Below are 144,179 nucleotides of genomic sequence, written 5' to 3'. Positions count from 1 at the left end.
TGGGCCGGCAGTGTTAGCTTTTGAGGTGGAACACGAGGGAGTGCGAGCCAGGGATTACACATGTCTTCTGAAAAAATGTCTTGAACAGCCAAAATAAAATTATCAAAAGCACCACCTGTTTTTAACTTCCAGAAGGCCAAAACCACAAGCAATGAGCAGAATACAACTATAAAAAGAGATGAAGCTAAGGGTATTTTATAGTTTAAAAATAGAATTTCAAAATTATGAGATGATGAAACATGAGGTGATGGAACAGCTCATCCTGGAGGCCACCTCTAAACATGTGGAGGACAAGGAGGTGATCAGGAGTAGTCAGCATGGATTCACCAAAGGGAAATCATGCTTGACCAATCTGATAGCATTCTATGATGGAATGACTGGCTGGATAGATGAAGGGAGAGCGGTGGATGTTGTCTCCCTGGCCTTCAGCAAGGCTTTGGACACTGTCTCCCATCACATCCTCCTAGGTAAGCTCAGGAAGTGTGGGCTAGACGAGTGGACGGTGAGGTGGCTTGAGAACTGACTGGATGGCCGAGCTCCGAGGGTTGTGGTGAATGGCGCAGAGTCAAGTTGGAGGCCTGTGGCTAGTGGTGTCCCCCAGGGCTCAGTCCTGGGCCCAGTCTTGTTCAATATATTCATCAATGACCTGGAGGAAGGGACAGAGTGCACCCTCAGCAAGTTTGCTGATGATCCTAAACTGGGGGGAGAGGCTGACACACCAGAAGACTGTGCTGCCCTTCAGAGGGACCTGGAGAGGCTGGAGAGCTGGGCGGAGAGGAACCTCGTGAAGTTCAACCAAGGCAAGTGCAAGGTCCTGCACCTGGGCAGGAATAACCCCATGCACCAGTCCAGGCTGGGGGTTGACCTGCTGGAAAGCAGCTGTGCAGGAAAGGACCTGGGAGTGCTGGAGGACAACAAGTTAAGCATGAGGCAGCAGTGTGCCCTTGTGGCCAAGAAGGCCAATGGTCTCCTGGGGTGCATGAGGCAGAGTGTGGCCAGCAGGTGGAGGGAGGTGATCCTGCCCCTCTCCTCAGCCCTGGGGAGGCCTCCCCTGGAGTACTGTGTCCAGTTCTGGGCTCCCCAGTACAAGAGAGACATGGCACTCCTGGAGAGAGTCCAGCAGAGGGCTACCAAGATGATGAGGGCATTGAAGCATCTCTCCTCTGAAGAAAGGCTGAGAGAGCTGGGCCTGTTCAGCCTGGGGAAGAGAAGACTGAGAGGCGATCTCATCAACGTGCATCAAGTATCTGAGAGGGGGGGTGTCAAGAGGATGAGGCCAGCCTCTTCTCCGTGGTGCCCAGCAACAGGACAAGAGGCAATGGGCAGAAACTGAACCACAGGAAGTTCCATGTGAACATGAGGAAAAACTTCTTGACTGTGAGGGTGACAGAGCATTGGACCAGGTTGCCCAGAGAGGTAGTGGAGTCTCCTTTGCTGGAGATATTCAAAAGCTGCCTGGACACAATCCTGAGTACTGTGCTCTAGAGGTCCCTGCTTGATCAGGGAGGTTGGACTAGATGATCTCCAGAGGTCTTTTCCAACCTCCTCCATTCTGTAATTTTGTGATTCTGTGAGAATAAGCTCAGTATCAGTCTGAACTTGAGGTTAAATGTTTGTAGTAACATTTCTATATCTTATTACATTTCATTTTCAATATTAATTCAAACTGACTTAGATTTGATTGAAAACAGGCTGAGGAACAATATTTCGGGCAGTTGTAAAAGCAGCAAAAACTATTGAGTTGGAATGAGGTATTTAATGAGTTTTCACAGACACTCTCCTTTACTTAACTGTATATTATTTTTCTGTGTGTGCACATAGGGTGGGGAATAAGTTAAAATTAAAATACGTAGAAGTCAGCTGTCCTGCTTATTGTTTTCTGCATATATTTTTAACTTCTGTATATACCTTAGCATTAGTCTTTTGTCATTCTGACATAAGCAGCATCTTCACCTTAATATCCCTTCATTTGCTGTCTATTTATACTATAGAGAGATAGACTTAGCTTTGCACTCAAGATACTCACATTTAGTTTCAGTATAATACTTAGTCTCCTAATTCTAGCTTTCTTGGGAGAACAGAGGAAATATCTTCTTCTTTAGGAAGATATAGGCATCATCTTCAGAAATCACACCCCATTTTAGATACAGTGTTAATTCTCCAAGCCTTACTGGACTTACTTTTTAAAGAATCTTTTTCTTAAAATGTACTCAGGGAAGTTGAAAGCAAAAAATTCTTACTTTATTCATTCTATTAGCATCCATTGTTCTATGGGATTTGCACTTTCCTATAAGATTAGTGTATCACCAGTAACTATTATGCATTTTTGTCACTCATGTAATGAATAGTCGGAGCAAATCCCCACCTTGTGCTGTCATAGCTCCATGAACTTCAGTGAAGCTGTGACAATTTCCACCAGTTCAGACCTGCTCCTCTCATGCAGGGACTTTTCCTAGACGACAGTCACTCTGCTTTTTCATCTTACCTAAGTTTTTGCCCTTTTATTAACCCTTCATGTTAGAGGATTTAAAAAACAACCAATATCCAATAAAAAGGAGGAATTACTCAATCAATGAATTGTTCAGTGTTAAAATCTATCATATCTGAGTTGGGGGAGGGTCATACCAGTATTCTCTGAAGAATGTAGCCCTGCATTAGTAAGACTTCTTTTATTTTTTATCTTATTCTTTAGCCATTGTATTTAGGGAGAAAAATGTGGAAGGATACACAGCCTTTGCCAATACTGCAGTGCAGATCTGCTCCGCAGTGAGGCCCTGCAGTCCTCACCTCTTACCATACAGGCTGCCAGACATAGCAGCTCTTTACAGCCCTCTTGCTATGTGCCTGTATTTCTTTCTAGCAGAAACTGGCATGTAGGGGGTGGATGCTGTACACCCACACTGCATCTTGACATGCAGCCAGGGCTTGCCAAAATGCGCACCCACACTGGCAGCCAAGGACCCTTCTCATTTGCTGAGTTTAGTCTTCCCCGGGTAATTATTCTCTTTAGAGAAAAAGGACAATGGTCCTTTGATACGCAGAGAGAAGAGAAAGGTCACATTGAAGGCAAGGTTAGTGTCATTTTTGAGCATGGAGACTATTTGCAAGGACGTTCATTTTTGCTTTCTCATTACAGCTTATATCTATCTCCACATGTCTGTTAACCCATCTCTTTCACTCTGTTGCAGTACCAGCCTATCAGGAGTTCATTTTCTTTTGCTCACTTGTGTTCTACAAAGCAATGTATCCTGGCCTCTACTGCTTATGTCTTTCTCATGAGTTTTCTGGTAAATGCATGTCATATAGAATGTTTTTGATGTAATGAATGCCATATGACATCCAGCAGTACCCAACAGCATGAACTCATTCAGCTAGCATGAAAATGAATGAAGTGGAATGAAACCCTTCCCAAGGAAAAACTGAATGGAGGGAAAGTTTTTTTTTTGCTGAAGTCAGTTGGCCTTTTCTTAAAGCTCGGTTTCAAAGCCATTGAATTCCTTCTGAGGTGCTCATTAGCTACAGTTTAGCGGATAGCAGTGCATTTATTTTGGCACAGAGATGTTGGGCAGAGAGAGTCTAAAGGCTGTTTGAAGGATTTACATAGTTTTAATGCCAGCGGAGGGAGTGCATGGTCTGAGCAAGCACAGAACAAACACTGAAGAAATTAGCACAATTCTTTTCCCTTCTGAATTGCAGGTGAAAGGGGTGAAGCAGGGCCTGCAGGAAAACCCATTTTCTTCTCATATTTGTATTTTTTGCAGTGCTAGGTCTCATTGTTTATGAGGTTGCTAAAAATAGTCAAACTTCTAGCTCTTATAGTTGGAGGCATAAGTCATATGTTAATAAAGGAGGATAGAGCTGCAGTCAGTGGGAGTTCTCAGGTACCTCTTGTATGCATAACAGTGTCACTTGCAGATACTTGATAGTCTTAGGTAACAAGCCTCACAGATGTTCTTAAAACAATTAACGTGGCCCCACATCATATAGACTCTGCTATAGAAAAGTACATTTCTAAATAGTAGAAGCATTTTGAAGTAGTGGTTGCATGCCTGCAACATTACAAAGACTTGTTAAGAGTGAGTAGAAGAAATACGAGACATGAGAAACAAACCAGTCAGACAACCTTTACAGCCCTTACCATATCTGTGCAAAAGGAACATACTCTTTTATGCTTAATAGGCCTGATCAAAAGTTTGCAGAAGCTAATGGGAGTTTTTCCATTGGCATAGCTGGAGTCTGGATCCAGCCCAACATCTTTTAAACTTGAGCTGCAGTTATAGCCAGCAAAGTGATAGCACTGCATAGACAACTTCACTCAACGAGTGGACTGCCATGCTAGTCTTCTGCTCCATTGCAAACTGTTTCCTAAAGGAATTTGGTGAGAGCTTCGGAGGCTAATGGAGACCTGAGAGTAAACATGACTGTCAGTGACACCTGGTGAAATAGGCTGAAGAAATTAAAGGCACCCTGTGTGTGTGAGTGCGAGCTAGCAAGAAGGAAGGCAGCCATAGTGTAATTGAATGTTTAATGTAAACTTTCACCAAATCAAAAGAATGTATCTATCTGGCTTGACCTCTGAAGTCCAAGGTGAGGCCAAGAATTTTAACTGAGTGCTGAGCTGTGGAGAGATAGTCAGTCATGCAATGATTCTATTAAAATATCATTGAACGGTCATGGCGGTTCTGGCTGATGAAGTCTTTTCCTCTTTTCTATCTACGAAAGGCAAAAGACTCTACACATCATGCATGTATCAGCTTGAAAGGTAGGTTAAAAAGTTTACGGTGAGTGTACTGACTCAGCAGAGCAAGGTGTTGTCTGAGCACCCGTCATAAACTAAGAGCCATTTACAGTATGAAAATCAGTGGTCAGATATTCACCTCTATCAAGTGTATACTGAATGGTGTGAATCCAGTAACAGGAAGCACAAAATTTGTTCATTTGAGGTGCAATGTTGAAATTAATTTGAGAGGTGAAGAGCTGCGAGTTGAATAGGTCAGGTCAGCAGTATCATTTTGGGAAAGGCTGTAAATTTCACTTGGTTTTATTGGCAGCTTTCCTAGATTTCACTGAAGTCTTTTACAAGATCTGACATATAAGACACACCATTGGCTAAAACAGCGCCGAACCAGAGCCCTTAAATCCAGGCACAAGTAAGGGTTTGTTTTGCTTGGTAGAGAGTTCACACACTGCTCCCCACCCAGAGCGTTTAGACTTCTCCATGGAAGAACAATAGGACCACATCCTTTGCAATGCATGCATACCCTGAGGATCTCTTGTGTCTGAACATGGGCTGAGCACCATTTACTACCCTCAGTATGCCCCTCCCTCAACTACCGATCTATGTGACAGTGATTTGGATTGAGTGACGTATTTTTTTTTCTTCTGAAGAGAAAGTCACTTCATCACAATTGGAACTTTTTTCTATGGAATAATATTAATTTCAAACAGTTAAAGTTTCTCAGATCGGGGAGAATTTCTTGCCAGCAAAAGAAGTCAAACTGTGAAAAGTCAAGGGATAAGATAGCTGTTTGGGATCTGGGATGGCTATGGGCCCTGCTCTCAGTCAGATCTCTCAAATTGTTCTACTGGAAGAGAAGAATGCTAATATGGAAATGTGGATAAGAGGGCTGTGATCACAGCCTGGACTGTCCTTGCATGTCTGTCATCCTTTGCTCTAACTTTAGAGACACTTCTAAGGTGATGGAAGTATCTCTGGGAAGCAACTTTATTTTTCAAAATCTTATGAACATAATAATTTCCAGTAAATATACTTCTCTGTAATTTTAACCTTACAATCTAGGCAAACATGTTTTCTGCTTTCTAAGTGGCATCAACAGAGCAAGAAATCTATGAAATGATTGCTCTTTATGAAAAGTAATTATAAAAAGCTCTAGGGCAAAACATTTGCAGGTTGGCTGCAGCATGTACTGTAAAGAGAAAATGTTCAAATGCCCCTGAAGTGCCAGGGTATCAAATTTCCATTGAAATTAATGGAAACTTGGCATCCAGGTTCCTCTAGGTATCTTTTGAAAATCCCATGCCTCCCTTCCTCTCTGTTTGCGGAATACGTGGAATTTTGTAAAGTAAAACATTGTTTTAAAAGTCACATCCATTACATAAAATCAAAGTTTGCATTTATGACTCAGTCGTCATTTCATCTAAAAATAGCTGCTACCAAGGGAGTAAGTGTCACTGGAGGGTAATGTTCTGACTGGGCTATGGTTTTAAAAACAAGGTTACTTAAACATAAGATAAACATGGAACAATCTGTTCAAGCTTTAAAACAGCTTCTGAAATTGTCATAAACTAGATTGCTGAAGAAAGCACCCTTTCTCCCCAAAATTTTCACCGAAGATGAGGGTATACATCGTAAGAGAATGCTTTGCAGGAAGTGTAAGTCTTAGGTGAGCTTTCAGTAGCTGCTGGAATTCACTATACAATGAGGTGTTATGGTCCTTTCTGTAAATGTGGCAAAAAATTTGAAGGATCTTTGCACAATCTTCTGCATGTGGAAAAAAGGCAGATACATCACATTCAAAATACAAAATTAGAATTGGCATCCACTTTCTCTCTGGCCAAGCAAAATATTTGGTTCCTTAAGAATTCCAGAGCAGTCTGGAAAAGAAATTAAAGTATAAGAATAACTGGCTCCCAAACCTGCCCTGGGATCCACTGACACCTGTCAGTGGGCTGGTCACAGGCACAAAATATTTATATTCTTTTGTAGCCTTAGCTTCCCAGTAAGTAAAGCTGTATGGCCCTCAAGATCATCTCAGTGTGATCTCTTTGAAAATTGGAATAATATCAGTCCAGCTTAAACAAGGTTTCCACGTAGTAATACAATACTAACTCCTTGTGATTGTTTGCCTTTGAAAGTAGCCTTTGAAGCCTCATGAACTACCAAGTCGGAGTTGTTTTGTCTGGAATGGCATTTCAAGAAGAGCGAGTTGCTTTATTTATTAGATCTGAAACACCATTATATGTTGTAAGCATTTGTAACAGACAATTATTGAGCAATTGCATGCTAACAAAGAGAAAAAGCGCTGACCTGAGCACAGCCTCTGTATGAAGCATTGTGGCAAATAGCTGTTCTTTACCTTTTACAAAGCCTTCCTAAAACAAAGGAAAACACAGCCAGAGATGTGTTTTAATATTTTCTTGCGAGTCTACACCTCTTTTTACCACGCTAGTTTGCCTTATTCAGCTGATTTCTTATGGATTCTCCCTTTTTTCTTTCTCCTTTAAAGCTATTTCCTTTTTATCTTTTGTCTGTTTCTGACCTTGCCTGTTGTTCCTGCTGTGTTATAAGGACTCCATAAAACCTTATTGACTGTGACAGCACTACCCTGTTGCGAGGCTCTGTCCCCACTTATGATTTTATATTCCTTTTTCCAAAAGATAATTGCCTGCCATACCTCCCAGCAAACGCCTCTTTAAAGCTAACTTCCCTCATGAAACCTCCTTGTGGCGATTGCTTTAGCAATGTCATAATCTCACCTCAGGGCATCAGACTGCTGAGCTGTGTTAGTACAGAAACTCCTTATGAATTGCTTTTTCTCAGGGCTAAGAATATCAGGTCAAAATAAAGATCCACTGCACTCTTACATCCTGCGTCTGACAGTGAATTGTACTAGTTGTATCAGAGGAAAACTCAGGAAACCTGATTTAGACAGTTATGGAACAGTCTACCCCAGAGAATATTTTGGCTTAACTTATCTCAAAGAGTGATATATGCTAGAAGCACTTGTATTTCTACCCTAATTATTTTCTTTACCCTGCCTGACGCAGAATAAAAAAAAAAAAAAGATGACTGCTATCCAAATAGATATCAAATTTATTTTGATTCTTACTAAGCCTGGCCTTTATAAGAGCTCTTCAGGTAGGACTTTTCTTTGCCTTATAATTTTCCAATGACCTCTGTCATTGGTTCCTGACTCTCTTTCAGGTAAATTCTATTAGAAACGTAGGTAAGCAGAGATGAACGCAAATTCAAGGAGAGAAAGTGCCACTGATTTATAAAATGGAAATGAAATATTATCACTTGCTGTGTGTTTCCTAAAGTTTGCTTTTGTAATACTTCTGTCAAGGGCTGAGTGTTGTCAGTGTGGGATGAGAATCAGATTATAGACATAAAACCCCCCAAATCAGCAGTTCAAGTCAGCAAAGAGCCCCTCTGGGGAATTAAACTGCATTGTCTTGGACCTTAAGGAAGAACAGATACCCGGGATGATGAACCAGTAGCGCTCACACTCCTCTTTACACACTGCTCTTATTTGAAAAAATGAGGGACTGGTCAATCCGTTATTTCTAAAAGATGTTCTACTTTTGCACCTTTACATTCCCTGCCTGTTCAAATAGTCAGTGTTTTGTGCTGGGCAGAGGAGCCGCACCAGAGTCCATACTTTAAACTGCTGAACTTGGCAGACCAGTTCTGTATGTCCATCTGGATGCACCACCAGGAAGCCCTGCTCAGTCAGTTCAGCACTGGATGACCAGATGGCAGCTGTGCCTGCTGCTCTGCCGTGAGTCAGTGTGCTGTTCCCAGCTGTGGTCTGCTCTTGCAGCACTCATTGAATGTTTTGGTTCTCTAGAAGATAATTGGTGATGCTCAGACAAACCATTAGGTGAGAATCATCATTGCGCTGTACGTGTTCTGCAATATAATAAGGCTGTTCAGGCATTCAGAGAGGTTTTTATGGTCCGGTTGCTGAACCAAGGTATTCTCTCATGCCTACGTAGCCTTTCCAGGTGTAGCAACGGGCAACATATCAAACCTGAAATAGGGCTCCTCATAAGCATTTCAAAGGGTCAAACTCTCATTCTCTGAAAATCAAAGGAAAGGAATGGTGCCTTTTCTACTACCCACTCTATGTAATGAGCATTATCTGTGAGGTTGTGCTTCTCCCAGCTAGATTACTGGCATGCAGAACCAACTTCATAAAGTAGAACTATAAACTTAAGTTGCATAACTTGTCTCAGATGCTGAGAGACAGACATCAAGAAGTAAACGGAAATGACAGAAGCCTTTTATATTTCTCTTACAATCACCAATTAATATTTTACAGTGTAGCAGCTGTATAATTACTAATGGGAAAATTAACACTGTATTATCTACCTAGGAAATTAAAAAAAAAAAAAAGTGACATCTAACGAACTCACTAGCTGAGAATATGCAGCTCTTCCTGAGTGTAGAACATCAGCCAGTTGACCAGTCTAGTAAAAGTTCTGTCTTTTTGCAGATTTATTTATTGGATTTCATAAATTTATCTCTTTGTAAAACCCTAAATACGGAAAGAATATTTCCTATATTTTCATTCTAACAGGGAAATTCAATTTCTTTCTAAACACACCAGCTTAATTAGTGTCACTTCTCTACAAAACACAATCTACCTCATATAGCAATAAGCAGATATACTATTGTAAACTGAAAAAGTATTTGGGGGTTTCTTTTGCTCCATGAATCATGGGGAACATCTATATACCTTTAGCTAATACAGATCAGTCTGATTGACTGCTTTAGAGCTGACAGTCTTTACAGTGGTCAGTCAGGGCTCATTTCTTTACAAAGGAACCACAGACAAAATTGATTTTTGTTTTTTGAGAAATTACCATATTATGCACATGTTTTTTACCTGCTTTCAAACTTATAGCAAGTACCTAGTTGAATACGCCTCTTTTGGGCCCTTTTTCTTACAAAGGTATACCCATACCAATATGTAATCCCCATATTTTAGGGTTTTTTTTTTTTTAGTACTAACATCTCAGAACTAGTAGAGGTGGATAAAAGGGGCTTATTCCCAAAGGCTAATATCCTGAACTTTTTTCTTCAAAGGAGACTCCCTGTCTCTTTCTCTGTGCTGCCATTCAGAGGGACCTCAGCAGGCTGGAGAAACGGTCAGAGAGGAACCTCGTGAAGTTCAACAAAGGGAAGTGCAAAGTCCCGCACCTGGGAAGGAATAACTCAAGGCACCAGAACAGGCCAAGGGCCAATCAGCTGGAGAATAGCTTTGCAGAGAAGGACCATCTTGGACAACAAGATGAACACAAGCCAGCAACGCACCTTCATGGCCAAGAAGGCCTATGATATGCTGAGCTGCATTAGGCAGAGTATTGCCAGCAGATCAAAGTGGTCCTTCCCATTCACTCAGCACTGGTGAGGCCACATCTGGAGTGCAGGGTACAGTTCTGGGCTCCTCAGCACAAGAGAGTTATGGATTTACTGGAGCAAGTCCAGTGAAAGGCCAAAAAGATGATTAAGGGCTGGAGCATCGCACATAGGAGGAGGGGCTGAGAGAGTTAGAACTATTTAGCCTGGAGAAGAGAAGGCTCAGGTGGGATCTTAACAGTGTATATAAATACCTGATGGGAAGGCTTCAAGACAATGGGGCCAGACTCTTTTAAAGTGGTGGTCAGTGACAGGATGAGAAGCAACTGGCACAAACCGAGACACAGGAAATTCCGCTGGAACATGTCTTCACCGGTAGGGTACTTGAACACTGGGACAGGCTGCCCAGAGAAGTTGTGGAGTCTCCATCCTCAGGGTTATTCAAAACCCAATTGGACACTGTCCTGGGCAACCTGCTTTAGGTGACCCTACTTGAGGAGTGGAATTGGACCAGATGATCTCCAGAGGTTCCTTCCAATCCCAGCTAGTCTGTGATTTTGTGAAAAGGATTTAATGTATTTGAGAAAGAGGAGGGTCACGTGAAAATGCTGTTTTCTGGCAGCCTGAAGAATCTGAAGACAAAGTAGTCTTGCAAGAATTCCTGCAAATAGTGCCACAACTGGGTAAAGGGTTGTGTCTCTTCTGGGATTTTTCTCCCTTTTTCCCCCAAAGCTCTAATAAAACTATGTGCATAATGCAAATACAAAGAGTTGAGGGAGCAGTTTCCTAAGTGTGTCCACTCTGTTTCCAAACTAGGAGATAACCCATCCGAATATGTTCTGAAATTGAGGTAATATTGTACTGATCATCTAGAGACAAATGAGATTAAAAACTTTATTACAGAGCAACCCTTAACTATATGAAAAAAAGTAAAGCAGTACTATTTTGTATTGAGAATTTCTAAAGATTTACTGGAAGACATGTAGAGCCAAAAGCAGTTTTCTTTGAAGAAATATCTGCATTTTAAAACTTCAAAGAGTGGGGCATAAATCCTGAACATGTTGGATACTATTGTTTATATGGTGAGCAGCAAAACCATACCTAAAGTCTACAGAGTAAATGTGTTCAGCTGGATTTGTGAAAAATGTTATATAACTATGGATTTTAATGCAACTCTTCTGCACATCTATGGAGAAAACATGCAAATGTTAAATGGCAGATTATAAACAAAGAATGATAATAAATGTCAGACTTTTGCTTCTGAGATATTTGTTCTGTGTTTTGATAAGCAAAATATCACAACATAGCTTGTCTATTAACAACTTGTAATGACTATTCTGGTAAATGTCATGTACACATTTAATATTCTATTCTACATATATACCATTGGAGTGGCATACTGATAAATAATAACAATGACTCAAGCTGACAGCTCACCCAAAGCTAATAAAAGACTCAGAATAAACTGGGATCAAAATATTCAAGCTGTGATTCAGTGAGACCCTTTGAATAAACACATGGGAAAACTATTAGAAACAGGGAGAACTCGATTTGATAATACATGACATTCCACTTATGGAAAAAAATGCTTTGCTTTATTGCCTAACACAGGAAGCTTTCTGCTACTAGTTAATACAGGACAGCACATTCAAAAAACAAAATGTCAAAACATTACTCTTTTTTCCCTACTTAAATACACAGATCCAAGAGACCTCATGGGTGACAGCAGTGACTAGGGGAAGAAATATGCTGTTCTCAGTTACCATACTTGGAATCAGACATGAATAAATGATTGCAGCAATAAGATTTGACTACAAAAAATAATAATACAACAGAGTAGAATGCAGTGAATTTTATTCAAACAATTCAGACCACCTTTACATATATTCATTATTTAAGGATGGCAATTTCTGGAGGTAAAAAAGATGAGCAAAATACTCATTTTAAAAATTAATACGTCGTAATTAAGTGTCGGGGTCACAGCAATTTAAATACAGGTATTCTCATTCCCAGCCTCTTTTCTGTATCTGTAGATAGTACTCCCTCGGTTAGACTCGGTAGGTGGGTAGTGTGTGGGCAGGAACAATGTTACCTACCTTTAATCATGTAAAAGATAGTTGTCTGCTCTATTCCAGTCCCCCCAGATTGAAATTTGATAGAGTTTTGCAGATTTCTAGAATGAACGTTTATTAATACTATTTGAGTTGTACTATATGGAATAATCACAGTAACGCAAATGGCTTATAGTCAAAAAAGTTACCTATAAATTACACATGTGTTTATATTTACTTTACAGATCGGCAAACGAAAGAGCTGCGTGTGAGCATCTGGAAAAATCTTTTTTTCTTTTCCTTCTGCAGAGTGGAATAATACCACTCAAAACCTGTTTGTTGCCCTGTGAAGAATGGCAGAAAGCTGGTGTCATCTGAGCATCAGCTATTTCTGAAGGTAAGCAGTGGTCATGGGGGCCAGGGCTATGGTGGGAAGCCGGCAGGGATGAATCTGCTCTTCCCTTCCCTCAAGTCTGTGAACTTCTTGGGCTAAACAGGGCAGAGAAGGCAGCAGTGCTGTCGCAGCTGAGAATACCTGGCTTGGCTTACAAAAGAGGAAACAGCAGCAGGAAGCAGAGCAGAACAGAACCAAGGTTTTAACAGGTGACTTGGGAATTGGCTGTGATTTTCACAGCTCACTCAACTGACCAAGCCTGATCTTTTCCTAGTACTGCCCTGAAGAGAATAATAAAACTCGGAGTAAACAAGATCGAAAGCAAGGAGCGTAATTCTGTAAGAAGTAAAACAAACCATCACGTGACATTGAGCTGGCAACCGCCTAGAAATTAAGACGGGATCATAAACTTTCCGGGCATGTTTCCATATAGCCAGAAATTTGTGACATTGTCAGTGGTTATCACTGATTAGAAAATCTTGGATTTAGCTGGGAAAGAAAATAAGCTTTAAATTTTATAGCTGTGCCATCAACATTTCTGTATTTTTAAAGGATGCTAACAAAGCACTATTTTATTGGGCAAGGTATAAAGAGAGGAAAGTTAAGTTAGAAAGCTGCTCGGAGAAGGAAAGAGGCTACTTCTGACAAAGAATTTCAACATAGTCAGAAAAATTACATAAATGTGACCCTTTATTGGTTTTTCAATATAAAGTACTTTTAATTTTGCAATAAAAATGAGTGTTCAGTAGTCAGCAGCTGCTGAGCCAATAGAGAGCAGCAGTAGCTGGAGTAGATTAATGCGTGCGTGTTTCTGCCTCTTAACGTTAGGAGGCTTACTGACTAAGAATCATTATGACTAATGATTTATAAACAGAAAGAATGTGGGCGTAATTCTTCGGGTCATGGGCTTAGCTAGAAACAATTTTGTTTTCTCCTGCAAATAAAGAAAGAAGTATAATTTAAAGGCATTTTTAAAGAGTGTCTTTTAAAATTGTTAAAGTGAATGCAGTAATGAAAATAATGTGCTAAAATAATAGCACATTATTTTCAGCTATTACAATAAGGCAATGTACATACATTTGTATAGGAATGAGAATAAATTTTTAATGAAGAATTTACTTATTCTTTTCTGTCCTTTAAAATGCTATTAGAGAGGGAATAGAAGGAAACTGATACTCTCTCCATCTTGATGAATAAGATGACACAGAAAGGCAGAAGCCAATGATCATATAAATATGACAAAATTTGAGTTTAATTCAAAGGAATTTAAAGAAGAAATTGAAAAAGTCTCGTACGCTTCTAAAACAGGAATGGATTTCCCTACAAACATATATGCTTAGTTGGAATAGAGTAACATAAAATTGAATTTAAATTCTTCTAGAAGGGCTACACATATGCCTCATGGTTGTCATGTTTCTTCAGTCAAGAGTCCAGCTGTTTTCCAGTATAAGATATGCATTCAGGTTACCAAAGGTAATTCCTTTCTCATGGAAAAGAGAATATACAAAAAATTTAAATACGTAATTTGCCTCTTACAAAAAGAAAGACTTTCACAGAATGTAACACTTTCTCTCACTTCTTCTTTTTCATGGGAAAATTTGAATCCTGTGTGGTTCTTTACGTTACCCACACTTCAGTGGCCTCCAATGGGGCAGAAGTTATGCCATGGCTCAGCTTAGGGTAACAGTAAATGACTACCCGGAGATATTCAAATCTATAATATTTCTGTAACTGTAAGAACTTAGAAGCCTGCCTAATATTCCATTTCAGTGTAAGGTGAAGCCCTTAATGCAGGCTTCTCAGCAGAACTGACTGGGTTGCCTTTGATCATGATATTTCCAAATTCATGTCGATACCAACACACAGACTTGTAGAGAGATATCTGTCGCTCAGTACATCCTCTCCTCTTGTACCTTTTCCTGTCTTTGGTGTAATTGCCTCTCTCTGTAACCCTTGTTGTTAACCCTCCACCTTTCACATGCAGCCTATGTTCACAGGAGCCAAGGCACCCATCAGGCCTGGCAGCGTAACGTGGTCTCAGGCTGCTGAATAAATTGCTCCATTGTGAGAGAGAGTTGTGAAAGGGTCTATAGAAAGATAAGAAAGGTCAAATCACAAATAGAGGTGGGATTACTGAGATGGAGATCACCAGTAGCTCAAGGGTTCACAGAGAAATAACGTGGAAAGGTATAAAATCCTAGTGGAAACAATGAGGGAGTCTAGTTGAAGCTGGCTGGGAAGCTTTGGGTCAAGTTGTTGGAGTCACCAATGTTACCAGCAGGTGGATGGTGGCAACTCAGCAGCACCAAGGATTCACCTCGGGAGCTATAAGGGTCATTCCTGTCCCTCCTGCCAACCAGAAAACACTGTTTAATTTGTGTTGATCAGGGTGGTGAACACATGAATGCTTAGTGTAAAAGCTCAGTAAATCCTAGATAGCTTTTGTGTGTGGTAACCAATAAATAATGTATTTATACTTTTAAGTTTCAAATAGCCTGCTTGTAGAGTCTCTGCACGCAGCAAAAGATGACTCAAAAGCAGAGGTGACATTAACTCCTTCCATCTGCTGCTGCTGCTTCTTTACTCTCCCACCATGAAATTGCTACCTCTTCTCTCCCAGATAACAGCAGCAGCAGCAGCAGCAGATGATGAAACTTGGAGCTATTTGTCCCCTTTTAGTGTCCCCTTTTGTGGTCTATGGCAGTGACACTACAGAAATATAAATTGGGAACTATTTGTCAGGACTGTCTTCTGTGAGTTTCTGTTGGAGAACTGTTGGTTCCAGACATTAAATCCCATTTTAGCTGATGTATAGAAGCATCATCCTTAATTAGGCAGCTGTTTTCCTGAAGTTGAAACCAAATTTCTTCTGTAGTTGTATAAACATATGATCTAATCCCAGTGTTCCAACACCTATAGTTTTTGTATAAAATCTGTATAGATTTCAGATCAAGAATAGTGATGCAGCCTAAGTGGCACTGAAATCAGACCTTCATTTCCCTTTTAATGGCTCCGGTTGGGAACGAGGCATAGAACAGTGAGAAAGATTTTTTCATTCCTTCAGGAGCTGAACTTTAGAATGTGTTGAATATTGAACAGATTGAACAATATTGAACATTGAATAGATTTGTGAAGGTATGAGGATACAAAGCATTTTTGTTTTAAGGTTACTTGCAGTTTCTGGATAGCTTTATGTCACCAAAGTAAAATATGGATCTGATGCAGAAGTGGAACTTTTAGAACTTCTTGCCTGAACGATACGAGGAATGGAGAGAGTCACAGATAAAGAATATAAATGTCACTTGACGTGAGTGTGATAATTGGTTGTGGATCAAAGTAAACCTTTTTGAAGAGTGGAGGTAAAATTCTTCAGCAAGCAGTGTTAGGCCAATGATTTGTGGTCATCACAGCAGTCGGTAAAGTGGTGCTCTTGACCTGTGCTACCTACCTTATGGCATATGATTAGAATTTATTATAACCGTATTTGTTCTCTGCTGCTTAAGTTCTCCACTGGCATTCAAGCCTGCTTTCATGTGGCTTCAAGTGCCACAGATTTTTGAGCGGCATTGTCATTTGTGGCAGAAACTGTGAGAGAAAAGGCATTGTGTACCGTTATATCAAATATACTGGAGATATTCAAGTCTTCAGTACCCTTTTCCAAGCTTTCTGGTTTCATGAGCCATTTTCCTGACGTTTCAGAATGGCTGAATTCTGATTTTGCAAAGGGAAAGGACTAGATTTTTTTTTCCCCCCATTCTGTAATCTGTTCTGAAATAACAGGGCTTTCACACATGTAATTTTGTTCCTTAGTGGGAATATAATCTAGGCAGATGTTCCTCTACAATGTGGAGGCAGGGAAGAAGCATTTATTTCATCTTCATCGATGGCTGCCTTTTATTAGGCTGTGCTATCAGCACAGTATTATTTTTAGCTTGCAATTACAGGTAATTACTCAGTAAAAAAGATTATTTAAGAACAATAATTTTTTGCAATTAGAGGACAAAATTCAGTGTACTTAATCTGAGCGCTGACTGTGGGATTCAGCTGATCAAAAGGAGATGTTTACACTGTAAATATCAACATCTGAAATAGTTGTCTGCATCCCCTTTATAGCTAATGGAAGGAAAAATAGCACTAGGGTGAGATGCAACTCATTCCATCTTAATGCAAATGTCTAAATTAAGATTTGCTCTCTAAAGGTGTCTGTTTCTCTCCATCAGCTGTGAAAGGAGCCAAGGTAGTTAACCCATATGCAGACATCTGCCTTCTGGTTAGATTGGTATCTCCCTAAACGCTTCTTGTCATTTGACCCTGCACACAACTTCACCTCTTACAATCGCTGGACGGTTGAGATTGGGAGTCACCTCTAGAGATCATCTGGTCCAACCTCCTGCTCAAGCAGGGACAGCTAGAGCAGGTCGCCCAGGAAAGTATCTTGTCAGGTTTTGAATAGCTCCAAAGATGAAGACTCCACAACTCTCTCTCTTCCCTTGTTACTTAGCTCACGGCATCTTGGACTGTTAGTAGGTACCGTGTAGGAGCTTTCATTTGGAAGAAATCACTCATGCAATGGATGTCTGTTGAATATATAAAATCCTCATTTTTGACACTTTATATAGATTTGAGTGTCTTGTTATTCTATTTGTTTTAGTCCAGTAAATATGATATTTGATATTACTAGTAAAAGGTTATGCACTTTTTACTGGCTGGACAATGGCAAATCTCAGGATTTGTACGGGCTTGTCTTGGCTGAGCTGGTGTTAGCTTGGTTTATCTGTGACAGCAATCGACTAGCACTCAGGTAACCTTTGCCTAAACTTGTTCCAGTTTAGCTTCAGTTTAGAGTAATAACAGGTAGTTATTCTGTGTGAACAAAACTCTCTATGACTAAAATAAAACGTGATATGGAAGAGCACAGGCACAAGGTGATACCGGATGTCCCAGACTGCAAACGCAAGTCACAACAGTCAATAAATGGCCACTGCAGGAGTGCAACCTTGTGCATCAGAAAAAAAAAAACAGCATTATATATAACAAGGAGAACAGAAGAACTGTATAACTGGGAACGACTGAAAAGAAGGAGCTTATGAGCAGGCTGTTTTAAAAAAGTTACAACAAAGAAACAAGATAAACCACAAATGGACCACAAGGAAGAGGTAGAAGACAGCATCACTACTGAAATCATGCATCTCCTGACAAAGAGAAGGAAGAAACCCTCAGCACAAGCATCACATTCCTCCTAGTAAAGCTGTCAGGATGCTTTGTAACCTCCACTTTTTTCTTTTTTTTTTTTTTTGAGGAAGATGGAAACTGTCGACCTGAGGAACTGGAGGGATAATGGAAGGATAAAGCTAAAGGGAAAGGATATGTGCTAGGACGGTTGTTGTGTAACAATTTTAACTGCATTCTTGTAAGGCTTTTTGGTATTAAAAATAATTTGAATTATCAGATTGTTAAAAATTAATTGGACTTACAATATAGCTCCTTATATAAATATATATATATACAAACACACACAAACATACATATATATTTCATTTTGCCCATAACAAGATTTTGGGTGTAAGAGTATTACCATTGTTTGAGCGAAGCAGCAGATAATGAACTTAATATGGCTACTTATATACGTGGGAATGACAGAAAAGGAATGATAAAGAGAATTTAGCAAACACTCTTTCTGGTGAAGAGAGAGAGGAAAAATATTGTATTTTAACATGGAGATAAGTCATTTTGAGTAAAGGACAATATTACAATTATAGAAAACACATGAAGGAATTGGGAGTTAAAATGAGGAAAAGCATGGAAATTGATTATGATTGTTTTTGAGGAAAATGGAAAATAAGTTAAGCACTGCCAACTAAATGCAAGTAGAGAAAGAAGCTCAGTGGTGGAAACGGACACAAGTATGATAAATGAAAGCTGGGACATAATAACTATTACAGAGGCCTAGTTTATCCCAAAGGAAGAGACTGGGTTATAGAGTTACAGGATGTTTCAAAAGAAAATGTTCAGCCGAGAAAAGCAGAGGAGGAAAAGGAGTGTATCTTTTAACAGTGGGAAAGTTAAAAGCAATCTTGAATGAAAAATAAAATCAGTTTGGTAAAATTAGTTTGGAGTGAATGCCAAAACACCAAAAAAGATAAAATGATAACTTAAAAACTTCTCATTGACAAACAGGTACAGAGAAAAGGACAGAAAAATACCTCAGCTGCTCTAAATTAGTGCAATTCTGTTGCTTTCAGTGAAGTAAAATGATTTACATCATCTAAAGATAAATGAAGGAACAGTCTTGATAAAAAGAGAAGATGAAAGATGTCAAGCATATTCCTAAGTAGGAAATCATGGAGGAACTGAAATGAGAACTATCATAAATGATTTGTTAGAGCTGGGGTTTATTAACTTTATCTGTTCTCAAATTCACTTAGGCTTTGGCACTTCTAAAGCCTGATTCAAATTAAAAGCTATTTGATTTGTTTTTCCCATAAGAAGTATTGTAAAAAGAGGAATGGGAAAGAAAAGGAAGAAAAAAAAGTCCAATAAAAATGGGATGACAACTGGAGAAAAAAGAACGGGGCATTAAGAACTTTGCTTAATGCCCGAGGAAACGTATTCTTCACTATCCTGAGACAGACTGACGTTACAGCCCTGGTCTCTTCATGACTTTGATCTATTCTGTGGCCATGTTTAACTAGATGATGCAGAATTCTTCATGAAACATAGCTGTGTGAAAAGGTACAGTATGAAATTTGTCAATCTCCTCCTACACCTAGCAACAAAAATATACATCTTATATTTCATTCTCTTCTTTTAATATCGTTTGCAGGTTTAGGGTAAGATGTAACACAGTGTTTCTTAACATTTTGATTAGAGGGTACGTTGTAAGTACCAATGTTTAGTGTATTTTAGGTCTATTGAGTATAAATAGGCATCATTGCAACGGAAAAGGTCAAAATAAAAGAAAGTCGCAAAAGCATTCAAAAAATAACAGATGACTGTTTGTGGGGGAGAGGGGTTGGCTAGGTGTGAGTGCATAGTATCAGACAGACTCAGGGCTCAAATTCCCCGTATGTGTTGGAATTTACATTTGGAAATATAATGCATTTCAGATGCTGGTTAAAGTTGCACCTTTGTCCTACTCTTCGACTCAATCCCTGCTGACAAGATGGGTTTCACTGACCTCTGGTGTCTGTACACATTTTTTCTCTACTATGTAACTCATTCTGGTTCCAAATAAAGATTGTCTTGCAGTGTTTCAGATTTTTTTTTCCTTTCCTCAGCAGGGATAATCAAATATAACAGAAACACTATATTCATACAATAAATCCTCTTAATTCAGCAGACTATATTCAGAAACTTTGGATTCATATGTTGTCCTCCTAGCTTAATTGCTCCGAGAAATAATTAAATCATCTGACATGAGACAATTTCGTGAAAAATAAGAATTGTGGCAATTGCTTTTATACCTTTATATTATACTAGGAAAAAAACAGTTGTTTCCACAATAGAATATTTTTACAAACTCCAGACGTCATAGGCCATATTTTGTCACCTTTATTGTTTTTACATGCTACCTTTGTCTAGGAGGTCCTCTACTGAAATCAGTGGGAAATTTGTAAAAATGGGTAAAAAACAAAGGCTTAGCCATGTCAGAATCGGGATCAGAAAGATTGAACAGGGACAGAAGGAGATCCGTCGGACCAATCCGAAATGCAGCTTGTTTAATTTGTTGAAATTATAGATATATGCTTTAGAGATTGCAACCTCCATTTTCACCTTAGTAATTTAAATTTCCGTAAGCAATTGAGGCATTAGAACCCATCAGTATAATGTGCCAAGGTGCTTCATGATTCACTTAATAAAAATGTAGCACACAAAGGTGGTATCTGTGTTCTTTTCCTCAAGTCTGATACAACTCTCATCTTATTCTTTTTAAAGATTAGGTAATCTGTATTTAAGGCCTGTTTCTAGACAAAGTCGTGGGTAACTTATGAGTCGTGGGTAAGCACTCTGTAACAAACATTATAACTACATTTCAAAACACTAAGCTGAAAAAGAACCCTGACTCAAACAGCTTAGGACCTAGGAAGTAAAGCTCCCCGCACACCTGCTGTCGCAATGGATCTTGCTGGTACTTCTTAATGAAGTTTCTGCATGACTGAAGATTTCTTTACTTCCTTCTGCCAGCACAATCACCATCCCTCAGATTACTTAATGCGGAGTGGTATTTTTCTAACGTTTGTTTTCTGTAATTTCTACAGGAAATATTATCAAATTACAAAATGGAGTAGTATTAATATGAATCAGCAAATGCCTGGAAACCTGTTCAAATATGAATTGTTTTCCAAATACTGAAATTCTCAGAGAAGAAATAAAACATGGCGTATCTGTTTGATTCTTCCTTGCCTTCTCTGCAGAGCCTTTAACAATATGTATGACAGAGGACACGATCTTGGAGGACAAGAACCAAAAGGACAAACATATAAGGTAGTCTACTTATGTGTCGTGGAAGCCGTTACCTTCAATGTATATCACTGCCATCACATAACCGATGTCCTACTCCTGACAGCATTGCTCTTTGTTACAGTCCAGCATAGGTGGGGAAGAAGCTCTTATTATTTACTCAAAATACCTAATTTATGTGCCTCCTTAGGACCATCAGCTACCTCTGCTGTTAGTGGTGAAAGATCAGCGCCTGAAGAGGATAAAATTAAGTTATGAATAACTGATTCTAGCAGTCATCTTTCAGTGGTGTACCTCTGTATGTAGACCATAGAGGGAGCTCCTTCTCTTAACTTAGGCGTCTAACAGATGCCTAAAAAAAAGATAAGATAGTGTGAATAACCCCCTGAAATAACTGCTCTTTCATTAATGATTCATGTATACTTACAAGAGGTAATTTTTCTCTCTCTCTTTTCCTTTTTTTTCCTACCTAACAATTAAAAACTGTGGCTATTCCCAGGCCACAAAATACCTTCCAAATTAATTTCCAGTACTTTCCCCAAAAGTCTTTTTCTGGCAAATAATAAAAATTTCCAGCCTTTTTATATGTACAAGCATAGTAAATTGACCATACAGAAAGACGAATTCTCAAAAGGCCTTGCAGTGAGTGGAAAGACCTGCACTAATATCCTCTCTTCATAGGCCTTGAAACATAAAGGAAGTGCACACACCGTTTACAGGGATTTCATTTCACTCTCGTTTATTAAGAGTTCAAGAGACTAGCTGGTCCAACTTCTACAAGTGCCTAGCCTGAAAATCAGAATTTTGTACTTTATTCTCAATATTTTACACATTTCCCCCTTAGCATACCTAAGAACAATTTCCCAGTACACCTAAGAACAATTCACATTCAGTCAATATCTAGTAGAACGTTTTATGCGCAAAAATGAACAAAAAACTACACTAAAAAGAGAGATGATACACGAGCTTCCTGCTGAGAAACCACATGCACATGGAATGTCCACTATCTTGTTCCTGCCATGGTGGAAAATCTCTGCTGAAATGTCAGGGGCTTGTAACCCTGTTAAGGAGACAAACAAACAATCTGAAACATCATCTTGGCTCTGCACTGGGCTCAAACAGCATCAGCAGTAATTCTAGTTTTCCCTTTTACACAGTTCCACTTTTACAAGCTAGTGCATGTGGAGGAGTTAACAGCAAGAGCATGTGCTGAAAACCTCTTTAGGACGCTCCCAGGTTTTTTTCCCAACCTGTACATGTGCTTTAGCTGTTCAGCGCTTAGCAGTTGATATTTCGCCACACACCAGCGCAAGAGAGGTAAAAATGAGAAACCTACCCCTCCTCTACCCCCCAAAAAAGAAAGGAAATTTTGTTTTTGCTGGTTCTTTTTCAGAAACTCAGTTAATTTTAGATCTTACAAGCAGAATCCATTTATCTCGTAGATTAGTCTTCTTTCATACAAAAACAGTTATATTAAGTATTTCTGGAAAATGTAAAAAATGTTCCTTTTGGAAAGATAGTCTCCTCTGCCTCTGCTCTTACTCATTTTTTAAGGGACAGTCTTACCAAGTGTGAATAAAACACACCTCTATTGATTTCTTTCATTCTGGAGAGCATGAGACACAAGATTCTGTGAGGAAAACTGGAACTGAGCATTTGTGTGGTTCACTCTAGCTAGGACAGAGCATAGACAGAGCTGCTGCTGCCTCTTTGCCCGTTTCCTGACGAATTTCACATAAACACACTGCGCACAGACTGACTACTGTTGGAATCTCCTTATGGCCATATGTTTTTGCAGTTCCCTTTGCTGGTCATAGCTAGAATCTGGAAACAAGATTCTCTTATTAAAACCGATTTATTTTTTCTTTGTCAAATTATGTATGACCATCTTAAACAAGCACTTAATAAAGGGAATATCAAGTATGTTAGACTAGATTCTTAGTTGTCTTGGAAGTCTACGTGAGCATTTTTTGTTTTGTGGTATGAACAAATAATAAGACCAGAACAAATATATCCAGGCTTGGTCAAGATAAGTCGCAATGAAGAACCTTTAAGCTTTAGATTTTGAACTCCACTCCATTTCCGGTTAGTAGGTGCTAGCAGTTATTGCTGCTTATTAGTAGTTTGGGTGGGACTGATTCATTTCACCAAAAGCTAGCCTTTTACTAGAGAAGGTGCATATTTTAAAATACTAATCTAAGCTTCTTGCATGGTTAATGGAGAGAGACAGTAAAAGGGAATCATATTCTAAGACAGGGGTATAACAAGTGGGACAAATTGACCCCTCAGTATTCCCATCTCTCCCTTCAATGACTCTCTCTAGCAGTAGTTTAAACTAGTTTAGGCTAGATAACCAACCTTTAGAGGGATGAACTTAGTTACGATGTGTTCCATGCTGGATGATTTTAGGTAAGATGAATTCAAAGCGTCACTTTCATTCTTCATAGATGGACGTTCAACTGATGAGTTAAGCTCCCCTCAGATTTACTAGAGATGGTTGATAATCTATTGCAGTAATCAAGACTGATTGGATGTGAACTCATTTCTGTCTAAACTACTAGGATGCCCACAGGTTTACCAGAGTAAGGTTGACAAGAATGGCTCCTTATTAGTTTTTATAATTAATTTTTATAATTAATTTGTTATGCCGTAAATATGGTTGGTGTTTTCTGTAACTCCAGATCCATGCCTCATAGCAATTCAAATTTCTGTTCAAGTACAGGCCAGCTTGGCACAATTTTAGCAGCATTTATATCAATCATCTGGGCTGTGTTGAAACTTCTGAGGATAAACTGATAGCTGCAGACCAAGCCCGTGTGATTTTCTTGAGCACTAATTTCACTAGAAACGAGTCACAGCCAAACTCTATCTTTCATCTTCATTGATCCAAGGCTTACTGCATGCCAAGGAAGTGACGGGACATTCTTATACTCACCTCCAAGGAGCAGGGAATTTCCACCTGTTATGTATATTCACAACATTCAAACTGAGCATGGTTTTATCGAGAGAATTTCCCTGGAACAAATTTGACAAAATTTCAGAACGTCTCTAAATCCAGAACTTGTTCAGACGCATCAGTGAACACCCTGAGTTTCCAGGATTTTTTCATTGCTGAATAATACCATTCGGCTGATAAAAATGGAACATATAAGAATCTGAGGATGACAGAATTAAATCAGTCAAGGATAATTTAAAGAAAATGTGATATTATGTCTAACACTACTCGTTAACTGAAAGAAGTTCATAAGTTGGCAGTAAATTAACATAATTTTTCTATACGTTCTGACATATTTCTTTAAATAAAATAAGACAAAAAAGAAACTCGGTAACCTGCCATTCTAGTTCATTAACAGATGTACCTTCCAGTTGTAAACTGGGAGGAAGGAGTAAGGATACCTTTACAAAGTGTAGCTCTAATTCTAGGCAGCAGGAAAATGTGTATTTGCAGAAGAAATTTCTCTATTTAATCTTCCTAGACTGGTAAAAATGGTCAAACTTTTATTCAAAGTCAATGCAGCATTTGAGCTTAAAAAGGATTAGGAAAAATAAACATTATTCCAATAGCAGTTCATTGAAAAGGTTGTATTTTCTTCTGCAGCCAAAACATATGGCACAGATACATATTGTAATAGTTCATGCACTTAACATACAGCTAAGGATGCTGAGTTAAAATAGGGCACAATTAAATATTTTTGTTAGGGTTCGTGAACTGGGAACATACTATATTTTGTGTTTGTGAATGTGTCCTTTAGAATATGCTTTAAAAAACTGGGGAAAATGATGATTTTCTTATGGAATTTTTGGTAATCTATCACCAAGTTCCATGAGAGACAGCACCAGTGCATACCCTGAACACACATTCTCATGGAAGAGAACCACTTGAGAATCCAGCTTTTTGAAATAGCACCTGGTTGCTTTGGAATTTAGCCTTATTTAAGCTCTCCTGTTCCTAATATTTCCCTTGCATCACTTTTGCCAGATGTAACGGAATGAGAGCAATTCCATAGCTGAAGGTTTAAGAGCTTCTGCACGAGGCTAAAGTCTTCCTTGAACAGTTTAGTCTTTCTTCTGTGTGGTGTGTCTGAGCTGAGATTCAGCCAGCTCACAATCTTCTGTCCAGAGTTTTCAAAGCAAGCTGCTCAAACTAAATAGCTCAAACGTGCTGGAGATACAAACGGCATCTCTTTGTCATAATGGTGCTATCAAAAAACCTTCACTAGCAAGATATATGGTATTGACATCCACAAAGTGGACCTGACTGCAGACTTTTATGCTTCCTGGAACTGAGTAGGTTGTAGTGCACTCATAGAACAAGCTTTAGAAATTTGTCTATCGTAACCAATTTTTGGAACAAGAGATCAGCTCTGATATATTAGCTGTCCTCCCTGTTTCACTGTTAGCTTAGCATCTAGATCATATACCCAAGGCAAACAAGGGGGAACTACTGCTTCAACAGCTGAGATATGAGGTCTCATCAGGCCTCCAACAGGCAGATTATTGACCAGAAAGCAGGCTGACCTCCTCTGGTGACTTCAGGAACTGATGGAGTTCCTTCTCCTGCCAAGGTAGCTCCTGAACAAGAACCCTATCTCCCACAGAAGAGGTACCATCCCAAACTGGTGTAAATGATTGGTCCAGATGGTCCAAAAAAAGGAGAAAGGGGAAGTGAATTTAAGTCAGTGAACTTAAAGTGAAGTCTTTAGGAGAAAACCATCTAATGACAGGTTTCTCTTTTATGAGAGGGTGTTTTATTTGGCTATTTCCCCTGACAGAACAATTTGGGAGTTTCAGAGAAATTGATCAATGATTCAATAAAGTATCAAACCATTAGTTCATTAAAGCACTGCAAAGAAAGACGTTTCCCCATATGTTTAGCTGCATAAACATTAAAATGTATTTAAATAGAGTATTGTGGGGGGGGGAAACATGGCAAATCTGTTCTTCTCCTTAATTTTAAACAATTGTCCACACCTAACATCATAATTATTTGACTGATTTTTATCTTAAATTCCACTTAGAAGCCAAAAAGTAGTTTGTGGAAATCAGGGGTCCTGATGCCAGCTCAAGATGAGAGATCCTGCTTAACAAAATTCTCTGCTAGCTTCAGATTATAAACCAAATGTAAATATAACCCTTTATGGAGCTCACAGTAGTATTTTGTTATTGAGTAACCAAAGGCAGGGGTTAGATAGGCAACATCCATCTTTAAACTAGTAGACCACTCCTTCTTGACTATAGGCAGCAAATCTAACTCCTCAAACTGCAAGACCTGGTAACAAATATTTCAGTCTTTTAGGTCTTTTCAGCCAGTCATAGAACTCACAGAGAAAAGTAAGAAAAATGAAACATCTAGCCTAACATATAGAGGGTTAAAGATCAAAGAGAAGAGGAAGCGCTTGATAACAATCTTTAAGTACATAAAATTTTAGAAGAGAAATGAAATAATGCGTTCATGCCCATAGGCAGTGAGACAAACTGCTGCAAGAAAAATCAGCTTAGATACTAGGAAAAATTTCTTACCATAAGGAGATGTATGCATTGGAGAGCTTGGGTAAACAGGTGAACATCCAAAGTTGTGGGAGTCCTAAAGAGCAAGTGAAATAAACATCTATCAGGACTCATGAAGATACAAATGCTTCCATTTGCAATTGAGGCATGGATTGGAAGACCCCATACAACCCGTTTTCTGCATTCTCCATGGCTACCTATTTATTTTTTATTTATTCTGGCTGGTGTGGGACTCCTCCTAACAATCTTCCCATGGCAATTTCCAAAGGAAGTAAATGTTGAAAATTCAAAAGAGCACATATAATTACTAAGATATTTTCAATTCACTGAATGTGTAGCAGACTTCAGGATGACAGTTTAAATGTTTTGGCCATGTGCATAACAGATCAGGGAAGGTGAAAAAAAAAAGAAAAAGAAAACTGCCAGGAAAAGTGAATAATTAGTAACAGAATGATGGCAGGGAGTATTAAATACATTATTATTTGAGAATGCTCAAAAGAAATAGTAAAGAATTGTGTAATAAATATAAGAAGTGAAATTTAAGCCCAAAACAAACATTCAGTTGAAATACTTTTAACTTTGATAGGTTTTGCACATTCAGATTCTTTGGATAAAGTGAAAAAGCAGAAAACTTATTTGGGTCAAAGTCCATCTTAAGTTTGTTACATTTGTGTTAACACTGATCTTTCGGCTCTTAATGATGACAAACACTAGTGTCTTTAATGGATGATGAGCAAAATGGTCACTGGGAATACCAAAAATCTGCATCATGCTGACCTTTGCTAAGTTGGCGCTTCTGAGCTTCCAGAGACATGACATCCCTTCATGGAGAAAAAGGAATGCTGGCAGCGCTGTATTTATTTGGAGCCAGCATATACTGTTTCTTTCGTATGTACTTAAAAATGCATATGTTCTTAGTGGAAAATAGTTAGGCATCCAACACTGCTGTTTGCATTCAATGATAGAAAAGTCAAGCAGCAAAGGAAAAGCTGACCTTCAGTCTGGTTGAGGAACTGCTGCTTTATTTTTCAGTCTTTTTATAGCATCATTTTTTATCAAGAGGCATTTTTATTTCTAATTTGTTTTTGTTTCTTAGCCAAAGACTATTTTTTAAATTAGTTTCTCTCAGTAAGCTCAAGATGACTGCAAATGTTCTGGAAAGAAAAAGCTCAAGGTGTAGCTTTTGTAGGAGGGAGAACGTGGCTCCTTCCAAGCCCTCATGACAGTAAGACAAGCAGACATGAAGAAATTGACCTGTATTAAAGGAAGGCGTTAAACAATAAGTTTACGGGAGGAAGAACTGCAGCAGGGAAAAGACTGGTCTTGGTCATCATGGCTGACCTAAGCCGAGGATCACATTTTCAGTGATGCCAATGGAACAAGCCATGTTCCAGATCTCATTTGGACGCTGATTATCAAGAACTCAAGTTTACTACAACCGTTTGGAAGCACCTTCCAGGTATTCTGACCTTGCCAGAGGTGGAGTTTCATACTTGACCAAATTTTCTGCAGTGAAATCAGTTAAAGAAACTTGCAAACAGCACTGAGAGGCTCATCAAATGCAGAGCACACAAAACTTAGGATATCAAGGATATCAGTGTCGCTTAAAGGGGATGTAGTTCATCACAAACCGAGCCTATATCGTTTCTGAATATCCATAGGAGTCTTTTCAGAGATGTCTTTATACAGAGCAAATTGAGAATCCTTACATCAGAGAGTAAAAACGGAAAAACTCACACATATTGTCACAAAACTCTCCCTAATTCGTGTGTTATAGAATTCTCATGCTGTTAATCTCTCTTCAACAGATGTACTGTTGCAAATATAGTAATTCTGTCAGAACCACTTGCATTCCTTAGATTCTTAAACCTGGAAATCCTTCTTGCAGGCAAGCATATTCTTTGTGCCAAAATATAAGACAATTTGAAAAACAATGCTGACATTTTCTGAAGCAGATTATCTTCATGCCAGGAATGGAATATTTGATAGCCCCAAGAATTTCTAGGGGCAGAAATGCAAGATAGTTCTCAGATAACAATGAATATCTGATATTGTGCTTTCAGAAATAAATACTTCATTGTGACCTGTTTATTGCAGTTCACTTTTTTAATTCATAAATCTTAGGGCATATTAAAATTTGATTTCTACATCATAAATAATATGACAAATACATTATTGAAGAGTAATCCTTATACATAGTAACACTGCATTTGGCTGCTTCCAGATGTTGAGAGCATGACCTTCCCAGGACAGAAGTATACTGCCAAGAGACACCTGGGGATGATCAGATATTTATTAACAGGCATGAGGGGGTAGGGTTTGGCACCGTCATTACTCTGGCAGTCCTATTCCCGCAGTGGTGAAGGACGGCTCAGGCAGTAGCCAGTGAATGGCATTAAATAGAGAGGAAGATTCTATTTCCTCTCTGAAAATGGATCACACTCTGGGCAGGTTCAAAGAATAAAACATGCTGCACAATTTTGAAGTAAAACCTGGCAATGTCACTGACTTCCAGCTCTCTCTACACAGAAAGCCAAGGGCTTGTAAAATATACTGAACAAGTCAATGAGAACAAAATATCCAGTTTCTTAAAGTTTCTATGCAGTACAAGTTGTGAGGAACCATAAAAAGAAAAGGAAGACTTTGGGTATTGGTATGTAAATGTTTATTTGAACATTTAAATTCCCCTTTTAAGATTTCAGCGTTCAGACCAAGATTTAGGGAATAAATAATTTCCAAGAGCTTGCAACATAACCAAGAGCAATCTGGAAAAATTACAGCTGAATTTGTCTTAAAAAATCTATCTAAACTTAAAACTATTTACAACAGGGAAAAATAAAATGGGTGATTGCATTTGATTTGCAGAAAAAAATGTAGCACGAGTATACAGACAGAATATTTTGCTATTCACCTACTATTTCTATGGCAGGATTTTGGTGTGGCTTCTGAAAATAGTAGTAGCTGCTTGCGATTCTTCACAGATACTTGTCAGAAAAGGCAAGATATTATTTAGAAAAGATAAAGTTTTTGTTGACTGAGATAAAAGTTTAAGTGCATTCCTGAATTGGGATATGATATTACATTTTGGAATAATGCAAACACTTTTGAAAAAAAACCATAAAGTTGTTTTGGGTTGAACATATTTTATCAGTAACTAATCTCTTCTACCATATGTTTTGCCTTTTCTATATTTTCCAGGAGTTGGAATTTTGTATTTCCTCATCTGCGTGCTGAGTCCGGGACCAGTGGAAATTAAACTAAAAGCAGGATTCCCACTGATGTCAGTGGGAAGATGACTTATCACTACACACATTCATGATGTGAGTCGAATTAGCATAACTGTCAAACGATCACATTTCCTTTATGCGTCCCTTCTTCAATGACTGAATTACTAGGATCAAAGGATCATAGGATAATTCAGGTGGGAAAGATCCTCAGGATGTCTATAGTCCATCCCACCCAAAGTAGTGTCAGCAATGAGATTGGACCAGATGCTCAGGGCTTTGTCCAGTTGGGTCTTGAAAACTTCCAAGGATGGAGACAGCGCAGCCTGTACATCCAACCTGCTCCACTACTGGGCTGTCCTCTTGGTGAGAAAGTTTCTCCTTATATCATGTCTAAATCTCTCATTTCACCTTATGCCTGTTGTCTCTCACCTTTCCAGCACATACCCTTGTGAAGAGCCTGGCACCATCTCTCAACAGCCTCCCCACAGGCACTTCCAGGCTGCTGCCAGGTCCCCCTGAAGCTGCCTCTTTTCCAGGCTGAACAAGCCCAGCTCCCGCAGCCTCTCCTCACAGGACAAGTGTTCCAGCCCCAACTAGCCTGGCATCATCTGTTGAACTCACACAACTTTATCAATGCCTTTCCTGTATTGAGAGCCCCCAAAATGGCTGCAGTATCCTAGATGCACTCTAATGAGTGCTGAGTAGAGGGGGGTAATCCCTTCCCCCAACCTACAGACTGTGTGCTCTTTTTAATACAGCCCAACACGCTGTTGGCCCTCTGCTGCCAGGACATGCTGGTTGGTCATGCTTAGCTCGCTGTCCACCAGGACCCTCAGGGCCTTTCCCACAGAGCAGCTGACCAGCCAGTCAGTCCCAGCCTGTATTGCTACAAAGGGCACTTCTTGCTATATTTCATAACGTTCCTGCTGGATCATCCCTCCAGCGTGTCTAGGCCCTTCCAGGTGGCAGCCCTGCCCTTGAGCATATCAACTGGGCATCACAATTTTATGAATTGTAGTTTTATAAGTGAAGCACATTTATAACTGCCAAAAGCTGTATTTGCACTTCAGCTGCAAGGTTCTTAGTCCAGAGCAGAATATTCTGTAGTTTTTGAGAGAGCTCAGATCTAATCTCTCAAACAACTGCTTTGTATTCATAAACCTAATTCAAAGTCAATGGCCCAGAAACCAGTTTTTCACACCTAGAAAACATGCTATAGGAACTAATTAGACCAGGAAGGGGACAACATAGGTGTGCATTTGTTGTGGTAAGCTAAAGTCTGCCTTCTCATTCCTGTTGCCATCTTTTTTTTTACCTTCTTTGAATGTGTCACATACTCAAAATTTCATCTCTTTTCTGGGCCTTCAGCTCTTCCTCAGGGTTGCCTTCAGACCAAAATGCTGGGCTGGCCTCAGCTGGGCCTGCAGCTGTCTTCATGGTACTTCGTCTTGTTCTTATGCTGACTCCCTCCTAGCGCGCCCAAAAACCCCTTCCTCCCCAACTCTTGACTCAGACTGGTGGTTATAGTCATGGTCAAACATTTTAACATAATGATGTTTTAATACCAAGAAGAGATACAGTAAAGACTTGTGGATGGATCAATGTCGTATACGAACATTCAGCTATCAAAGTGACACTCATTTGATGAGTGTCATGCTTTTGTTGTAATTACCTTGAGGACCTTCCTTCCAAGGTGTCCTCTTATATCTCAGGCTGCCAGCTGCTATCCTCTGCCTGTATGTCTCTTCCTCTAGACTTCCAGGATTTTAGGGTTGTACCCTATTTGATTGACCTTCAGATGTCTTACCTTATTTCAACATATTCACCCTGTAACCTGCAACCTTTTCTTTCTTATGGTTAGTGAAAGAATGATCTTGACTGGTTTGCGCTTATAAACGGGAATAATATTTTAATTTAGGACAAAGGTATTACTGAGAGAAAAATACAATAGTAGAAGGAATAATAAATGAGACTATACACTTCTGAGTATACTACCTTCTCTACAAGGTTTTATCCATCAGTCACTTGGAATCCTGACAGATAAAAATACAAGGATGTCATGCTCTTTGTTGCTGTCTATTTATTTCTAAAAGTTCGTTCCCTGATCCTGCAACAGGACTTTTTCTTCTACCCTTCACTGTTTGTCCCAGTTTTTAAACTGGAATGGAAGAATATATGAATTTCTCTTAAAGGTGCGCACCTTTCAAATTTGTTAACCTAACTAGGGATCTCCAATGAGCTGAGGACACAATATGTAATACCTAAACTGCTGATACAGAACAGCTTTTGGATGCTTCTAGGTGCCCGTAGGCTCTATTGGTATAAGTTTATTTTCTTTCAAGGTCCCATATCTCACAGAATATGGTAACATATGCAAGTATCCTACGACATTCAATTCGCTCTAAAAGCTTAGCAAAACTGTTAATCACCCAGGCAAGGGACAATCTTTTGTGGAATCTTCTGACCTGTCTTATGCATAGGCAGGGGAAGATAAACTAAAATTAAAAGCAAGGCCCATTGATAATAATTCTGATGCTACTATTATTAACTGTATCATTCCTCAACAAGCAAAAGAGAATTTTAAACAATTACAGCATTTTCTGTGAGTTACATCTTGTTGGCCCAGCTAGGTAAGTAGTGCCATTTATTCCATCTCCTTGTGTTGCTGAAGGAGCAGGTAAGACCTGGGAAGTTTAAAACCCACCTCAAAGAAATCGGAGGAACTCGCACAAGCATTATGAACACAAAGATTATTTTGTAGAAAGTATCATATTTGATAACTAGGGTAGATGAAATAACCAAAGTGTCTCCATCCTTTCTGCCCATCTCTTTGTCAGGCACCTAAAACATGTCTCTGATGTAAGTCTGCAATTCATATGAAGATATACCATACGTGATATTTCCTTGCAATGAGGAAGATTCTGAAATCTGAAATGTTTCAGAATTTTTTGTTTCTAATGGTGTGTCCAAACATATTCCAGAAATTTTCACTAAGTCCATCAAGCTAATTTATTCATTTAAAATTCTGTCGAACTGACTTCATCACAACAGGTTCTCTGCTTATGAAACTTCATTGAGAAGTTTTAAATTAGAACAGAGAATTATCATTCATAAAAGATTTTCTAGTTCTGAAAATATTTCTGAATGGTGGAATCAAATTTTTCTTAATCATTTTCTCTTCTTTTATGATCTTGCATAAAAATAAATATATATTTGGACTACAAGTATTTATTATTTCATATCTCCTTACTCGCTGGATGTTGCTGAGTTTTATTTGTCCTCGGGAACAAGAACCTCTTAAAAACAGCAGTCTTCAGTTACAAATTTTATGCATTTTTTGAAATTTGAATTTTAATTTCTACAAACTTTGTTTCTACAAACCAAGTAATATAAGTAAATCAATATATATTTTGGGGTGAAAACAAAATAGCTGGAAAAAAAAATAGATAAAGACAAAGACTGCACAAAAATGCTACCATGTGTTCAGAGTAGGTCCAGGAAAGACTAATTTTATAGAACCAGGTAGATGAACAATAGCAGTGTGCGCTCCCATGCACACATAACTCCTCAGTGAAAATAAAGGTTTGTGAGAGACATGCAAGCACAAAGGAGAGTTATGAACTTTTTTCCATCAACAGCAGCTAGGATAAACAGTCTACAAACACAGCTCACTTTAATTTAAACCCTCTTAAGTTCATTGCCTAAATTTAAGTTGCCGCTGTAGACTTCTGTAACTCAAAGAAAAGAGATAGGCACCTTAGGAAGATGATACCTCTCTGAGGAGAAGATAAATCACTTTTTGGCAGTGTCTCTCTCTCTCTCTCTACTAGTTCTGTACTGCTTATTGTTTAATGAAGTCATTTTGGAAAAGAAAAAAAATGCAGATTTAAGAATATCCTACTCTACAGGGAAAAATGTATAATAGATTTTTTTTTAATACTTTAAAATTGCCAAGTTTGACTACACATTTAAAATGCAATAAATTTTGCCTTCTTCAAGCTCTGTGCTTAGACATTTATTAATATATTGGCTGTAGGGCTTATATATTGTTTGTGAGTTCTGTCAGTTTTCACTTGGAGAAGCAACCTAGGCTTGGGCAAATAAAGTTGCATTTGCAGCAGTGATTTTGAGGGAAAATTGTTCTTTGGACCTGATTACTGAAACACTTGTCCTCTCTCCAGTTGTCACAGCAGTGACAGCCTGGAAATATCTCCAGAGAGTTTTTGAACCCAAGATCATAATTTGCCTTTCTGGATGAGCTATATGCCACCAAAAGACCTGGAGAAAGCCATCCACAGATATAAATATTTTAGAGCAGCTCTAAATTTCCTCAGGGTTAATGTCCAGGCTGGGACCACTGTCAGAGAGGTGCAAAGCTGGCAAAAATGCACCTTTTCTCCACGCTTTCCTGTGACTTGAATTCCATCTAACTACGTAGTTAGCAAGTAAACCTTGTGATTGCAATTTTGTTTTTCTTGCAGCTAATTATGGATTTGAATACAGCATCCCTGGACTTTCTTAACAATTGTCAGTTCAGGAAATTCCAGAGCTGCAAGGCAAGGTCTGCAAAATGAAGATGCCTTTTGGCTTACCTTTCAGCTCCCTACTCATTTATCTTACTTCATGAACAAGTGCACTTGCCAATAAAAGGCCTCACAATCTGTCTTCTGATTTATATGAAGTTCTGACAGAATTTTTCTTGGAATAATGCCTGTTATTTGACGTCAAAGCTTGTAATGCATTTGCTTTTCATCTAGCTTTTGGGTTAAGCAAGCTGCCATCCTCTGACGCCTCTGCTTCCCTCATTACATTTCTTGAATGTTTGACTCTAGTGATGCAAGTTTGAGGGCTCCTTTCTCAAAGCAATGGCATTCACAGCAGGGCATGGGAAATTTAATTCAAGGGTACAAATAAGGTCTTTCCAAATCAGCTCTTTTAAAGGAATGGTGAATATTTCTGGGAGCTTTTATAAACCCTTTTGAACATTGATATGGTTCTATTGACTCCTCCTAGTTTCTGAAATTCTTCCTGCACGAGCTTTTTCAGGGCTATACAGCTGTATTCTTCTCCACTGTAATTACTGTAGGCATTTAATGGAAGATCCTTAAAATAAGGTGGAACTACCTGCTGCTTTCTACTGATTCTGCACAGAGCCTGACGTTACCTGTTGCCCTTAGAGTATTAAACAAATTAGATCATGTCAATCCCTCCCCTGATTCTTAGGTTATGTGTGTCTCAAGTGAGGCAGCAAAGCATTTAACAGAATTTCATGCTCTGTACTTGGCCGTTGTAGATAGAGTGGTTAGACTTATTTCTCTTATATCTAAAATGTCAAAATCAAAATGACTCATGTGACATATTTTGATTTAAGTTGTGCACAGAGAGATACAATATCCTGAAATACACCCTGACGCATATCTGAAGAAACAGGGGGATTCTAAGTTGCAGGCAGTTACAGCTACAAAACTAAATGAAGCCTAAATTACATTTGTAGTATTTCATGTAAATTGAAAGATTGTTAGGAAGAATTCAGATAATAATTTTGATGTCACACTGCCTTTCACCATTGTGATACACAGCCTTGTAGAAGTTGTAGTTCAGAGACCTGGGTCCCTGCTTTCCTCTGTAGGCTGATTTTTTTGCCTAAACTTCATCTCCCTTAATGTGACATGGGGCTCAAATGGCCCCAGGTGTATTATAAAAGGCACAATTTGGATTATATGAAAAGAGTGGGTGCTCCAAATGTAAATTACAGATCCTTTGTGGCCAAATCACCACAACAGAGAAATAAAGAAGTGAAGAGATTTTGGAGTTTGTCATTTCCAGTCCCCTTCTCTGAGGTAGCGTCAGACATGGCCAGATTATTCCTGATATGTTCATTCTGAAAAATGTCTGTTGAAGGAAATTTCACTTAATCCCCTATCCACTTACTGACCTGTCAACTGCAGCTGCAGTGAAAGATGTCCAGACTAGCTAGGGTATCTACATTCTACAAAGCACAGCAATTTCTGTACTATGTAAGGATTCTGCCATCAGTGCCACGGTAACAAGAATACTCGCCCTGCATGTCCAACATGAGGCTTATTCATGCAATTTGCCATCCACTAAAACCTTTACATTCTCCATACATATGCTGCCACATTGTTTATTTTCTCCACGTCATATGTATAAGTGTGTGTTTCATTTTAACACTTCAATAATTTGATCCTACGCCAAAAAAGGCAAATAAATAGGAGTATCATATGCAAAATAAGAAGATTAATATTTTGCTCTCCTCAGTGCTGGTAAAACCTCATTTGGGATATCATTTTCAGTTTTAGACATCTAAACTTTAGAAGAGATGTATACACGTGGAAAGAATGCAGAGAAAATTCAGAAGAAACAGTGAAAGGTTTGAAAAACGTAACATGATAAGAAAAATGAAGGAAGTCAGTTTGTTTAGTCTAGCTGAGAGAGGACATGATAACAACTTCCCAGAGTATAAAAGGTAATTATGAAAAGACAGTACTCAATTATTCTACTGGCCAAAAGGAAGCAGGAGGAAGGAAAGCCACTTAGCTCTCAACAAAGCTTTATGTTAGATAGTAATAAAACCTGTTAAGATGTTGAAACACTGGAACAAGCTGCCTAAAGACATTGTGGAATGCCCTTTAGTGGGGCCTTTAAAGAATATTTTAGCCAAGCATTTGCCAAGGCTTGTCAAGGGGCATTTCATCCTATCTCAGAGCAGATGGTTGGCCTTGTGCAGCACCCGTAGCTCCATGGCAAGTCCAGCCTTGCAGAGGTCCAAATGTAATGGCACAAAAGCACACACATAGTTATCAGAGTGGGGAGGGATGGGAACAGACATCATGTTTACCTACACTGAAAATCCTCAAATAAGCGTACACATGAGAATGTGGAACATCTACCTGGTGAAACCAGCACCTTGAATGACTTTAAGACATTTAAGATTTCTAGACAGTCTAGAAAAGCTTTGTCAAATACCTTTGTTTTCTTTGCTATGGCCACAATTTATGTAGTGGCAAATTCTATGTTTGAATTTGTGCATAGGCAAAAATGTTTCCTTTCATGCTTCTTGGAGCCCATCATGATGAGCTCTTTTATGAACTCTTTTATGTTCTAAGGTTGAGGAGCTGTTGTCAGAGGTCTATTGCTTGTAAAAAGGCAAATAATGATTAAAACGGAAAAAAAGCTTTTAAAAGGGAAAATAAGTTTTAAATAGATCTGCTTTCTCACTTTAGTACTCACTTTTTCTTTAATATGTTACTAAGGGGTATTATTCATGTTGGAAGATCTCAGTAATTTAGTTCTAATAACCTGAACTAATAGCAATGGATATAACTGGGGATGTTTTTCTTTGTATTTGTCACTGGAAAATTAGAGAAGAAGAAGAGAAGAAACTCCTGCAGAGTTAACAAGTTAGCGGGAAGCTGCAGTTGAGCACAACCCATTAGGAAAAAAAGTGTCTTTCTGATATTTTGACACTCTTTCATACACGTAGGAAAAAATTACATACAACACAATGAATTGTCAGCTATAATTTGTGGTGCTGCTAACGTGAAGAATTATGCAAAAAATATTTTAGCCCATTAACTAAGTTATCTGTCAGACTCTTTACAGGTTAAAAATGTCTTTGCAGGTATATGAAAGGAGCAAAACAGGTTTGAATGGTCTAGCTGTTCTTAACATTCATAAAAACCAGTTAGGTCTATTGTCGCTCTTTCTTTGACTAGACAGTTTGTGTCTCAGCTTACTATTCCTGGAAATACTTAGTCTCAGCTTCTAGAATATCATGACTTAGTGTTCATTAAAATGGTTGCAGGGTTTTATGTTGATTTCCTTTGTGTTGATGTATCAGCACAACAACACGACATTCAATTATGCTGAATTCAGCGTTTAGATTTGCACTACTTTACAAGAATATAGTTGCTGAAAGAATAAAGCACCAGCCATCACTATGGCATTATTTTTTGTGAGGCTGCGTGGTTAAAGAAGACAGTAGTCAGTTAAACCGATGTCAGCTCTTCAGTAGGCACAATGCAATGCAATCTCAGACCTATCTTTGTGCCACAGATAGACAGCTAAAGTCTCCCTTGAACTCGGTATAAATATAGGAGCTTAAGACTTTGCAATTTGCTTTGGTTATCATTTAATGACCAATGGATATCCACCATTAAATTCCAGGAATAGGCTATTTATTATACCAAAAGATATATTAAAGGAGTTATTTAAGAAAGGAGAACTGCTTTTAACTGTCTCTACGGGAAATTCCGAAAGCGGTAAAGAAAATGGGCAGCTCCTTTGCTGCTCTCTCTCACATATTCTCACAAACCCTCTGAACTTTTAAGTTCAAGTTTGTGGCTGCATCTCTGCATAAAGGCCATTGGCATGTGGTCAGCCCGATTTCTTAATGTACATAGTTTCAGAGTCCAAATCTGGCACATGAAAATACGTTCTAAGGGTCATTTGATTGTACTGCCCAAGTCACCATCAAATGACTGCATCAGTGCTAAAATTGCAATTTGCTTCTGTCAGACCATTTGCTTGTGTCTGAGATGAGAAAGGGCAGTCCTCGATCTGGAGAGGTCATTGTCTTCCTTCACAGATCAAGGAGGAACAGACTCATCTGCTTCCTAAAACAATATTTATAATTAAATGTCATACTTCATAATTTTAATCAGTCACCTGAAGGAATTTTTGCTTCTCTTACGTGTAATTTGGTTTCTGTTTTAGCCTTCATTTGAAGCAGATTTTGGTCACTTCCAAATGCAGTATAGTGAGTGGGCTGAGCCAGTTCTTCAAGGCCTCTGAGGCATGCCATAAATTCTGCCAAGCATTGAACACATTTTGGCTTTCGGTTAAAAGACTAGTCTTTACTCAGGAAAGAAATTGTATATTCTGGTTATCTGTTTTGGGGGTTAAGCACTTGCAGCAGGGTTTTATGGCTCTACGACAAGGTTTTTTAATTTTCAGACCTCTGTAGATGACATGAAGAGCATATCATAGAAAGAAATGAGTGAAATCAGTGCATGGGATAGCTCGCTAAGCCTGAGCCCGCTGTCATGTAAATCAGAAGACTCCCCAGACTGAACTCAGACTGACTGAAAGAGAAACATGAACAATATAGCCGGTCTGATCATGGCTCTACAGGTCTGAACTTCCAACAGGCCTAGAAACACATGGGAGCTGCAGAGTTATTTACCTCATGCTGAAAAGAAAATCAGAGCACTAGAACTTACCTCTAATACAATAGTCTGAAGAAATTATCTGGCACTTTCAATTATATGGAGAGAGATTCTGGAATCAATTGTTAATTTTTGCCTAGAGAGAGCTAACTGTGTGTGAAACTGCACACATTCTGGCTATATGGAAAAGTGGAGTCTGGCAAAGTGTGGACAGTTTGAGACTACACCACATAGATATTTGCAATGCTGAACCTTATCTGATGTCCATCATTTGCTGAGGGACTGAATATCCAAAAACTTAAGTGTCTGATAGCATTAGGCAGTTCTCAAGTGCTGGCCCACAGAAATGTCAAACTGATTAATGTTATTTATTCTGCTTTAGACTTACGGAGGTCACAAGAGTATATTTCATGGTTTAACAGAGAGCATACTTGACAAGGAAAGCTTCCTTACGTGCGGACAGCTACAAATTATTTGTCAAGGTCTACATAGATTTCTTTCACTGACCCTCACTGGGACTTGTGTGCCTGTACTCAGACCCAGAATTTAACCTGTACTGTGCAAAAATGGTGCATTAAAAAGCTGAAATGACGTCTTGTGATGTGTTGTGATTATTGTAAAGTTTCAGAAATGATACTTTGCTCTTGTACTGTTTATATATTAGTTAATTTTGGTTTGTTATTAAAGAACATTCTGTAACTAAGCAGAATAGTATCGTGGACAAGAGTAGTCATTTGCTTTATGTATTTATTTCCTCTAGGTTTTGATAAATGTCTTCTCAGCTGGTCTTCTGCATACATTAGGGAGAAAAGAAGAAAGCAAGAAAAAAACACTCTTCACCTTCACAAGGGCCATTTGAGAAGAGTTTTAAAAATACACTTAATGAGATTTCTGGTATTTTAAGAATGCTGCTCTGGTGTTATTTATGATGGTTCATTACTATGATGGTCTATGTACATAGCCAGGGTCTAGAATTTAAATCATGGTTTAATCCAGAATCCATAGTTTAAAGTCAGGATATAAATTTTATGATGAGAGGAAGTCTTCTGTTATCACTGGACCTTGTCAAATCAATCTGAATCTCAGCATTTCGTTATTTGTAAACTTGACAAAGAGTTTATGGGAAATAAAACTGAAATGTCTCGCTACGTTTGACTGAGTGCTATACATACGTAAGAGATCTGAACAAAGACTCAAGCTCATTCGTATTTTTTTTTTAACCATTTTTCTTCTCTTTAGCTCAGATATATTAAAATAGGATAGCTTGGGTAAAAATGTTCTACTGTTGCGTTTCAACTAACCAGCAGAGCACTCTATTTCTGATTGTAAAGTAGGAAAAAAAATGGCAAAAGGAGGAACCCAGTCCTGCAGTAAGTCATTAGATAATGGCCAAGTAGCTCCTGTGTTCTATTCTGTTACAAGCTTAAGACTTAACTTAGTTCCTAATATACTATGCATTATTTATTTATTCAGTTAATGATGATTAAAGCATCCTTATCTGTGTCTCCTCAAAACAAAAACATTAGAGTGCAAATGAAGACCGAGTGCTAGTTATACTCACAGATAGCCTCTATAACAATTGTACTTGGTTGTAAAAATCTGTGTGCCCTCCTACACACAGTGGTTGTTCTTGATCCCGATAACCCCTTCTCTGATATGCTTTATGGACACTTTAAGGGTGTATGAGGAACAGCTAACACAGAGGAGGAGGTAGATCTGGAAATCCCATTAGCTCTGTCAGCAAGCTGGCTGCGAGTAAGACGAGGGCTACTTTACATGTCGATCAAGAATAAGAGATTAACCACAGGCAGCCGCTCCTTCATGTGGAAAATATCACAGTTTATTTTCTGAAGGAAAAAAAAAAAAAAGACGGTAGCCTGAATGCTTTTAAACAACCAGCAGTAGCAGCTGATTAAATGGTGCAATTATCTAATGGTGATTCTCTCTTGTCTCATGCTGGTATAATCCCATGAGCAGATTTTCCATACAAAAAAATATTTTGCCATTAAAGTGAAACGACAGCATCAGGCTAGCCACATTTGCTTTCTTATTTCATGATTTCTGGGGTTCTCTAACACGCTTTTGCTGTGCAGACAATAAACATGCTCTTACCCCTAAAAGGCTAGTTCTCGGGATATTTCTTCCTGTTCTGAGAGGAAAAGGAGAAGCTTCGCACTTGTTTTGTAATGAGGAAGAAAGAGCTGGCACTAAAACCAGCCAAGAGATTAAAGGAAAGACATGATCCCTCTTCAGCCCACGTAGGCCATCCCAATGCACTTCAGGAATAGCATCAGCATAAGGGCTAAAAAAAAAGCAAGCCAAAATGCCTCTTCCATGAGGCATTGCTTGCTTCTGCTTTCAGAAGAATCATAAGCGATAGAGCCATGGTTAAAGCAACTCCTAGCTGCTCAGCCAGTTCGCTGACATACAGCAGCCAGTCTGAGGCGTTTGTGGACTGGTGAGCACATCTGGATAGACAAACCATGAGGAACAGCAGAGGCAGCAGAAGCTGAAGAGGAGCTTAGACCATCCCCACAGTATCCACTGTCATGGGATTAGGAATATCATTACTATATTCTTCTCTTTGATATCGATCAGCCTGTTGGCCAAAAATCTACTTCATTATTTACCTGTGCACAGGCAGGGCTGGGCCACGGCGGGGATGGAGCCGACACCGCTGCAGCATTGCAGGGAGGCGACCGACCGCCCGGGGCTGGGCTGCAGTGGGGCCAGGCTAGGGGAGCAGACCCGGGGTGGGGCAGGGGCAGGCAGTGCCGGGGGGGGCCCTCGGGGCCAGACAGGCTGCTCCATCTGTGCAGCAATTTTGCTTTCTCTTCACTGTTATCTTTTGAAATTCCCCCAGGTCCTTGAGATGCAAACACCAGAGCGGCGCAGCGTGCTGAAGGTGCGTATGCACAGTGGGTTTATCTGACTGGAGAGTTAGGTTTTCCTTTTTTTCTCAATATTCTTCCCGATATGACCAGCGTTTTATTGTCTTTTCTAGCTGCTTTTGTACTTTGAGATAATGTTTACAGAAAATTGTCAGTGATACCTCCAGGATCTCTTTCCTGCATTGCAACTGCCAGTCCTGAGCTCAATAACACCTAAGTATGGTTTAGATTATTTTTCCCTAGGTGCGTTTATAAGGAAATAATACATTCTTTGGACCTCAATACAGCTGAAGCCATTTCGCGTATGCAGACTCCATGTGCCTTAAATGAGAAGGTTGTGTACTCGCTTCTACCCCTGTCAGTCTAACCCCTTCCACATCTGCACAGCCAGGTGCAATACATTCACACATCTGACTGCTTTGGAAGCGATAATGTAAAGAAATGTGAGACAATGTCAAAGAAAGGTGGGATACTGTGACAAACAAGGAGATGTAAAATTACCCAAGAAAGAACTTTAAAAATAAAGAGTGACTAGCTTTTCTTGGATTCCTCTGTGACAATGACTTTTACGTATAATCAGCTGGATGTTAATAGTATCATAATTGGGGTAAAAACCCAGTAAGAAGAGAGGCTACGCAAAAGCAAGGTAGGAAATGAAGGACTACCAAGCAAGTTAACAGCAATCCCCCTGCCTTGCAACTGAAATCCGAATCACGAGGTCATGAAGAAGTTTCTCTTTCCTTGTGCAACATAAATCATTTAGTTTCTCTATTTTCGTTACTGTGACAAAAAATCAGTGTACTACATATGACTGGAAAGTTCAGAGATCTTATTATTACCTGCCAGACTACCTAAAATGGATGGTAGTACACTTTGCCATGCAAGTAATCACCGCTATGTGGTGTGTATCAATCAGGCAAAGGCTATAAATAAGATAAAGCCTATTTATGTGATGCATTAATGTACCCCGAAGTCTTCTTTCTGCTATTTTAGTGGTGCCAATAGAAGTCCAAAGGAGCTGAAAGTCTGACTTGTAGGGAAATCCTTGAACTGAATAGTTAAACATTCATTCTCCAGCACCTACACAGACACAAATTCTACTGCAGTTACTCTCCTACGGTCTCTATTCTCTTCCCAGCCAGATGTATTTCAGGAAAGAAATGAATAAGGCACCAGGCAGTGACTGTCATCAGGGTTCTTCAAGCACTAGAGACATCATGTTACCCCTTCAAGTTTTATTCAGAGCATACCAGACTGTGTGCCTTCTTCCTTGATCTCCAGCACCTTCCACCTCCCTCCAGCTAACAGTCCAATGAAAGTAATTCAGAGCTTTGTCTTACAAAAGCAACAGCAAATTAATTAATATACTGAAACTGAGTGTTTTAACCTGCTCTGCTCATACTTTCTATCCATCAGTCATATCTTTATCTTACGCTTTTTTATGTTGTCTTTTTAGAGCATTAGCTTTTCAGGGTAAAAGCTCTTATCTCTATTTGTCTAGTACCTGACTGAGTCCCAGCCTGGGCTTGGCCCTAGAGACTCAAGTACGGAGCCTGAAAAATAAATGAAGTAGGAGAGGAAAATGCTGTGGGCAAAATCAGGTAGAGCCCTTCTCACAGGCAAAATCTACACTGTTATTCCAAGTAGATATAGCACTGTCATCTGTTTTCTCAGAGGTGTGCAAACACGTGTCTGTAATGCAAAGATGTATGACTAACACATGTGCATGTTTCTCTCTAGGCCTCTTCTAGGTCTAAAATGGCTATGTTTGGACTTGATTTATGCAACGCATATCTTCATCTCTTCATTATGGTAATCCTTGTTGTCAGACTGCAATGATTTGGATATTAATCATATTTAGTATCATCTGTGCTCTATATTATACTGTCTCATAATTTCCAAAAACTGCTTCATGTGAAGAAGAGTAATAAACATTTTAAAGCATGGGTGCAGACACTGATATGTGGAGTCAGGTGCACTCACTTCCCCCCCCAACCCCCCCACTCCCATGAGCAGAAAACATCAAAAACACATGTTTTCTCCAGGGAATGCAGCACAACTGCAATATTAATTTACTTTCATCATTTTTCTCAGGTCGTCTGTCTTTCCATGAGTCTACGTGGTAGGAATGTACTATGGAATCATCAGTTTCTTTAAAAAACAGGAGAAAGACATTTTCTGACACCTGTACCATCTTTGGGACGCCCGCTGCTCGGTGCTTTGGAAAATCCAAAGACAGTTCTGCTTCACATGAGCCTTCCTAGGCTACATAGTGACTGCAGTACATCCTGTTACAAGACTACAAAGCTTAGTCAAGCCTGGATGGGTCTTCAGCACAGACATGTACCTGGCTGGGAAACTTCATTTCTGCAAAAAGATTTGATGTTTTGGAAAGGCCTTTTGGGCAATGAAAAGCCAAATCCACTGTTTCCACTACAGGAACATGTACATGTTTCTAAAATGCAATATGCTCTCCAGCCTTCCTGGCTCTGTGACAGCTTCCCCCGTGAGCTGCTGAGGAGTTCTGGAGCTTGGGATTTGGGAGCTTGCGCCCTGCAGATACCCTGCTACATGGTGGCCCACCCTCAGAGCTGCTGAAGTGCCATTGACCTGGCAGCCCCCTGTCTGGCTATCTGCCTGGAAGGGCTGTCACAGGACCAGGGAACCACAGGGACCCCAGCTATCCAACTTTTTGTCACGTGAGCTGCCAGGAAGCTAAGGAACCAGATGCTGTCTGATATTTCAGTGAATCTCCATTTTCCTGTGGGAGTTAAAAAAAGCATTCTATCACAAAATTTCCTACCATCTCTACTAATATAAAAAATTCTCCAGTTTTCATGCTGAGACAAGAAAGAGATACAGTTTGTTTTCTACCTAGGGTGCAACTTCAGTAACAGAGTAAAGGATAATGTAGCTACAGCTCCCTATTACTGGGTCACAATCTCAGGAATACATGCAAGAAACTTTCTATTACCATTAGTAAAAAGAAAATACAACCGATTTGTGAATATTTTAAACATTAAAGTGGTGGGTTCTTCTCATCAGGATTACTGGGGCCACCATTTTCATGACTTGAATAGTTGCCAGGTATTTGTAAGTCCCAGAATGCTTAATGAATTTTTCAAAGAATTTTAAATTGAAAGAATCTTCTTTTTCATAGACAAGGTTGTTTGTCTGCTTTCAAACCTTGCTTTGTTACTTGGAACATAAAGAACAGCTTCGGACACAGAGGACAAACAAAATTATTGATTAATACTGACTTATTCATTACTTCGTTGGTATTAATAATATTCCCTTGTAAACTGGAAATTGTCACTAGAAGTTGTTAAAAAGATCCAGGTAGAGTTATAGGATCATTTAGGTCAGAAGGGATCTCTGAATGCCATCTGGTCCAACTCGCTGCTTCAAGCAGGGCCAACTTTAAAGGTAGATCCAGCTTCAAAGTTGGATCAGGTTGCTCAGGGTCATCTCCAGTTACATCTCCTTCATGCAGGTCACCCCCCACAATATTATATTCCCCACCAGCTTGCAGAGGGTGTATTTCATCCCCTTGTCCAAGTTGCTAATGAATACATTGAGAAGTATCAAACCCAGTGTCAGCCCCTAAGAAACACCATTTCCAATCAGCTGCCAGTTAGGTTTCACATTGCAAAACCTGCTATGCCCATTGGTCAAGCGTTCATTTACCAGACTGTAGGAAGTCTGAAGTGTTCAGGGTTATCTGTCCACTGCTGCTATTTAACAGAAACCAATTAAACATTTTCTTCCCGTTTGCTTCCTGTTCCTGAAGGTAGTTTCCTCTACTCATATCAAGCAACTCTCCATTTTAACAGATATCAGGGGAGCATATGCACACAGTAGGACAGAAGGGAAGCAAAGTCTGACTAGTTGCAAACTCATCCTCTCTTTTAGAGGCTTGCATTTTCTCTGCTGATTTAACCATGAATGACACACAGTAACTGAGAGCATTGTATTGTACTGCACTCTCAAATGCTAAAGACATCTATGGAGTTCGTTAGGATTTCATTAGTTCAGTGGAAAACCCATCTGTGAACTCCAATGAATAAGATGCAAGATGTGGAATCCAAATAGAACATCTGGTAAACTCTAGAGAAAGTTCAAACAGAAACAAGTCGGTGATTGACTCTGGAAAAAAGAAAATCTAATGTGAAGAAAAAGTATTCTTTCAATTCATGACTCAATAAAAAACACCTCATTCGTTAACATGCACTCAGCATAATAAAATTGTATACTATGAAGTGAGTTTGTTTACATTCATTAGGAATAAGCTCTTAATATTTCATTCTCATAATTCAATCATGCAAAATTTCACTGAGAAACCCTGCATCCATTTATATAAGAATTCAATTAATTCCCACTTGTAAAGCACTACCAAGTAGTCTTAGTGTGTTACAGACATATTCCAAAGTCCCTTTAAGTTTTTAAAAAGCACTTTCAGACAGCTTCGGCCAAACAGCTTAGAGCCTGCTATTTCTCTGTGATAAAGGATTAATTGGATAAAGAAATTGTGGTAAATGATGACAGGAATTGCTGAGCACTAAAGCGACAAATGAAGCCCTTAAATAGGTTTTTCTTATTCTCTTGTCTGTTTCATGAAGCAACCCAAAATCATATCACTGCCACATGCCACTTGCCCCTAACAAACACCATTGTTCACAGCATGAGACAATTGTTACTTAGTAACCTGTTGACAGCCTGCAACAGGAATTGACAGTATTCATTAAGACAGCATGGAACTTTATCAATTCTAGCAGCTTAGCAGTATTTTCAATAACTTAGTCTACGTAAAAGTTGAAGATAGATTACAATGTTAAAACATTTGGATTGTGGATTTTTTTCTTTCCTTTTTTTTTTCCTTTATGAGGCCAGACTGCTGAGAATTGTTACTGAAAAACAGGCTTTAAAAATGCTAGATTCATGCAAGCTATGGAAAACCAAAATATATATTTAACTTCTTTCCCATTTCTTATTCTGTACCTTAAAATTTTCAGGCTCAGCAAATATGGGAGAACGCCAAAGCGTAGCTTCCTCTCAGTGGGGTTGACAGATTATAAAATCAGTTTCAGAACAATGTAACAATAACAGTCCTAGCAGCAATGACATCCATAAATCTTCATACCAGGGAGAGAATGAGGTGTTCAATCAGATATATTTATACTGTAATTTGTTCATGAAATCTCAAGTTGGCAGCTGAAGGGGGCGATTCATATGCACTTATTTTTCTTTAAATTACAAGAGCAGATATTATCATAAAACCTAAATGTGTGATTTTGCCTCTATTTTTAGACATACTGAAGGCCTAGGAAATGTCAAGAAAATGTATTTTTCTGGAAAAATCTACCCTGTGGACAAGAACAAGTTGAATTAGATTTCCAGAGCACTGGGCCAGGTTGTCAGCTGGTGTAAATTAGTACAATTCTAGCAAAACTAAAGAATATACGTTAACATCATCTAATAGCTCTGTGAAATAAAAAATGACTCTGTAAGAACATTTTTAACTGCTTATTTTTAGGTTAAAACTTTGGCATGGATCATGTGTATAAGAAGTTTCCTTGGATTTCCTTTTTGTGCTTCATTATTAAAAATTCTTAATTGAAGTTATATGCCTTTAAAAGATTCTGGTTTTCCTTTTTCATAGAACAAAGGAAACCTGTGCTAGTGTCACAGCTACTTTAAGAGTTTACTACATTTTAATCTTTTAGGGAAAACAGAAATTACTAGAATGAGTAGGAGAGTGGATCATTTAATCCAGTGACTATTCTTCACTGACTGAAAAACTTTGGTAGAAGTTGAGTATTCAGACACTGAACACAGGTCTTGTGTAAGAAGACACTTTGGTTTCTTCCAAATGTTACGAAGAAAGAAAAAATTAGCACATCCATCGCATAGACCATTCTAGATGGTCTCAGTAACAGCTGAATCTTTTTTTCTTACCCTGCTACATTTTTGCTCACTAGGTATCTTGTGACAGAGGCCCTCAATGCTGGTTTTCTTTTGTTAGTTTTAAATGTATCGCTTTCCATTATTTCTGCTTCTTGTAAAAGAAGAAAATAGGATTCCTTCTGCCATTTCCTTCACTGCTGATTGTATTTTTAATCATGATTTATTATTTTGTCCTCTCCATTAAACAAATATAACCTTCTGATATCTTTGCAGGGTTCTTCTCAATTACTCCTCTATCCCCTTAACGCAGTCTAAGAATAGGGGAGACAGAAAGAGCGAAATGCAGCAGCATTGCTCCCTCACCTGCAGGAGCAGAATATAGGGCGTTGAAAATACTCTGCCCCGTTATCACTCCAATACAGGGAGGAGGAAAGCCCCTTCAATCCCTTGCCACTTTTGGTGACTTATTTGTACCATGTCTGTACTCGTATTAGAACCCACAGATTACAACCCGTACTAATGCTCATTTGGTAATCTACAGAATTTGATTTGTATGAAGAATATAGGTTCAGTTAGTGAAGTGACTTTACTAGGTTTTTAATGAGTTTTGAACATTGCCTAGCTTGTCAAGAAAGGGAATTAGGCCTTCTCAGGGAGTAAACAACTTATCAAGGCTAGATACGAGGCTTGAAAATGAGTTACTGACAACTTCTGTTCATTTTATGGCAGGTGAGAATCACACTTTGTTCTTCCCAAGGGACATTAACATTTACAAAGTGGGAGACAGCAGGCAATGGGCTGATGGGAGGAAAGCCGAGATCCCCTCACTACTGAGTCAGTGACTAATAAATCACATGAGTGAAAGATTGAATTTGGATCTACCTCAAATATGTGACTAGGAAAAGGAAATAGGATTCCCCAAGTCTATTTGGGTCCCCAAGGCTATTTCACAAACTTATGAAGAGATAGGATTACATGAGGACAAGCAACCCCAGGGCGGAGCTCTGAGAAGCATCATTCACTCTGGCAGCCCAGCCATACAGGGTGAGGCTAACTTATCCATGTGCTAATTAGAGAGATGCATTACTTACTTTCTTATGTTCCTTTTCACTTCTTCCTGTAAACTTTGCAGCTATGTAGTCTGGTTTGGATAGTGTAAATAAATACTTTCATATGCTTTAACTTTGTCTGCCTTATGTTAATGTTGATTTTAGGGTAGCTGGCAAAACTATTCAGGCATGCCATTCCTTTAGGATAATGTTCACTAAAAATAGGGTTATAAAATGTTCTGGGGGTGACCAGTATCCCAGTACACATTCCCAGACTATGAAGGGTAGCAAGGAATATTCCTCAAACTGCTTGTTTCAGAGATGGTAACAGGAGAGTCTGAGAGAAAGAAGTGTCTTCTAGTGGTCATTATTAGCCAGGAAAGGTATCTAATGTGCCACGAGACAATGTGGAAGACAAAGGGCTGAAATCACAGTGTAAGACACTCAAGATTTAAGGAACAAAAACGAAACTCAGGGAATTTCCATTTTCTAAACAGCTGATTTTTCCTTGAGTGGCTAATGTCCCATAACAACCACACAATTTTTTTTTTTTCACAAAAAGTCAAGTGTGAAAATATGTTAAGCCTAAAGAAGGGACTGTTAGCTTTGTAGGTACAGGGATTCCTGCTAGTGAGCAGGATTATGTAGTACATTCCAGATAGTGTGTGGTTACAAGCTCATTCATGATATGAAAGAGGTCTACATAATTATGAGTGGCGTGGAGAGACTAAATTGTCTTATCATTATCTCTTGCAAAACAAGAACTAAGGGCCTACAAATGAAACCAGTAGAAGTCAAGATCAAAACAAACAATGGGAGGTGACTGTGGATAGCAAAGACCCGTCTACCTCCATCTCCATGTTCTCTCTCCATGGAGAGAACAACCATTCCAAAAGTTTACATGGCTGCAAGTGGAAATTGAACAAGAACTTGGAATACAAATCTGTTGGGCTTATTAAACAGACAGAACACATCAGGCTTAGGCTTATTCTGAAAAGATGTTTTCACAAAGGAACTTGCTGAAACAGTTAAATTCTATTGGAATGCCTTCTTGGTAATAGCTTTGCTGTTCATTTCCTCCTGTCTAGATGAGGTTTCAACATGTTTCTTCTACATGGGGACTGTTATCAACTTGATTCTGATTTCACTTACACAACACCATTTTTATACTAATATCCCTAAATAACTTCATTGGAATCATTCCTGATTTAGTCTGGTATGAGATCAATATCAGGACTTCATGGCTGTTTGAATAGATGCTTTCTCTGTTTAACAGCCAAGCTGGAAAAAAAAGAAGTTTGGATTAAACTAGAAATATTTTTTGTTTATCATCCTTACTGAAAAGAAAATGAAGTTAAAATAGTTTAAGTCAATACAACACATTGCATTTGGCCTGAGATGAAATATTTCATATATTCTAAGAAAAACAAAGAAGGGAGGATTCACAAAATAAAAAACTCCTCAAACTGCTGCTGCTCTCTTCCTTTCCCTTTTACTTGCTAGTTCAAGGTTAGACTTTTCACTCATACTTAGGAAAGTAGGTCCAGCTACTAAGGTTTAAAAGGATTTGAACCCATTTCAAGAAAAATGCCATAATAACCAGGCTATACACCATCCTTAGAGGAAAATCAATCTCCTTTCCTGTGATGTTTTTACACTCATTTTAAATAGCATTCATCATTATGCAAAAATCAGATTCCTCTTGTTAAAGTCATATGTCTACATCTAGATATCTTCCACTTCCCTTAAATAACAGAAATAGGCATCTTGTGGATGTGATTCACCTTATCCTAAGAGCTAAAGTAAGCCCGACACCTTTCTTTGACCCTCAAGCCCTAAATGCATACCTCCTGCTTGTGCTGGCAAGCTGTTCTACCATGTGTAAGGCAATCTTTAATGTCACAATGTCGCTGGAGGACACTTCTGCCTACCCTGGACTCTACAATGCCAGGTCTCATATGAGGACTCCATTACTCTGTAAAAACAGTGGAAGATGAGCTGGGGAGGCAATGACACCTGTTAATGTTTCCTAGGGCTCCACTTTATTTAATTGCCATGGTCTTGGGTAAGGAATGCCTTGCTATTACCCAGCTAGACTCAAACCAGGGCAAATAAAATGAAAATGCAAGCATTTGTTTATAACATCTCATATAGAGAATAACTTCTGAGAGATAGAGGTAAAGAAATGAAATACAAATAACACTTTACTTACCTATATGGTCCAAAGATCTAAACAAGAAACTGTACAGAGTTCGTTAATGACTCTCATCTTTGACTAGATAATCGCCATGATGCTCTTTTTCACTTTAGCCTAACCACAGAGTTGAGGTCACTGCATCTAGCATCTTCCTCTCAGGCATATTGTAACAACACTTCCGCTGAACTGAGCTTTAAGATCTTTATTTCTCCTCCCCGAATGTGGAGCAAGTCCTCGCAGCAAGCACAGGTGTAACATGGAGACATGAAAACACAATGGGTATTTAAAATTATGTGAGATGAATCCCTTGGAATCCCACCTGCCAGATGAACATTCTCATCACTAGAGAAGAAGGCAATTCCTGCTCTTATATATTCAGTATCAGTGATCCTTTAAATAGTTTATACAAAGTAGAGCTGTTCAAACAGGAGTATACAAAAACTTCATCTCGCAAGACCTTGCCACTTGATGGCTCTCAAGAGAGAAGTGGAAGATATTGATTCAAGTGTTTAGAGTGGACTGAAAACTGGAAGTCCAGCCTTTCAGATATTTACAGAGCCACTACACAGAGTTATGTATCCAAAAAGCTTATGTGGATATGCAAGCACTAAAGGAGATGTCTCTAAAGCACTCATGTAAGACCTACTCTACTCCATATTTACATAGCTGATGGCAGAAAGAAAGTAGACGAGAAGGCCTCTTGGCTGGTTTTAACAGCTGGCCTACAGTCCTTTTCTCAGCTAACAATGTCAAGGGGTAAATTCAGGAGTATGAATTTGGCTCAAATGTGCCTTTGAAACCTATTGGTAAAAAGAGGGAAGAAAATCTGCATGAACTATCTCTACCTAGTAGAGAAAGCTGGGACGGTGAATCCTTTTTTTCTTTCCTGCAGATGTGTAAAGATAGACATGTGGAAACAAATTAATTCAAAATCAGTCGCTAAATTCAGACTGAATTTGTAATTATTTTTAGGAATGATTGCTACTGTATTTAGGTTTTAAGGCATTCGGAGTTTGAAAAATAGCTTTAACAACACAGTGTGACTGAGATGTTCTTGAAAATGATTTGCAAGTCTTCTGTTGCAAAAAGGAGAGTTGAATATATGCATGCACACATATGCCTGCATATCATGAAAAATTTACCCTCAGTAGGTGTTAGAAACAATATTGCTATTTGCAAATATGCCTAGGAAAAGGTACCTCACCCAAACAGTGGACAGATGTGCTGCTCACTACTTACTTTGTGTTACTCTTGTGTCATATCAGCAACCTATGGGATTCTCAGCAAGCTAAGAAATAATGTCATGATTAGTGTGGTATCTACTATGTAATCATAGAAACAGCTGTAGGGCAGTAGAGAGAAGGCCAAGCTCTTCTGAAAAGTAGGGGCCAGCTCTTACTGTGACAAGAAGTTCATACTATGATATATTATTTAGGCCAAACAAATTAACTTAAACCTTGTCTACATAGCTGTGCCATAGACTATGGTCACATCTGTGGTTGCAGTGTGAATATACAAATCCCCTCCTCAAATAGCCTGGCAGTAGGGGTAGCTCTTCTTTGTCACATACTTCTGATTTTACATGATCTGCACGTATTCTTAAGACATTCTCTAACTGCATAAAGTATAACACCTCATCCCACCGTTGCAGCTTTTTATAACCGATATGAGGATAAGCATTTGGGATGACCCAAATGAAAAGTCGGAGAGCCATTAATGAAAGTTCCCCCTCTGTTTCTCTAAGCAGATCTCAATCTCCATAAAGAAAGTAGTCCACCACTGATGCCAGGAAAGAGGAGGAGGGTGAGAATTGTGCTGGAGAGGATTTGTGAGGTGTGGAGCTATTTTAATATTACTGGATAAAAAATCTGTTACTAAAATAAGACTAGGGAATGAATCCACCCCCACCAAAGTGGAGGAATGTTGACTTCAATAAATTTAAATGCTTCAATAAAAAACGCTATGTTTTTGTAATTCTGTCAATGTTCCTATTCAACTCGGTCTCCAGAAATTACTGATGCTTGATGACAGGTTCGTTCTAGGTATTTCATTTTCAAGATCAGTGCTTTGTATTTGATAAGGAGAAACAGACAGGATTTGAAGAAAAAAATTGTTGACCAGAAAAATGAGTACTGTATGTCATAAAATTGCACAGTTCTGGGACATTCCAAGTGTGTAAACATAATTAAATTTTAATTAAAGGTTAAGACATAAACCAGATCTGAAGTGCCAGAATCATATACAATCATCCAGTAGTTCTTGAGTAAGAGCTGTATATTTCGTGACTTAATTTCAAGTTCTTTCAAAATAGCAAATATGCCACTGTTTCCAGGAGGAGTGCCTTCACTTTATTTAAAAAAAAAGTAACAGAAATGGTATTCGGCACTGCCTTTTACCTTGTTTGGTTGTTCTTCAAAGATATATACAAAATACTATCAGATAATAACAGGATTGTTTTAAGCAGGCCTTGCATTGTCTTGCAATGACAGTGCTGGGCTGAATGCAGTGGACAACGCAGCCCACCGTACCATCTGACAAACCACATTAAGGTGTAGGAGTTTATTTGACTCTCTAAAGACAGTTAGAGTATACAGTTCTGTCCTTCTATGATTTTAAGGGCATGTTAATGCAACTTCTTACCTAGACTGTTGAGCCAAGAGCTAGAGGGTTGATCGTGTTGATCCGAGACCTACTGCAGCTGGACCGCCAGACCTTGCAGTACAGCATTTGAAAACCTAGATTTAAAGAGGGCCATCACAGCCACAGTGCCTCATGTCATTTGTTGTACACTCTTTTACTGGCGTTGTCAGTCTGAGACTGCTCGCATCAAGCTTATTTAAAAACCTGTATTCTCCCCACATTGTACACTTGTTTTTGTGAGGAACTATCAGTTTACGTTTGGAGGACATCCCTTGCCCTAATAGTTGATCTGCAGGGAGAAAGAGCTATTTTATTTGACTGGGAGAGGAAATATCCCCTTTTATTCATTAATGCTATGTCAGCAGTAGAGGTATTTGAATTGTCAGATACAAGATCGTAAGAAAAGGAAGGGAAAGAGAAGAGCCTGTGTGGTACTGTGGAACTTTCTCTTGTATAACTCTACTTTTTTCTCAGTCTCCTTCACTCTTCCTCAGTCTATAATGGAGCCACTCCACTTAAGCAGGAAGGAAAGCAACACAAGAAGAGAGAAAGAGTTGGCATTTTCTTCCTCACTTTCTTTCCTATATATTAAGTTCTCAAACCATGTAATAGCCCTTTTAGTCCATTTTGCATCCATGACTTAGAATGGAAAGTTTGTGTTTCAAGGAAGATAAGGGTGTGAATAACGCCCAGTGTGGGTAAGGTAGGGGGAATTTCTTGCCACAGCATATATTACAGGGAGTGTGGTGAGTTTTCAGATTTTGCCGTTTTTAGCAGCTCTTAGAGGCATGGCTTTAAATTAATCATACTCAGAATAGTTGTCCGAAATATACAGAGTCAAACTCACTGACACATAGTGGACCTTACTAGCATGGAAAAGCTCAAGGTTACACAGAGATAGGCAATTTTCATGTGTTTCCCTAATTGTCTTCCAAACAATATGAATCAAAGTATTAGGGTAAAGAGAGACATCCTGAATTTGGTTATTGGATATGAAACCTATTTAACTCTCACACTCCATCTATGTAAATGCCTGTTATGTTGATAGAAAATGTCTACTGCTTTTAAAAAAGTTATGAAGAGTTTATTCAATCTGTAAAATACATCTCTCTGCCCATTTGCCTTAGTGCTTCAGTAAGAGCGGTTGGGAATTTTTCAGTGAAACATTTTTTCATTATAAGATATTACTTTTTTCTCAAATCCACAGTGATTTTTTTCCATAGAATTATAGAATAATGTCAGTCAGTCAGGACCTACAGAGGTCATCTTATGTAACCTCCTACCCAGAACAGGTCCAGGCTGTTGAGTGCCTTGTGCAGTTGGGCTTTGATTATCTCGAAGGAAGGAGATTCCAAAATCTGTCTAGGAAGCCTGGACCAGTGCCTGACCACTCTCATGATGATTTTTTTCCCTTATTGTCAGTGCAAATCTCTCATGTTCCATCTTGTGTGTGTTGCCTCTTGTCCTACCCCTATGCACCTCTAAGAAGAGTCTCAGTCCATCTTCGCTGTATCCTCTGATCAGGTAGCTGTAGACAGAAATACGACCTCCCCTGAAGCCTCCTCCTCTCCAGGCTGAACAAAACCGGCTCCCTCAGCCTCTCCTTGTATTTCATGTGCTTCAGCACCCCGACTATCTTGCAGTCCAACTAGAGGCTTCAAATGTGGGGAGCAGATTTAGTTCCCTCTTGCATGTATTTTGGAGCTGGGATCTGAGGCTTTACTCATCTTCCAAACTTGTGCCCATTATCAGATTGCAGATGCTGGTCACCTTTGCATTCTGCTAAAGGAATTATTCTACTTTACATAAACAATTCAATTTTCATTTAGGGGTAAATAAAGCAAGACTGAGCTTTCCAGAGTCTTCAGCTCCATTGGGGAGGGTCAAAGTTCAAATCTGTAGGCAAGTCAAGCAGGGCAGCCTGTTAAAACTGAATTGTGCACCTCATGAAAGCATCCTGCAATCAAGCTATTGTTTGTCACGGTGTGATTCTATAGTAAAGAGCAGGGAGTGATCCTGGCTCTACAGAGCCAAAATGTAAGTCTGAAGTATTGCCATATTTCACAAAAATCCAATGCTTTGGGTTTTTAGAAGCTAATAACTGATAATGCGCCATGCTTGAAAATTTAAATAGGTCTGACTTTACAAAATCTGTATGATATTCTAGCTCCTTTTTGAAGAAGTATATTGTGGTTGTTTAAAATATATGCTCATTCCTTATAGATTCCTTATAGATATATAGATATCCTTATAGATAATTCCAGACTTTTAAAGTACTTGAAGCTTATTTTTAATAAGATAGATAGTATATTACTTGGCAGCAAATTTACCATACAGACAGGCATGATTTCCAAAAGTAAATTCTACTTGCCTCATTTGTGCTGGAAGTCTCCATTCGTCCTTGAGAGGTATTACTTTCAGTACTAAACTAATCAAGTTCAGGTTTTACAGAGCCTTGAGGCCCATAGGCCTTTCACAGTATCAGTAGGAGTCTTGTGTAAGTAAAAATCTTTGCAGATTTGAAAATATTCTCAAATTCTCAAGAATCTGGGGCATAGTTTGCATATGAGACAGTAACAGCCTCATAAATCATGAAGATTAGAAGATGAAATATTACTAATATTATAATTTTGTACAAGGATATGCAAAGAAGGAATAGAACTAACTATCAACTAAAATTTTTTATCATACTCTTGTTGATTAAAGTAACTCCCTACCCAGGGAGTGACTCACCCATACACTTTTAATTTAACTTATATAATGCCAGATTTCATTGGTTCATTTCTGAACACTCTGCTACGGCTCCATTTCCCAAAGTGCATGGTTATAAAATAATAAGACAATTATGAGTAAACCATGCTTTAATAGATAGCTAGCATTTTGGCCTCATGACAAGCTGGCTCACGATATAATTCTACTTTTATTGCTTTTTCATTCTTCACTTTTTCTGCATATATATGTAGCAACTGTAGAGAGATGATCTGCTATAAATTATTTCTCTAAAACCGTTAGCACATGTACCATGTAAAACTGAAACATAAAGAGAGCAAAAAGCATGTATACACAGCATCACAGTAATAGAGTGGTTGTAATCATTTGCTACAGCTCTGGACTCGGGCCAGTCTTCTGTGCCATCACCCAAACCATCAGTGAATATTTTTGAGGTTGGTTTGAGCAGTCAGAAGCAATTACATGTGAACGTTGACTTCATCATTCCCTTCTATGCCGTTTAGGGAAGGAGGCTGGCAGCCTGCATGCCTGCCATAGTAAACCTTTGAGGCTCATATGAAGCTTTACTGATGTGATATCTTTTTTTTTTTTTTTTATCCTGCAGGATTCACTGGCACAAATTACTTTTATCTTCTTCTTACCCAGACTTGCCCCCCTCATCACTTCTTCCTTCATTTTTCCTTCTAGTTGGTTTCCTTCTAGTGAAGCCTTCCCATTAAAATGCACCTGCGCAGCAAATGTCTTAAGAGTAATGAGACATTTACCAATAGCAGACAATATGCTGTGGATGTATGAAATTTTCCTTCCCCATTGTTGCATCTGTTGGGTCTATTTAAAGCATAATCTTCCCAGGGTAAGGTTTCTCTGCCCCTCTGCGGTGTACAGAGCATGGCACAATGGGTCTCAAAGCATGGTTATAACAACCCCAACAGCTCTGCAGATAATCCGACTGACTGGGCTTCGTTCAGTCCCTTATTCTGTCTTTCCTTTTCCATACTTCTTCGCTCTTCCAGTACACCTATGGAAATAAAGAAAATAATTAGTTTCAATATTTATTTTAGTTTGAACTTTTGTGCCTTTATAGAAATATGCTTTTCTATTTAAAGGTATTGAGAATTATATAGCCATGATGCATTTTCTCATGCAGATGAGCTGTGTGGCATGCTGTCAGCATCTACCAGTCATCTTAGCACAGAAATGTTTACTCTCTAAAATGAAAGCAAATCTCATTTTCATTAAACTCTGCACTAAAGTATAACAATAAAAATATCACATTGAAGTCTATGTATCTCCTGACAGCTTTGATGATACACTGGTGTTCTGTATTAAAACTTTGTTCTTAAAAAAAAAAAAGTATATATTTTAAAACTTGATATTTTCACTGACTTTTAATTCTAGGGGGCAATAGAAAATGAGACGCATATATTTGCACAGAAACGAGTCTTACAATTTTGAAATATTCATTTGAAAGATCAAGAGTCTGCCCTTGCATGCTAAATTTCCTACTGCAACATGAGCATAATAGAAAGGTGTTATAGATGCTCTACCATAAGAGTCTTCCTAAACAGAAGTAATTTGTATCTACAGAATAACATACTAATTTTTATGGGAAATGTTGGCACTTTGTTCTAGGCACTCTAGGAGGATTGCAAGTAATTGCAACTCAGAAAGTAAACGGAAATGTGTATGATATACATTTTCAATACGGCTGAAAGAAGGATTAGCTATGACCTGGGATGAAGTCCAGTTGGAGCAAACAGCATTATTATCTGTACCTGAGGTAATCAATGTAAAGAGAAAACAGTATGTTTCCTTGAACAACACATACTGCAATTACAGCAGTGAGTGAAACATATCGAATGAGAAAACCTGTGTTTGTTAGCTACATGTGAGTCACATTTTAAAGGGGAAGATAGGAGAAAAAAGTATGGAATTATTGTAGCTGACGTGATGATTTGGTCAGATGCACTTTTTTGGCTGCATCTGGGCTGGTGTTTTGATTAACTTCTGACATTGCTCCCAACCTACTCTCAGTTGCTCATCATAGCTCTTCCACTAGAGGAATCTGCCAGTATAACAGCATACAAAGTCAGTCCCTAATCCAGTTTTACCAGCATGGTACAAATTAGCTTAAACAGTTTAGTTTAGTTTTGAACAGGATTCTTTCTCTCACATGTGTTTAACAAATTTCATCCTATACTTGAAAAAATGAAGTTGACTCATTTGGGTTTTATTTTAGTTGCATTTTGGTTCTAGTTAAGTTGCATCCGCTGAAGAAAACTTTAGTTTTACAGAGAAGGCTTGTACTAGTGGTCCATATGTAGGGCACATACCTGATATGCAGAAACCTTGCTGTCATTTGGCTTGATTTGGAACAAATAAGTGAGTCCGGGACCACGTCATGACAGTGAAGTGATCTATATATCAGGCTTAATGAATGTTTCACATTTTCAGCAGAGCAGAGGAGCATCAACGGGAGAGACTGAGAGAAAGAGAAAACTTTCTAGCTCGTTATGGACTGCCTTCCTCCTTCCCACATAACCCAGCCGAGTGCTATAGCCACCACTATCCTGGGCTCCCAAATCTCTTAGCTGTGTTTGACTACAAATTCTATCCCAGACCTGAGAAATGATGCTGAGTTGCATACCTGAGTTTCAGAGAATATATGTCTCCTGAAGAAATGTTTTTAGTTGAAAAAATCACAATCAGCCTCAGCCTTAACTACCACTAAAATCTTGGTATATAATTGCCATTCTTAATTAAGCATACTATTGAATAAGTTTGCACAGTTGGGTCTTTAACCCATCCGCAGAGGAACTCCCTGCTCAAGCGTCTCCCATCTCAATTCTCACTACTCCTCAGGCCAGCATGAAACTAATACAAAAATTAGTGGGGTATTACATTCAAAATAAAAAAGAAGCACATCTGGAAAAATTTTAAAAGGAGAGTTCAGAAGAAATAAAAAATTAAAGAAGAGTTTGTGCTTGACTGCTCTAAGGCTGAAGAGTGGATCTCATAAGTTTAGGGGGAAGTTTTACCTAAATTCATGATGACTAGCAAAGACGTGTTCCTTTTTGCAGCAATAGACAATGCTACAGCTGTAGGTGAGTACATTATTCAATGGAGCAAAATAGACTGCTGAAATGAGTTGAAAACTAAAAGGACATGTATTTCCTTGAAGTTGAAAGCAGGTGGCATTGGTATAAAAGTGGCGTTGCCCAAACCGCTTGTGGGTTTTGGACAACTAAAAGATAACCCAGATGTAGCAGAAGACATAGGGCTCATCCTGATAAGCTAATTGATACCAATCTGACAGTAATAGCTCTGGATAACTAATTCCTTCTCTGAATGATGGTATGCTATAGTAATTATTCTTTCTGAGGAACTAGTGGAGTTTTAACTTTTCTTCTTAGCTGTAGAAAAGTATGAGGTCCATGGCTCAAGGAACAAACAGCCCTTCTAAGAAAAAAAAGGCTACATAGCATTGTTGTGATGTTCTTATCACTTAAAATTATTTACTGAAAAAAATTAAAATATTTTAATGTCAGCCACTGTCCACTAGACTAAACAATGTTCTAACAGTACTTTATGATATTATTCTCAACATTTTGCATTGTCAGCTCAGAAGATGAAGTGGTAAAAGGACCGTGATGACTCTGAACTACTTAGTCATAAGTGATAGCTTGTGAAAGCAAATAGGTTTGATATTGATTTATTTTTTAAACGAAAGACTTTTTATAAATCCAATCCTAAGTTGCCCTAAGGCTGATTCAAGGGAACTCCTCAATCTACCTTCTTCACCAAAGAGTCCTGAGGAATATGAAACTCATGCCTGTGGTTGGTATTGGTATTTCGGCCTTAGCTGAGCAACTGAATTGCCAAACGTTTCAGCTGGCAAAATTTTGTTCTTCATAAGCCACAGAACAATTTAACTGCACTCTCCTATTGAAATAATTTTAATCTTTTGCAGAAAGTAAAGAGATGGATTTAATACAGGGTTATTTGTACAGACAGCCCCACCAAACCTCAAACTGGGTTAGATATATGCGTGCAACATTACAGATGCAAAATGACTCCGTTTTATGTAATAGCAATGGCATCTACTTTGTAAATATTCTAAAACCACAATACTCATTGATACATATATTAAACACTAACACAGTCACACGTATTTCCTCATAATTTTTCTAACAATTCAAAAGATACAGATTTGTGATGACGCACAGTAAAAATGCATCTCTTTCACATATGCACTCATATATTCAAACTTCAAAAGAATATTATTGCAAAGTCAGGCATTTATAACCTATAAATATCAGAATTAGGGTTGCCTATGCAACTTTAATACAAGTTCTTCATGCTTGTGGATGCAGCTTTTGATAACATGATCACATGCTAGTTTTTTAGCAGGATCCTACTCTCCTCTAGTACGCCAGAGGAGGAGGAACAGTCCCTTGCCGAGCATCTGTCTTCCTAGTTCAATGCATGAGCCAATGCCTGATTTACTGGCACAACTAACTACGTTCTTGAACACCAGAATAACCTCTCCTGGCACAAAATAAGTCTTTTAGAAATTAAAGTGAGTAAGAAATATAGGGTGCACCCATTATGCTATGCTCCCTAAATGTCAGCCATCAGAAGCATTTTCTCTGGTTAAACTAGCACACTGCCTTTTGTTTCCTTTGGGTGGGGATGGTTTTGCCTTATAGGCACGTATGAACCCAAAGAGTCTCCAAATGGCTTTGCCATCAAATTCTTCATATAAATAACATCTAATTTGAAAAGTCAAGTGGCTGAACAGAACTAAAATGCCAAAGTCACTATGAAGAACATGTGTGGGATTACTCTTACCATAAACCTTACATTAAAAGTGTTTGAACTTTAATTCTTGTTATGACTGAGGTGCTTGTTGACAAGGGAAACATTTTTTCCATTGATTCAAAGATACATATGGTGTATCTAGTTACCCATGCCTATTAGATTGATGCCTGGAACAGCAAGTAAGCCTGTCTGATGCAGCAGGAAAAAGTAATAGCAAACTTACTGGAAAAAACATTATTCCTTCTGCAGTCACTCAAAATCCAGTTCTTCTGAAACTGTGAGCTAAGGTGCATCTATGGTCAGGTGCAGAGAACTGCAAACCAGCTCCTCCAGAGTCTGGGCTGGTGGCTTCAAGCCAGCTTGGGTGCAGAAGCCATTCAGACACATGAGCATGTGATTGTGCGGATACCTGCTTCCCCTCAGGAGGTTTTATTAACAAAGATGCAGTTTTGCGCTGATATGTACAGATGGTTCCCAGTCGAGTCAGCTCTATTTCACACTAAGAGCCTGCAGAGATCACGGTGATTGTGCTCATCTGTCAACGTGGGCGAGATGTTTCCCACTAAGTCTGCTATACATACTTACATACTGTAACATACTTAAAATTGGCTCATTGTCCAGCTAAGACTTGTACAGGAATTACAACTGGAGAAACAATATGAAAGTAGAAGGGGAGAAGGATGTGGTTTGTATAAGAATAAAGGGATGGAAGAATTTCCATGAGTCACTGGGTTAAGCTCTCTATTCTCACAGGTATTCAAACTGTGTAACCTTTTTCATAGAGCTCTTTCGTTTCAGCAATATTTGGCTTCTGAAATAATCCCAGTGAGGGTCAGTGAAATCAAGCAGAGACTGAAGAATTGATGAAAGCCTGTGTTCTTTGGGTTAAAAGCCATTTTCACATCCCTTTTGTTTCTTGCAAAACAGGTCTTTGTTATCACTTACCTAGAAAGATTATACTCTGCAGTCGTAGATTTGAGTGTCCCTGATTCCTACCTCAGCCAATGCAGTGAGGTCAACTGCAGGTCCCCAATTCTAAGGGTGCACTGAAAGTTTGCTGTTTCTCAATTCATTCACCACTCTCAAGAGAACATTTTTCCCTGCCCTTGTCTGAATACATAAATCACTTTATTGCTTAAAAAGGTTACGATGCAGGAATAGAACACTATTTTTATCAAGGTCATTATTAAAAATGAATTGGACTTCTGAAAGAGAAGAATAAGACAAGAACTCATGCCTGTGAGTAAAAATTAGTCATTCTTCTGTAGCTACCTCAGTGTCTCAGTTATCACAGAAGATTGGAGAATTGGTGTCCCACCCTTTGTGCTGCTTTGATTAGAATTTTTCTTGAGCACCATCTTTCTTACTCTTATGCCTGAAGTGCCTGCCCTATTTCTTTTCCTGGACTGAGTGGTGGAAGTGAGAGTTTTGGAGTACTGCCTATCCTCTTGTCTGAGCTGGAATAACATTCACCTCTTGCTACCCCATATAGAGCATGGGTGCTGTGAATGGAGCTGAAAAGGAATAGTTACTTCTGCCTCTGCTTCTGCTTTATTCTTAATTTGACAAAATATTCATAGTGTCCGTCTCTCTGTGACCTAGTGTTAAGGAAGATTCCTCATACTTATTTTCTTTTGTGGTTCTTCTCAGCTTTGAGCATTCATATCTCACAAATCTGAAGGCTGTTAAACCCACAGCAGGTTTAATATTAAACTCTGACTATGTTAAGGATGAGGTTAAAAGGTGTTAGAGAACCGTTTTTTTCTCAGCTTTGGTGCCAGTTAGAGTCCTACTAGTTCTAAGTTCTCGGTCTCTGCCTCAGTGAGACAAAATCTCAAAACTTGTACAAAGACTGAGTGGCAGATACGAGGGAATCCAATCACCACCTGGGAACTGGCATAGCAGAGCTTGGTTTTCTAGGTGAGTCACTGTGATGCAGACCAGACAGGTTATAGGATCTTCAGTTCTGGAGAGTAAAAGAATTCAGTATCTCCTGGAAGCAATGGAAATCAAGGCCATGGGTAGAGACCATTATATGAAATTATCAGAAAAGCTAGGTTCATAGGAAAGATTAGGCTGCCAAATATGACTTGTTGAAGTTACTTTAAGATGTCAGGGAAGATAAATCCCAGGATGGCAACACAGGCTAGAGCAGCGTATGCTTTGTATTTAGAAGGCTTTGTGACCACACCTGTTTATAGCCCCTTTGAGCAGCAAGTCAAGTATTAAAGTATTTGCTTTTCCATCAAAAATATTTTTCTGGGTCTGGTGTAATTTAAAACTTTACAATATATAATTTAAGACAATCATGTTTAAGTACATATGTGGTAACTGCTGTTATTCTAGAAAGCAGATGCCAGTGTACCGCAATTTTTGGGTTACGCTAACATTTCCATTCAGCATCCTGCTACTCAGAACATTGAACACTTGGCCATTCCAAAAATTGTTGAAGCCTAGTTTACAAAATCTGTCTTAAAAATGCCACAGTAAACTCTGAACATATTTTTTAAATAAATACTTTAAAAGAGGAAAAATAATAGCTTTTATCTCTTTCAAAATATATTTATTAAAAAAGTCATAGTATGCTTTAAGAAAAAAATACAGCTTAGTTGAATCTATAGGCTATTTTTTACTCCCTGAAAACTATTGACAATACGAAAATGTTACAAATGTTTGAAATTCAACATCTTGAATGGCAGAAATATTGGAAGGGACCAACAGGTAGGACATGCTAAAAGTATAGACAAGCCTTTTTTTATATATAGTTTAGCGTATAGATAAGAAGAGATTCCATGCATTTGTATGTGTTGATAAATAGTTAGTGATGAACAATTTAGTAAGCTCTATTTCCATAAGATTTTTATCACACAGTTATATAGCACTTGGTGGTATACCAGGTAGATAACAGGAGTTTCTGAGTTTTAAATGAGTCAAATATAACATGTACTGTCAACAGACTGTTAAAATTCTTATTAAAAGTCACAGTTAAGCTCCCTGTTATCACTGTCATAAATCCTCATAAGCTTTACACAATACGTTTCAAAAAGGCATACTTATTTGCATAAATTTCGTGCAGGTTTCACATGACATTGCTTCTCACTACTCTGACAGTTCTTCTGTGGTTTTAAAAGTTTGCAAAAAACAGGGTTTTCTTTTACAAATACACAGATTTTCAATGTTTACAGCACAAAATATGTAGAACCACCAAAATCCATGACAGACTTTTTGCTACACCTTTAAGCCAAGAATTTCAAGAGATAACTGTGTTCTTAGAGAGCTTTGAATAGTGTTTGTTGAAGTGGATAACTTAGGAAGAGAAATGAGGCAATTAATTGAACTAATAAAAGAAGAAAAGAAACAAGAGCTTCAATTTCTACGCACATTAGGTCACAGAAATGCAGAACTATTATGGTAGTATCTGAAAGCAATGTTTTGCTCCAGTGGGAGAAAAGCTGCTTTGCTGTATAGACTCCAGAGGACAGAGTTAAGGTCATGTGGTCATTTTGATCTTCAGCCACTGTGTTTTTAGTCTGCTAACCCTGTTGATCTAGTACTTGGGTAGAGAGAGAGTGGAAAAGACACTATCAAAATAGAACTTTAAAATTTTTATTCAAGCTGCAAAAACACTCGGAACTATCAAATGCTGAAAGCAGTTGCTTGACTCATGCTTATACATTACAAGATGATCATTGATACAATTATCTATTTTTTAAAGCGAATCCCTGTTTTACTTAGCGTATAAGAAAGCTTACACTGACAGAGAACCAAGACTGAGTAATGACAGAGATGGTTGGCTGAAAACCTGAGTCTTAAGGTTGTTCTTTCACCATGTTTATGCAATTTCTTTAATTTTTAAAAAGAAAGCTGAAAAACAGAAACTTCACTGCATTAATGTCTACAAGGGCTGCCAGAAAGGCTGCAACCTGTAGATCAGCAAATTTTAACCATTTTCAGTTTGTGATTCCCTAACGCTCCAGTTGATGTGGGGAGTCCTTATGATGTTTTTTACTCGCTGGAAATAGGCCTTTTCCTTTTCTCAATCAATCAGCTGTAAATCTGATCACAATTTTGATGCTTGAGCTAATGAAGTGAGGGATAGCAATGATAGGCTGCTATTCTAAGTGTGGACCAAAGGTACAGAAACATGAGATACCATGTCAGTGACTTTCATGGGTCCCAGGAAAGGGATGGTGAGATTGGTTGAACTTGACGTGTTATTCCATGCTCCAAAGTGGGCTTGGCACTAAAGCATTAGTAATTTCTGCCCAGACATGTTATTTTTCTCAGAAGCCTGACTCCTTTTTAGGATTCTTTTCTAGTCTTTGCTAAACATAGATTTTTGCTTCTTAACTCAAACATCCTTCCACTTGTCCTGCTATTTTCTAGTTACGAGAAAGGTAACTTTTCCACCCAGACTTTTTGACCCAGCGTTTACGTAGCCTTGGTTTTGCCTGTAGATTTCCTTCCTTGGCTCCAAGTCAGTTTTTTGACCAGTCAGTCCAAACTACAGTCCCCTACCACTCCCTGCTCTGCATCAACATCCACTTCTAAATCCTGTTCTGTTGCTTTTTTCACTATGTTCTTCTGGTGTCCTACATTCAACTCTTGCCCTGTCTGCCTTTGAGGAAAATATCTTCTCCTTTGATGCTTGCTGGGCATCAGTAATGAACCGCTCAGCAGTGCAGAAGGGATGACTTTCTCCCTCTCCCTTCTGACATCTGCCCTTCCATCCCAGATGGAAGCAGCCTGGAAATAACTATGTTAAGAAAAGCCCAGAATCCTCCCTGAATATATGGGAAGACAGCACAATACCATGCTGGGGACAGTGAATGAACCATTCAAATGTGAGGAGAAGATGCGCAGCCCATTGTTTTGTGTGAATGGTATACAGACTGGTGGCTTTAGAAACGGGGAGAAGCTTGAGTGTGCTCAGTCAGAACAAAAACTTCTGTGATTTTTGTGGTCAAGCTTTAGTAAGCTTCTAGAGCGTTCAAGCAGATTGGATTTCTCCAAGAATTACAGTATGGGTGGTTTAGCATATGGATAGCAAAAAGCACATTAGTAACACAAGGACCACCCTTTTGCCAAATGTCAAGTTCCTGCTCCAACATATGAGGGTACAAGGGCCGCCAAAGTAAAGGTTACAATACTGTGTTTTTAATAGCAAAAAATAGCATGTTTTTCTCTTGCTTCAGAGCAGAAACATTTTGGTCCAATTTTTCCAAAAGATTTCTTCATGAGGCAAATGCCTTGCATGGAAAATTTCAACCTAAGCGGTTAGTTTGGCAAAAGTAGAAGCAGGTAGGTCTTATAACAGAAAATGTTTGCAGCCTTAATATGAAGAAGTGGTACCAATCCGGTTCATAATTTATTCTGTAACACCCTATTGCAGGCTGATGAACATATTCAGCTGTTTGCAAGGCCAAGTTTTCAGCTTGGACAGCATGAGCGTTAGCTCCAATTGGTCCTGACAAGTTTGTTGACCGCAAAGATTCTCTTTTAACCACAGTCTTTTTCTAGTTTTTCGTGGTGTAGCTGATTGTGTGGTAGAGCTATACCATATTTTGGAAAGTCCTTTACCTGAGTTTGGCACATCCTGTTCCTGGTGATTTCGACAGAGATGAAATGAAGGGAAAGATGGCTTTGGAAGCTTCTTGTCATGACTGAAGGTAATTTTTGAATCCTTTTTACTCTTTCATGAAGATGCTTTCTATTTCTGTGGGGTTGATCTATTGGAGGGAAAATGAGGTCATCCACATTGCCAAATATATGAGATAAGCCCACTGTATATCACAGTGGTACCAAGACTGAACAATGCAGGCCACTAGTACGTAGGTTTCTTCATTTTTTCCATTAGATGGTCAGGATAACTGCGGTCACTGACCATAGGTGTTAAAAGACTTTACATTCTCAACACTGTGCTGCCTGTAGCAGGTCTACAAAACTTACCTTTCATATGGGATCTAGTCAGTCCAGTTACTTGGGCATATGCATTTCCTGCATGTGTAGCCTCTTCTTTCTCTGAGCTGATATTTTAGGTGTAACAAGAACACACAACACTGGTAGTCTTTCAAAGTTTTTGTGCTCGACTGTGAACTTGAAGGGTATTATTTTCTCACTGCTTTACTTGAAGAACTAAACTTCCGAAATGGAGGAAAGAAGATATCAACCTGTGATTCACCACCACCCCGGCAGGCCCACCAAAATGGATGGCTGCAGCAGTCAGATAAGAAGCCAGTCATGTCTTAGGCTGAAAGTGCTTGTCCAGTGGATTGCACTGATGCAGCATCCCTCACTGAACTGCCAGAGATGATACCACTTTTCATCTAACCCTGGGGTGCAGTATCATAGCCAGCCCCTCAGTATTCTGTATTGAATGCACACAAGTTTCTTTTTAGGCAGATATTAGAGAAGCTTGGAGTCAGAAAACTTTATAACCTCTGTAGTGACCATTGTAAAATTAATGGTTGTTTGGCCAAATAATCTCAGAAGTAGGCAATCATCCTTTAAGTATTCATGAAATGTTCTGAGTATGTAAGCCAGACGAACACAGAAATAATAAAAAATAGATTTAACAATAATAATAAAACAGACTTAAGGCTGAAAGTATGTATTTCATACTAGAGAGCAATATGCACAGGAAAAATGCAGAAATGAAACATACTATTACAAAATCAAGGCCTTAAGAATGAAGATTAAATGTCAACATTATTTAGGCATGCTACTGTTCCAACATGACAGAAATGCATTATTGGATAGTCAGATAACATCACAGCTTCCATAAAGAGATTTCATGCAATAATTATGTGATTGTGATTAAGGCAAGTCGGTGCTGCAAAAGTGCAGTGTTGTGGCTGCGTGATTTCTAGAATAAAGTATCTGTTAACAGATAGTGGCACTATATTAAAAAAATCCCATTCAGTATAAGTTTAATTTAATACCTAATACCTAGTAAAACATTGAGGAGAAAGAATTATTTATTTCATATGAACACTAGATATACTTTTAAAAATTAAGGCTGAAATTTTCATGACTCAAGGAACTGGCCCTCAAAGAGAGCATCCAGTATCCCTGTACATCCCTGGATGTATACTAAGAACAGGATTTTCTTCTTTCTCCATATTCTAATGGGGTTGCAGCATTTTGCAGCTCACCAGACACTGATATTTAATTACTACATCAAGACAGCACTCAATGGTTCTACGGGTTTCTGCTTAAGCACTGGTAGAATTCCTTCATCACTTTCACCTCACCTTCTGGCAAAAGGCTGACGATTGGCAGTAAATTTATAAGGAGACAAAAGCCAGAAATACAAATGAAGAGAGACAGAGAAGTCAGAAAGTATACCTCTCTATGAGTTCTGAAGACTTTTATCATGCTTTTTATAATTAGATTTGATCCTTGGAAAAGAAATTTTGCTTGAGCAGGTGGGTTGGACTAGATGATCTCCAGCCTTGGCCATTCTGTGATTCTGTGTGATTCTGTGAATTATGAGTAAAAGGAATAGCAGACTTTTAAAAAGTGCCAAAGTACCAAATATTGTATTCCATTACCCCAAAGGACCAAAAAGACACTTTTCATTTTTGCTACGAAGCTAGTGCTGAGCCTTGGTCACATGTCATTAACAAAGATTCTATAGAAATACTGATTTCGGCTTCACTGTGAATTTTGTAATTGACATGATTGCATCTACTCATGAGAAGCATGGCCTAGTGAATCAAATGGCAGCTGGAAAGTTCCTGGATGGAAAGTAAGAATTCTGCTTTAAGAAAAATGGTAAAGTTTCAACATTTGGTTTCATTTTATGATAGAATGAAAATGACATCCTTTGAAATATTTAATTTAAAAAACAAGAGATAGTCTTTCCTCTTCTCCAAAACAGCCCACACCCCAGTGGTTAGGATGTTGGAGTGAAAACTGGCTGGAAGATTTTGGGTGAAGTGTATTTTACTGGAAAACAACAATTCATTAAAATGAGAAACAAATCTGTTCCTATGACAATGTTGTTGAAAGAATTTTCAGACACAGGGCAACATTTCTCGTGCAAGATGTAAGACTGTCCTTACAAAGAGATTTCAACTTAGTTCTCTATGATCCCTAATGAATTCCCCTGGAAAGATGACCATTAGATTTAGACTTGGTTTCCTGCTCTACCACAGACTTCCCATGTTATCATGGACAAGGTACTTTGGTCCAGATGCTTTAAAGGAATTGAATTTCTAAGTCCACTACGTATACACGTTTTTCCCAGTTTAACTGCATGGCCTAATCATGCAAAGCGTCAAAAGCACATGTCAAAGCAAGATATGGGAACACTAACTCTGGGAACAGAGTTAGTGGAAACAAATTCACGGTGATTGAGTACTGGTGGCGAAGGTTACTGGGAAGATGTGAGCAACCAAGGTTCAAGTTCATACTCTGCCCTCAAGACTGCAGACTTTGAGTCGTTGAATTGAGCACCTTGATATAACTGGCAACTCTGTTTTCTGATTCATTTTATAGAACAATCAAACTACATTTTAAAGATGTTTTTCCCAATAGCCCATATGACTGGGAACAGTTCCAGAACCTCACTGCTTTGATTGTCAAACAACCCTTTCCACACACTAATTGAATAGTACTAATTTACTATTTTACATTCACTTACCTATGTTGACTTTTAACTTAAATAGCTCCTTTCTTCACTGGAACTTGCATACCCGCTGAATTTAGAAGCAGCGATCATATTCCTTTGAAACATTTGTTCTTCTAAGTTAGACAACCCATCTCTTTTGCTAATCTATTGTAAATAAAGTTTTCTCTTTGCTGCGGCTTCCAGTAGCCCTGCTCCACACTTCTTCCAACATGAAATTTATCACTGCACTATATAAGTACATTAATATTTCTCTTTTTGTAGTAATACCTTGCTGGATGCATTCTAGGATCTGTTGCCTTTTCCCAATATAGAAAAGCACTGATGGCTCGGAGCCAGCCTGCAATTCTTTCTCAGGACCTGGTCTTTCTCTTCTCTTTATATTTGTCAGTGGATGAATGTCTAGAAGGGAGATAAAAGAATCTGTTTCAGGTCTATGAGCGTATGCCCTAATTTTGACCTATGAAATTTAAATCCATTTCTGTCACTTCAGTTTTCAAGTCATTTGCTTTCTCCTGTAATGCATAACTATCTGTCTGTATTTGACGATGCCATGTGTCATCAACAAATTTCATTTGCCCATTTTTAGCACTTGTGTCAGTTTCAATACTGAAAATGTTAAATAATATTGGCCTGGATCCTTGAGGAGCTCCAACTGTAAATTCTTTTCAGCCCAATCATCTGCCCTATTTAACACATACCCCTTCTGTTTCCCCTCACCCTCATAAAGTTTTCTGCACCAGTACATACTTACTTTTATGTTGGGCTATAGACTCAATCTCTGCTACTACTGCCGTTATTTATTTGAACAAGGTGGAGCGCTTCAGAGAGATAGAGAGATTCACTGCTGAGATGAGTCCTGTGATTAGAGTAGAAAAGATAAGACCAAGTTTCTGCTCCAAATTAATGTATCAGAGGCTTGAACGTGATCTCCTACACCACAGTAAGTAACAGAACTGGAAGACTATTCACTTCTCTTCGTAATTCTCTTTTTCTTATTGTTGCAGAAATATCTTTCTTAAGCAGATGCTATGGGATAAGTGTTTAATTCCAGGAGAGTGTTTAGAGCTGTGAAGTGCAAGAAAACTCCCAAATGCAACTGCAACAGCAAGCAGGGCCTCTAACTGAGAATAAAATTCCAGTGGTCAAACAGCTGTTAAGTTACGCACAGCAATCATCAGTGAAGTGCTTATATGTCTCTAAGGATATGTGCTTTAACCACTCTGTGAGGCAGCTGTCATTCTGCAGGGATAATGTACTTCCAGTGTATCCTGCTCACAAATTTTAGCCAGGTACAAAAAACTTCTGAATGTGCATTCATGTGCTGTATAAGTTGTATAAATTGTAGCATATGCAGAGTCAGAAAGATGGTCAAAATTCTGCAAAATTCTGCAAAATATTTTTTTAAAGTTTGATTGCATTCATTGTTTTATCTTCAAATCTCATACAACACAATCTAATGAAGTAGTAGAATATCCACTTTTGGCAGCTAGGAAAGCTACTGATATCTGGTTTTCTCTCCTTAATTTTCCTCTGTTTTAACATAAGCATTTTTCTAACATGAATGGATGCAGATTTTCCATTAAAAATTGTTAACAGTGGATGAGTAAATGTCTGCCAATGCTTCAGCCAGTTCATGAAGATTCCAGCTTCACGGTCTCGCCAACACAGCAATTAGGACCACATGTGCTAGAGAGGGAGTGGGAACCTGTGCATAGTGATGACAGTCCCATAAGGCCCTATGGCTGCCTTTCCACTCCCAAATTTCAATCTTTTTAAAACATATCTGCCTATTGTAGACTTTCTGGTGTGTGTGTTTTAAATTTCACAGTACTTCTTTCTATACTATTATTCATGTCTTCTTTGTGTATTCATATTAATGTCTTATTATGTCAGGTAAAGAGTCAGTTTTCAAATTATTTAATGCAAGACCAGTTGAAACATACTAATATTAAAGACATATATAGGGTGTGCCTGCACAGATAGATAGATAGGTAGTTATACGTGTATATATGTGTGTGTATGTGTGTATGTACGTACATGTTAGAAAACTAAGCATATAAATGTTTATATCATGAATGACTCATAGGAATGGCAGCAGCTTTTGGAAACCTCTACAGCTCGGTCACTGACTTTGTTTCAGTCCTGGTCCATGTGGAACATGTGTCACTCGTTTAGTAGTCTGTGTGAAATTTATCTGTAGTTATGGTCCAATTTCTTCTCAACAAATGTACGAATCACACTTGAATATCTAGATCTTAGTGATACATTTTGCAAAGGGTATCATAGCCTGAACGGGTATGGAAAACAAACTGTACTAAACCTGTAAACTTTAATAATGATTTGAGCAATCAAAATATGTTAATGGTAAGTGCATATACACAAATATATATATATATAGCTTGTGTCTGTCATTTAAGCATAAATCCAGGTGCAGGCGATAATAATATGATAGCAACAATTTGGGGGGAAAGGATCAATTTCCTAAAGTAGGATTAGATGTCACTGATATACAGACAGACTGTCCTCTGACCTTAAGAGCAAGATTACATAACTTTCAAGGAGCAACCCACCCTTGCTCAGTAACAACAAACATAGAAGAAGACAAGTGATTACTGAGTGATGGCACAATTTCTGAGGTGCTAGGGAACAGGCTGCACACACGTTTGAGCCAGGATGGAGGCATAAACACAAGCTGTTGGTACTGAGAGCAAAGGATTGCAAAGTTCCACAACTCACAGTTTGAAAGGTAGTTTTCAGGCTCTTCTATATTCCCTGAACAGGCTGTGCACTAGTCACCCTCGGGGCAGTAGTCAGGTGTGTCTAACTACAGTCGCTGTGCCCTTCAGAGGCCATCAGTGTAGCCTGAGATTTGCACAACACAGTCCTTGCAGCAGCCACCAGGCATGTTACGGCTTCTCTTATTAGTAAATAAGATGAGGCCAAAGTGTGGGCTCAAGTCCTCGTTTGAGGGGTTCTGCTTGGGGACAAGCAAGTTTGAGCTATAGGTCTTATTGCCAGAGAGCAGTCCTTGAGCTGGTTTTTGCTACTCTAGATGTTACCTTCAGATCTGCTTTACTGGCCACATTGCGTCAGGGTGCATTCCCACAATGAAGCGATGATCCAGTGGTTGACTAGGAAAATTTAGCTGGAATTTAGCTTTGTTCAGTGCTGCAGAACAAAGGACTCATAACACAGGCCATCACTGGGGTCGTGGAGACTTGCCTCAGGGTGCACTTTTCACTCTTCAGACAAGTACCAGAGCCACTGCAGTTACTGAGGCACTCCTCAGCAAACTGATCAGTATTTTGAACGATTTTCTTGAGTCAGTTCATGGTATTAAGCACTGCACTTGCAAGTGAGATTTTAGTGTGAAGCTCTTAATGTTTGTCACATACTCAAATAAATAAAATCATTAACATTGCACTGGTAATGTTCATCTGCATTCTCTCTCCTTTCATTTGGAGTCCAGAGCAGATAAGAAATGCCTGTAATATGCTGAACTACAGAAGCACAATATTTTGGTCAGGATGGGTGGTGCCAGAAAAAAAACCCTGACATCTAGCGACCGAAGGTTGGTAGGAACTGCAAATCTCAAAGGGCTGAAACCAGACTTAGTTTTTTAAGCCATGGCACCCTGCCAACAGGATGCAATTCTATTACAACATTGCAGTGAAGTGGTTAGGGTCAGAATTGCATTTAGGCAAAGTCATTGTTGGATAACTGCCCGTCCAGCTTCATTCATTCGCATACAGTACATATGTTTATAATGCATTTCAAGGCCTCTGTAACATGGACTTGAGACTGAGAGAGAGAACAATAAAGATTTAACTAACCAGCATAGCTGTTTTTTTTGCCAGACTCTGAACTCTATCCAGAAGACAGAGCCAGACATGGCTTGAGGAAAGAGCCCATAATCCAGAGAATGAAAGAAGAAGGTGGAGAGAAAAGGAGTTTTCGGGACATTAGTTAAGAAAAAAAAAATGCTCACATATGGGGCTAAGGAGTCTACAGATGCACACAATACGAAACCTTATCCTCAGCTTCAGGCATAAATTTCTCAGGAAATCGCTAACTTCCAGCATGGTCTCTGATATTGGTTTGCTAGTTACAGGAGCCCTGAACTTGTACTTTCTGTTCATATAGTGTTCTGCTGATGTATTAAAAAAATGAAATTACAATAGTCTTGTACAAGGATCCTAGCAGTCAAGAGGTACATGGCTGCAAAATTGACATGCTTGTAAGACACAGTTTTAAAAAAACCCTTCTGGGCATGGCTATGCTTTGATATGCAGTGCAGTCACAGATCTGATACATAAGGAGAGGCTGAGAAAGCTGGGACTTTTTAACCTAAAGAGAAAGCTCAGAGGGGATCTTACCAGTGTGTATAAACACCAGATGGGGGCCAGGGGTAACAAAGGTGGAGCCAGATTATTCTCAGTGTTATCCAGTGACAGGACAAGAGGCAATGGGCACTAACTGAAATATGCAAAATTTCACTTAGAAATAGGAAAAGCCTTTATTTTGTGAAGGTGATCAAACACTGGAGCAGGATGCCCAGCAAAGCTGTAGTCTCCATCCTCAGAAATATTCAAAACCTGGCTGAAAGCAGCCCTGGGCAATCTGCTGTAGGTGACCCTGCTTGGGCAGGGGGTTGGAATAGATGATCTCCAGAGGTGCCTCTCAACCCCAGCTACTCTGCAATATGTGTGGTCTCTAAACTAGCAGTGAATTAGCAGCTCTAGAACAAAGCAGCAAGGCTGTGTTCATGTAGTGCTGTGCTCAGCCTGCTCAGCAGCATTAACCCTTGCTCAGTGCCATCTAAAGCAGTTTTACTACTTCTAACACCCAAGCTGGCGTCTCTATATGCTGCTACACTAGAACATTTAGATGTGTCACCTCTTTGTGTGTCTTTATCAAGGGCTTCATTGCTCCGTGACAGTATCCCATATAAGGCCTTGTATATCTGAAAAATATCCTTCAGTTTGAGTTTTCTTCCTCTAGTGTTAACTGCTTTTTGTATAATATTCTGAAGTTCTAGGTCTAGAGGTCTTATGTTAGAGACGAAGAGACTGGGCACTGGAGAAAAATTTGCTTAAATGTAGTATTACTGTCTGATCGTGATACGATTAGTAAAATCATTTTTGTTGACGGGATTCCACATATTTGACACATTTTCTCCATTACAGAAACGTCACTATTTGCTGCAGAAATGTCAGCCAAATAATATGAAGTGATATCTTCCAATTGAGCTGGATTTTTTAAAATAACCACTCTTTCTATTAATCAGTTTTATGTACTTCAGAAAATACTGGCAGAAATATTTTACTTAACATGGGGAAATGTAGAAGATAAAACACACAGTTTTAATGCAGAAAACTCTTTCTGTGACAACTTTCTGTGGTATACCTTAAATCAAGTTACAGCATCAAGTTACACGGTTATTCCTATTGAAGTCACAGAGAAATAGGACAGGATTTCATGCATGAACTGTAATTGGCAAGACTTAAATGTCATGAATATTCATTTTACTTGGAATTAATGATGGAACAAAGATTTGTGAAATGCTGGTTTTGAGAAATATTTTGAGAATCTTCAGAACTATTCTAAGAGGCACACTCATTTTACCTATTTGGTAAAATTTTTGGCCTTGATTCTTGTCTCACAGTAACCTTGAACAGGATGGGACTTGCTAGGTCATTGAGTTTAGTTCTCTCTTAGTGTGAATGACTGCTTTATAATCCCCTACATTCATTTGCCCAGAGACATCTTCAATGTCTATCTTGCTTGCATTAGTCTAAATGAAAACCTACTCATTTTCCCAGTTACTGTTGTGTATGTAGGTATGTATACATGAAGTGCATCCTGTCACTTCTGTAGCACACCATTAGGACTGAAAAAGCAAGCTGGCTACAATAATACCAGCTAGCACCTACTTAACAGGGAAGCGCTACCCTTTGTGATTTAGAGCTTATCCAGTAAGACTGGCTGCAGCTGTGCATAAACAGGAAAACTCTGCAGCTGCTCTCCTGTCAGGTGATGTAGTCTGCAAGCTGGGCTGGCTGACATTAATGGGTGAGAGTTTCTCTTTGTGCTTAGAATAAATCTTCTGCTGACCATAAGCCTCATTCTGAAGTACGTTATTACTTGCAGGCCATCACCGTGACATTAATCAACATTTTTTGAGTGACTTTTAAATAACGTATCCTTCTATTAAGAGGAATACTTTTAAACACCACCAACATATTTCTGGAGGGTGAAGTGTTGTTGCTTACAAGTTAATATCCACAAAGTATTTGCCTGGTGTTACATCTCATGGTATGTACTATACATTATTAAAAATATTCACCTGTTAAGTTGTGTGTGTCTGTCTTTTGAGCAATAGCATGCCCCGATCATAACTTGAAATGAAGAAGTTGCTATAAACACTGATCTAAGCACTAGCTGGCACATACTGTTGAGACAAAAATATAGGAGTCTGAATATATTTTTATAATGTTATGTTGGTAAAGAAATGTCAAGAAATGACACCATAAGAAAAAAAATGGATATTTTCACAGGGTCAATACACTCAGCTATCCTGTATTTAATTTTCATGAATGCGTGGAACAAGCAGTGTCTAGAATGGGCACCTTGATGAGCATGGCATCACTGAAAGTTGGAGGTACCTTTCTTTGCATGCAATGAATCTTTCCTGTTTAAGTACTGTGAAAACCATCGTTACAGCTTTCATCAATGTTTAAGCACTCTGGAGAGGCATTTTAATCCCTATATACAGCTGCGACAAATATATCACAGATAACTGAAAGGACCTCCTTAAAATTACCTAGCAAGTCAGCAGCAAAGTTGGCGGCAGTGGATTCCTCTCTGAAGATATTCTGTTTCTCCAGACATGCTCTTTCCCAAAATGCTGTCACATTGAAAACATTCCCAACCATCATTTCCTTTGCTTACCTTCTTGGTCAGATCCTCATGGGTAGGTACAAGATTGTCCTTTCAGGATTAGGCAGCCTGGAGTGATGCAAACAGAAGCATTCCTAAGCATTTCGCTGATTTTGTGGCTGCCTGGATTTCTGTGTTTAGGAGACAGAGAAAAACAACTATGCACACATTATTCTATGCAGTGGTTAATGAATTATGGTCAATTAATTATTAGTGACTAGATTTTATCTACTCCTTCCCTAGATAATTTTATAATTGCTTCAGATTGTAGAAACTACATTTTTGGGATTTTTTTGTCTTGTACTATGTGTGCACATCTAGCCAGCTATATACCTTTAATGCAACTTCAAACAATAGGGAAAGAACACCATCAGCACCTTCAGTAATGCGTTTTTGATAGATTCAGCCTGGATGACAAACTACCACCCAAGTGACAACCCAGTAGTAGGCAAAAGTGGAAAGGAAATTCCCAGATATACCGCTTATGAATATGTATGGCCAGTGCAACTCAGAGGGTTTCAAGACAGCTCAAGCAATGGCATCATGGGGTTTCTAGGCTGGAATGCAGTTTGTCACGAGTTTGCATAAAAAAATTTGTCTAATCATCTGCAACCCTTTTACAGGCTTCTTTCCTCTAGGTTATGCCTTCACAGCTTGTGCTCTTTCACTAGTACTCTTTCTAACCTTGCTTCTGCGGCACAAACAAATTTATCAATCAAAGAATCCCTCAGATCAGTCTGAGTGTTGCTGTTTCGGTAAGACTGGTAATACGTCCCCATTAATGTGGATGCATTAAATTCAGCAAATGCTAAGGGTCTCCAGCATTTCCCAGTATTTCCAGAACAGACCAATTCCTTTCATAGCTCACTATGGTTCAGCATATTGGCATAGGAAATGTCCCCAGAAATCATATCAGTACATCTGAGAGAGGACAACACTGGTGAGGACAGGTATGGTTGTCCCGTGCATTAACGAAGATGCCAGTCACTGATAAGGTCAGCGGTGAAGCCATAACCTTAGCGTAACATAATTAACAAATAACACTGGTGAATTAGAAGGAGAACGGCAAGAGCTATTCTGTTTAAAAAAAAAAAAAAGCCAGGAAAGGAAAGTTATGTACTGTCAGGGATGTGAACGGGAAAAATGTGGTACTGCTTTATTCTACTTTAATTCTATTGGTCATATTCTCATTTGCTATAACTCAATAAAGCTGTGGTCCTTCAGTTTACACCATTTTCAGTAGATGTAGATCTGGTTTTAATAATGAACACACTAGAAACCGCAAGAGAACAAACAATATTAATGTACACGTTGCAGCGTAGGGACGAGATTTTAAATAACAGACGTCCAGACTTTAGATACTAAGGTAAGTGGCCTGATTTTCAAATATGCTGATGACATAGCAGGTCTTGCTGTTGTCAATGCCACGTATGGTTTTAGAACACTTCATCTCATGCAGATTCCTCACCTAGTACTTCTACATTTTCTTCAATAGATGTATTACATATCTGCAGGGTCCTCTGCATTTCCTGATTGCTCTTCTATCCAAACTTACATCGAACTTCTTGTGAGACTCATCCAGCTGTTGTTGGGGGATATCTGTGTTTGTGCAGATGCACTGATGTGCCTTTGTCACATTTCATATATCATAATGCTTCTTACGGGACAAGGGGGAAGCTACTGCCTGAATTCATCAGCCAGGGACTCACATAGTCCATAAACTTTTTCCACTCCCTAGGGAGAATGTTGTGCTTCATTATGTGACTGAGCTCATTAACTTTTGTTCAGGTGATGGCAGAATCTCGCCTTCCATCTTTTGGAAACACTGAGAGGATTTTGGCATATATTTTTTACTGCCAGTGAGTACATTGGGTATTAACATTTCCTGTGGTATCTCAAGTGAACCAGAAGTGTTCCACAGGAAAATAACAGATATGCTAGCAGATGTAAACGATGCCACAACTTGTACTATGGCTCTGGATCCTCAGGAGGAGCATATTAAAGAGTGTTCAAACTATGTCAAGAAAATAAAAAAGAAAAATATGATTATAGCAAGACTGGAACTAACATATTTGGTGAATAGCACAGTGCAAATTAACTGAAAAGTGTATCCTTCTGAGTAAATGACAAAGCAGAGACTAACAAAAATACCATTACTTCAGAATAAACCCAAATTAGCGAGATTCTTGGAAAAGGTTATACTCTTTTCCATATTCCAGTCACAGATATCTTCAGTAACTATATTGTCTGAAGAGTCATTCCAGACAGACTGAAGATGATTAAGAGAAGTGACATGCTACAATACCACTGAGAAGCAAAAGGAAGTGTGCACAAAAACATCTATTCTGCATAATCTGTTCCAAACAAGTGTGTTAAATCATTTGCTGATGCCACATGAGAAAGATTTGTGGAAAGTGCTTTGTTAACTTTGCTTGTGGAGGAACGACTGAAATTCAGGCAAGGAAATAACAACTTTTAAATCCATAATAGGATAGACCCTTACTAGAGAGGTTGGGCTTGAAAGGCTTCAGAAAGTCTGCTTTGCAAATAATGGACAGTAGTGAGGTAACTTAGAGGAAGCTTTTTATAATCCCCCATGAGATGAAAATAATGTTGCTGTGATGGCTCAGAAAAAAACATCTACTGTCATAAGAAGCACTGTAAATCCTGAGCTGTTGCTGATGACTCAGTGAGTCGTATTTACCAAATTGAATATAATAAGTAATAGAACAGCACCTTACTGATGACATACACCATATATTACTGCTGATGTACAGAAATTGCTAAAAGGCTGCATGGGAAACGAATGAAACTTGCATGACATTCTGAATCATCATAAAGATATTAACTGTCAAAGGAAAACAAGAAAATGCCATACCCCTTCCCCTTCAGGAAACCTGCCTGTGAGGGCTATCACAGAGCGCAACACAGAGAATCCAGGTGACCTCTGTTCCATGACCAAGCAGGCTATAACATTTTACCCACTAAGTGCACCTCACAAAGAGAGAACAAAGAGGATTTGATTTGCTGTGATCCGTTATGGTTCCTGGACCATATGTTCACAACTGTCTTTTCTGGTAATGTAATTAATGCCAGATCTTGCGTCCACATTGCAATTGGGGTGATCTGGTTAGCACTCTGGTGCATGTCCTTCACCAGAAGGAAAAACGCTTCATTCTTGAGATTATACCAGAAGTATGAGCCCCAAAGCAAACGTGTATAAGAAAGAGGTCCTCCACCACATTAAATTGCTAATTTATGCTCCTAAAGATTACTTCATTATATCTACAACTTATCCCAGAAAGCCACTCGGTCATTTATTTAGAACTATGCAAGACAGGGAACCTTTTCTGCCACTAAGAAACTTGTTTTGGCTTTAAATAACCCCCTCCAGTCAAAAATACCATGCTATCATTTGTCTGATTGTTCTGGCTTTAGCTTCTAGCTTTTAGATTGTTTCATACTTTTGCTCAATGGACCATAACACCATCTTTAGAAACCTTTTTAAGGAATCTTCTGAAAGAAACATAACTTACTAGTTGTTGCTGAAAACTGATTTAATAATAGTAATATAGGAAATCTCTAAATGATTGCTGTGTTCTGGATCAGGATAGCAGCTTTTTAAACAGAGAGGGAAGGAAAATTTCATGTGGCATGACAAAATAGACAGCATTTCCTACAGAATATGAGTACCATGGAGTAGCTGAGTTATGGAATGAGATTTTACTTATATACCCAAAAGAAAGGAATTTGGGAGATAACAAATTTCCTCAGAGCCATCAGAATGGAATGTTCTGACACACATTCACTTAAAGCTCAGAATCATCCTGATTGTGAAGTGACACTTTGTGGGTTTGGGTCTTTTTAACAAAAAATTCATAAATTAGTTGACCCAATTCTTGAGATCAGAAGCAAGTCTCATTAGAGCTGATTTATTGTGTCAGAGCTTATATGTACTTTTTGGAGAGCTCTAAAATTAGGTTCTAATATTAACTCTTTGAGCTATTATGTGTGTGCCTCATTTTTAAGAGCAAAAAAAAAAAAGCACGGGCCAATTTAAAAGGTTGATTTTGTAAAGTACAAAATTAAAATTTCTTTTTGCACAATTCTTAATACGTTCATACCAAAATGAGAAAGCTGGTGTCAATGACCTTGGAACTCGAGGCTGATGAATCCTTCTCCTAAGAGATAGAATCACAGAATAGTTGAGACCAGGAGATCATCCGGTCCAACCCCCCTGCTCAGAGCAGGGTCACATAAAGCAGGTTGCTCTGGACTGTGTTCACTCTGGTTTTGAACATCTCCAAGGACGGAGACTGCACAGCCTCCCTGGACAAGTTGTTCCAGTATTTGAGCACCCTCACAATGAAGGTTTTTGCTATTTCTAAGTGAAATTTTGCATATTTTGATTAGTGCCCGTTGCGTCTTGTCCTCTCCCTTGATACTACACAGAAGAGTCTGGCTCCGCCTTCTTTATCAATCAGGTACGCTTTGTGTAAGATTACACATTGGTAAGATCCACCCAAACCTTCTCTTCTCCAGGCGAAGCAGTCTCAGATCTCTCAGCCTCTCCTCCTATGTCAGACACCCGAGTCCCTTAGTTATCTTTATGGCGCTTTGCTGGACTCGATTCAGTATGTCCGTGTCTCTCTTTTACTGGGGAGCCCTGGACTGGACCCTGCACTGCAGATGTGGCCTCACCAGTGCTGAGTAGAGGGGAAGGATCACCTCCCTCACCCTACTGGCAACGGTCTGCCTAACGCAGCCCAGGATGCTGTAGGCCTTCTCTGCTGTAATAGCACATTGCTATTTTATGGTCAACTTACTGGTCACCAGGACCACCAGATCCTTCTCTGCAAAGCTGTTTTCCAGCTTGTTAGCCCCCAGCCTCTACTGGTGCATGGGGTTATTCTTCCACAAGTGCAGAATTTGGCATTTACTTTTGTTGAACTTCATGAGGTTCCTTTCTCTCCCTGTTTCTCCAACCTGTCAAGGTCCCTCTGAATGGCAGCAAAACCACCCGGTGTATCAATTACTCTTCATGGTTTTGCATATTCTACAGGCTTGCTGAGGGTGCTCTCTGTTCCATTGTCTAGGTCATTAATGAGGACATTGAAGAGGACTGCCCCAGTATCAACCCCTAGGGTACTTTGCTAGTGAACGGCCTCGGGTGAGACCTTGTGCCACTAATCACAACCTTGGAGCCCAGTGTTTGGCCAGTTTTCAGTCCTCCTCACTGTGCACTTATCTTGTCTGCAGGCTTCTTTTTTACGTCTGAGTTCCTTAAGGAGCTCCCTGTTCATCACTGCAGGTCTTCTACCACCTTTCCTTGACTTCCTGTGCATGGAGATGGACTGTTCTTGAGCTTGGAAGAGGTGACCCTTGAATATCAACCAGCTCTCCCGGACCCCTCTTCTCTCCAGGACAGTATCCCATGGGAGTCTTCCAAGCAGGTGCTTGAACAGGCTGAAGTTTGCTCTCCTGAAAATGAGGACGCTAATCCTGCTTTTTGCCTCGTTCACTCCCCTCAGGATCCTGAACTCCTCCATTTCATGTCTACTGCAGACAAAGCTGTCCCAACCTTCACATCCCCAACCTGTTCTTCCTTGTTTGGAAATATCAGGTACAGCAGAGCATGTCCCCTTGATAGCTGTTGATCACCTCTGTTTGGAAACTGTCATCAATACACTCCAGAAACCTCCTGGACTGCTTGTGCTCTGCTATGTTGTTCTTCCAGCAGATATCGGGGTGATTAAAGTCCCCCCTCTAAATACCAGAGCTTGAGAACATAAAGATTTTTCCAGTTTTCTGATGAAGGCCTCATCTACTTCTTCCTGATGGTCTGCAGCACAGATCCATCACCACATCGCTCACATTGGTCTGCCCTCTAATCCTCACCCATAAGTTCTCAACTGGTTCATCACCAGTCCCCAGGCAGAGCTCCAGGCATCCCTGCTGCTCTCTCACATAAAGGGTAAGTCCCTCTCCTTGCTGCCCTGTTCTGTCCTTCCTAAAGGACCTGTATACATCCATTGTAGTACAGTAGTTGTGGAAACTATCCCACCATGTCTACTTGATCCCAATGAGGTCATAGCCCTGCAACTGCACACAGACTTCTAATTCCTCCTGTTTCTCATTCTGTTTCCATGCCCATCAGCATACAGGCACTTCAGAGAGGCAGCCCAGCATGCTGATTTCCCAGAAGAGGTAAGAGAACTTTCCCCATAATACTCTTTGTAGGTCTTTCCTCATTTATGGGCATACGTTTGACGTGACCCTACTTCAGTCTTGTGTTGTTGTCTCTCCTGTTCCCATCACCCCACACCCTTTGCTTGCCAACCTGGTCCACCACTTCCTCACTTCACTGTTGGTTATCCTCTCCCTCCCCTATCATTCCTGGTTTACAGCTCTCCTTACCTACTATTCCTGCCTGTTGGTAAAGATCTTTCCCTGCTTAGTCAGGTGGATTCCATCTTTTTCAAGCAGTCCTTGACCTTCAAAGAGGGACCCCTGGTCATAGAAACCAAATCCCTGTTGCCAACACTAGCTGTGCGACCAGTTTTTGACCTGCAGGATCTGTCTGCTCCTCCTCAACCCCCCCCTCTTCTCACCAGTAGGATTGAGGAGAAAACCACCTAAGCCTCCATGCCATTGGTCTTCACCCCCAGAGCCATGTAGTCACACTTGGTGTGTTCCAGGTCTCCCCTGATATCACTGGTGCCCGTATCGAAGAGCAACAGTGGGTAATAGTTCAAGGACCAGCAAAGCCTCAGCTGCCTTTCCACAGCATCCCAGATCCGAGCCCTAGGCAAGCAGCAAACCTTCCTCAGCAGCCAGTCAGGTTGGCAGATGGGGCTTCTGTCTCCTGCTGCTGCCGCTCACTGTTTCCTCTGGGCGCTGCCCTGGGACTGAGGCTTGGGCTGCTTGGCCACTTTGCAGGCCACGACTCCTGGCCCATTGTCTGCTGCCTGGGCACTGACCCTCTGCTTTGGCTGTTTTCTGTAGTTGCATAGATCTGTCATGTTGACTTCAATAAAACTCTACTATGATAGAAGATGTAATAACATTAACATTTGTGTTGCATATTGAGGTAACTATAAAAATGTACTTAAAAAGTTGACTGAAAATTGAGCCAGATGCTTCCCATCACTATTGCTTCTCATTATTTAGGGTGGTTTTTGACCTTGGGGCAAATTCTTGCTGCAGGAGATTACCTCAACAACACAGCCCAGTTGTTGCTGATGGTTAATAAATACTCAGAAGTTTATAAGAAGCTACTACTAAGTGTGTGGTATTTGACTTCTTATTGAAAAGCACATCCAAATGGACTAACCAAACTACGTGCTCTACTCTTTAGTTTGGGAACGTTTTGTTTTCACTGCAAATTTAACATAGCAGGTACTGAGGACATTTTAGCTGTTTTCCACAGCCCATTTTTCCTTGCCTGAAAAGTGGTCTCTTTAGAAACAAGATACTATGAAAATCTTCTATTTCAGAAGAACTATCTGCATAGAAAAAAGAAAGGGCCGAACCGCAATATTTTATTAGTAGTTTATATTTATCATAGCCCCATAGAAAACAAGGTGGAAGAAACCTCATGGAATTACCTAAAGTTTCTCCACAAGAAGGCTGACTATATCCAAACAATTCTTGGCGGATTATTGTCTAACACTGGTTTGCAAAACAGCCGGTGGCAGAGATTCCAAAATATCCAGAGACAGTCTGTTCCTGGCCTCGCTCTGCTTACTGACAGGACCGTGTGACTTCTGTCTAATATACAGCTCCTACAAATTAAGACTGAATGGTTTATTCCATGTATTGCCTTTTACATATTAAAACAGTGTTATCACCCCCTCCAGCCACCCCTTCTCCAGTCTAAACACTCTAAATTCCTTTGGCCTTTTTTTTTTCTCCATAGATCATGCTTTCCAGCCCTGATCATTCTTTTCTCTTCTCTGTGCTTTTTCCAACTGGTCTATATATCCCTTGAATAAAGATCTCAGAAAGATAACATCATGCTCCTTCTGTAGTCTTACCATTTTGAGTAGACTTACCTTATAGTTTTTGTTTATACACATCTCAATGATATGTGCCTTTTTCCCCAGACACATGACATTGTTGCTTTATGCAGAGTTTGTGATGTACTATGCTCTGAGCTTTTCCTGAACGATTGCTACCTAAGCTTGTTTACACAGATTATTCTAGATGCCTAGGTATGTTTGTCTTTATTTCTTGGGCTATGTCTCCAACCCATCCCTACTTGCCGTATTCCTTTAGTCTTGCACTAATCTTACAATAGTTTACTAAGACCATATTTCTTAAAATTGCAAACGTTATGTGAGGCAGTGTCAAAATTCTGACTAAAGTCAGGAGATGTCTGACATCCATTGATTCTCTTCTGTCCACAAGGCCACCTACTTTATCATAAGTAGAAGTGAGGCTAGTTTGGAGACGTTTACTCAACAAATCTATGCTGGCTCTTACTCACCTCCCAGGTATCTTCCAAGTGCTTACAAATAGTTTATCTGATTATTGTTCTAGGAACTGAAGTTAAGTTGGTTCCTCTGCAAGTCCCTGACTCCTTCTTTTTCCCCTTTCTAAGAACAGGGTCTATATTTGCCATTTTCCATGCTCCTGAAACTTCATCATTCTCTTGTGGGTTCTCAAAGACAACTGCTGATAGCTTGGAGACTGGTTCAGTCAGTTTTCTACGTGGCCTCAGGTGAAATACAGCAGGGCCAGCTGATTTGACAACATCTTGGTTGGATGAGTATTCTTTAACTTGTTTTTTTTCCTCTTCTGTCTTGAACTCTTATCTTTTTATTACTGATATTAACTATGATAGCCTTCTGCCAAAGTTAATCTCTGCATGTAAAAGCAGCACTACTGTGAACTCACAGTTTTTTTGCTGGCGCTATTCATCAGACTTTTACAGTGTTTGTTTCCCCTGAAATGATTCAAAGAGATAAGAAAATGTAAACCTTTTACAAATAAATACATCCACACATTGGAATGAATTCTGATATCATTTGCACAAGAATAAATCAAGTGTCATGCTCTCCAGGTCGTTGTTGTTCAGGCGAAGGAAATCAGAAACAGCTTCTAGAGAGAGGAAACTAATCTGAATAACAGTTTCTAGAACATGGATTTAGTGCAATTAGGTTTCATTTACTGACCAAAAAATTATTAATTACTGTTATATGTAGTTTGTGTCAAGTAGAAGTTTTTCCAGTGATAAGTATTATAAACATGTCTGCAAAAGTGCTAAATAAAAGGAAAAGACAAAGAGCAGGCTTACAATGTGGTCTCGTGGACTTCATGAAGAAGTGCTCACTATTTTTATACTAAAACAATTTTTTAGAAATAAAATTTCCAAAAGTCAGAGGAATAATATAGGTGAAGCCAACTTTTGCAGGATCCATAAATCCTTTTATAAATCCTTTTGATGGGAAAATCTTTAAATCTTCAGCTTCTAGGAAAAGAAAGAATGTTGATTCTGGCACTGACTGTTAACCATCTACATATCATTTTTCATGAGCTACCAAAAAATGAAGCCAGTTAGGCACACATGTCAAAATTCTGGCTTGTGGAAATGTATAAAAATACCTCAGGTTTATTTAGGGACCTTTAGCTTCACCAGCCTATGATTTAGCTAACACAGAAGTCTGACCTGATTACTCCTTTGATTTAATCATTTCAATTTAGAAATGCAGCACTCACATTCTAACCAGATAAAAGAATGAAGACATCTTTGCTACATATCTTGTCCTATTGCAGTGCTTCTGGAGTTTGGTTCAGCTGAAGCTTACACGTATGAGAATAGCCTCAGCCCATTACATCATATCAGGCATTAGCTAGCCTTGGAGACCACAGTCATGGGCTCGTGACCTGCCCCAGCAAGAAGTGACTGCATCAGATGACATGACCTCCCTGAGCACCCTGGACAGTAGTGATGTGGAGGTGCCACCATTCTCCTTCTGCTCCTATTGCACGGGACAGCCCCCTTCCCCATTACCACACTGTGGACACCTTCTGTGTCAGATAATCATTGGACAGAAAACAGAAGAGCTCCTGCAAAGCAGGACACACTGCCTCAGTGTGGCTGCCTCAGTAGAGTGGCCTCAACGTTACCGAGCACAATGTAGCTTCCTGAGCCTTGCATCCTTGCACTGTACAGGGGACTGAATCAGTAGGCAAAGTGGAGCTGCCCCTGCTCTGCTGCTCTGCAATTTGGAGTATAGCCTAGAGATACTCTTCTAGGAAGTAAGAGCTCTGAGTCTGAATCTCTTAGACTGATAGAGAAATTAGGTCTGCAACCTGTGAGTGAAGGTCTTAACCGGTAGGCTATGTGCCAATGCTGGGTTCTGCTTTCAGCAGCTGGGTTTTCAGAAGAAGAAGTCCTGCTCCATCAGACACCTGAACTCACAAGGAGAATGGTTTTGATTAAAGAGAATAGGGATGCATAGCTTTAGAGGAGAGTGTGTCAAGATAGAGTCTTTGCCTAGTGTTTCCAGCTAACCAGTGTTTCCAGGTATTTAAGCACCTGCTTTCTCAGGCAGCAGTATTACTGACCTGCTCTTCAGTTTGAATCTCTCGAATAGCCAACTTTGCAGGTCTCAACTGGATAGATAATCTCCAGTCACCTGCAGTTTTGGACAGTTCAGTCCTGTGCCTCAATTTGCCAGTAAAAATAGCGCCAGTAAGACATTCTAGCAGTAAAACTTCTTTCAGCAGATCATATTCAGGAACTTTGAATTTCGGGATTCACATTTCATAAGCAATTCTGCCATATGAAGAGGCTGAGGATTCCTAGGCTTCCAGCACCTCTCTTCTGTTCCTAGGGCCAGGACTACCAAGGCTTTCAGGCACCTTAGTCCATGAAAAGGAAGTGGCTATGGAAAACATGGTTTCCTTTTGGGGAAATATTTTTAAAAATCAGTTTTCATCCTGCTTTATAGACAAGACCTTTAAAAATAGTAAAAGTGTTTCCAAGAGAAAGAAATGCTAAGTTTTGATCAGCACTAACTGGAAGTAAACTGAGCTAGCAGCTAGTGGATGAAGGGTCTCAGAGGACTGCCAGTTAGATTGTCTGGGACGTTCCATGTTCTGACATTTAAAGATTTATACTATTGAAAATATAAACCGTTCATGTGAAATTTTCTGTGCCAGGTGTGTTCCTTCAGCTGAATAGTTTTAGAAAATTTTAAGCAAAATAGTTCAGCTGCTGCTGAAAAACAGTTAGAGAAAAATACTGCTTTACATAAATAAAATAAAAATCAATGGGACCCCCAGCCTTTCCACAAGAACTTCAAATTTGCCAGGAAGTCAGTCTTGCTATTAGAAGGAAGTAGAGAAAATAAGCTTTACCAAAAAAAATCTCATTTTGCATTTTTCCAGGAGAGATTATCAACAAAAATATTGGAAGAGTTAAGCTCACTGTGCATGATGGTTATACATCCCCTGTCCTTGCATCTGTCCATCCACCCCATGTACTGAATAAGGCAAGATGCCTAAGAGTGGAGAGGAGACAAAATAAAATGGAGTTTTGGAACATGCAAGGAAAGGCTCTGACATTGTCAGAACCAGTAAAGGCAAAATTAAGGTGTTTATTGGGTATTGAAAGTCTTTCTGCTTTAAAATTTTGTGTATTGTGTAGTGTATACTACCTGAATGTCTCCTGTTCTGCCAGTATGTAACAATCATAACTGTCACCTAATTATCTGTAGGCAGTGAGACAATCTATTCCCAGCATTATCCACACCAAGGAAGCCCGCAAAGGGCCCAGATATCTGCTAGCACCTGAAGGACCACACTGAGGTCTGTGCTCGCTTGTTGAAACAATCTGTGTTTCGAGAGGGTTTATTACTGCGTAAGAGCTGTGCAGAGCTAGGTCAGGTCCAGCTGTGCTGCCAGGCTAAAAACTGCTCCCACAATGTAGAGCATAAAGAGGGAAACACACACACCTGTGTTGTTTGTTGAGTTAGTTGGGTCTGGGATGGCTGGCATTAAGCCAGAGCTGACAAGCTCAGTCAGGCAGGAGCTGAGTCCTGCCGAGTTATCTGCATCTCTGCATCGCCTTCCCCAGCAATCCTGACCAAGGCAGCTTGCTAACTCAGACCATGGGTCCACATCTTTGCAAACTATTTTCCCAACTCAACGTGTAATTTTTTAGTTCAGAACATGGATGTAGGAAGCTCAGTGCAGAAGTATCTGACAGATTCAGCCTTAATCCGGCCTGGCCAACATGTTCCATTTCCATTATCTAGGATAACTCAATCTCATAGTATATTGGATAAGAGGGAAGACTATAGTGACATGAACATAATTGCTTGTTCAGTGCTACAACTTGAAGGAGAGAACTAGAGCAGCAATAGGTTAATTTATGAACTTATGATCCGGCAGTGGAAAGTACTTCTTGTGTCATTGATTCAAGCCTCCTTCTACTTCAGAAACCACTTTATCTCATCCTGTTCATAAATTTATCTTAAAATTGGTTAGATTTCTAGTCCATACTACAGCCCCAGGAAAGTAATTTCAGAATAGCATTGATTTGATTATTTGAATTATTATGATTTCCAGATTAAGTTCCTGGCTGGTTTATGCACGATAGTTCCTGTGCCAACATTGTTCTTTAACTTAGACAGCCCTTCCGCTTCCATGATGTTTATTCTCCTGATGTATTCGTAGTCAGCAATTAAAAGGACAAAGCAAACAACTTTTTATCTACAGTCGTATTTCTCCAAAGATATATTATACGGAACCTGATATGAAGAATTGCCAGGACAAGTTGATGCTTTGGCATCCGGTTAAGAAAATATTCTCATAGTCAAGCTGAGACAAATAAGTGAAATATGTGGGCTGGCAAATACCTGTTATTTCCAAACTCATGCATATTATCCATCCTACTCATTGTTACCCTGCTCCAAACATCCATATTTCAGAGCTCCTGAAGGTTGGAAAGTGCTGCCAGAGGAGAGGATCCTGCAGAAGGCCCTGGAGCTCTTTCCTTCATGGGAGGCAGAGATGGCCTCCCATGAGATGCCATGGGATGCATTCAAGGCAGAGCCAAGGATCCTTTAGCATATGAAAAGGGTGCAGCTATGGCATTTGGTGTAAGAACATGTATAATCTTGTCAACTGAAGCTGCTGCTGACGTTGTCCTGTCTTTTCTTTTTTTTCTTTTTTTCCTTTTTTTTTTCTTCTTGTGAAGCAGAGTGCGTAGAAGTCGTGGGACACCTGAACCGGACAGGCTTAACTGAACCAACTAGGAAATTCAGCATTGACTTGTTTCCATTCATTTCAGTGGGTTTTAGGTCAGGCTCCAAAATTATCTGACGTGCCAGAATGACAACGGTTCTTGGCTTGTTGCCTAGAGGAAGCGCTTTTTTTTGGAAGTACTGGTTAACTGTCTTCAAGAGAGAAAATCCTTCAGCCTCCTCCCCAGAAACTACTGCCTTCATATTCTTGAAACATTTCATTTTACGGTTCTAATCTCTCATGGAACCTACAGTAAATCAAACAGCTGTTTGGGGGGGTTTATGTCTTCCCTACCCTCAGAGCTCGACCCAATAAGTCAGTGAGCACAGAGCTCCTTCCTTTCAAGTTGATGGCAAGTAGATTAAGAGAAGGTCGCATTATGTAGATTTTCATTAACTTTTGGGATTAAAATAAACAACTCGGGTAAACCTTTAATAAGCAGGGCAAAGAATCCCGAGATAAAAGCCACCTGGTGGTCAAGCTGTTCTATCCTTTCAAAAAATCTTTGTGAGCTTACAAGCTTTGAAAGAGTTTAAATTAAAGCCAGGGAAGAAAGAAGCCTCTATCTTGAAACTGCTGCAGTAAGATCTTTTAGCCATCTGATTTATGTTAAAATAGAGTTTCCAGGAGTGTCCAATTTGGTTCAAAGACCAAAGATCTGAAAGTGCAAATCTTGGAGTTTTCTCAATGTGTGTCTAACCTTTTCTTGCAGGAGTGAAATAAAATTTGACTCCTTTATTCAATGATGCTATTTACAGTAACTAATTGCATATGCTGGAAAAATGTGTTGATACAGGGATTTTGTTTTGTTCTTACAACAACGTTCAGTTCTATAGGAACTTTTTGCGATCTTGGCACACACACAAGCAGAATGTATGGACTGTTCACAACAAGATCTGTAAATGGTCTCCGATTCCTACTTTTGTTTAAACTGGCATCAGCAAAAGTACATTATAGTCTGCTTTACAAGCTAAATGATATTTATTGCTTTTAAAAATATGGCCTTGCTATGTAAAAATATAATAAACTATCTTAGCTCATATTATGTACAGAAGCTTGAATAGTCTTTGCCACTGACACAGAATGTCAGAAATTAGAAACAGATGGTAATTACTAGGAACGAAGATGAGGTTTCAGAAGAGAATGGATGCAGTGCATTCCAGAGCACATAGAGTATTTTTTCCACAAAGATTAATGACCATTATAGAGGCATTGTGTTTAGTGAACCTACATATCACTGACTGGCTTACCTAGAAAGTGAAGCAATCAGTTTTTACAGTCTGGCATAATTTAGAAGTTTAGGAGAGGGTCAATGTGACTGAGAGGAACTGAGAGGTTTATAGTAAATACTTTCTTTCCACATTTTATTTTGCAATGTAGTGGCTCTTGCCATTATCCACTTCCTTGTTTTCTTTTGTGTCTATTAATCATTCAGGTATAAGACCTACTTTTTGCCTATTGTGCTCGACACAAACAAAATAATATATTATTTTATCACATTATCGGAAACCATAAATTACGCACTTGCAAATAAGACTTCTGTTAATCATAAGGAAGAATTGGCAGCTGTGTGGTTCCAACTGTTTGGCAAATGACCAACAATTAAATATTGTATTTGATATTTTGATTTAAAAAACGCAATTTCTTTAAAAACATATAATAGTATCTATTTATGTGTATAGTTTTATAGATGGGTACAATTGCAGGATATAGGGGAAAAAAAAGACTATTATACTAAAGAAAGTAGCAATGTAGTTTAATAACCAATTTCAGAAAACCCGCTTCCAATTGAACTGTTATTGCTCTATTCAACTCATACGATAAGAGGGGATAATTTACCAGTAAAATGTTCTATGAAGCAATTGGATCAGTCTTTTATAACAGTATCTCATAGCAAGTGGATGTGCTAAGAACTGAGATACTCAAACCATTTGAAGCAAGCAATTTCAGCTTCAAATTTTAAATTTTTCAAACCTTTTATAATTAGGTAAAGGATGTTCTCTAGCGTCTAAATTTAAAATAACAAATTTCATAGATGGTATTGTTCTAAAGCACTTTGAGCTTGAAGTCTGCAGTTGGAAATGGAAAGAACAACAGGCGGTGTTAGTCACATCTCTACTCTACACTAATTCAATGACCTGGCAATATTGGCTAAAATGGTCCATCAAATAGTTTGCTCTGAGGCACTCAACTGTAATTCACTGTCTTGTGTGGCAGATCTCCAGATGCCAATTATTTAAGATGTGCCACTGTAAACCATTTGTTTTACTTCTGTGGAACCACACAGTAAAAAGAGGAAGGCTACATGAATAAATAGTTCTTTCTCTGGAGACAGATCTATTGCCATCATTCCTGGCACCAGCCACGCTGATAACCACAACCGGTAAACATCTGAAAAACCATGTCAACTTCTGCTCCATCAATAACAAATTAAAAAGCTTTCAAGGTAGGAAAAGACACCGGTGCCAACAGGAAACCAGCTATCCTAGTCATACTTGTGAGAAGACACAGGGACCTCTAGAGACAAAAATAAGCAAACCAAAAAAAAACCCAAACCAAAAATACTGAACCAGTCTATTGATAACTATATTTCTTGAAAAATCTCCTTTTGGGTTGAAAATCAGTTGGTACAGGCTACTCTTTATTCTCATCTATTCCTGCTCGAGCAGTATTTAAAATCAAGGTAGTGTATAATGAAATTTCCTTTGATAACCCAATCCTCTAGCTTAGGAGCTTAAAGATAAGCCCGTTGTTAAAGGTTATTTTGCTGGAGTAGAGTCAGAGGGCTCAGCACCCCGTTGCCAGTATCCCTCAGGAGTCACAGATCCACTTCCTTCCACACCAGCAGAGATTGTCATCCAAACGAAAGCTGTGCAGTTTTGGCCTGTTGAGCTGTTGGCCATTGCTTTCTCTTGGCTCCCTGTCATCAAAATCCCCTCTGTCCTGTCGCAGAGAGACCGAGAGAGTTTCTCAGTGTGCAGAGGTGGGGAGGACAGCCAATGCATTTACGTTAAGTGAAGGAGAACATACTCTGGACATTCTGCACTCACTGTATTACTAAGAGCTGAAAGACTGTATTTTCAACAACAAAACACGAAATCAAGTGATTTTCTTTGAGATTAGACATTGTTATGTGTTGAGATTACACAGCCTAATGAGGAATGCTTTAAGGAGCCACCTACCAAATTTAATTCTGTAGATAAGACTTTTCTGCCAGGGTAGGTGATTGGTTTACTTCTGCTTCTTTCCAACACTTTAAAACCCAACATTTCTTTAAAATAGAACTTCATTCAGGAATAACGCTAATGGTCATTCAGAGATAAAACAGGAAAAAAGAAATGCCCTTCAAGAATAAGTGTGCTTATGTACATACTAATACCTATAGCTGTGTGTATGTGAAATATGAGGGGTGGGTGGCTGGGTGGATATATATGTGCGTGCCTGCATGTGTGTGTGTGTATACAGACACATACTAACACATTGTTTAGAAATAGAAAAAATTACAGCGTAAGGAAAAACGTTAGTTCTCACCTCTATTTCCTTCCAAATAAGATATAAAATATCTCCTGAATTTGCATAATTTTATATTTACATCTTTAATTAGTCACCAAAGTATAACTTTGAATTGCTGTTTAAAGTCACTCGGACATATTTCTATTTTGCAGCTATCTTTGACAGTACAGTTTGTGGAGGATCAGTAGATTATGCCTGAATCTGCTAAGTAGGGGCAAAAATTGACTTAAAACTCTGTTGTAGGAATTGTTTGCAAGTATGTTTCATTATATATTTACAGTATACTTACTTATTTGCTGATTAATGTAAAAATAACTTGCAGGATTAGCCGCAAATCTGAACAAGTATATGAACATATTCAGGATCACGGATTGCATATTTATAAATACCAAAGGTTATATTATGCTTCCCATTTTATTATGTGGCCCCCGCTGCATTTTTCATTCAAATCCATCATACGTTCAATAACAGTTCTTCATCAAATGAAGATTCTTTTGTTCATTTAAATATTAGATATTCTCTGCATAAAGTGCCATCTTGTGGTGCTTTCAAGCAGAAATAAACTTCTACAGAACTTCTCACAAGTTTTACAGTGTTCAGCAAAAGCAGTCTCAAATGTACAGAATTCAATCACTTCAGTTTATACAGATGCTTTACATACATACATACTTTAGACATTTCTCAGCCAAAAAGTGGGGTTTTTTAAATAAAATAAAGACTTTTCTTTGGTTTTCTTCGGAGATTTCAGATGTCTGCAAGACTTTAGTTCCCTTGCTTATATTGCTTTCTTAGTTTACTGAGAGGTCATCTAGCTTGACAGGGAAATTTCTACTACTGCACTTTCACAGGAACAAAAAAGAAATGCCTCTTGGCCTCTGTAAAGACATCTCACATCATTTAGCTATGTTCCGAAAAATTCATTCCTGGAAGACTTTCTCCAAAGCGCATATACACTCTTGATATTTTGAAAAACTTTTGAAGACAGTCTGTAATAAAGAAGATAATAAATAATCCTATTCTATCCTGAATATTGAAATGGAAGAGCAGGGTTCTTTGTTCACATTGATAGGATCTTACTCCAATGTGTCTAAGAGCAGAGTGTCCATAATTACTCTCTATTTTACTTGAGCTGAAACTATGTTGTTGCATCCAAAGACAGCCCAGGGTTAGGGGGTTCAGGAATTCATAGCTGGATCTAGATCTTCCACTTAGCCATTTCCAAAACCCCAAGTCTGAATTCCTTAATACTTTAAGGGGATTCCAAGCTTGAGCCAAGTTTCTTGGTCAAATTTGTGCACGCAGGTAAAGGCCAGGACTGAATGTAAAAGCTGTCTACTGTTAAAACACTCTGACAGGGCACTATCTTACCCAGCAAAACATCTTACCGCAGTAAGTAGCGGAGTCCTCTGCCGGAGAGGCTTGCTGTCATCCCCAGGCCTCCTTTTTCACTTTCCTGCCTAGCTTCCAGACTGCTGCTTCTCCTCTGCTCCTGGGAGTTAAGCCTTCTCCTGCTCCCTGCCAAAACTCTGTGAGAAACAGCAAGCAGACAAAAAAGGAAAGCAGGGGAAGCCAATATATCTGTAATTAAAAGTTGAAAGAAAAAAAAAATCAAGCTATTCTCGTATGTTTTTTGACCTGAGTGTGTTGCTGGTGGTGCTGAGGCTACCACAGCCTCCTTCTAGCAGCAATTTTGTTTCAGTGTACCCAAAGGATTCCACGGTTGTACGATGACGCTGATACAAGAGCTGTTCTCTTTAGTGTGTAAATAGGCCTGGCAGAATATTCAGGCTTGGACCGTTTTGCCTGGGGATGTACAGGAGCCAGACTGATGTAACAGCTCAACGAAGTGGGCTGGTAGCCAGCTTGGCACAGGAGGTGCTGCTTCACTAGAGATGCTGGGGCACGCTCGAATGGAAAAATGGTCTGAGGGGCACCTGTCACGCTCTGCTTTGATATGTGCTGTGATAACATTTGCAGCCCTCACAGGGAAGAATTATCTGGGTGAAGAAAAACAGATCTTGGGTAATGCAGGTGCAGTGCATTTCTGCCTTGGAAAAGAGACAGTTTGCTCTTGGCTGCCAGAATGATTATTTTTTGGATATTTCAATAGTTTTGGGTTTCAGAGTACTGAAGTAATCTAGTTCATGTGATGTGATTTACACAATTGGATTGCCAACACATATGGGCATAAGCCAGCCTGAAAAGGAAGAGATGGAAGATGTCACACCTAATTAAAATGTGTTTTCAAGTGCATTTACAACTTTCATTTTACACTGGAAGGTTATGATACTATCAACTCTCCTGCTGAGTTGGTCAACTTTGACACTTTCGATACTTTTGTAACAAATTAAAATTTTTACAGAAATGCTAATCTGTGGTGTATTTTCTACTTTCACAGCTCTGGTTTCAGAGGAGAGCTAAATGATCTTGTTCATGCCCTGATCTTCCAGATTCTCTCTAAAAGGTTTGTCAGTACCTGTTATAGCAAGATATGACTCTGGAGAATCTCAGGTGCTCCCACTGATCCTGTAAACAGGTATGTTTCTGACCCCTGTTTGTCCGTGAACTGGCTATGTTATCCCACAGATTCTGCCTGGAAGTAAGAACAAGCAACAGGCTGGTTTTCACTCATTACTTTTCCGTAACCGTGGTATGCAGATGACTGTCAGCAGCGGGCAGCGTTCCCCTCAAGAGAAAAGCAGAATAAAAAAACAAGGTATGAAGCTGCTGTCAAAGGAAGAAATGCTCCTGCAAAAGTTTGAGGGAGACGAGAGCCCTCTGTAGCTCTGCAAATGCAGGGGAACTCGTAGTGGGGGAGAGGGCTTGCCTAGAGCACGACCTAAACCCTCAGCAGAAGCAGATAAGGAAAGAATGGGTCCTTGTGAGGGCTGAGCGAAATTTAAGGCTACATTCTGACTAGTGAAGAGTGGCATGGTAAGGGAGACTGCCACAGCCGGGTTACCACCACAATCAATAAACCCTTCTCATTCCACTCCCCACATGGTTTTGCCCCACACAAGAGATGCTGACCAGGATCAGTCCCTGTCCCATGCTGTCGGTATTCCCCAGCTCCACTGAGGGCAAAGGGTATTGCAGATTCTTGCCCTATCTCAAACTAGAGATTTATTTTGAAGTACTTACAAAAAACCCAAACTACTCTCCTGTTCCACCCCTTCTCTTATACAGTGTATTGTCATATATTCATCTAACTTAGCTATTGGGCTCCTGTGGCATTTATATTCAAGAGAACGACAGGGGATTCAGGCTGCCTCCAGGATATCAGATCCGGGTCCTTACCTGTGGAGAGGAGTAGTCTCACAGATAAGTTAAAACTCATCACAGACAGCCTGGGCAGGGCTCTGAGACCTCAGCTCAGCAAGAACTGTAGCCACATGCTTATCTTTATGCATGTGAGTATCAAGACAAGGATCAACACATAGGTGTTAGAAATAAAGCCAGAACTTAAACATTTTGTCAGATCATTTCCTAAGTTCTCCTTACTGCAAAAACAGTCTAATAAAAAGTCCTTTAATCTCAAAGGGGCCAAACAGTAAAACAGAAGGGGAAAAAAGTATCTGTTAATTTAGAACTGGCCTTGTTTCATAACTCAGAAGCGGTAGGCAGGCTTAGCAAGGCATAGCCTCAATGATTGTTTTATTTACAGTTTGACCCATGGGATTATGGGGACAGCTTTAACAAGCTGGTAACTTTCCTAACCAATATGCACCAGAATTTCAGCACATCCCAGATGGCCAAATTAAAAGAACCACAGTCATGAAATCAGCCCTTTCATTAATTTGTTGAAATAAGCAGTAAAGCCAAATACACTAAGCAAGCCAGTCTCCTAAGTGATATGCATGGAAGTTCATGCAGAACAAAAATTCATTCTCTCTGCCCTAGAATCACTCCATTAATACTGTTAGAGGTTCTTCTGGGAGATTCAAAATAAATGACTTTTTAGTCTGAAGCTGTGGGTGTCTATGTTAAAAGCCTTAACTTCATTAGGAATTTCCTTTTATATCTATTCTAGAAGTCAAGTTAGCTTGGAAAAATATCTGTTATTGCCAGGTTTAAAGCCTCCAAAAATTATTAGGCTTTACATTGGACTCTTCTGGATTCAAATATCATATATTATATGATATATATAATGGATAACTTTCCCCTTTATTATTCTATGCTTCTAAGTTATTTGTTAAACACTGATCATATTCTAGAGGTGGTGTATGGCAAAAAAGAAGACTGAGGACAGTCCTGCAGTCAGACTCATTATTCTTTTATTTGTAAGGTAAAATGCATGTTGTCTGCATCTATACTGCTGGTCCTAAGAACATTCCTGGTACCAAAAAAGAAAAAAATCTAGAATCTAACCTAAACACTGTCTGTGAGACCTGATCACCAACTCTAGTAGAAAAACAAACCATGGTGTGCTCGTTGTTTGGAAGTGAGGCCGGTGCTCGCAACTCCAAATCACGTTTTTGGGCATATTTATTTATTTCACTTTATTAAGCTCTTCTTTTTTGGTTAACAAATTCCTGGTTCTTCTAGCATAACTTATTAACATGTCAGACATATTTGGCCTTCATTTATTTAATCAGAACATCAGCAGCTGATACAATTTGGGTTACTGGGTTTCTCCCATAATTTAGCAGTGGTAAGCAGAAATTCATGTCTAACTGTGTTGTCTCTCCCAGTCAAGATTTTATCCTTTTGATTCCCTTTTCCAACACTAAGTCTAAGTGCACCTAATTTCTTGCAAGTAAGTACCTACACACGTATTTTAAAATCATTATCAATTTATATTACCTATTTGATTTGGTGAAATTCTAGTTCATCTCATACAGCAGCTGTTCACAATTTCCAAAATTATTAGTAAACCTCTGGATGGCCTATATGTCACGTTCCACCTGCCTTTGAGTGACACTGTTCATTCTTTTGTGTTGTATTAAGAAGTTACCCTACAAGTGTATGTAAAAGTAATATATCATAGCACATAAGAAGACTAGCAACTGCATTTTAAACTTTGATTCAACTTCAAACTGCAAAATAAAGTGGAAAGACTTGAAGCATGAGAGGACTAGTTAGATTTAGTATTCCTTATGCAAAAGGCACTTTAGCCTTTGAGTGTTTATGGGTATGTGGCAGTCAGAAGGATTGTCACCTGTACACAAAGAAATACATAGAGAATATATAGAGAAAGCAAGTTGCTAAAATGTTATTATCTTGACCCTGCTCATTCATTTCATTCTTCTGTGGAAGTGTTCCCTCGAGGAGCAGGGAAATAGCCAGGTATGCTCACACACATAAACATGATATTGAAACAGCAGCAAGAGCCCGGCCTCCCCAGAGCATCCTTTGAAGTTCAGAGTTAATGCCATCACTGGCAGGCATGTCAAAGCATTTCAGGGACCTCTTAACAGACAGCATTCTTCTTCTTCATGACTTTTCTTACTGATACTCCTGCAGTATGCAGTCTACCACATAAATGTGCAAGACTGATGTCCTTTTAATTCTGAATATTTTGCCCTTTCTCAGCTACAGAAGGCTCTTGTTATTATCATCTGAATGTTTTTTAATAAGCTTCCCTTATCTTCTGCCACAGCAAGAGTATTCAGTAACTGCATTATGCCCACTTCCAATAAAGTGACGTAGTGCATGAGGCCTAATGGACAGAAATATATAATGATGTGAGGTTAAAGATGATACTGAAACATGCTAGTAAAAAGAGGATTTTGAAATGTGTGCTAGTAATTATGATCAGAAGGAAATTCCAAGTATGGGTAACTCTTACGTTATTTGAAATGCTTTGAAAATAATACGTTCCCTGCCACCTCTCTGTAGCCTGCCCGGATTTTGCTTTCGTTTTTGTGCCTACAGAGTGGAGCAGCATCCATGCCTGAAGCTGTAAACACGAGATATCCAAGATACGGTTTGGCAGTCTGTGTATTAATATCTCATCTTGACTATATGCTGGTTCTTCACTGACCTGACAGTTAACCACATACTAAGCTGTAGTGGAAGTCCTAAAAATTTGTCATGACCATATTCATTAAAGAAAGAGTTGCATTATGTCCACGTCTAGAATTAAAATTTTTATGAGGTTTAATGTGTTTACTTTAATGTGTTTCTAGTTGGTAGCTACAGATTTTTCAGCATTTCTGTTTATCTTTCAATCTATGTGTTTCTAGCCGTAGATGTTTTCTTCAGGTATGAATGCATTTCCTTCTGCTACAAGCTGGAATCTTTTTAGATATACAATTAGGCAGATTTTTTGTAGATATCAGAAGAATCTGAAACTATACACTCAACATTTATGTAAAGAGAATACAGTTCTTAGCAGAAGTAAATGCACTCATGGGTACCAAAAGCAGCTTAAAGCTATCGGTAAAATATATTAACTTTTTTTTACTCCAGACAAATTTTATTTTTAATATGTTTTTCAAAACTCATATCTGAATGCCCCTATTAACTGACAACCAGCTTTAGCTGGTTCCTTTTAAGTGTTCTTCTGAAGATTCAATGTCAAGGATACTTTCTATCAAAAAGTTGTAGAAATTTGAAATGGAAAAGGTCATGTAGTTTATCCTCCTCCCAAAGTTAAACTGTTTCCTACACCAAATTTCTTAGTACTTTATTGACTTTCCTTTTAAAATATCACTTCCTCTGGTGACTGAATGCTGAAAATAATGTAAAAGTCTCTAATCACTGCCTTTGTGATGCATTTATGAAGTATTTTAACAGAAAATTACCTCTGTTACTTGAGAAAGTTTTAATTTTTCTTTTGATTAGTTCCACTCGTAGGGATATTAGGGCTGAGCATAGCATACGTTCTTATGGATGTGGCATGTGGAGGGTGGCAAGGATACATCCAGATCCTAAAATATGTTTTCTACATGGTTTGCTGGGAGCAAGGAGAGAAGGTCTCAGCACATTCTCCCCTAGACACGAGGCTTGTGAATACAGTTCATGAAAGCCGCCTAAATGAAGAGATTCTGTCTTAGCAAGGCAACTGGCAAGAGGAAGATGAACACCTATCCCAACTTGAAAAAGTCTCCGAGGTGTACGATAAGAAGACTCAGAAGCATGAGATCTGAGGAAAAGGCAGTTTTCTTTTTGCAAGGAACTTCAGATTGGAGGAAGTTTGCCATGGAAGGCCAACATGGGACCATACTAGGTCGCAGAGCTTCTGGACCAGCTAAAAGAAGACATCCAGTATCTGTTCTGCTACTGGAACTCCAAGGAGAGGATCACCTAACCAGGTTACTCAACATAGCCTGTGGTCAAACACAAAATTAGCTGATTGTCAGTAAGCATGTAGACTGTTGTATTATAATATTATTTTGAATGTCTTGTCAATTTCTTAGTACACCTTTCTGTTTTAAGGAGGTTGCCAGTGGAATATCACTTCTCACAAACCCCTCAAAGATAGACACTCAGGTAACACAGCATAGTGCTAACTGGTTGCCACAAATGGGCAATTGTATCAAACTTTGCTCCGAGAGCGGAAAGTTGTGAAATTCCTACCCAGTGTGAGTAGGGGCAGAAGATCCAGCTTCTTAGAGAGACCTGGAAGGAGACAGAGGGGCAATCTGTAGAAATGCCCCTTTTTGTCATCCCTATGGTAACAGTTGGCCTTGAACACTTCACATAGTCAAAAGTATTGGGTAGGCATAATGGCTATGCCAATAGCAGCAAAGAAAAGGTGCTTGGGATTGTTCTTTTGGTATTGAGGCCAACTGGCATTGAACAGTCCATGTCCAAAACCGCCTGTGAGAAATTACTGAGCCAGACACAAACAGCCTGTGGGAAATGATCCTTGGTCTAGCCTAGCTCCTCAGGCTCACCAGGAGCTGTCTGAAGGTGTGCTAGCTAGCATAGGCCAAAAATGTGCCATGGATTTTTCTAACAACTTAACCGTATAGTCAATCCAATTTGAGTGACTGGGAATTTTTTCTGGTCCTGTTTATTCAACTGTATATGTAAAACTTCCACAGTTCTATTACAACAGATTTCAGTGATCTAAACAATTACAAACAGTCATACTACTACTTCAACAGTTCAGCATAGCATTTTTGTAATAGAGATATGTGGTCTTAAGCACCGTGATTATAACTTTTATTTAAATTGGAAATTCTTTTAAAAAATGTTTAGAACCTTTAGAATATGACGCATGCAATCAACATGTCATGAGATTCCATTTTAGAGTACTCTCTGCAAAAGCAAGTCATCTGGTCAAAAATCTTGCACTATACGTTTTAGAAAAATCTGCATTCCTTCACTAAATGGGCAGAATTTCTTTCAGTCCTCTTTTATTTCTATTTTGCATTTAACATTTTGTTTCTCTGCTTCATGATGCACAGAGAAAGTTCTGACATTCTACATCTGTTAATTCAATTCTCTCATTCTCCGTTCCTGTTTTCAGTATTGTTTTTGCTCGTTTTGTGAGGCTGAGGCCAGAGGTTGGGCATGCATAAGTGAAATGTACAAAAATGTATTCTGGCCACCAAGCTAGTTTTGAGCAAAAAGATATGTGAACGTATTTTGCGACTGCTAGGTCAGCAGTTTCCACATAAAGCTAATGCTATCCATAGCCCAATAAAAGACCTTGTTAACAATTTTGGAAGGGCTTATTACACTGTGTTGTGTGCTATATTAACTCTTCTACATTTGCAAAGCAATTATATTTGCCTGAAAAAGTGAGAAGCAAAATATAAATACTTCAATGAGAATTTTAATAATTTAACTACAATTTTTTTAATTTTAGAAATCAGTTGCATCAGACTTATAATTATGAGTTCTTCTGTACTTACGACACATTTGCTGACAAAGATATACCCTTTTCAGGGGCAAGCGACCAGACAACAAAAGATACAGCAAATAAAAAACTAAACCCAGTGGCATTACATTCAGACTTTTGTAAGCTTCATTCTTGCATAGCCGTTCTCATCAACCTTAAGTTATGTAACCGGCTTTGATCATTCAGTAACCTGCATCCAATCTCTCCGAACAACAGTAACAGAGTAAATCTTTTGTGATTGCTATAGTTTGGGTTAAGGGTGAATGCGATAGTCACTTAAATGAGTATAATGGCATCAAAGTGCTCTTTTACTGACCTGTATGTTTTCAAGAGATGCAAGAGAAAAAAAAAAGTACGGACAGAAAATATAAAGGAAGAGTGAGATGAATACTTAAAAAAGTGGCCATAAGAAAAACTAAGGGAGAAATATTTTGGATCAAGTGCTGAACAGAATAAAAATAGGAGTGTGAGCAAAAATGCTGTCGCCTGTTGTCTGATTCTTGCTGCATTTAGAGAAATTAAATTTCGTGACTTCTTTGTAAAATATACAGCATTGCATAAAAGAAATAGAGGACCCCTGAAATGTCTCCTTACTGCGAAAACATATCTGAATCTGTTGTTTCAGCCAAAAACTCAGAAATGTTGCTGCTTCATCTTTTGACCTACTCATCCTACACACTGCTTTGAAAAATATTAGATAATAAAATAAGAAAAAAGAGAGGAAATGGCCATCTCAACAGAACACTAATGGCATTAGCTGTATCATGGACACCTGTTCTTACTTCAGGATTTTTTTTACACGTTCTCTCCAGAAATTCAGACCAAAGTACGCTAAAGAGGCTCCGAAAAGAGGATGTCTCTGTCCCATAAGCCTCCCCCAAAACAGTGAAGGAAGGGAAGTTTCAGAACCTATGACAGAAACGAACCTTTGAAAAATATAGACTTCTGTCGGGAGAGATATCCGAGGGTCACAGCTTCTTGTATCAAATTACTACTTCCCTCCAGCTGTCAAAGTGATTTATTTTTATAGTTTAATGACTTATCATTAAACTGCAATACTTTTATTCTTTATTTTATCTTTAGCTCTTCATATTTTGAATAGGAAAGTGAAGAAATTAAATAATTTAGGGAAATGAAATAAAGAGCAACACATTCCTACACTTGCAGAATCACCCAGGAAGACTGCTGAAGAGCTTGGCAATGCTACAACCTAAAAACATGCTCAAATAGAATCAGGAAATATTTTTCTTCCAAAATTCAACCAGAAAAAACAAACACCGCAGAAACCTTCTAGAGAGCTGCCTAAGATGCAGCAGCCCATCCCAGTAGCAACAGCAAAGAGTCCCACTGGAGAGGAAAGCCTCTCTTTCAGACTGTATCTTTGACAGTGGTCAGGGGACTGGTTTCTTCCGCGTGTCTCTAGCTATGCAAACCCATAGGCCTGCATACGGTTTTGTGCCACTCTAAGCACACCGTTGCTCAACAATATTTTTAGAGGATTTTTCCTTGTTTTTGAATGTAATCCCTACGGACATGGGGCATACACTTCTATTCACAAAAGAATTTACCTGTGTGCTTAGAGATTCCGCTCTTAGAAAATTCTTCTCTATATCAATATACTGAAAAGAGTTCGTTGTGGAGCGTGTTGTGGTTGGTAGAGCTGGAAACTCCATTTCTTTTTGGGAAAAAAAAGTGTTTTCTTTTGAAAATAATTCATTCTTTTCTGTGAAGGTCTCTGAAGGGTGTGGTGGTGTTCTTCAGAGTTTCAACATGTCTCAGAAATAGTTAGAAATAGGTTGCCCAGTAAGTGGAGATTAGTGCTCATATCCCTATTACTGGGTCACATATGGTCTAAATTGTAAGATTTGAAATAATCAGACATAACATGCTTTGAAAGTGTTCAGCTGACAAATTCTGTAATTATAATATAATTCACTCTAGAGTATTAAATATGTCGTAAGCTTGAACTGTGCCCCTCGAATGTTTGTTCTGCTTCAGAACCAGGCCAAACCCCGGAAGGGCAAGACAAACAAAAATGACAAAGGAGGTTAATAAGACCTTTTAAAATCTTAGAATAGTTTAATTAGATTTTAATTCTTATAAAAGCTAATATTTCATCCTGCTTTATCTTAGTAACCCTATATAAATTTCTCATAATTTTTATCTCTTCATCTCACTTTCTCAAAAAATTTCTGAGGTATGTGGTAACAAAATCAGAGAGAAAGGTTATACACAGACTGATCAGAAGTGCATGAGATAATGAAATTGTGTAGAGCCTCATAAATTTCTGAGGCTAAGACATTTTGCAAGGCCAGCCGATAATAACAGATGAATTAAACCCTGCTTCTACCTCAGAAGACATAATTTTTGATAGCCCCATTACTATAGTATTTTTACAAGAAGATCTCACTGATATTTTCATTTTTCAAGTAATCTTTAACTTTCCTGCTCTTTACTCTGAGTTCTTGCCACACTGGGACTCTGACTTGTGACATTTGTTCAGGGGTCTTCATTTCTTCATTATATGAGCTCTTCAAATAAGGATAGAGTGCCTTTCTAAACGCTAGAGTTTCAGTTCAGACAGAATTTATAGGCTTAATATAGAAACACTAAGCAAAATTCTTTGATCTGTATTATTGTCTTAAAACATTTATAGATCTATAAACAAACCATATCTATTCATCATGACAATAAAGATAATCATCATAGGGTTAAATCCCACAGATCCCATGAGAAGTTTAGGAACAATTAAATACAGAAGCTGCTTTCTTTACTCCCTCATAGGAGAGATGGGAAATAGAATGAATAAAAGGAAGACTGAGGAATAGGAGTAGGTATGGGACTCCTCACATGACTAGTTGCTTCTCAGTGTGAGTTAGGGCCGCAGAATTTGCCTTTTAATTTTATATACTAGCAGCGCAGAATGAAAAGATGTGATAGCATAATCCCTTTTTTTTTAGTAGAAATTAATACCAAATCTTTCATGCATAGATTACAAAGCACTTTAAAGACAAAGCCTTTATTCCCTTTGATAGGTAGGGAAACCAAAGGGCAGAACAGTGAAATGACTTACCAGAAATACAACCGAATCTTATCAGTCCCATAGATTAGCCTCTTCCTTAGGCTGGGATTGATGAAGGACTGAACAAGGAAAATGTTTTTTCGCAATAAACAGCAAGTCTTCTAACTACTGTGTTGTTATTCTTCTGTTTGCTGGTAAATAGCATCTGATCCTATTGTGATTTTGTGAGTTGTTTTGAAGTGTTATATATTCAGTTAAAGTGGCTACATAGCACTTGTGCGCATTTAGATACACGCGCTATTCTCCTTGAAATTTCTTTCCTGCCTTGATGCAGGTGTTACAGAGTAGGCAATTTACTACTTCAAAAAAAAAAAAAATTGAGTCTGCTACTTGTGTTATATTACAGTTTTAAACGTACACATTTCTTCAGGAAGTGCACAATCTAATCAGAAACAAATTTACTACCTTAATTTTACTACTAGGGGTGCATCAGGCAAATATAATAATAATAAAAAAAATGCAGGGGCTAGAAAAGGGGTAGAGATTGCTTCACAGTGCAACAGTTTTTTGGTCGCTAAAAGTACTGAGTTGTTGTTTATCAAGGAAAATCCTATGAAACAGAGTAAAAAGTCCAACATGGCGCATCTCTGGATGCTACCTTACAATTATGTATGGTAGTAAAAATTTTAAGAGCAGCCTACTGAAAAAGGTGATATCAACATAAGGTTTCCCCATTTTTATTTGTAAGCTTCAAGGAAAAATCTGTGAACCCAACATCAGAGGAGGCATAAGACTCAAATGTCCAGTACCTAGAGGAAGTAAAGAGGTTCCTTCAGGCAGACTTTCTTTTCCTCCTTTTTCCTCTACCCTTTGTCAGAGTCACTAGCCCAGAGAATCTACGCACTGAATAAGGGGTATTTAGACACTTTATTAGTCATATAGGGTAAACTTGGTCTTCTGCGTTTTCACATTTCCCTTAGTGAAAATAGGGCAGGATTATTAACTACTTTAAAAGAAAAATTCTGCCTCTGGCAGTTTCTGCAGTGGTAGAAGAAACATGTTCTAACCTCTCTACTGAACATGTCAGCACTTCCCCTGTGGGATCCCTTTTCACACTCACTAAAATAATATTGTAAAAAAACTCAGAGAAAAATTTTTGATCATCTTTTGTTCTGTTCTGTGGTTGCATACATATCAGTCTGATTTGTCCGACATATGCCATTGATCTGTTTATCCCCTAAAAATTTTCTTGTTTTCTTCAGAGGCTATGGCATGCCTACCCTGAACTAGCTGGGAGGCCACTGACTTTATTCCGGTCTTTAACCTTGCTGTGGGCTTAGCCAGCTCAAGCCTGGAAGACTGAGGTTATCTATGACAGTAACTCATCTCTGTACGACACAGGAAAGAGTGATTTTCAACTAGTTTAATATTTACATTTCTATGTCCTTATAATGTCAACAAATTGGGATATTCAAGACTAATTTAGGGCCTGATTCAAATTCCACTGCAGTTCCTGACACATTCCCACTAACTGCAATGAGTTTCAGACCTGACCTGCAGAGAAATCACAGTATTAATTACCACGCTGCCTGTATGAAAGGGCATTTCTTGTTGCAGCTCGCCCACATTCGGCCCCCGCGGGTTGCAGAGTCACCAAGGCAGCATAGGGAGCCACAACCTACCTAGCTGTAGTAAATCAGCTTGGGCTTCATCCATCCGGGGATCTTGCAGGTGTTACTTAGTTCCAGCTGACAGCTCTCTCTGTTAATTGGGCTAGAAAAAACAAAACAAAACTAAGCTGAGTGTCAGTGTTGCAATCCCTTCTCTGAGTGTAGTGTAGCTTGTAAGCATGAAATCACTGTCCCTTTCCTCACCTGTGGTGTTTTTCCTTCTGAACAAGAAGGATACACAGGAAAACCACTAAAAAAGAAGAGTGCCTGAAAAAATATCCAGGTGTCAGGAAGGAGTGAATTTAAAACGAAAGAACAATAGAGCAGAATAGGTACTCTAACTAAATGAGAGCATGGCATTAACCTAAATAAACGCCAAGGACAGAGGGCTGTACCTACAGTATCACAGCATTGGTAAGGAGTATGATAAGGACTAGTGGAGGTAAAAGAAACACAGGGATAATTTAGACTGATTATCAAGACACAGCTCTTTTCACTGTGTTACAAACCTCTAGGAAAGTATCACAGAGAGCATGATACACTTGACAGTGCATTAATTCCTTAGGCTTGATCCTCAGCTGACACATTCGAGAAGCCAGCGCAGCTACACACATTATATGGATAGCCTTCAGTGTCAGTAAAATGGACTGGGTGATCTAACAGAGCTGAGCAAATATCACAAAATATTCTCCAGAAATACTTAATAAAATAAAACTGAGTTCTCTTTGGTTCGCATTTCTTCCCCTTTCTCATTCCTTTTCTGGAAAATGGTATATTTGCAAAGGGGAAGCTCTCAATGGACCAGTCAAGGAGAAAGAATAATTATGGAGAAATGTAGGTTCCTGGACCATAGGGAACTGCATTTCTCTATATCCTTTTCACGCTTTAACCCCTGACCTTAACAAACATTTATTCTGGAAGAAGCATTCATGGAAACAAGGCATTTCAAATCATACTTTTGAAGTGTTTGCTCAATGTGACCTTGAAGCAAATAAATATACTTATCAGCTGGAGTGACATTCTTCCTGTCAGAGAAGAAAATCTGTACTTTGAGACATATGTGGCTCATTACAATTCCTCAGCATTCAAACTGTTTGAAAAGCAACCCAATTTCCATTCACAGAAATCAGCCCTGGCACCAACATTAAAAAAAAAAAAAAAAGAAGAGTATAAATCAAAAAAAAAAAAAAAAGGTAACTAGCTAGAGCCTCAGCTCTTCAGTGAAATCAGAAGACCTAGTGCTAAAGCAGCAGTTTAAGTAATGCTGGCTTCACTGAACGGTTAGTTGAAAGAAACTCCCAGAATCTGATCTGAGGGCAGTTTGGGTAGGTTGGCTACTTGGGAGTCTCAGAGTTCGAGCATCTTGACCTGGCCCAGAGTCCAGTCTTGCATCGAAAAGCAGGGAAACACCAAAAGTCACAGCTAGCTCTCACAAAGTTTCCAGATCCCTGCAGCGGAACCAGGAGCCAAACCGTCGTTAGTGCCTGGAACCCCACAGCACATCTAAATGGATAAATAACATTTTTCAGGGCCTATTCTTTGCTTTCAGGCCAACTGGCATAACCTAACTTTTTTTCATATGGCTGAACTTTCTTACCTTCCAAAACAGGATAGCCACATCTACACTGCCTTTGAAAATAATCCATGCCCTATGCTAAACCCCAACACGTATCCAGGCATTAGAGACTTAACTGGGCTGGGTTAAACCGGGCTACTAATGTACTGATGTAGACAACTGTGTGCCAGTAAATAGCCCTTTCCCCTGACTGTTTCATTTCCTGGTACATAGATCTAGGCTTAATGCTCCTAAAAATGGACAATCAATGTTTCCCAGTCAATTTGAGATAAATCCTGAAGTCACAAAGACATTTGTAAACAAAGAATGAGAAGATCTGGGCTCTTTTAATTAAGTTACTTGCAGTGTGGAATGGACCATGGATCGCTTGACGTGTTATGAAAAGGCACTCACTCGTCTGGATAGTAGATGTATTTATATTATCCATTTTTTTGTATTTTCTTGTTTTTAATTTTTTCCTTTATTCCGCAATTATCTTTCTTTTTTGATTCCGTACTCTGACCAGAAATATCACCCATTTGTGTCATATGATTCATAATTGATTTATATACGAGCAGCCTGCCATACCACTAAACCAATTCAGTATGTGACCTCAAATGAATTCAATCTGTCATTAGTCATATACTAATGTGAAAAGGAAGTCTTATATGACATGGCTTTATGTGCAGGACAATAGAAATCAACAGCACATTTAGGTAAAATTTCCAGGAATTTTCTAAAATGTATTTTATTTCTATACAGGCATGTTTATTTTCTATTTCAGGATACATTTTTGAGTAAAAATCACAAGTTGTATGAAATCAGAAATATTCATTCATTTTTTGCTCTTAACACTTTTTGATTCTATGATAATAAAATGCTATAGAAAACTGTAAGCTTGCTTAAAAGTTGCCTGATGTGGGACTCCCCGTCTCAGACTGATCTCATGGCACTTTCCAGGCCTACTTGATCACGACTGCCAGTAGATTAACTCAGCGTTTATCCACTTAGCCAGAAAGATCCCAGAATGCTTAACACAGCCTCACTGGGCAACCTGTTCCAGGGCTTAATTATCCTCACAGTGATTTTTTTTTTTTCCACATTTCCTATCCAGACCCTCCTCAGTTTCTGTTTACGACCGCTGCCTCTCGGTACTGTTCAGGATGAGAAGAACTCAGGCTGCAGTCTCCTGCCATCTGAGGAGAGTTCTACCTATTAGATTACCAAAAAATAATAAAAAAAAGCAACTCCTGCTCTACGTTAGGAAGCAAACTTGGCAAAATTAAAGCAGGATGCTATCAATTTCTCGTGCTCTGCAGGACAGAGGTGGACAACAGAGACTCCACAGAGCTGGGTAGAAACAAAGGTAATAGCTTCTCTGCTCACCACTCTGTGGTTTTGAAGGAGAAGAGCCAAATTCCAATCTAGCTGACCACAATGATACTACTGGTCTGCAGGTTTCAAAACCTGTTCAGTGACCAGCCTGTGCTTGAAACACAGCAATCACCAACAGACTTTACAGTAAGACTGTATGTAGAGGCCTACACACAATGCTAACAGTGCCATGCACTATAGGGTTTGAGGGAAAGCAGAGAATGGAGAAAAGAGTGAGAAAGTGCAGGGAAACAAAGGGCAGACACAGGAAGGAAGCATACAGAAAACTCCAGAATATTCTGTCAGTAACTTTTGTACTTCCAAGTATGGTCCCAAGTGGAAGTACAAGCCATGGCCTAGGGCAGTTACATAGGCTTGTGCTTTTTAATTTTCTTTTTTTCTCCCTAAGATTCAGAGAAGAATTCTAGAAGTGTTATAACTATGTAAATTGCAATGAAAAAGAATAAGAAGCTGTGCCTGATGTTGGTTAGGTAAGATATAAAACAAAATTATTTACCTGAAAAAATAAAAATAGCTGCTTTATTTTAACCTCCTACAAAGCAACAGTATTGATTCCAAGAAAAAAAGTACAGAGAGCAGATAAAATAATGGCAGTGAAGTGCTGCTGACAGATGTATTTCAACAGCATATTAGAAATGACCCAGATAAACGTTTTGGAACCTGAGAAGCTGGCTGTGTGATGAGTTTTGCCTTTCACCATCTTAGATATAAAAGTGGTTGATAACACCGGAAGTGGCTTATTTTCTCTGAAATTATAACCAGATAAGAGTTAAAACAAGTAGAACATTGATGTTGCTTAGGCAGCATCAACACCCCTCCGTGTACCAGGTGTTTTGTCTCCTCAGAAACAGAGTTAAGGAGGAATGAAATGCAATTTGCCTCTGAGCTCTGCAGCAGCTATCAGTTGAAGTGAGTAGCAAGGGCACAAGGTGATGTGGACAGGGAGGCCCTCAGGACACCTAATAATGATTTGCTGAATCTGTGGCCTTTAGGAATCCATCCTTGGACCCGTGTCAGTGGAATAGCAGAAAAGGGGGAAAAGTATAAATTTCTGCACCTTGTTGAACTGTTACAGTGTTCCCTCTGTTCTTAGCTGCATATATGGCAGTAGAGCAACGGATAATCGGGGTCTGCTTGTCACTTCAGAACAAGCATCTTGTCACAGCACATCACATCCCATCCCATTAAAAAGAGCATGCAGGTAAATCTAATGGCTACCGAGCAAAAGAAAATATGTTTCCTCAGCTTTTATAGGGTGGCTGAATGCCCACATATCGCACATCACACTGTTCACGTCTTTCTGCCCCTGAGTCTGAAATAAGATTTGGCCTTTTACTATAAGGCCTTCTTTACAACAGGCAGTCACACAGACTTGTCTAACACAGAGTCACCAGGAAGGAACAGCTGGTCATGAAAGACTAAGGTTTGATTACTTCAGTGTTCAGATAACAATTCTCTTGATTTTCAAGGATTTTTGGTCAGACTGCCACTGCACAAGTAGTAATTATCCATTTTTCACTTTGCTCAGCCAAGCTGATGATAAAAGCACATGACCTGTAAAAATGTGAAACATGGTTTTATCCCAGAAATCATTGCACTGGAAGTACTTAATTTTTAATGCAGTTTTGTGTATTAGTGATTAACACCTAGCTGATTTGTAGACGACTTTTGACCAGCTTGAGGCTTGGAGTGTTTTAGGATTGTTTTTTAACAGTCTATTGGTTTATCAACTTATTTACTGATAAACTCCAGGTCTGTCAGTCAGTTTCCTTCCCCGGCTTAGAAGGAACAGTAGTGAATCAGAAAGACCATTGCAGAGGTGGAATGGAGAGTCAAATTCAAACACAACTTGTCCACATAGATTAGAAATGGACTACTCAAATCATTATCAAAAGGACTGGAAAAATTCTAAGCCTACTCATTTCCCAGGGTTTAAAATATCTGAACTTATTCTGAACTCTAATAGTATGTATGAGCTTTTTGTTCACGAAGACTAAAGCAGAAAATGACAGTGCAAGATTTTCTGCATTATTACTCCAACTATACAGTAATGTACATTGCAAAAAAGAAAAATAAAGCTTTTCAGATGGCAAGTTATTCACACAATAGATGTAGATATTTGGATGGTCAAAACGGAAAATGCCTTTTGTAACCGGGACATCCATTTAAAGTAAAATTCTAGGTTGAAATAAGTAGAACTTTTCCTAAATACTCTGAATGGTCAGATGTCCTTAGTTTTCCTTGTCTAAACAATCAAAACTTTGATCTGCATAAATACCACAATACGTAACAGGCCCTCCATGGTATTTTTAGTCTAATTGAGATTTACCAAATATTCCATGTGAAAGTTCTTTTCAAATTGCTAATGAATAGAGGCTTGTAAATTGTTGATGCACAAAGGCATCAACATGCCTGTTGATGCACAAAGTATGTAATTATGAATTAGGCATACTCTGATACCAATAACAATTACAGGCATTCACATTTTTACCGATGTGAATTTTTCAAGACAGTGAGAAACTTAAGGAGGCACAAAAATTAGTGTTTGGCACTTCCTGATATACGGTATATTTTTGTTGCTATATTTATAAAGTTTGGAGAAGCCGTTTCATTACATGGCAAATTCAGTAGCTTTACAAACTTCCAGTCTTTTGCTTTAAAAAATATCTTGCTATTTAATTGAGATGTTATTGAGCTTTGGAAACACAACAGCAGCACTTGCCAGTGCAAGTCTCAAGGCTCCATGCAAACCAGTGGACGGATTAAAACCCCTCCTTTCCTGCAGTCTTCAAGGAATTTCCGGGACAATTTAATTCTTTCTTTATTTAGGGGCCACACAGATGAATTTTTCCGCCTTACATTTTCCATATTTCAAGTTCCTATTGTTCAATCTTTCTAATAGCAGTTCCTCACCACTGAGGTTTTCGGTTTCTATGATTTTCTGGAAATAAAATAATCACAGGCTAGAAATAATCCATATTTTTAAAATACTATGCACTTAAACTAACATTAAAAAGTTTCTGTAATCTATATACTGTAATGTTCGTTTTGGTGAATGGGAAAAATGGAAATGAGATTTCAGAAATAAGAAACAAAAATGAAAATCCTGCTAGACTAGGAATGGCTTTACTGTAAAATCATTTTTCATGTGACGGCCTTGTAGCCAAACCTACAGTAAAAGGTGTAACCAAATTTCTTGTTTAGCCCTGAAACTGTGGCAGACAGGAGCTAGGAGTGCCTTTCTCCCCCTCTCACTCCTACACTGAGTGGGTCTAGCAGCTCATTCACTCCTACTTTTTAAACTATCTAATCTCCACTAGGCCAAAAATTCAACATACTATTATAAACTTCTTATGCAAATACTAATACCCTAGGCATATCTGTTCCCATCAATGACCATTTTAAGGGTCAGTAATTTATTATGCTGTATGTCTTTATTATCAGGAACAACGGCAGTACAAGTGCATGAACACTTGTTACAGTTCATAAATCACAAATAAGTTGCAATTCATATTCTTCCTAGTATATGCCTAGAAACACTTAATCACTGAAGGAATGATTATGGTGACAACACTATTTGATGTCTGATTGTATAGTAATCAAAGGAAGTATATTTTTATTATACATTCTGAAATTTTAAAATAACCTAAAATTTTGATTCTTAACGGTGCAAAGCTAGAAGCAATAAGGTTTGCAATGGGTGCCACAGAGAGAATTCTCTGATTTCTAAGGTTTTTCTTACCACCATTTCACATTTAGTTTCACAGTGCTTACCTTCTGATACTATAGTCTAAGACAGATGCTGCCAATAAGACCATGGTCAAAAATCCTTGCAAAAAATAGCCACACCTCTGCTGGAGATAAGCCCTATTGCAAATGAATCCCCAGAAAAAGTAGTGTGAGCACCTCACATCCTCTTCAGTGAAAATTCATTTCCCAAGTTGAACCTGCTTCTGAAGGTTGTGTAAAATAAAGTAGTTGACTCTCTGTCTGAAGCAGATGAGACAATTCCTTCCACTGACCCTGCTGTGGGAGCGACTACTTCCAGCACAGGCATGATAACAAACAGCTGGCAAAGGCAGCGGGAAGGAATTACCCTCAGTGTCACAGCGTTTCTGCATGGGTTGTCTGACCACTGCCTGACACTTCTGGATGCTGAGGAGTGAAGGATTTATCTTACCCTTCTTGCCCATCTCAGCCTATTTGTAGGGACCGAGTATAAAATAGCTAAAAAAAAAAAAAAGGGTTAATTAGTTACTTTCTTGACCTTCCTGCATAGGCAGGGATGAAACCACAAATAAGTATCCCTGTGCTACAGTGTGTCCCTGTACTATGGCTGGGGTAGGATATTTATGCATCACTCTCAGCTGTCGACTATGCCTATCTTCTAACTCACTCCCTGTTGTATGTGAGCAGATTTTTTTTATTTTTCAGATCTACGCACTTTTCTGTTTTAGAAGATTTCTACAAAGAAATCTTGCTGTGGTAGACCGTTTGTCCCAGATTCTTTTCATACTTTACTGGCATTCATTTTATTGCTCTTGATTTACTTCACTTTTAGTGCCTGATCCTGTACTGTTTGAAATCAATGAGAATTATAAAATTAATTTAAATAAATGCATTCCAAAAAGTATCAAGAAGACAAGAACAGGCCTATGTTATCAGCATATCTGATGGCAGCATGCATATACAAAAGCCTGAAGGAAATATGCCTCTTTCTTACCTCCAGAATAGTATGTATGAAATGTTCTGAAAACTCTGGTATAAAATTAACATTTGCATCAGCTATGCTATCAATGTCAGCAACTCCTTCACTGGAAATTTCAGATCACCCAAGTCTTCCTTAAAATTGGACTGAGATGTAGCCCTCCCTGAGAAAAATATTTTCCTTCTGACTTGTGCTTTTCCATTTAGAATGTGTAAGGAGTTTAGTGTCCTTAGGAACTTTTGGTTTAGGTTAAAACTATGCAATGTCTTGAGAAATACCTAATTGTTTTTTTTGTTGTGAATCCATGGCATGAAATGGAAAACAACCTGGATATGCTTACCACTAATTTCTGCAAGAAAAAGGCATGTATTGCTCACAGAATTTTTTTTTTTTTAGTAATAGACTTGTTATTCAGTTACAGAGTTTGAAATTGATCAGTTTTGCCTGAAGTCCTCATCCGATTGTATAACTAAGATTCACAATTAAATAAAGCCTTCCAAAATATTATGCTTCCAATGTCAGTGGTATGAATAATTGAAAAATGAAGGTATTCTGCAATATATAAAATATGGGATCATTTTATTGACATTTAAATGTCAAGATAAATTTTAGCCTACCTATATAGCCTCAAGAAATGTTCTGGAAGATATATTTTCGATCTACTATAACGAAGAAGTGTTGCTTGATTTTTTGCAGCAAGTATTGCTACCTTAGCAAGATCTTAAAATGAGAGGCTTGAAAGATTTCAGGTGCAGCTTCTTAGTTTTTCCTTGCAATTTTGGTTTTGGATATACTGCTGAATCTCAAATTCTGATGCATTTAACTTGCTGACATGCTGATTTTAAAACTCAAAATCATTTCCTGGAAAATGTGGATAGCTAATACATACAGTTGAGCATAGGTTAAAAAGCACTTCCACAAAAAAAGTATCTCTGGATGTCACACTTGCACTTTGCTTTTACTATGCACTAAAAAACCCTCATGATAATGATGACCGAGAAACAAAATAACAGCAACAGAGCAGAATGCCGAAGAAATGATAAGAGACAAAACCATCCAGCTGTCAGGAAGGGAACAGTTTCCACAGAGTAACTACTCCATCTCAGGTCTCTCAATTCTGATATTTGATGAGGAGTACAAAACACCCTCCAAAGACTAAGATAGGGAAGAAAATTCATAATTCTACTGAATATCAAAACACATAATCTTTGGGAGAGTATGGTTACTTTCCCTCTACCAACTACTGTGTTCCACAAGTCAAAAATACGATGCATATCCCTTTTCCTTAGGTAGTAACCTCTCCTCTTTTCTCCTCCTCCACTAATATCCGTTTTACTTTGAAAGACTTTCACAGTCTTTGCTTACAGAGATGATCTGATAAAGACATACTTAAGCAATAAACATAGCTTTCAGATTTTATTTAGCTGCTAAAACTCCTGTTTCTATTTCAGAGATGAAGATGGGACAGTGACCCTGAAAATATGTAAGCATTTTTGTAGCTATAATAGCCAGTCAGGTAAAAGCTATTAGTGCTAAAACTTGTCCTTCAAAACCATTTTCTGTGAATGATTCCTTTTTAATATTATCATTACATTCAGTCCCCATGAAAATTTACGGTGTTAAATGTTGATTGCAAATGGGCAAACACAAGATGATTTTTAGTCCTTCCAATGGCTTTACTGACTATAAAAAGCAGGTTCAGTTATGCAAGTTACTTCTGAACACCTACGCTGAGCTCCTGCCAGGAGCCTGGCGCCATCCTTGCTGCAGTCGGATAAGGCAACCAAAATGTAGGACAGAACTGGGAAGGCCAGCAGTGGAGATGTCCTCAGTGACATAAGGCAGTCTCCCCCTAGGATTATTTTCATTCCCGCTTAATTACAGCTCTCTGGCAGAGCTGTGCATGTCTTCTAAGGCATTACCCTTATTTATTAAAGCCTAATAACTTTTCTCCTGATCCAAAGTTCAAAAGTTGGTCCAGGCCAGCTATCAACATTAAGGGAGAGACTCCTTCAGAAATTTTGTCATCGCTTTCAGGTGAAATGGTTTCTGGTCTGCTGCTGAGTAGAGGGGCTTGGCAGTCCTCAGCTCTTGCTTCAGTCCAGTTAGTCTCAGGTTTGCTTTCATTCAACCCTATCCGATGCCATCTCAGTCTTCAGAAATAGCCCCAAATGGCACTGAAAAACCCAGTGTGTCCCTCCTTGCCCCAAGAGGAGCTTCTCTCCCCTTATCCAACCGTTTTAGACTTCAGTTACTAAGAAAGTAACACTTCACCTAAGGCATGTCACATAGTACAGGAAAACTTTATTTCTCCAGAATTGAAGATGTAATGGCATTTTAGCAAAAATGGCCAGATTGTTATATTAACTTGCAAATGAAATTTGGCTCATTCACCTGTTTCCCACTGCCCATTAACAAGTACATGCAGAGAACACCTTTCTGCAAGGTGACCTTATCCTTTTGACTTTCACAGACTCCTCCCAATAAGCAGATTTTGCCAGAAACCTCCTTAGCCTCTACTGCTATGTGATTATCACAGGACTTAAAACTGCAACAGGTTACACAGATGAGGCAATTAGTTAGTTTTAGCAATGTTCTTTAAACTTTGGCACTGTTCAGAATTCTGCTTTTTCTTTGCTCAGAATTGAGTAACGAACTGCTGTAAGGATTCACATCTCTTTTTAAGTTGCATTGGTCTCTTTTGGATAAACTAAGGAATATACCCCTTTACCACAAGAGTTAGTAGCCTCCTCCTAAACTCTGCACCGCCATCCCTTTTCTATATTTCCATGTATATTTACATACATAATCATTTACTGCAGAGAATATACCAAGGAGGTCATCTTCCTTTTATCTTTACTGGCTTCACTTTATATAGTGTCACAGATTAGAAAGACTCCTTGATACCAAAACAAGAAGGAAAATAACCAGAGAGAGAGTTGAGGATGTCTGTCAGTGCCTCCTAACTCAGTGGACTGAGTGCATACTGCTAACAGAGCAACTGCATTCTAAAATGGGTGAACCAGACAACACATTTCCCACTCATTTTTTCCCCACAAGAATGGTAAAAAGCCTTGTGAGAGATAGCTGTGCAGACATGGAAGAACACAAAATCCACCTCCTCCATCCACGTGCACTGTTTCAGCCTAAGCACAGGAAGCAGAGCTCATTCTGTTCTTACTGCATAGCCTTGATTCCTAGATCTGTGATAACGAGAGGAACTTATCTCAGTGGCCTCCTGACCTATGTACTTATTTTATCTTCAGCCAGATCCCAAACATTTGAAAATCATATGCCTTTATAAAAGAGAAGATGCAGAATCACCCTTTTGTCCTAATACGAAAAATACTTCTGGAGCTCTTAAGCATCTGCATGATCTCCGTGACCTCATCATATTCCAGAAATTTTGCACATTTCCTGGATACCACAGATCAATGAATGACATTTTCTCCTCACGTGATCTCTGAAATGCCAAGACAGAGTAGGCTGTGCAGCTTGACTGAAATAGCTTGAATTACAGAATCGTTTAGGTTGGAAGGGACCTCTGGAGATCATCTAGTCCAACCTCCCTGTTCAAGCAGGGTCACCTAGAGCATATTGCCCAGGATCACATCCAGAAGGGTTTTGAATATCTCCAGCGAAGGAGACTCCACCACCTCTCTGGGCAACCTGTTCCAATGCTCTGTCACCCTCACAGTGAAAGACGTTAGTAGTATGTTGAAAGTAGTAGTATGTTGAACATTAGTATTATGTTGAAAAGCTGGCCATTTATCTATGTGTTCAGTTCTTTGATTAGGCATGTGCTTGTGTGGAGAGTGCTTTAATATTGGCCAAATATCTTGCTACCCCCTTAAGTCAGCTTAAGATAATAGGAAAATACGAATATGGCCTATCTTACACAGCCTATCTTAGGAAGTGTCTCCTAGGAGGACTCACCTTCTGGAGATGCCTGCTTTTCTCCATTGGCTGCAAAAATGAAACTCAGCAGTCGAAGGCAGATGATCTCATCCCCACTATACACTTTTCAAAATGAACGATATGCATCTGCTCAATCTTATATGTCTACCAACTTGTATATAAACATAAATCCTGATAAAAACATCAGAATAGGAGTAATGGACGTAGCTTATTACTGATTTTTCCTTTTCTTTTTTCTTTTTTTTTCTTTTCCTTTTTTGAAAGCAGACATAAATGTAATCAACTGTTTGGAGTAAAAATGGTTTATTAGGACTGACCTCCAAAGTCTATCTTTGGTAGTTAATATTTTATTGGCCTGTATACTGAGCAATTGTACTTCACCCTTCTCTCCTAGAGAGGAACCCTAGCAGTCTCTTTATTCTGTGCTCACAGTAAACCATTTTTCTCATTCAGCTGGAATATAAGCTTTTCTTTGGGATTTAAGTGATTAATTTCATCAATCACAAACTTAATGTTGATAATCAAAGGAGCTCTTGTAATAGCACCTACCAAATACCTGCAGTCTCAAGAACAGTTAGAAATACAATCCCTTGAGCAGCCATGAGTAGCAAGCAAATTAATAACCGTCTTGATTGATTTATGGACAACATACAGAGAGAAAAAGTCAGTAATGGGATACAATAAATGCATCACATACTCTAAATTGATGGAGGACTTTGAATCATGTATACCAGCTACCTGCAAAGCTCAGTATCAGACTGCAGCAACAGACCACGGAAAATAATTTATATTCCAAAACTGGTTAGATTAGATGGCTCCAAAGAGCTATTTGGTGTTCTCACATGCTCATTGAGGATATATCCAGAGCCAGATGTCGGGAAAAGCCAATATGGGAGTATATATGAATTCTCTCCTCTTTTGAAGCTTACATGATTGCTCATGATTTCATGCCCTTTCTTTGAAACAGAGCCCAGGCTCCCCTCCTGAGGTGAGACATCTAATTCAAAAAAGCTCACCCTTAAAAAACATGGTCAGAAGAGTTTCCAGTTTTCTTGACCTACTGGTCAAGAGTAGACTTCAGAAGAGAAAACTTTGGCCTCTTCAGAGACCTACTTAGGGGAATCTCATGGGGTAGGGCCCTAGAAGGAAGAGGGGGTCCACGAGAGATGGTTAATATTCAAGGATCACTTTCTCCAGGCTCAAAAGCAGTAAGAAAAGAAAGTTAGAAACTCTGAGTTTCTTACTCTCTGAGTAAGAAATCCAGCAAAGTGGGCAGGAGACCTGCACGGATGAGCAAGGAGCTCCTGGCAAAACTCCAGCAGAAGAAGGAAGTCTACAGAATGTGGAAATGGGGACAGGCCACTTGGGAGGAATATAGGGACATTGTCAGAGTATGCAGGGATGCGACAAGGAAGGCTAAGGCCCAGTTGGAATTAAATCTGGCAAGGGATGTCCAGGACAACAAGAAGAGGTTCTTCAAATACATCATCAATAGCAAAAGGAAGACTAGGGAAAACGTGGGCCCGCTGCTGAATGGGGCAGGTGCCCTGGTGACAAAAGATACAGAGAAGGCAGAGTTATTCAATGCTTTCTTCAGCCTTCACTGCTAAGGCCAGTCCTCAGGAATTGCAGACCCTGGGGACAAGAGAGGAAGGCTGGAGAACGGAAGACTCTCCCTTGGTGGAGGAGGATCGGGTTAGAGATCTTTTGTCCAAACTTGACATCCACAAGTCCATGGGCCCTGATGGGATGCACCCACGAGTGCTGAGGGAGCTGACGGATGTTATCGCTAGGCCACTCTCCATCATCTTGGAAAGGTCCTGGAGATCGGGAGAGGTGCCTGAGGACTGGAAGAAAGCCAGTGTCACCCCAGTCTTCAAAAAGGGCAAGAAGGAGGAGCCAGGAAACTACAGGCCTGTCAGCCTCCCCTCCATCCCGGGAAAGGTGATGGAACAGCTCCTCCTGAAGGTCATCCCTAAGCATCTGGAGGACAAGAAGGTGATCAGGAGTAGTCAGCATGGATTCCCCAAAGGGAAATCATGCTTGACCAATCTGATAGCCTTCTCTGATGGAATGACTGGCTGGGTAGATGAGGGGAGAGCAGCGGATGTTGTCTGCCCGGACTTCAGCAAGGCTTTTGACACTGTCTCCCATCACATCCTCCTAGTGTGGGCTCAGGAAGTGTGGGCTAGATGAGTGGACAGTGAGGTGGCTTGAGAACTGACTGGATGGCCGAGCTCAGAGGGTTGTGGTCAGTGGTGCAGAGTCAAGTTGGAGGCCAGTAGCTAGTGGTGTCCCCCAGGGCTCAGTCCTGGGTCCAGTCTTGTTCAATATATTCATCAATGACCTGGAGGAAGGCACAGAGTGCACCCTCAGCAAGTTTGCTGATGATACTAAACTGGGAGGAGTGGCTGACACACCAGAAGACTGTGCTGCCCTTCAGAGGGACCTGGAGAGGCTGGAGAGCTGGGCGGAGAGGAACCTCCTGAAGTTCAACCAAGGCAAGTGCAGGGTCCTGCACCTAGGCAGGAAGAACCCCATGCACCAGTGCAGGCTGGGGACTGACCTGCTGGAAAGCAGCTCTGCCGAGAAGGACCTGGGAGTGCTGGTGGACAACAAGTTAAGCATGAGGCAGCAGTGTGCCCTTGTGGCCAAGAAGGCCAATGGTCTCCTGGGGTGCATGAGGCAGAGTGTCGCCAGCAGGTGGAGGGAGGTGATCCTGTTCCTCTCCTCAGCCCTGGTGAGGCCTCCCCTGGAGTACTGTGTCCAGTTCTGGGCTCCCCACTACAAGAGAGACATGGCACTCCTGGAGAGGGTCCAGCAGAGGGCTACCAAGATGATGAGGGGACTGGAGCATCTCTCCTATGAAGAAAGACTGCAAGAGCTGGGCCTGTGTAGCTTGGAGAAGAGAAGATTGAGAGGTAATGTGATCAATGTGTACAAATATCTGAAGGGGGAGTGTCGAGAGGATGGAGCCAGCCTCTTCTCCGTGGTGCCCAGTGACAGGACAAGAAGCAACGGGCAGAAACTGAACCACAGGCAGTTCCATCTGAAGCTGAGGAAAAACTTCTTGACTGTGAGGGTGACAGAGCATTGGACCAGGTTGCCCAGAGAGGTAGTGGAGTCTCCTTCCCTGGAGATATTCAAAACCCTTCTGGATGTGATCCTGGGCAATATGCTCTAGAGGACCCTGCTTGAGCAGGGAGGTTGGACTAGATGATCTCTGGAGGTCCCTTCCAACCTTGGCCATTCTGTGATTCTGTGATTCTGTGGTCAAAACACCAAACTGTAGAGGAACAGAAGCAACTTGCATGTCAGAGGTGAGTTCCCTAAACTCTTGGCAACCATCTCATGTAGCCTCCTGACAACTTTCCATCTAAACTTGATGAATCTTGTATTCTTGGTGATATAATATGCAGTTTCACATCACATTCAGGTTCCAACACTATCCACTCTTACCATCAAATCCAGACCATTTCCTAGTCTGGCAGTTAGAACCCTGCCCTACTTCCTAATTCCTAGAGAAGTGCTGTAGCATTTAAGGTGTTTCTTTCATAACAGTAAGCATATCATGTGATGGATTCCAGTTGATCAGGACTATATCAGTTTTTTCCAGCAGCTGGATCAGAATAGAGTTTAGTCAGGAACTATGTGTCTGGGTTCCCTGAGTGTGACTCTTTCCTAAGGATTTTGGTGTAGAAATTAAAAATTGGTGCCTAAGAAGCTGCAGCCCGGACTATAGAAACTATGTGCCATAACCCTATCTACATTTGGGAAACTATTGCATTGTAAACTGTATAGATTATTTTCTTGGGCTTAAATAGCTAAATTCCATCATTTTAGTACGTAAATAAGCACTTTGGATCTTGCTTTAAATTTATTCTGAACTTATAATAGAAATATGTATTTCATTCTTCAAGTATCCATTGTTAAGACTCTCACCTCCAACTACTTATGCTCTGTTAATAGTACACACTGGGAACAAAGAAGAGGGAGTACCCTGAAATTCCTTTCAGTGTTCCATATCCTGGTATTGTGAAGAAGCAATTGTTTATGTGTAGCTTGAATAAGAACATGAGGGATTTTGGTGAGCCAACGTTTTATACTGTGTTGCTTTGTCCGAGAGCAACAGTAACTCTTGGTGGGGTATGACAAGTTAACCTAGCTCTTCAGAGGCCGCATCATTGACTGTTACAGACCAACTTATCAGAGGATAACTTAGAATAGGTACATTTGACATACCCTTGAGAGATACCTATCTTTCTCTGCAGAAGAAACTCAGGGAGATTAGTTTCACTAGGCCACTGTAAAACAGTGTTCTGTTCTGACGAACAGAAACTATTCGTCAAGTAATAAGCTGCTTCTAAGATGCTACTGCATAGAAGAATAACATCTTTTACTCAATTTCACTTCATTATTCCTGCCTATGTCACAATGACAGAACAGCAGAGGAGAAACTAACCCAAATTGCCTTTCTATATACAACAAATAGAGGAAATAAATACAAAGAACAACAAATAATAATTTAAAAAAGCCAAATACAATGGCACACACACAAATAAATGCCTTCTAGAATTTCTTAAGTGTTCACTAGGCGTACTAATTGACCTAACTGATTGAAGAAAAAGAGTTTTTCCAGTTTATAATTTTAAAATTCCGTTGGTATGAATCCAGTCTGAATCACTAATGAACCTACATTATGTTGTTACATCTAGTTATCCTATGCAGTACACACCAAAACCTCTCAATTTTTTCATCAAAATATGTTGCCTTTTTAGGCACTTTTAAGGAAATTCCTATTAACGCAATTAGTGCAGGTTTTAGAACAGCACAGTGAAATAGATAAAAACAATTTGCATAGAAAATTAGTAATGCCAACGATGCTAGCTCCCCTATTTAGGCACTGAGATAGACTAAGTAGCTCACTAATGTAGTAGCTCATTGTAAATGCTGTATTACTTTTCAAAGAAAGAAAATGAAAAGATAGAAAAGTAATTTGTTATCATTCCAGACAGGTTGAACATGAAATATTTACAAAGCATATTGCCTACAAGTTTTCCCCACATCTAAATACAATCCTCTAGAAATAAATGCTATGTCATAGGATGATACAAGTGCAAAGGAAGAGTTACTCATCCGTATCTGGAGTAAGAATATCCTCTGAAAATTAACATCTCCCTCTTATTTTAGTAGGCATCTTCGAAGCACACCTATCAAACTGAAACCACCTTCACTAAGTTCAGCAACCCAGCTGGCAGTGACAATTAATCGGAGCTCCAGATCTCCTTGTCTCATTAGAAAGCCCTGACAAGTCAGCTTCACAGAATCACAGAATCACAGAATCGTTTAGGTTGGAAGGGACCTCTGGAGATCATCTAGTCCAACCTCCCTGCTCAAGCAGGGACCTCTAGAGCATATTGCCCAGGATCACATCCAGACGGGTTTTGAATATCTCCAGCGAAGGAGACTCCACCACCTCTCTGGGCAACCTGTTCCAATGCTCTGTCACCCTCACAGTGAAGAAGTTTTTTCTCAGGTTCAGATGGAACTTCCTGTGGTTCAGTTTCTGCCCGTTGCCTCTTGTCCTGTTGCTGGGCACCACGGAGAAGAGGCTGGCCTCATCCTCTTGACACTCCCCCTTCAGATACTTGTACACGTTGATGAGATCCCCTCTCAATCTTCTCTTCTCCAGGCTGAACAGGCCCAGCTCTTGCAGTCTTTCTTCATAGGAGAGGTGCTCCAGCCCTCTAATCAGCCCTTCCTCTTTGGGTGCCTTTTTCGGGACATAGGCTTTGATGTTGGGTGGTCCAGTTTCACAAGAATGTCTCCTACCTTGCTGGTGTAGTGCATTCTGCTGAGCTGAAGTGACCCTCAGTTCGAGAATTCACTATGTGGTTGTTACGCGGAAAATACACAACAACACCTCCTCTTTTATGATCAAAACTCATTCTGATGAATGTCAGTGTCATAAAAACATTTACCAGAGCTGAATGCCTGGGTCCAGACAAAAGATAACATCTCAGATTCACTCTTTTCTTTGACATTTTCTGCCTGTTGCCTGAGAGAACCTTGTCTGGCTGCAGAGAATATCAGTTCAACTGCCCAAAACATTTCCTCTCAAGAAATAGAGGAAATAATAGACTGTCAGACTCGTGTAGGTTGGAAGGCTCATGTTCAGCCAGGTCAGCCAGGACAATCAGGTGTTTTTTTGGCAAAAGTGCTTTCTGTCCAGCCTCTACAGGTAGGTGGATTAACTCTGTCCTAAATGCAGGACATCACACCTGCCTTTGCTAAAATTCATGAAGCAACTACCAGCTCAATTCTCCAGCCTGTTGAGGTCCTACTGAATAGCAGCCAGGCCAACATATTAACACTTCTTTCAATCTGGTATTCTCCACAAACTTTCTGAGACTGTTCTGCACCCCCTCACCCAGGTTGCTAATAGAGACATTAAAAAACATTGGCCCCAGTATGAACCCCCAAAGGACGCACTGTCAGCACCCTGAGGGCACCAATAGGGCTCACTGGCCCTGACCAGCCTTATCTGGAGCCTCCGCCAAGCCGCCCTCTGCCCGTGGGCTGAAGAGCCCTATTTCAGCTCAGGCCTGACCTGGCCCTCATCCAAGCGATGTTGTTGGTATGTGGATTTCCAGTCCTGTTCCGAGTTGCTCCTCAGTTGTTTGGATTTCCTCAGACCTGACTCATTTCCTCACCTTTATCTGATGAATGCTGTGGCCTGTCAATGGAATATGTTGCTATCAGTAACTCTGCTCTTCTCTCCCCACTCAGGTGCTGCAGCACTGTGCCTGCTTGGTGAGGTCTCTGTCCCTGCCTGCCTTGCTGTCATCTTCAGGTCCCAGCTCACCCTTCTCATGGAGCAGCCCTGCTCTTGCTGCTGGTTACTAGCGGAGTATCAGGGAGCAGCCAGTTGGACTCTATTGCTGATCCGATCCCTCTCTACTGATCTCTGCCTCCCCCTACCCCTCTGAGCTTGGCAGTCCTGCTAATTTTCAGCTCACCTTACAGTCTGCTTATCCAGTCCCATACCTCCCCATGTTGGCTATATAGCAGATCATGTCAAAGGCCTTGGTAATGCAAAGGCAATGGCACCTACTGCTCTTCCCTTGCCCAATGAAGCAGCCATCTTGTCAGAGAAAGCTACTATTTAGTCAGGCCTAATTTACTCTCAGTAAATTCGTGCTCACAGTTACCAGTCACCTTCTTGCCCTTCAAATTTTTAGAAATGGCTTTCAGGAGACCTTGCTCCATAATCTTCCTATATTAGGCAGAACAACCTGTAATTTCCCAAATATTGCCTCTTGCCCTCCCTGAAGATAGGTGTAACATCTTCTTCTTCCCTGAGTATCTAGAACCTCTCCTGGTTGCCATGACATTTCGTAGATGATAGAGAGCACCCTTGCAATGACATTGGCTAGCTTCTTCAACACCACTGGATGCATCCCATCTGGCCATATGCACCTCTGTTTGCACAGTTGGCTCAATGCTCCCAGACTCAATCTTGCTCTACTATGGATAATGCTTCTCTCCCACAGATTCTGCTACTAGACCTAGGAACCTGGGAGGTCTAAGGGCAGACATTACCAGTGAAAAGTTCAGGAAAAATAGGCACAAATAAAACTATGAATTGTAGTATCAGAGATGGTTTCTTAACTTTCTGCACTGCTGCAACAAACAGTCCTGTCCTTTCTTAGATGAGACCAAAAAAAGGTCTCCTTCTGGAGAAGGTTTCAACTCTTTGTGGTGGCAAGCTTCCACAGGGAATGTTGTAAATAGCTTATGAATCATACATGATCTAAGCCCAGGGTAGGTGTGAACCTCCTATTAGCTAATTTGAATTGGATGGCTCAATCACAGTGCACTCCACACATACTATCTCTTTGTCTCTGCTTGGACTCAGAGCTATAGAAGCGAAGCATAGAACCTGGCAGAGCCAATGAACTGTTTCTGTAATTTATATTAATATTGGAAAATTGTATTTTAGAGACCTTCTTGCAACTTCACTATGCAGCCTGTAGTATAACACAGTATGCAAATACGTTCCAATGACGCAAAATATCTACCGTCCCTATTTGGTGGCAACTTTGTCACTTTTCCTGTTAGTCATTTCTTCCAACTTTAAAGCTACATATTTTGCTAGCTGGCAAGAAAATCGAGTGAGTACTGGGGAGCAGGGAAGAGAGAGTGTTAGCTAAGCAACTCTTTCTCCCATTTTATGCTATAGTAAATGATAGAGGATCAGATGTTGATAGCTAAAACATTTGGAAGGTTCTACTGTAGGCAGATTTGAAAAGGATAGAAAAGGATAGATGGATATTTTTCTTTCTTTTTTTTTTTACTTTTTTACTTTTTATTATTAATGCAGAAAATGGTCCTTTGCCTGAAATAGTCACTGAATTATTTTCAGATCTCTTGTATACTTCATATTGTCTGCTGTTTATCAAGAGACTTAATCCTTTGAAATACTAAGTGGCAATGGTGATAACATCTGTATGTTCATTTTCACGTTCAAGAGTATTAAAGTTAATTAATTATTAAAGCTATTTTAAAGAATATTTTAAAGAATATTTTAAAGATTAGCTTCCCGAGCTCACTCAGAGAGAATACTAAAGAAATTAATGGGATGATCTTAAGTCATGGTACATTAGTCTACATCTTGTACCTCTACAACTACCCTGTGAAGTGAATTTGTAAACTCTGTCTCTGTTTAGTTCTCTGCTGTGCCCAATATCACACGAAACAGAGACTAACAGACCTTTAGGCATCTCCTCTGCTTTGCCACGCTCCATTGGTTCTAAATACAATTAAGCTGTATCAGCCATAAAAATGATTAGCACATTAGCTTTCCCCATTTTAAGAACAGAAAAATTAACTTTTAAGGACTTTTTAACAATCCTCACTTACCTAGGAAAGTTCTTTTCTTTTCTTTCCTCTATATTGCAGGTAAATTGTGTGATTCTGTGCGAAATGAAGCAAACTGAAAGCTTAAAAATGATTCTCAGTTTCTAGTCATAGAGTTTCAAAACTCTGGATGTTTCAGTTTGAATTTCAGATATCTACTCTTCAAAAGAGATATCTTTCAGATATCTACTCTTCAAAATTAAGGTTGGTCTGATACTGCAGGTTGATTTCTCTCGCCCAAATTAGAAAAAAATGTTGTATATACCAGATGAAAAACCAATAAAATTATGAAGTATAGTTCCTTCCAACCTACAGGATTTCTCAGTGAATCTATGGATGTTCAGAAAATGTTTTATCTAGGAGCAAAAGATTTTATATTATCATCCTAATTATGTGGCCAACCCATCAGTCAACACTGTTTACCGGCAAAACAAAGATTTCCGTATTCTATTCTAAGCTATTTCTTAGACACAACAAGAAAAACATACAGGTGTCTTAGTCAGTCACCTCAGTAAATCACTAACTGCAGGTTAAGTTTGCTTTCCTGATGAAACTTTGCCCCAAAACATTGCATATAGAGCTCATGTTCTGAATTTTCTGTATATCTGTAATAATAAAATATTCCTTTATTTCTAATCAAAACACATGCTAGTACATTTTAGCACTCTCTTCTTCTTAACTATCTTGAAAGTTGACTGGCGTTTAGCTAAATATTCCTTATCATAGGTTTTTGTAACTCTATGAATTTCAGTTCAGTTTGAAAAGGGAGGCATCTCTGCATTCTTTAGATAGTGTACATTGCATAAATATCAGAAATCTGTAGCATTATTTAGGAATTCGTGCATCCAGCAGACTGTGCATGCTTTCCATGCCTGAATAATCTAAACCAGAATGTATAATATGAAGTGATCCACCCCATTACCCCACAGAGCTGGCTTAACATAATGGCTTTGTGAATCCTTGGCACTTTATTGGGAGCTGCTTTTGTTCTTATTTGGATTGGGGCTGATATGGTTATCTCTGAATTCTGTGATTCATTTTACACTGGGCTCTAGTAAGAATAGTCTTGTGTTCATTGCCTGGCTCTCACTGACTGCTACCCATAACAGGCAGTAAGTGGTGATCAGTCTCAAATACGAAGTTTGTATGTGGGGACTGATTTAGATCCTTTAAAGAAACTGAGCTTAACTGGAAAAACTGAATTAAAAAGCAAGGACTGTAACCAACTTCTCTAAATCTCGAAGGTGAGATCTGTTAGAGCTTTGCTTCTAACTGAGGCACACTGGCTGTTTTGTCATGAAGCTGATCAGTTAACAAATTTCTTTAGCTTCTGTATATCATTTATTGGCATTTGCACAAAGTCCGTTTTTGAGATAAAGGACGGTTTTGTCATTAAGGCTGTGGATTGGGATCCATTAAATACAGGATCATTTCCCAATTCTGCCACAGACACCTTATGATACAAATGGCACGTTATTCAACTTATTTTTATCCTTATTCCCCAAAGGGGGGATAATATTGCTATGATGCTGCAAGGCCCAGTTCTACATTTGTAAAATACACAGCTGTTTTGAAGCTGCAGGCCAGTAAGCAGAGAGAGTGCAGATATCCTCATCCAGGAGAAATTCCACTGAATGTGAATTTGTTCTCATCTGACAGTAAATCAGCAATCTGTAATGATTTCAGCAGTTGGCCTTTTGGTAGCAACCAACAGCCCCACAATATGGGCAGAAGTCTCTATAGCTGTTATTTCATACAGCTGAGATCAGGATTTGGCCCTTACATTGAAATTGCCCTGATGACTTCTGCTTCTAAAAATAATCTGGAAGGGGATTGCAGAGGGTGAATGGTATGCTGAAGTACAAGCTAATCTAAGAAATCTTTTTATGAAGGTTTAAAAGAGCTTTTGCCGCAATGTCTCCCTTTCCCTTTCAGCTTCAGAAGTTTCAGGTAAGAAATGATGGTGAATAAAATAGTTTCCCAGCTGAATAGAAAGCAGAATTAGCCTAATGTTGGTTATGGCCTATGTACGATATTGGCAGCAGAACTCAACCCTTCGCTGCCACTCCATTCCATTGAAAGTAATTTTATTTAGACTATGGAAAAGTGATTTATTCAAAGCACCACTCCAAACTGAGATCTGGCTGCAAGGGCTATCGTGGGCAAGAGCACTCTGTGTCCCTTTCACGAGTGCTTATAAAAATGGTACTTTTTGTTCTTGCTATAACTTTGGCAGGAGATTCATAGCCTGTTGCCTTTTTGAAATTGAAAATAACTACGACAGAGGTATTTGTGTGATACTGGCGTCAGCTGTCGGCTCTGCATTGTACCTCAGTGTGAGAACCTACATGGTCCCTGAGGGCCAAGTGTATATTAGAGCTACATATAGGGCTTGCTATGAACAAGAAACCTTTACAAATCAGTTGATTTTCAATGACACTGCAGCAGCTCTGATGAATTCATTCTTTCCCTTTGGTAATACTCATTTTTTTGTAAGATAGGTATGCAAGCAAGGTTGTGGTCAGGGTTCTGTCTTCTAAGATTTTATGCCCTCCTAACTGTTGTCGAAGACTTGATGTTTTCTTTCATGGGGCTCCCACACCCTCAGTCAGGTTATTTTTTCCAGATTATTAGAAAAAGTAGGAATAGCGAACTAGAACTTGAATTAGAGTGCGCTCAGCCAACATGCACTTGGCCCAGAGTGAATAAAAGAGGTTAGTTCTATTAATGTTAGGAAGGGATTTTTGCTGTTGTAAACAACTGTTTTTAGCAAATATAAATAAAAAAGGTGTAAGTCCAGTTGTTGTGTGATGAGGCAAAGGTTTTAACTGGTCTCTAAGCGTCACTATAGTCTCTAGCAAAGGGTATGACAGGGTACAGCTGAATCTTCACAAAGCTAAATTTTCACTTATTATGTAAATATGAAGTGTTTCAGAGAGTCATATATTTTTTAACTATCTAAACCCAGATTAAGCTCATGTGGCCGAGTAGGGCAAGAGAAAATTATCTTTTTTTTGGCATGACACGCTTACAGAGCGAAACTTCAGTGATCTTCGCTAAGAAGTTTATAGATTAAATGCTTACTACTGTTCTGCCTACTGAAGTCAAGCCAGGAACAACAAAGGAAGGCATTGTACTGATGTCATTGTCTGGAGCTCTTGGGATCACATTTATCAGCTAGACATGTTATGTAGGCTAAATAATGGGTTGTAAGCACTGAGGGTCTTAAATCTAAAAAGCCTCATACTGTTTTGATAGCTTTAAATAGAGCTCTGCTTAAACTGGCAGTGAAACTAAAGAAAATCATCTATGCTGACAACACTTTCATCTATGTCACTGTTCTTCAGTATCATAACAGAAAAGTGAATTCATGCACAGGGAATGTCTGGACACAAGAGATTTTTAGTTAGTCATACCTCTTCTAGGACCAGAGGCCGTAAATTTGTTTGGAAACAACTGTTTGTTCTAAACATCAGAAGTGGAGAGTGTCTGATATTCATCTGGAGCTGTTTAAACATCTCTTCATATGCATTGCTTAAAAGATTCTCAGTAGAAGTGAGCTATTCTTAAGCCTAAAATCCACAAAACAATAGCTGACGTACACAGATAAACATCAACACATGGTTGGAAAGAAAACACGTAGCCAGTTTTTATTTGACGTCTTATCTGCTCAAGAAATAAGTTTATAGCTTATGCATAACATTGTTTTCATTTTGTTCAGATTTTGATTTTCATTTTCTTAAAATCTGCCTTTGATTATCTCTCTATATGAAGTGAGTTCTTTGTTCTTTTCACTGAAAACACCAAAGCAAAAATGTAGGGTTTTCTTCACCTTCCTTTATAGCTTCTAAGTGGTATAGAAGAGTAAATGGCAAAATTCTTATAGAATTATCCATAAACTAAAAGCAGCCTGCACCATTCTGTGTGATATGGACTATCATCTGTAAAGCAGTTATATACCTCAGTAGTAGAGGCATCCTACAGATTGTTTCTACGGAAATTAAATAACTGCATCATATCAATTGAAAATTTCTTTCTCAATACTCCAAAAAAAAAAAGGAAATATTAATTTTCAATTTGTGGGTATTTCTAAGAGCAGTCTTAATGTATCCATAAACATGTCATAAAAATTCAATATTAAGTTTGTTTCTGGGGCTTAGCTATGAAATATGAATGGTCTAAGCTGAAAGACATTCTGGAAGCTACGTAAATGAATGCAAGAAGCACCCTGCTGCATTTTAGATTTTCTTCAACAAGTGGGAACAAAATCAGTAGTTTTTAAACTAATCTGTTCAGTTATTAACTGCAGCAAAACTATGAACCCTAGAAAATTTTTCTACTAGAATTTTCTACTCTGTGGCATACCCTTTAAATTATAAAGAAATGAGGCTAAATTACAAAAAGGATTTCCACAGTTCTGGCTTACAAAATGCCAAAAAAACTTTTCTCTTGATTCCTAGGAGATAGATACCAGCATTAGAATGAAAATAATAGTTCACTAGAACACTTTTTCCCTTTTAAATCTGTTCTATATACTTCATTCTCTCCATTGGAGCTGTGAATCTATTTTATTAAATGTATGCATATATCAAACAGCAAGCTTGTATGAAACTAACATTCACTGCATAATTATAAATATAGTTTCCCAGCAGGTGCTTACACTTGAAGTAATACCTACTGAGCAGTTGCTTTTAAACTTTTTTTTTCCTGACACAACTGTATAAGATAAAGAGTCTCATATGAATTACAGCTGGTTGCAATTTTTCCAAAAAAAATATATTTTTTTTCCTTTGGAAAAGAAAGTTACTTTCTAGCAATCATTCTTCTTTGATACGCATTCTCAAAATGTACATTCTCACTATTTATAAGTCGTGCAGCTGGATGATTTCTTGACCTAATGATACTCGGTAGAATATGGATAAACCTGAGGCCCATCTCATCCATATAAAAAGGCTGCAGGTTGTTCGCACCCCTAACTTCCACTCAGAGTATTCCTGTGTCTTCTGTAGGGACTTTGAAGAAGCAATGTGGGAGGGTGGGAACACACAGGCCCATGCTTGTGATGTAGCAGGGTATAGAATATGAGAGCCACAAGGCCACGATGCATATGGGAGATCATCGATGGTCTGGGATCACTATCCCAGAGGCACACCAAACCACTCCCAAAGGGCACCTTGGAAGCTCAGAAAGATATAGATCAGTACTGAGCTTGGCTGAAGTAAAGCATTTTGGTTTCATTCAACAATCAGAAAGAAAACAGTTGTATTCAGAAGTGTCAAAACCTATTCTTAAAAAAGAAGAAGAAGCTTTTAAACTGAAATTTCTATTCTGGTTATAGAGCCTAATTTAGGACCATAGTCAGATAGTCAAAGCTGGGCTACTCTTCTGTGTAGATATTGCCATTATCATTTCTCCTTTTAGCCTCTGTAACGCCCTTTGCCTAAAGACACCATTAACACTTTGTCTTTACAATATACGAATTAAGCTTGTTATGCATAACCATAGTCTTTTCCCTCTAAAACTGGAAAAACTGACAAAGAATGAATCCTTAGCAACAGATAGTAGTTCTCAAAAATTGCAACATTACTCTATTAAGAAAGCTTACAGCCTGCGTAAGTGAGCATTACAAGCACATTCCTAAATCCATATTTATGGAATAAGTGCTGCATAATGGACAATCACACTTATCGTTCTTTGTGAGATCACTTTTATTAGTGTCATTATAATGCTCTGAGATAACTGACTCTAACACTTTAATCTTACAAATTAGACATATTCTGGCTACTGTAATGGAAACCTTCAACGGCCCTTCAGAACAGCTTGTAATAGCCAGAATAAATAGCAGTTGTAAAATATTGTTCCTTAAACTTAACTAGGTGACAGCTTTTTGTGGCAGCTTTATAAAATTCTAATACACAGTTTACAGAAGAAAGTAATTTCTCAGCTTCTGACATCACAGCATATTTCTTACTGCTTTATCTCTTAGAAATAATCATAAATATAGTGGCAATTTACAGGAGAGATACTGTTATATTTTTTTCCAAAAATTGACTTAACTCTGCAGGACATAGGGGATGTTTCTGAAGAACTCTTTTATTTTTTTTACTCTTGAAGTGCATCAAATTGTGGAAAGGTTGGTTTAAAAATTCAGAGAATTCAAGGGACTTCTGCAACACCCACATTGTGTGGCTTCTAAATAATATCTGATACTGTATGAGAGACGGATTTATCTGGGCATCACAAAGATACGTAGCAGGCGGGCAGTTGTTTCACTGAGTCTCCCACAAATCAACCCCAAGGCTGCTTTGAGCCTTAGCACAATTCTTTCGGTAGGCCGAGTACATGTTTTTTTCAGAAGCGTAGCATAAGTATTTCCAGAGAAATTCAAGCAAGCGTGAAGTTGGCTAGCCAAGCTGTGTTGCTGCTCTCTGAATTTACAATTCTGAGAAAGTATTCTACTTAAACGGAAAAACAAACAGATTCCCCAAGTTGTAGCCCCTTCCTCCATGAGCACAGACATATGGCATAGAAGTTTTTACAAGCTAAGGGGGACAACATGGAGTCCTAATACTAACGTTTCCCCACTCTTCTCTCTTTCAAGGACTCTCTCAAGAATTTTTTTGCCCATTATTTGCTAAAAATCATTAAGCGCAGTCAGTTTATTTTGGCTGAGTTTGTGATTGATTCCATCCATTTTGAGCTATTTTTTAGTGGCTTCACTATCCAAATTTGCCTGCATCTTTTGAGCTCAGGAAATGTTGGCACAAGTGCAGTGTTCTTGTTTTCAAAAGTATTGAAACATCTTTCCCTTTCACGAGGATTTTATTTCTTTCATTACACCATACAAAAAGAAGCAAGAGCTCCTCATGCTGCTGCCAAGTTTTATTCTTATAAAATAATAACAAAAAGCAAATTGAAACAAACTAAAACAAACAATAAAAATAAACCATTTTTGTTCTATCTTGCACGTGTTCACTTAACTAAAAAAGGGTTACAAGACAGTGGATTTCTCATCTGTCGGTGTAAAAAGATAATCCCCATTTAAAAACTATCATAAAAGCATATCATATCAGATTATAGGTGATGAAAGACACAGTAGAAACATTAAATAAACCAATAAAAGCTTGAGTATTTGAATAATTGGATAATTTTAATTCTAAGAACACCACCTATTTGTAAATAGTAAGATAACTGTGCTAGGGTTGGGAAAATGGTCATAAATTTACAAAGGAATTAAAACAAATTTCTCTAATGAGAAACATGCTTAAACTGAGTTTCTGTGGAGCCAAGCATTATATTATATTGAAGACTGTTTAAATATGCCTATACCCTTCAGAGATTTACACAAAGCCTGCAATGTTAGAAGTAATGGCAGCACCATATTTACTGGGCTACAAGGCTACAGGTTTTTAATATAGACCTTGGGCTTTTTGGAGTCCTCATAGTCTATATCGTTCAGATTGAGCCATCTATCTTCTGAAATTTCATTCTGGTACAAAAATTCTTCATCTTGCATTGTTTTATGAAGTGTTTCAGTACCTCTTCTAATTTCTGCTGCCCTGCTCTGCATCTTCCTTTTCATGCTATGACCTTATTATATGAGAAAAATTAACTCAGAATCCAAGAGGAGATTGCACTATGGATTTATATGGTATCTCTAACATTTGCACTGTTGAAACTCAACTTCTTCACATCCACCCAATATCCGGAAGTGGATTGCAGAGTTGTTCTTTCTTTAAATGTATGTAACTTTTTGTTTTGTTAGTTTTTCTTCCATGAAGATCGGTAACATTTCATTAAACAGATGACTTTTGATATTCTGATGCTGAGCTGAATTGACCAATTGACCAAGTAAGTACACAATATAGTTTCCTATTGGGTGAACATTAGTCATTTTGGCAATAATAATTTTAAGTCCTATTTCCATCGTGAAAGGTAGAAAAGTCAGTTTTCCGTACATTTTAAGGCTAGAAGGGAATGAACACTTGGAGGGCATGGAGAAAGTACAATACCAAATAATGTGAGCACTACTGGAAGAAACTTATCTTAGTATTTCAGAAAATATTCACCACTAAATTCAGTCAGAATTCAATTAGATATTTATGTTAATGATATTCTTTACATTTTTTCTGAATGCAGCCCAATCTAGTTGTAATATTCTGGGTCATCTGTTTGAGTTCCTCTGCCAGTAAGGAAGAGATCGAGAAAAATTCCTTTTTTTAATGGACCTGATACCCCATAGTCCTACACTTCTCATAATAATGGCCAAATTATCAACACCAAAGGCCCATATTCATTGGGCCACCAGCGATTACCAACAGTGATAGGTAGCAAAGGGTAGAAGATCGTTTTTCCGAATATACCCTTGCTTCTAGCAGTCTATGGTTTACCAGAGCTTTAATTAAGAGTCCTTTAATTGTTCTTTGGGATTTGGATGGCCTCTAGCTTGCCTTTGACGGATTTCTTCCATGAGTTGGTGTACTTGTTTTTTGAAGCAACATAAATTTTTGACATCCACAATGCCTTAAGGCAATAAGTTCCACAGTTCTCATACTTATTTTTGTCTGGTTTGCATCTTGGTAGCTGATAATTTGGTGTGGTCTTTCATAGTTCCTGTACTATGAAAAATAAGGAACAACTATTTTGCATTCGTGCTTTCTGCGCTGTCTGAGATTTTACAGACTTCTGCCATATCCTCTCCTCAGTTGTCTTTTTTCCTAGCGGAAGATTCTCACTTTATTCATCACTCCTCTTCTGGAGGCTGTTCCAAACCCTTTACCACCTTTGTCTCCTTTTTCTGAATCTTTTCCAGTTTTGCTGCAGCATTTTTGAAATGAGAGGAGCAGAACAATACACTGTGTTCGGTATAGGACTGCACTGTGGACTCATACTCACAAAATGATACTTTATAATACACAATGTATCATAATGATACTATATGTACATGTAATGATACAGAGGCTCTTCCGTGTGGACACCAAGGATACTGCCAGGGAGACCTGGACCATATTGGCCATGACTACGTGGCTCTGGGGTGAAGGTCAAGGGCATGCGGGTACTTTTCTCTTCAATCCTCTTGGTGAGGTTGAAGCACCTCTGGAGGACCGACTAGATCCTGCAGGTCAACCAGCTGGTTGCACAGCTGGTGTTGACAACAGCGATTTGGTTTCTGCAACGATGGGAGCCTCTTCAAGGACCACCTTTTGCTTCATAGAGATGGGATCTATGTTACAGAATGGGGCAAAAGCGTCTTTGCCAACAGGCTAGCCAACCTGGTAAGGAGGGCTTTAAATTAGGAATAATGGGGGTGAGAGACAGTAACCAATGATCAATAAGGAAATGGTGGATGGAGTCGGTAACCAAAGGGTCTGGGACAATGTAAAGAGAACAAATCTTAATCAACAAAACAGGGCTAAAGTGGAATCACCTCAAGCTAATGCATGTAAATAAGGAAGTTCCTATGGGACCTCGTTACGGGGAAAGCTCTCATGCCCTTTCTAGGAAGCCAGCACACCACGGTGCCCTCTGATACTGCCCTCACAGTACCCACCACTGTCCACTGGTGCACACAGTATAGGGAACAAACAGGAGGAGTTAGAAGTCTGTGTGCAGTTACAGGGCTAAAATAGTCTAAAAATAGCCTGTACCTTTCCCTGTAACTCTTAATATGTGGTTTGCCATGATGGCTGCTACTGAACTATTCATAGAACCATGAATTAGCACTTCAAAATATTTTTCATGACTAGTGATCTGTGGTCCAGAGCCCATCACTGAATATTCATTTGTATGTATGTGAGTGTGTGTGTGTGTGTGTGTGTGTGTGTGTCTGTGTGTGTGTGTGTGTGTATGCAGGCAGTTATTTATTTTGGATGTATCTGGTTATTTTTCTCTTTGTATCTTGCTTTGCATTCATTATCACTTATTTTCATAAGCCATTTTATTCTCATCCTCACATACAATGTATACTTAATTACTCCTCTGTCAAGTGAATTGAGTCTGTTTTAATTTAAAAATACTTTGCACTAAGTTGGCTGCCTTCTTACTTTACCCAGCAGTAAGTGACTTCTCATCATGCAAGGTAAGAACAGCTTTTAATAAGTTATTTTTTGCAGCATAGGTTTGTCTAGAAGAATATAAAGGGCAAGAATTTGACTTAATCTTGCATACATTTAACATTGACGAGGAAAAATCTTTATGAAATAAAAGTGATCTACAACTGCTTTTTAGTTTTTTGGAAAATCGAGAAATTGCTAATACAGACTAGACACCAGTTTCTCATATTTAGACTAATAAATTGGCGCTCATTTGGCAGTGCCTTTTCTGTCTGCTCTGGGTCATCACATGCCTCTGTTGGTAAATAACTGAAAGGTTGCTGAGTCATAATAATATGCAATTTTTCCTCTGTCTGCTTAACTCTTGCAGACTCAGAGCTTTTCTTTATGGTTTCTACAGAGTTCCTACGTGATCTCAGGCAGACGACTTGTTTCTTAGTTCCTCACCTATTTATTCGAGTTAATAAGTCAATGAAGATAAACTGAGAGAAAAGATATGCTCAGACACTAATGGCAATGGAAGCTGTGTGTCCTGAAAGGTAGAGTGAAACTAATAGAGAATATCTTTTAAAACAGTAGTTTCAGATTCACTAGCTAAGCTCCAAAGTTCCTAGAGGTGTAGCTGAAAAAATAACCTTCAAAATGACAACTTATGCCATGGTACTGAGGATAAAATTTCATTATTTGTTCCACAAAGTGATGAGCATTTGCAGTGGTAAATATATATTCAAATCATTTTATATTCAGACCGTGAAGCTGCATTTTTGTCTCTAGCTTTTTTTCTTTCTTTTAATTATTTATTCCTAGAGACCACATCCACCTATTTAAATGCTAGCTCTCTGATGTTATTTTTGATCAAAGGTGCACGAAGAGCAATACTTGGAATCCATTCTGACCCTCTTGAGATGAATTTTGGTTATGTGGCTATGTATTTAGCAGAAAAGACAAAAAGAAACAAAGGCACAAAAGACTACAGTTTGGCATGTTACTGATGGCACAAAAAGTAGAATCCATTATATGTTATTGTTAAAAACAAACTGCAGAGAATTTCCATATTGTTAAAACGTCTTTAGGAACATCACACACTTCATGGAAAAATGTTAATTCACCCTGGATTTTAAAGAAAATTAGGTATGTTTTGAAGCATTTACCAGATGGCAAGGTGAATTTACAACTGCAGGTGTATATCACAGCATATTATTTCCACCAAATGATGGAACCTATTGGAAACACTAATAATGCCTGTTAAAATGTTTTCTTGTTAGCTTGTACATTAATTTTTCTGTCAGCAGAAAACCCACAAATTTCAGAAGAATGAGATAAAAAAAAAGGCAATCTTGTCATTGCCTATTCTAATTGAAACCAGTCCTCTGAATGTCACTATTTCCTAGAAGACAGTGTTTTTCAGGTCATATTCATTAGCCTTGCAGTAGATGCTTCGCTTCTGAGCACAGAAAGTGAACCACGAGGGGAATCGGTCCCTGGCACAATCCAGCAGGGCGCCACAGGCTGAGCGAGGGCAGAGTGCATCTATAGTAGGGTGGGAACAAGAATCCCACCTTTTGCTTCTGGTACTCTTCCTGATTTAGGGCCAGGAAATAGGAAAGTCCCAGGCCAGCCCTGCCATGAGCAGAGGGCATCTTGTAGCAGGAGAAAATGGCCATTACCCAGGGATCCTTACAGCACTGAAAATGACGAGTGCTTAGATTAGAAAATTCACAGGTTCCTCCAGATCAGCTAAGGCCTTCAACAGGAGTGCTCAAGCAGCTGGAGCAAGGCAGATTTATGAGGTCCAAATTGCTACCTAGAGACATATGTGGGATTATTCTGAGGTGTTGCTCTCCTGTAATGTGTGGGTGTTTTGTAGGTACTTTGGAATGCAGAAGTCTCACTCGAGGTCTGGCAAATTTTATTGATCTCAGTAGCTTTGTAAAGCTCATTACTGGAACCTCAGTGACCTTTACCATACTGATGCCTTTCAACCATTCCTAATTTGACTTTGAACGTTCACTTTGCTGTTGCCCGTTTAGTCTTTGCATATTTTACCTTGCTGTAATCTTTCAGGCAGACTTCATTTGAAGTGTAGCTAATAAGTTGCCTTGTAGGTAGGATGTGGCAAAAATGGGTTACAAGCAGCTGTAATTAATATCTCCTTTTAAAATCAGCTTGTTAAAAGTAACTTGGATCTGTTTTTTAAAGCAACCGACAGCTATTTTCTCCTGGCTGTGCTCCAGAAAGGATACATTTGATGTTCAAAGAGCTTTTATTAAAAATGGTACAGAAAGGCCAAAATTTGGGCTGGAATGGAAAGTTTAGGGAAATCACTCTGAACAGAGAAGTTACTACTGTTGCTACTGAATGTAACCCCAGTGTGCATATTGTTATAATCTGAAATGGAGAAAAGAGAGTGAATAGGGATGCAGAGGAGAGATTTAAGGAGAGAGTCTAGCAATATCTCCAGAGGAAAAAAAATCAAAAATGTAGGCAAAGGGGTAAATTGCAAAAAAAAAAAAAAAAAAAAGAAAGAAAAAAATCTAGTGTATTTTGTTAAGATTTGCAAATTGTTTGTAGCAAAGATGGACTGCATGCAGAGTATTCAGTAAAGCGAAACTGAAGAATCTGGCATGTGTCTTTGCTGAAGTGAATAGTGCAGTGACACATACTAAATGGATTCTTATCCTTCACATATTATACTGTATTTTTGGATGTACAATAAAAAACTGGCACATACTGAAAATAAATTTGTTTTTTCTTTAATATTTTCTATAAATTACCTTGTGTTAGTACATAGAAAGCTCTAGGGATTCGCAAACTGAGATATTTAGCAACCTGGTTAACTAAAATGAACCACCAGAAGAAACATCCCTGACGTGAGGGATATAAAGCATATTATGAATCTTATTTCTCAGCAGCTGCGCAGATGCTGGAAAGAATATTTAACACAGAATATCATAAAATCTTCTAGAATTTTGGTTCAAATACTGTAGACCAGGTATAATCTCATGGGCTTAACTTCTGTAATTAGCGCATAACAGCATATATATGTAGCTGGATACTGGACGCTGGTCAATGTCAATATGAGAAAATGCATTTCCTCTATTTAGTGCACTTGTACTAATAAACAAATGGAGCATCTAAGTAATTATATTAGTAGCCTAAAGGCTTACATGATTTCTTTTGTCTTTGTCTCTTTTAGGTGATAGATGTTAACTAAAATTCTAAAGATGAAAAATTATCAGGGCCGCCATTGTTTTAAACATCTCATCACACTGCAGACATGAAAAGATATATTCTTATTTGGGATAAACTATAGTATTAAAAAAAATCTATGAGATTTAGATGGGAAAACGTAAATTCAGAGGCAGAGGACAGATTTTAATTACAGAATCAGAAAATAATTCAGGTTGGAGAGGATTTCTGCAGGCTACCCAATCAAACCAATTTGTTCAACACAGCTGACTTCAAAGTTAGATCAGGTTGTTCAGGGCCTTAATACCTTCTCTTATGAAATATGGATGTGGAAGAAATTTTGTAAAAAGCAAAGAGCAACAAAACATTTTTAGGTTATTCCCTTTTTGTATGTTCTGCTTGTCCTAAATTGAGGTTTCAGACAAGGTCACACCTCCTATAGTGGCGAAACTCCAAGGTATCAGACAGTATTTCAAAGAGGACCATTACCTTCACTTAATCTGACCATACATGTAACACAAGCAATAGGTCTTCCCTGACTTACTGTTTATTTACACCTATGACCCTGTGGTTTTTCGTTAAAAAAAAAAAAAATTATTAAATATGAGGATGAATTAGTAGTGCTGAAGTACAAAGGGAACTTTGTGCCATCTGTCTGACTCCTGTCCCTCCTCCTTGTAGTTATATTCAACGAAGATTATCTGAGGAAATTATTTTAAAGCAAATTCTTTTAAAGCTCTGCAGGTTGCATGAAGTAGAGACTGTATATACATCTGACAGAGCTTTAGGTTTTATCCACCACACTTTTCTTCAGTGACCAACGTAAAACTGCCAAAAGGACTTCAAAGCCCTACAACCCAGGTAGCAAAAAAACAAGTAACTTTTGAAATAGAGAAAAACTCAGCTCTTCTGGGTGAGCAAGGTTAACACAGGAAGGTTGAAAACCAATCATCTCCTCTGCTGTGCACTCTGTTTCTCAGGATCGGTCCCTCACCCCAGGCTTGTTTTCAGCCCAGTAACATTCAGCACCTTCCTAGACTATATCAGTATTCATGTTGTCCCACCCGAGTCACAAGGAAAATCTCTTCCAAGTGCCTCCAAAGGCTGGCTGTGGGCCAGCGCCCCGTCTGCAGCCCGGGAACCTCTGGGAGGCCCCTCCGGGGAGGGGGGCTCCCCACTTGCCAAGCCCATTGCTCCCACAGTCCCAGGAGCATCTCTCATCAGCGAGTGCTTGGCTGCTCCCCAGACAGGTCCAATCTCCCCCACTCCCTGCATGTTTCTACCTGATAGCCAGGAAAAGACTACCTTCTCCCTTGCCCAACAACATTGCTTTAGTCGAACAGAACATATGGTGCACATACAGTAAACTGAGCACAAAGGAAACCTTTCCACCATCTGTGACAATGTGTGAAAACATGGAAACTCTGACAAGAGCTAGAACATCTCTTTTAGAAAGGAGATTGGATTGTTACTGGGATTGGCTTTGGCAATGAAGTTCGAATCCAATTTTTTTTTTTCTCCCTGAAACAGTGTGAGAATATTTAGAGCCAAAATCTCAGGCTGTACCTGGGGGAGGAGTGAGGAGGGGGAAGAAATCAGTCATAGATTAACATGGAGCCTGGCAGTTCTGTCAACAAACGATGAATCAGAAAAATATTTGCCATTACAAAGAATGAATTAATTACTGATTTACTGATATCCAACCCAAATCTGAATCAGGTGTCTCTTGTCTAGTAGATTTTTTATGTGGACTAAGCTATATGCAAGACTATGCCTTCGTTAGAAAATAGGAAATAAAGTAGAGAAGTTTTAAAAATGATGATTTAAACAGTGGTTTCATACTCTGTTTTTCAATCATCTTGAATGAAAAAAAAGTGAGAAAATATAATTAAATAGTGAAACAGTTGGAGGGTAAGTCTAAGTGAAAACATTCACTGTCCTACAAAACCTTGCAATTTTCCTAAAACATCTTATTCTGTATTAGGGTGAAACCCAGTGCATAGATATGTAATCGAATGCCCCCCAGTTGTGACAGTTTAAGAGGTTACCTCTTCTTAGGTAATGACTGAACTGACTGCAAGATCATTTCAGGGTTGTGTTGTTAGATTATCTTAGGTGTGAGGTGAAACTTATGGGATTAATTCATATACACTGTCTTTTAAGCCAATGAATTTAACTTACAGTTGGACTGCTCCAGGACCACACTTTCATTCTTTTATCTCCAATGAGATAACCCCACTAAGGTGCAATAATTTAACTGTGTTTGATCATATGTCTGCACTCTACGAGGAGGAATAGAGCACTCAGAACTGGTGCGCTACAGCTGGTGCACTTCTCTGCAGCGTGGGAGATCTCGGATCAAGCCTCCATGCCAAAGGTTACTTAATCCTGTTCAGAAACTGGAAAAGCTCTGAAAGATAGAAGTAAGAAAGCCTTGTAAGACTGGCCTTTTAAAAGCCACCAGTTAGAGGAAATAGCTGAGAAGTGTAAGACCACCTAGTCCAGGTCTCTCAGCTGAATAAGGTGCAACAGGGATTTCCATTGTTCTCTTAGATACCAGGAGACTGCTTATAAATCTGGGCATGACTACTGCCCTCTCCACCCCCTTTTATACATAAATTCTTCTCCAAACAGACCAAAGGTATTGGCTTGGACTTGAGCTTTGCAAATGGTTTGTGAAACATACTGAAATGTAGCCGAGGTTTAAGACTCAAAACAGTCTGTGAAAATAGGAGGAGATATTGCACAATTTTTAAGAAAATTCTTTTGGAAAGAAAATATAATTTGAAGGGCAGAAACAATACTTTCCTAATAGACATCAAAATTGCAAAGTTTATCAATAGTTTTAATTATGATCCTCTAAATCATTACTTGATAACATCCTAAGTACTATTTCAGAATGATTTCTATATTAAACACTTTAGTAAGTACTTTATTAAAATCTAAATATATAATATGAGATTAAATTTCACTGAAGGCTAGATCATGGTAGCATTACCAACACTGAATATTGCCTTGCTGTCCATACCGCATTTAAAGGAAAGGCAAAGTAGGAAATGAGGTAGTAAAGAACCACAGAAGTTACTTGGATGTTGGAGAAACAGGCCTTACAGTGCTTCAGACCTACAGCTGCTTAGCATACTGCAAGGAGAGTTGTGAAGTGCTGTTGTCAGGGTATATAAACACTTCATGAAAAGAAAATATTTGATGCTGAAGGCTCTTTAATGTACCTGAGCAAGAAGTATCTGACAAAATATCAAGTCATTCAAAGTCAAAGTAAAAAAATTGCAGACTTTTTAAAAGTGAAAATGACAAATATTGAGGTGAAATCCCAAAGGGGGTAGTGAAATAGCCGTGTCCTCTCTTCCTCAGCTGAAGACCGAATGCAGGTCTGGTTATATTTCAGTCAAACACAAGGTACACAATAAAAAAATATGAGGAGTTCAAC

The 144,179-nt window shown here is 39.1% G+C and overlaps 2 long non-coding RNA genes across 3 annotated transcripts; both read right to left on the bottom strand.

The window, feature by feature from the left end:
- Positions 1–57,025: 57,025 nt before the first annotated feature.
- LOC138066566 (uncharacterized) lies at positions 57,026–67,095 on the bottom strand. Its single transcript, XR_011139880.1, has 3 exons — positions 66,746–67,095; positions 58,678–58,826; positions 57,026–57,362 (listed from the first exon to the last, which is right to left on the bottom strand). It is a non-coding gene; the product is annotated as an uncharacterized lncRNA (long non-coding RNA).
- A 716-nt stretch (positions 67,096–67,811) lies between these two features.
- LOC104153289 (uncharacterized) lies at positions 67,812–113,943 on the bottom strand. Of its 2 annotated transcripts, XR_696211.2 has the most exons (8): positions 113,720–113,943; positions 107,008–107,098; positions 95,986–96,102; positions 94,895–95,035; positions 76,752–76,870; positions 70,552–70,656; positions 70,068–70,199; positions 67,812–68,646 (listed from the first exon to the last, which is right to left on the bottom strand). It is a non-coding gene; the product is annotated as an uncharacterized lncRNA (long non-coding RNA). The 2 variants fall into 2 exon arrangements; XR_696212.2 differs by lacking the exon at positions 95,986–96,102.
- Positions 113,944–144,179: the final 30,236 nt, after the last annotated feature.

This window comes from Struthio camelus, chromosome 3, assembly GCF_040807025.1.
Source record: "Struthio camelus isolate bStrCam1 chromosome 3, bStrCam1.hap1, whole genome shotgun sequence".
NCBI lineage: Eukaryota > Metazoa > Chordata > Aves > Struthioniformes > Struthionidae > Struthio > Struthio camelus.
The sequence above is the reverse complement of the archived record's forward strand: the minus strand, read 5'-3'. Positions and strand labels throughout refer to the sequence as shown.